The sequence below is a fragment of the Prosopis cineraria genome, unplaced genomic scaffold, assembly GCF_029017545.1.
Source record: "Prosopis cineraria cultivar Desert tree isolate PC_DT_omini unplaced genomic scaffold, ASM2901754v1 PC1, whole genome shotgun sequence".
Taxonomy (NCBI): Eukaryota; Viridiplantae; Streptophyta; class Magnoliopsida; order Fabales; family Fabaceae; genus Prosopis; species Prosopis cineraria.
Window position 1 is genome coordinate 39,946,662 of NW_026555332.1, and position 144,179 is coordinate 40,090,840.

General features: G+C 31.2%; 3 protein-coding genes, 1 long non-coding RNA gene, 1 other non-coding gene and 1 pseudogene across 7 annotated transcripts; 1 reads left to right on the forward strand and 5 right to left on the reverse strand.

Annotated features, from left to right (window-relative positions):
- Positions 1-2,875: 2,875 nt before the first annotated feature.
- Positions 2,876-18,543, reverse strand: LOC129318026 (cytochrome P450 CYP736A12-like). Its single transcript, XM_054962524.1, has 4 exons — positions 17,798-18,543; positions 15,866-16,675; positions 5,338-5,922; positions 2,876-3,887 (listed from the first exon to the last, which is right to left on the reverse strand). The coding sequence occupies exons 1-4, from the start codon at positions 18,491-18,493 to the stop codon at positions 3,066-3,068; spliced, it is 2,913 nt and encodes a 970-aa protein (XP_054818499.1). The 5' UTR covers positions 18,494-18,543; the 3' UTR covers positions 2,876-3,065.
- Positions 18,544-35,246: 16,703 nt separating this feature from the next.
- LOC129296643 (U6 spliceosomal RNA) lies at positions 35,247-35,344 on the reverse strand. Its single transcript, XR_008589851.1, has one exon. It is a non-coding gene; the product is annotated as a U6 spliceosomal RNA (small nuclear RNA).
- A 6,187-nt stretch (positions 35,345-41,531) lies between these two features.
- On the reverse strand, positions 41,532-44,679 carry LOC129306098 (cytochrome P450 CYP736A12-like). 3 transcript variants are annotated; one of them, XM_054946464.1, is made up of 3 exons: positions 43,968-44,679; positions 42,779-42,800; positions 41,532-42,508 (listed from the first exon to the last, which is right to left on the reverse strand). In XM_054946464.1, the coding sequence occupies exons 1-3, from the start codon at positions 44,621-44,623 to the stop codon at positions 41,687-41,689; spliced, it is 1,500 nt and encodes a 499-aa protein (XP_054802439.1). In that variant the 5' UTR covers positions 44,624-44,679; the 3' UTR covers positions 41,532-41,686. The 3 variants fall into 3 exon arrangements, with proteins under 3 accessions (XP_054802439.1, XP_054802448.1, XP_054802432.1); XM_054946473.1 differs by lacking the exon at positions 42,779-42,800 and having other exon boundaries at positions 41,532-42,497; XM_054946457.1 differs by lacking the exon at positions 42,779-42,800 and having other exon boundaries at positions 43,934-44,678.
- A 27,071-nt stretch (positions 44,680-71,750) lies between these two features.
- On the reverse strand, positions 71,751-73,341 carry LOC129301006 (cytochrome P450 CYP736A12-like; annotated as a pseudogene).
- A 1,720-nt stretch (positions 73,342-75,061) lies between these two features.
- Positions 75,062-77,788, forward strand: LOC129294440 (uncharacterized). Its single transcript, XR_008589431.1, has 4 exons — positions 75,062-75,160; positions 75,255-75,352; positions 76,319-76,407; positions 77,302-77,788. It is a non-coding gene; the product is annotated as an uncharacterized LOC129294440 (long non-coding RNA).
- Positions 77,789-96,849: 19,061 nt separating this feature from the next.
- Positions 96,850-121,718, reverse strand: LOC129301104 (uncharacterized). Its single transcript, XM_054939704.1, is given in 9 exon segments — positions 96,850-97,359; positions 97,948-98,431; positions 103,935-104,158; positions 107,968-108,111; positions 108,113-108,802; positions 109,683-110,281; positions 119,322-119,540; positions 119,601-120,153; positions 121,026-121,718. Coding segments are annotated over 9 exon segments (4,116 nt in total).
- Positions 121,719-144,179: the final 22,461 nt, after the last annotated feature.

The window sequence follows — 144,179 nt, forward strand, 5'->3', positions numbered from 1 at the left end:
CCATGATTTTATTTTATGCAAGTATACCTCTAAATTCATAAGGAAACCGCGTACATGGTGTTGTCATCACTAAATTAAAATTTGAAGTGAAAAGGAGTCGAGTTCAGACTTTGATTGTAGGACGGTCAACTCCTTAAGGTAACATGAGGACGAGACATGATAAGAGATAAGGTAATATAATACTCCTATCATATAATATTTAATTTCAATGCTTAACTTTGAAGTCGGCGCAAACGTACGGCATCATAATTATATTCCATTGATTGAGACATGAAAAAAATGTGAATTTGTTTATTATCTTGGCTCCTTCAAGCACAGTGCGACTGGAAAATGGTATTTGTTGAAAGCATTAAGAATGGTTTAATCTTCAAATTAACTCATAAATGAACTTTAATTTAGCAGCAAATACTACCTTCGACTTATTTATAAGAAACAAGTCATACATATAGTGAAGAAACAAATCATAATTATAAAGAATTCGAGCAATATGCTATATGCAAATAGGCTTGGAGGGAGTACATTTTTACAATCTAGACAAATTTTTTCATGATAAGGAATTTGAGCAGTAAAATATACTGCTCACTACTTGTAACTAATACATTTCTCTTTGACCCTATTTATAAGACAAAATGAGAAGTTTTTTGTCTTATTTATAAGTTATATCACCAAATTTTCATCATAAATTTCTGCTGATGATATTGTCATTTGCTCATATTATTTTCCTTAATTTTTAACACTTTTTAGGGGTATTTTGTTTATATTAGAAGCATTTAGAATCCTTTGAGCCATTTTTTTAATTTCCAAAACTTTTGGGGCAAAGTGAAAATTCTAAAAATTTAGAGACAAACTGTTAATTTTGAAAATAGTTTTTGAAAAATAAAAAATTTCATCGTTGTCTAATTTTTAGTTCTTAATTAATCCCATGATTTTAAATTGAGTTAATTCAACTTAAATTGTAAGTTATATTATTCACTAAAACATTTTTTAAAGTACATACTTTTTACACTTTAATGTTTAATTGTATTTTTCATAAATTGTAAAAGTATATTAGATTTAATTTTTGTAATCAAGAACTCCTAAGAAATTTACTATAACTAAATTCATATTCTAATCTTTCATTTTGTTACTTCAATTCACTACTACATTACATTTTCACAATTCACACTAAGTTGAATAAATTCACAAGATGCATAGAATTTTTTGTTCATAACTTGTTATTCAATGAGTTCAATATGTGTTTGAGGTTATGGGAGACTCTTGGATGATGATGATAGCTCCTTGCATGAAACTAAAGCCCTTAGATGAGTTAATTTGATAATCAAAAGGTTGCAAATGATGGGTGCTCAAAAAAGCTTAAGGATAATCATGACAATTTCACTTTCCAAATTTAATTTCCTTTTTACTTATTTTTGTTATGTATTTTTGTATCATCCCCATCATATTAATTTCATAATTTCCCATCCATTTTCAGATTTAGTTTTTCCTTTCATTTTCATTATTATCGTTTAAATAATCCCCTCCTAAAATTCATGACCATGCATCATTTACCACGTGAAAGAACCCTTAAGTGCACATATATAAGTGTTACATCACTTTAGGGAACTTGTTCGGCATAATTTCTAGTCATTAGATTGATCTAAATGAGCCCTAAACATCCAAAAAAACCTTCAGAATTCATGCTGTACAGATCATTCATCAACTTGGCCGAAAATTCACTTTCTTCCACCTCCACTCACATTCATCATTTCCTCTCAAGAATATCCATGAACTCTAACCTCCATTTCACCATTTCTACACGTTAAACCCCTCCATTTCAGCATCCAAGTACACCAAATCACTCCCCTAAGAGTCCGCACTAAAGCCTATAAACCAGAATCATCATCCACTTCCACTTCATCTTGGCCAATTATATTCTTCAAGTGTTCTTCCATGGAGTCTTCTTTTGGTGGTCATCAAGGAGGAGTTATGGAGGTCCAAATGAGAAGTGGCTAGGCGTGCTCAACCTTCATATTAATATACTTTTCAATCTCTTATTGCATTGTATTGTGTGCTAGTTGCCTTTTGTAAGCTTGTAAGATACAGTTGTGCATTATGCACACTTGAGCTTGGCTAATTATTTTTTCAATCAATTTGAAGTCTCATTTGGCTAAAAGGGAAGTTCTGGAATTAGTAATTAATTTCATAATTAATTAGTCATTTTTAAGCATAATTAGTTCTAAGGATTCATTTAGGGTCCTAATTAATCTAAAGAACCCAAGATTTCCAATTCCTAGTGGTTACTATGATGTTTTTAAAACCAATTAGAGGTTAAGGGGAAATTAATTAGATAGGGAAAGGATAAGAGATAGAGTTCATGTGCCTAAGAAGGCCCTAACATTGCATTTTCATCACACAGACCACTCATCTCCAAATTTGTCCAATATTGAAAGATACCCAAAAGATTACTTTATATTCAATCTTTGTTGTTTTAATTTCCAATCAACAAATCCAATCATTCATTAATGTTCTCAAGTGAATCAACTAAGGTTTTAATTTCTAATAAACTCTGCAAGTGGTTTGACCTAAGTTACCCCCTATACACATCAGAGTGTTTCTTAGTTTAATTTAGTTGCATATACACTTTTACCCTTTATTGAATATTAAAGAGAAAAAAATATATTATTAAGATATGTATATTTATTAGTAGGGATAAAGTTAAAAATTTATTAAATTTTTGTATAAAGTTAATAAATTTTAAAGTTTTTTTCATTTCTGTAAAACATTTTGGAAGTATAAATAGGACCAAAAGAGTAAGAATTGTTGTAAATTGTTCAGTTGAAAGTCATTTAAGGTCATCACAAAAGGTAACCAATATATAAAACTGATTTTAAAATACGGAAGGAAATAATCTGACATTATAAAATAAATTCATTATTACATAATTTTTAGCTATTTCCGTAAAGAAGATTACATCCACACTGACCAATTAAAAATGAAACTTATTGTACTGTTCCAATAACGTTTGTTTCGTTGACTAGGATAAGAGGGTTGTGTAGTACGACCCATTATTGAGCTGAAAAAATTGGTCAATTAATCAGCAGGCGATAAGATGGAACAGCTAGCAAGTGATCAGCTCTTGGCATTGATAGGCCAAATGTCTCAGACATATCCAGCTCATCAGGAGACATGCCATCCGGTAGTTCCCAATTGAAGCAGTGCACTAATTGTGCTAAAATAAGCTTCACAGTAATAAGACCCAACTGTATACCAGCACATCCTCTGCGACCTGAACCAAAAGGCAAGAATTCGAAGTCATGTCCTCCAAAGTCTATGTTGCTGTTCAAGAACCTTTCTGGACAAAATGACTCCACATTATCAGACCATGTCTTAGGATCTCTTCCTATAGCCCATACATTCACTATGAGTCGTGAATTCTTCTTTATGCGATACCCATTGATTGTGATGTCTTCCCTACACACTCGAGGGAGTAATAATGGTCCAACAGGGTAAAGTCTCATGGTCTCTTTAATCACCATGTCCAAGTAACTCAACCTTGGCAGATCAGCTTCCTCAACCATTCTGGTTTTTCCTACTTGGACTTCTAGTTCGTGTTGGAGTTTTTTCATCACCCTTGGGTTCCTCAAGAGTTCTGGGATAGCCCACAAAACAACAGCAGCAGAAGTGTCGAATGAAGCAGCAATCATGTCCAGAAGTATGGCTTTGATGTTGGTTCGATCAATGACAAAGTTATGCTGATCATCATAAGTATTCATGCAAGAGAGTAGTATGTCCACGAAGTCCTTACGTCTTCCATTCTGCCCTACCGGTGCCACTTCATGCTCTCTCATAATGGTTTCTAATATCTCATCAAGCTCCTTGCTCGTCTTCAGCATGCGTCTTCTAATGCCCTGAATTAAAAGCAATACTTTAGTTTCCAAAATCGTGGCAATTTTTCTTTCGGTTTTTAATCTAATTGGTTGTCGAACGGTTACTAATAATTAAAGTGAAGGGCCTTGTTTACCACAGCATGAAGATGAAGTTGTTGGCATTCCACAAATGAAGATGAGGTTGTTGGCATTCTTCCTCATAGCCTCTCATTCTCTCTCTCATTATGTGGACTAACGAGATCATACAAATGAAGATGAAGTTGTTGGCATTCCACAAACCAACTGGTCAATTAAATACTACTATGCGTGGCATCATGTTTAATACATTTTTTTTTTGTTTTGTATAAATCAAGTCAAGCAAGAATGTTAAAACTTAATGTGCAAATGCTGACAAAATGTAAAGAGTTCTATATCAAGAAACCTCACAAGTGAAGTTGAGTTATGAGTGTGAGGGATCTTCCTATCATGATATTAGTAACCTCTAGCTATTCTTACAATGCCGCTCGAATGTCCCCAATAAGTGCATTCCATAAGACTTCATGTGGAGTTGTGACTTTCTTATGGAAAAAATATAGGTGTATAAGTGTAAAAGAGGGCAATCTTTCCATAATAGGGTATCGTACCAAATCACATGACTTGTTTTAAAGGGACAAGACTTATGTACTCAATCTTATATATTTAATATATTTTTATCTCATCAAATTAAGATATATGAAATTTAATTTGTTAATAATATTAATAACAAGAATTTGTTATGGAATAAATAATAACTAAAAGATACGAATATTTTAATTTAATTAAAAATAAATACTTTAAGTATATAAAGCTAAGCATAAAGTTTTTTTCAAATTTATACTCCTCGTCACTTGCGTAGATGGCTTTCTCAAAGAACTTGATCATCCTTATATACGTACATGCAAGAGTATTAATTAAATTTTTCCAGTATTTCCATTTTCCCCTTTTGCAATTTGCTGGAGCTAATTTGAGGCCTGATACCTTGCTTTTCAATACTTTTTTTAAAATATTTTTTTTATCTCAGTAGTCAAGACAAACTTAGTCCGTTAACTATTTTTTCTATTTAAATTCTGTCAAATAATTAAAAGTGACTTGCATTTTTGTGAAGTTAGGATAGATAGATCTTGATTTTATATTTAAAATCTTACCTTTAAAATATGTATTAAAAAAGATAAAACTTATGTAATTAATCTTATATACTTAATATATTTTTATGGACTGAATAAAAAAATTACTCCTATAAAAGTGAGTTGTGTCCTACTTATGACTTCTCCCTCATGTTAGTCCCCGTAGTTTGACTATTTGAGGTTTGCATTTCACCTCTTACTTAAGAAATAATTTATTGGTATAAATCCTTAAAGTGAAGAATTTATGGTGCCGTAACACTCAATAATCATCGTTTTGGTGAATGTTTACTTCCTTGTCTCTATTCAATTCTTACAAGTCTTAACACTACCTGAATATCAAGTGGACCCAAGAAAGGCACGAAATCCGCAACATTGAAGGCTCCAACCAAGGTGAGTGCCTCACGAATAAGCCCCTTCAGATCAAACCTATCGTACCTGTTGCGTCCAAGTATCACTTTGTACATTATGTCTTCTACAAGCCGCCCCACCTTCTCCGTCACATCCACTGCCTCACGCGCCGCCGCCGATTTCTCAAGCGACTTCACCAACTGTCCCAACTCCTCCCTTCTCAGGGGACTGAACATCTCCACCTTGGACGCACTCAGAAGCTGCACAGTACAGAGCTTCCTCATGCTGCGCCAGTAGGGGCCATATTCAATGAAGGGCAATCCCCTGGAGCCATAAGCGAGGAACTCCGACGCCTGACTAGCCGGGCGGCTTGCAAAAACGACGTCGTGCGTCTTGAGGAAAAGCTCGGCTGCTTCAGGGGAAGAGACGACAACAGCAGGGACTTGTCCCAGCCGCAAGGACATGATGGGTCCATAGTGCTTCGCTAGAGACTGAAGGGACCGATGCGGGAGAGTACCCAACAGGTGAAGGTTGCCGATAACCGGCCAGGAAGGTGGACCTGGCAGCTGTTTCCGGTCATGCTGTGTTCGTTTAAGATACAGGAATAGGAACAAAGCTGATAGAAGGAAGATGGGTGGGAGAAGGAGAAGAGAAGGGAGGGGTAGAGGTGGATGCAACATGTTTGATTGTTTGTCTCGGAGAGAAAATAATGGTGTGAGTAATGAAGCTACTAAGCTAGGTTAATATAACAGCTCGCTTGCGTCGCCCTTCGGTGACTATTCTCTTGCTTTCTATTTCGTCCCAAACTAACTAAATTTCCCGCAGGCCAAATAAATATTGTGAATAATGACTAACTTGGTTAAAAAGTATAAGATATATAAATATATTATAGTAGAGAGTTTTTCTCAGAGAGGGAATCATGGTGTGAGCAATAAAGCTAGATTAATATAACACCTCGCCTGCGTCACCCTTTGGTGACTATTCTCTTCTTTTACTTTCAATTTCCACCAAAACTAACTAAATTCCCCTGTGGGCCAAATAAATATTGTGAATAATGACTAACTCCATTAAAAAGTATTCTCCTCATTTTAAATTATAAGACAATTTTAAAGATATTTTGAAATATAAGACAATTTGAAAAAAAAAACCAATGATAGGAAAAATATTGAAATGATGTTATAGTATAACGATTAAGTATATAAAAATATTTTTAAAAGTTTATAATTTTATTTTTAAAAAATATATTCATAAAATATTATATTATATTATATTATATTTATATATGTAATTTTATCTTAAATTATTTTATAATTTGAGACGAGGTGAGAGTATAAGATTTTTTTATATTAAATATTTAAAAATATAAAATATACACGTCATCTTTTGAAATTGTATTTGATTCTCTTCAAAGTCTTAAATTTTTTTAATACATTTGTTCAAAAGAGATGACTTGGTGATACATTCAACAAATCAGATTTCTCTGCTAGGATCTTTGTAGCAGCAATCTTCCCCTCCTAAGAAATATCATGATTCTAGAGTTTTTGACAAGCCAAGTTGTGACGTCATTAAAAAGTAATCCCATACATTAGTGAAATAATCAATTAATCCAATAGATGACCTGGTGAATGGTGATTCCCTTTGATTAGGTTTCAAAAAATAATTATGATGATGATGATTTAAATTTTTTACACAATCAAAAAGGATAATCTATTGAAAACAAGCCATAAGAATTCAAATATAACCAGATATTGAGCCCATTTGGATTTTAGTTAGGTATAATTGATTATAAAAATAATTAATTAATATGATTGATTTTAATCATAATTGATTATGTTATACGCAATTTGTTTGAAAATTATTTTTCTAAAATTGATTTGGAGGAATGGCAGAAAGGTCCTAAAAGGACCAATTAATTTAAATTTAATCCCAAGTGTTAAACTCCAAAAATTTACAATTCAATCTCTTAATTTTGCAACTGCATTATAATGAATTTGTAACTTATATTTCAAATTTTAACAAGAAAAATAAATTTTTTTTAATCTTCAATCATGTTAAAGTTTGAAAATTAAGTTGCAAATTTATTACAATACAGTTGAAAAATTAAGAGACTGAGTTGTAAATTTTTGGAGTTAGACATTTGAAACCTAATTTAAATTAATTGGTCCTTTTAGGATCTCTTTATCATTCTCCCAATTGATTTTAACAGAATAATTAATGCTTTAGTAATAAAATTGATTCCTATAATCAGCCTGAGGTAGCTTACTTGAAAATGCAATTATGCTTCAACAATCAATTATCTTAATTTTTAGCTGTTTGAATAATTTTGATTGAAATTAATTATTTAGCCCAAATAATCGATTACTTGGGCTATCCAAACAAGCTGAATGTCAGAATATGGTTGGATTATATGGGCTAGCTTGACTTAATCAATTCTTCAATGTTTGTGAAAATGGGGGTTTTTTTTTTTGGGCATTTTCAACAAATCTAGATTTGATTGAGGTGAATTGCTATTGACTTTTTTATTTAATTGTTGTCCTGTGATTGATATTGTTAATGGGTTTGATTTCCCGCAAGTGGAAGTTTTTCCAATGATGCCAATGAATTTATGTAGGAAGAGAGATTTATTTTTGAGAAGGATAGTTTGGTAATTTCACATCATAATTACATTTTTAATTAAATTTATGTACTAACTTTCCTTATGCATATCAAACATGTTTTTAAATTCCAATTCCACACCTTTTTGTTCCCCACTTACTTTCACTTCCACTTAGAACATTTCCAGCATACCAAATAGGAATTAAGTAGAGCCGGTAATTCAAGTCAAGCTCAAACTCGATTAAAAAAAATTAGGATCAAGTTTAGCTATATGAACTTTTTTTAAAAAATAGGATATTTTGAGCTCGATTTGAATAATCACAATTCAAATTGAACTCAACCCAAATGAGTCCGGCTTTCCTGAATTACCGGCTTTATAATTAAGGATGAGATTGAGATTTGAAGAGAAGCACAGGAACATATAAAAATTGAAAGAAAATTGGGACTTTGAAATAAAATTAGATCATGTGTGTGATACATGTCATTTCTGTACAACTTTAGGAATTGTGCACAGTCAAAGAATGAAAAGTAGTGACAGGTACGGAACATTGCACTGAGGGAGCAACATGCCTTCTTGAAATATATTACTTCTTCCTGCCTTGCTCAACGATTTGAGTTGGCATCTTATCCTTATGCTTCAACAACAATTGTTAGAGGAACACAACATAAAATTTATATATACCAACTTATCTCTCATTGGTTGAAGCATAATCCTCCTGCGTGTGTATGGATGCATGTATCTTTGTGCATGCACGTGCACACGCGCGTGTTCCCTGTCATATGTCGCATCATTAGTAACTCTTGTCAAGGCAACGACAGTGTTGGAGCCAAAAAGACCACTCCAATGCATATGAAAAAAATTCTCCACATATATTATAATTACAAATAACTAATTTTTATATACTATTTTTTAAACTTCACAAATGCTTGCCAACGAAATCTCCAGCTGACATGAGCTTCCTAAGATGAACACCAGTTATCACCCCAATCCCACTCAACATGTATAAATCTTCTAAGGCCACATTTCCTGAAGCTCCTTTGCCATATGAACAACATCTGGGTAGCCATGTGATCGTCTATACATACACACGCATATTCGTTTAGGGGGGGAAGGAATTTGTTATTGAACTCCAATCACAATCACTACAAAAAAGAAAGGACTTTTAACCATTGTGAATTTTGAAGTTTACATCACAGGACCCGACTGTATTCTGAATTTTAATTTGAAATCATGTCACTCAGTTTCAATTTAGAATATAAAACGTTGCACTAACAAAACCATCAGTTCATGTTTATACTTGTCCAGCAGATAAAGTAACAAAAGTACCTTAAACTTGACTTCAAACCAAGCCTTGGGATAATTCAAGCAAACTGAGAACCAGAAATCCATATCAATTTGGCATATAATTTCAACTATATATAGACTACATAAGTAAACTGCCAATTCACCATGGAATCATATATGAATAGCTCAACTCTGTCACATAATTCAAAGTAAAACATCCGCGTCTCTTTATTCATTTGTTTGCGTATTGTCTCGATCGATGAATGAGATTGATAAATGCTAAAGACTACTGTATGCTACTTGAAATATTTACTTTTCTCGCAGAAAGTTGAGTTTGCTTCACTTTTTGCACCATGCAGGCCAGGAAAACACAAGCATAAACATGATCAAGTAATACCTCGTAGCAAGAAAGATAAGGAAGAAATTAAACCCGTTGCTTCACAGAATTGATAAATTGTGGAGTCAGGAATAACAGAACTTAATATAGTTTCGAGGAGGGAAATGGGTTGCGCTCACCACCTTCCCCGAAGAAAAGATCAAAGCTGTAGTTTTCGGTTCTCTTATTCTCATAATGGCATCAGAAAACGCGGCATAATGACAACATTTGTATCAACTTAATAAGCAATGACAATACTTAAATTTGATATTGCAGACGTAATTGAAACAAAGTAATAGAAGACATGCCTTGGGATTAAATTCAACATTTCGAGCTTGCTAAGCAATATCATTGAGATCCAACTCACAGTCCAAGACGAATGTCGCCAATAAAAGTCATTTTTAAAATCAAATAAACCATATTGAGATCCAACTAATTATTGCATGCATATGGGTTGATTATTTTTTGGATCTTGCAAATTGGAGGAGAAATCAATGACATGCTGGAGCTTCATCTTGACATTCTAGAAGTAATATTTAGATATTATTGAAAAATAATAATTATGGTATATTCTACAAATAATTTCACTATAAATCATGTTAGCAATCTTAAGGAAATAATTTCATCATGATTTATTGCAAGAAGTCAATGATACATTGAAAAATCAGTGTCATTACGCAAATGATATTGCCATCACACCACCAAAATTTCAACTTAACTATGATGCCAGTTGTGTCCCGTGCAATTTATATTGTAATTTATTTTGAAATGTTTTCAATTTCCAGGACACCATAATCATTAAGCAATTTATTTCCAGAAAACCATTTGTAAAATAGTTGTATGGATATTTTCATAATAATCAGTAAGCTAAGTAACCAAAAACAATTTACTCAGGGTATTTGCAATTTATTCACAAAATAAGATTATTTTCTCAATAGATATTTTCAATTTAATCATTAATTTTAAATTTATTGAAGTTTAAATTTGGATTCAACCTTATTAAGTTTATTTAAAAAATATTGATGTTATTTAAAAACAATGGGGTTAATCTTTATGTGTTGATTATTTAAATTTTAAGAAATTTATTTTCCGGGATATTTGCATTATATTTACAAAATAAAAATAATTAAATTTATTAAAATTTAAATGTGAGCCCACCCTTATTAATATTTATTTAAAAAATTATTGATGCAATTTAAAATCCATTAATGAATACATTATGGGTTGATTATTTTTATGACCTTGCAAATTGGGGAAGAAATTAATGGAAGGAGAAATCAATGGTGTGCATGGAGCTTGACAATATGGAAGCCATCATTAGATATTATTGAGAAATTATTCAGCCTGCGTATACGTGTGAGCACATGAAAAAAATATGAAGCTAACATAGCTTCGTAATACGTTGATACATATGTTTGAGAGTCCTGATTTTATATATATATATATATATATATATGCATATAAAGATTAAACTCGCCAATTAGTAATCCGCCCATTATTATTATTACTTTAAAAATAATAATATAAGATTAATATCAAACTTGCAGCTTTTAAACTCCAAAAATGCACAATAAAGACCTTTATTCGTAATCACGCACTGAAGATACTTTAAAAAAAAACAAAGTACACTGAAGATAATGTAATTTTGATTAAATAATTAATTATTTCTCAAATTTTCTAACCACATGTCCGCGTACATAGCCGAGATAATTGAGTCAGAAATTTAGCATTCATGTTTGACTGTTACACACAAATACATAGCTCGGAGGTCTTAAATGAGTTCAGATTTTAGGGTTAATTTTGCATTGTTGATGTCAATATTTTTAAACAGACCGAACGTTGCTAGCGATTTACATAAAAATAATTTTTTCTAAGAAGTGAGGGAGTTTTGTAGGGTTAAAATTGAAACAAAGTATATATATATAAAAAAAAAAAAAACTAAGCCATCCAATTTTCACAAAATCGCTCTAGTTCACAGTTTTTTAACGGTTTGGCTCTACCCACTGATTTAGAACAGCCAAACCTGATTTAAAAGTTAAAACAAATTTTGCAATTTAAATCGAATCAAAACAAGGACCAAATGGCGGTCCAACCGATTGGACTGTCCAGTCCAATTCAATTTTAAAATCACTGGTTGATATTCGTGGTATTCACCATTGTCCACTTAAGCATTTGTTATTGCACTCGCAGGCACCCAATACTCAATTTTGTTTATAAAAATAATCAAAACTGCCTGCCTCAACATACGGCTCCACTTGGTCCAGATTCACCAGGTTTAATACAGCCAATTACATCCGCAAGATCTGATATTTGAAAACTCCTCATGAGCACCTCCAGAAAAAAAAAAAAAAAACACGTCCAGTACTATCCTCTGGATATTAATTTCTCGCTAAAGATTTCTCATCCAGATTTAGAGCCAAAAAAATGAGTTGAGCCCGTCGGGCTAACCTGTTTAAACCTATATAATAATAAGGCTGAGTTTGCAAGTATGACTCCAAAATGATAAATCAGATTTAAACGAACTAGCCTGTTTAACCTCATTTAATTTAGAACTTAAACAGGTTGGCCTTGCAACGATTGCTATAGGGCCAGCCCATTTAAGCCGCCATGTGTATATTTTTTTAATTAATTCTCATGACTTTCACTTTTTTTAGATTTGAAAAAAAAATTAAACTAAATCTTACTCCACATTATTTATCAACCCGTATCTATTAAGGATAGAAGGCCAAAAAAAAAGAAAAAATAGCAATAAAGAATCACTAATCAAAAATTATATCAGTTAAGGATAACTTGTTGTCAAAATCTAAGTGAATATCTGTAGATCTAAGTTAGCCTTTATCAATAAGTATTCATTTAGGTTTTAATAACAACTCATTTTAAATTAACAACAGTTCATTATAGCTTGTTTTTCATTCAAGTTTTGACAACAATTGGTTCTTAGTTGATATAAATTTCATACAGAAATCCTTGGTTGTTATTTTAAAAAAAATACAACCTTAAATCTCCTAATTCATCTAAATTCATGATAATGATTCATTCAGTTTAACATTACTCTTCTTTCTTCACTATGCTTCTCTCTTTTTTGCCGCTACAACTTGTCCTTGCTCTTCAGCAAGTCACCTCATCGCTGTCCCTGTCCCTGTCACTGTAACTCACAAGTCATTCTTGCTCCTATTTTTGCTCACTCTTCTATCATCCTTGTTGCTCATTCCGATAGTGCTCCCTTCCAAGAACCAAATCTCAACAATGCTTGACTAGTTGACGCTTGTTGTCATCAATCTCCTAAGTTCTCCTATCACTTATCATGCTCGTGCATTCATAACTCATGAGCTAAACTCTATCTGATGCATATCTTGTGCCCATGCTCTTTATTTTCCTTGATATGCTAGTCCTATATCTTAGTCCTTCAAGGCTCAATCTCATCTAATTTCGATTGAATGTTTGTTGGCTTAGCCGATCCATTGCTTATTGCTTTACTATCATTTCATTTGTGTTTTTAGTTCATTTAGATGTTGTTTAGTTAGTTTTGTCTACCAATCTTGATTGGGTATTATATTAGTATGAAGTAATTTTTTATTTGATTAAAAAATTTGAAAAAAATAAAAATAGTTAAAAGGGTTTGAAGCTCACAAGGCCTGCCCTGAGCCAGCTATATCAAGGGCTAAGCTTCATATATCAAGGTTTTAAAAGAAACTCGGACTTAAAAAAATTGGCCTTTTTAAGTCTAATCCCTTCAAGGGCTGGCCCGTTTTTTCAATTCTATCTAGATTGATAGATCTTCACGAAAGTAGGGATGGACCTGCAGGCATCGGACTAGGCCCATGGAATAAGGATTCCCACTAACTAAAATTAATATACTCATAGATCATATTTGTGAGAAATATACTATACACAAGCCCCAAAAAAAATTCCTCTTGTTCTCCTAAACAATTTCATTTTGCCTCCAAACCAAAAACTTATGTTTGACATCATAAACATATATATATATATATATATATATCCAAAGAAAAAGACTTGTATGCTGTTAATATTTTTGATATTGTAAGCACTTTGAAATCTACATTGTGATATAACTGAGCAAAAGTATATTAAGTATGTAAGTTTTCTTCATTTCTAATATTGTTTTCTATTATATTGATTATAAAATATCCTATTTGTTTAGTAATCTATTTCAATAAATATTATTTTACAGTAATTTAATAAATATTTAAAATTATACTTCTATAAAATTTTAGTATTGATATTTGGCGCCAAGTTTATATTAGAATGTGTAGAAAAGTCCATCATCCATTAACTAAAGAAGGGGTTGAAGTTTTGTAAGTCCTATCAAATTAGAATAAACTATTTTGATAGGAAGACAAACCTAACATGTACTACTTCGGTCTTTAACATAAGACAAAATTAACTAGTGTTTGCATTTATTAAAAAATGAAAATATAACCATTCTTTGCAAATAATAGCCATAATAAATTGTTGTTTAGGTTTAGAAATTAAAATGGCAATAAATAAATAAGGAGTAAAAATAAAAAAATTAATTACTCTAACTTTATCTTATATTAAAGATAAAAACAACTCTCAAACTTCGTTTTAATATTAAGAGCCAGAGGTAACAGCTAAATGAAGAAAAGTTGCATTCTATATTAGAGTGCAGAGTTCTTAGACCTAGGATGGGGAAAAAAGGAACAAGAATAGGGGAGGAAGAGAGAAAGGATAAATAAAAAATAAAAAAAATGAATATTGTGGACCCTAAAGAAGTGTTATTAATCATCACTTTAGCATTTCGACAACAGTTGAAAATGGACTTCTACCCCGTCATTAAAGTCTAGGAAGCAGCGCATGGGTAAAATTTTTAATTTATATTTATAATATTTTAATAATTTTTAACAATTACATATCACATGCGAATTACAAACTTTTAGAAAACTATAATTGACCAAGGTTTTTAAATGAATTTTTAAAATTTCCATGCATCCTTGAATCAGGTTTAATATTTCAAGACAAGCTAAAGACTTTATTCATGCGAGTGCTAGCGTGTATAAAATCTTCTCCTAATAACTTGGAGGAGAAGAAATCATGGCTACATCCATACTTTAGGAGACAGCAAATTTCAGTTACTTCATACTGTTAGGATTAAAAAAAAAAAAGGGATTTAGGTGCTCTCTTCTTCCATGCAATAGCCTCCTCCTTCAAAGGATTGAAATCACCCATGATCTTCTCCATCTGCGTACTTCATAGCTTTCGACGGTGAGATGGAATGAGATCTCGTTTTCACGCTATGAAGCCCAGTCGTTGAACCTGCCAACATGAAGATGTTGATGTCCACCACTGAAGCCCAATCGTTCATGTCTATCTCCTTCTTTGGTGTGGGACGCCTTCTGTCAAGTTTGAATCAAAGCTTTCCCTTCCTGCTGTGAAAAATATTCCATATTGTTACATCTTGCTACGTACTTTCTGCCATCTCCGAATCAAAGCTCTCCTTCATCCTTCTCGACCATCTCCTTCTTTGTGAAAATTGAAAGATTTTTAATGAGTTGAAAAGAAATCATGTATCTAAAAACCTACCTGTTTTCTGGTAAAAAAATATACCTCCCCTGTTTCAAAAAATAATGCAAAATATCTTGGGCACATGATAATTAACGAAAATGTAGATTAACATAATGTGCGTTTGTGTGCGCGCAACAAGCACACCTATATAACACAACTGGTCCACTCAAGCGTCTGAAAGATGTATACACAGTAATTGGGTACATGCATACATACATATATTGCCGAATAGGTCTCTGGTGAAAAGCTTCTCAGCATCCCTTGGGTGGGGGGGTGTGTGTGTGTACTCCCCATGATGGCTTACCACTAAATAGATGCTACCAATGAATCACAATCATTCACTCATTAATCTGACAATATGTTTGGTATAAATCTCCATACATACAACCCAAAAAAAAAAAAAATTCGATGCATCAGATGTCCTCCAAGAGACAAAATGTTCAATTTATATATAAAGCTGAGACTTGAGAATATGGAAGGAAATATGAAATTATAACAAAAATCACACAACCTTTAGGCCACCTAAATAAGGAACACATTGACACAGCACATGGTCAACTCACACAGATTATACTTCTACGACATGATACAGATACTATTGTCTTATATTGATAAAATAAGATTGCAATCATTGTTCAGTTCAGCAACTTATTATCCAAAAATCAAAATCGTATCATTATTGACACCATGTTCATCAACTAACAATTACTCGATGAGATGGAAGAGCCAGCAAGTGATTAGCTCTTGGCATTGTAAGGCCAAATTTTTCAGTCATGTCCACGTCACTGGGAGACATGCCAGGTGGAAGCTCCCAATTAAAGCAATGCACTAATTGTGCCACAAGAAACTTAACTCCAGTCAAACCAGATTGCATACCAGGGCACACTCTTCTGCCTGAACCAAATGGTAAGAGTTGAAAGTCATGACCTTTAAGGTCCATATTACTATTCATGAATCTTTCAGGATAAAACACTTCAGCGTTTTCAGACCATATTTCTGGATCTCGTCCTATAGCCCATATATTCACCATTATTTGTGTATTCTTTCTTATGTAGTAACCATTGATTGTGATATCCTCTACGCTCACTCGAGGAATCAGTAAGGGTAAAACTGGGTATAATCGTGAAGTTTCCTTTATCACCATGTCCAGATAACTCAGCTTGGGTAAATCAGAAATGTCTACAGGTTTATTCATTCCTATTACGTTTTCTAGTTCGTTCTGGAGTTTTTTCATCACTCTTGGATTCCTCAAGAGTTCTGAGAAAGCCCACAAGGTGACACTAATAGAAGTGTCAGTTGCCCCAATAATCATATCTAGAAGGATGGCTTTGATGTTGGTTCGATCAATAGCGTGGCTTTGTTGATTGTCATGCAGATCTGTGGAAGAAGTCAGCAAGACGTCTACAAAGTCCTTTTGTTGCTTTTTCTGCTCATTAGGTTCCTCTTCATGCTCTTTAATGATAGTTTCCAACATCTCATCAAGTTCCTTCCCGTTCCTCTTCAACTGCTTGGCCAAGCCCTGAATCAAAGGGTAACACCGTAACATACTGTAACACTTGCTCTATTATATTCCCTACAGTAATAATCAATATATATGTCTAGTATCAGTCAAATCTCACATCTGTATGGTTTACTTCGATTTTCGTATTCCATGTTGAATTTTGACTACTTCCAAGAGCGCAGGTCCCAATTTTCATGTTTTTCTTTCAAGAAATTTTATCATTACTTCTACACTGGTGGCTTTGACATAGTTAATTTAACATATCGTCATATGCCATCTTAATTTTTTAAAATGATATTTAATTTTAATTCTAATAAGCTAATCCTAAAAATAAAACAATTAATATAAAAAGTCAGAAGAAAATTAATACTCAAAAAAGAGAGAAACTACAATCAAAGTTTATAATAGCAACATCAAATACTGTGACCGAACAATTAGTTCACTAGATAATATAAAGTCAAGCCTTCAATATTTACAATCAAAGTATATAATATAACATCTAATATTTCTTTATATGGCAGCATTTATTTGTATCTTTATTCTCTACTGTAGAGCCAACTTTTAATGCCTAATAATTTAATCAGACAAAGACAAAGACAACCAGTTCATTGTTGCATTTATAAAGTCAAGCTTCCAATAGCAATGTCCAAAAAGAAATTGCAGATCTATCTGTCTGTGTCTAAAACTCTATCGGCCAGTGAAAACGAAACCTTAATGGATTTGTTGAGTGATCTAAATTCACTCACTTGTCCCAATTACAGCCACTAAATTTTACTAACAATTGGAAATTATCAACATATAGTTTCCTTTAAAAATTTAAAATCCTAGATTAGAAGACTTTTCGTGTAGGTATCTCTTCCAAAAATTATAAATTTATTGTTTTCTAATATCATGACAAAATTTCTAATAACGGCCCCATATTATTATCATTGCGGGGTGGATTTGCACTCACTGGATCCAGATCCATCTTTTAACTTAGCCAACCGGTTGACTCATCAAATTTATGTGTGAGATCAGAGAATTGTGCTTGGATTTGAATAGTAGACAGACCTGCTCTTTCCATTCAATATAAACGCCAAAGTAAAATTCAAAAAACAGAGAAAGATGGCTCAGGGACGTGATAATGGTGTCCGTACGTACCAGAATATCAAACGGCCCAAGCGAAGGAACGTAATCTGCGGGATTGAAGGCTCCGGCCAACCTCAACGTCTCACGAACCAGTCTCTTGGCGTCCAATCCATCGTCCCTCTTCCGCCCCAATATTATTCTGTACATAACGTCCTGTACTACCTTCTCCACCTTCTCGGTCAGATCCACCACCTCACGCGCCGCCGCCGATTTCGCGATTGACTTCATCAGTTCTCCCACCTCCTCCTTTCTGATGGGACCGAACATTTCAACTTTTGACGCGCTCAGAAGCTGGAGATTACAGAATTTCCTCACACTTCGCCAGTAGGGGCCACAGTCGGAGAAAGCCAAGCCCTTGGAATCGTAAAACAGGTATTGAGACGCCTGAGTTTTTGGGCGGCCTGCGAAAATGGTGTCGTATGTTCTGAGGACAAGCTCGGCTGCTTCAGGCGAAGAGATTACAATTGTAGGGACCTGACCTAGTCGCAAGGACATGAAGGGTCCGTAGTGTTTGGCCAGAGACTGAAGGGATCGGTGGGGGAGGGTACCCAGCAGGTGGAGGTTGCCGATAACCGGCCAGGCTGGTGGACCCGGCGGTTGTTTCCGGGCATCTTGGGCTCGTTTGAGGTGAGACAGTAGCAGAGCTGATATAATGAATAGAAGTGCGAGAAGGATAAGAGGGTAGAAGGGTAAAATTGGAGGCAACATGGCAGAATTTGTGTCAGAAAGAAAATGGCCAAGGTGAGACACTAGCAGAACCGAAGGTCAGCCCTTGCTAGTCTTTTGCTTGAAATTTATTTAATTTATTAATTATTAATCTTGACTGAGAGAGGGACTTGATGATCTGTAGTCTACAATGTTTAATAAAAGTTATATCATTACTAAAAAAAAAAAAAGGAAATTTGGGATTGATGGGTTCGATGAATTTGTGTCTTTGTGATTGTGACCGACTTAGTACAAAGTGGCCGGTGACAAATTTCTTGGTTAAACTTTCTGCGACGGAATTAACCGTTTTCCTTTGAAAAAAAATATTTATGACTTGTGGGTTACAAATATGTGTAAATTTGTTGTGTTTAAGTATAGTATTTGTTAAATGGAGTAAATTTTGAAAAGAAAGTGTTTCTTTGTTTTTTTTTTTTTGGCTGGGGTGGGGTGGGGCGGAAGATGAGGAGGATGAAAAAGGTTCACGAAAAAATAAGTTTTTTGTGAGCCTTACTTAGGTATGCTTTTTGGATCACAAAAGTATCAGACGTGAGATAAAACCATGAGATGTGATGAGAGTAGAAATGGTGCACTTGAATTAGTCTCACAGAGGCAAATATAAAAGGAGGACAGAAGAAGACAAAAGCTTGGATAAAACTAAGGTTTTAGGCTTTGCATTCATGGGGAGGTAGGCCCATGACCATGAACATTTTCCCTGTGTGGGGTCGTTTTTACCAACGTGTTTTGAATAGATAATACTGTTGATATTTATAAATTCATGCCGCTTTAACATATTTTTAATTAGTTTTGATTAATTGTGCAATTTTTATTAAATTATTTATTTTTGCTAAAACATATGATTGACATGAGTTAAATTTTTATTTCAATTCTATCAATTTTGTGGGATTAATGATAATATATTTTATTGTCGGATCTTGGTGAAATGTGAAATTGGGGTGAAGAATTCGTGATAGCCTGTCAAAGACAAGCGGGACGGTGATGTAAAATTGAGTCCGAGTTTGAGTTACTTAGGCATTTGGGTCATAGTGGATGCGCATCAAACGACTCTTATACCAATTGACTGTTTGCATGATCCAATCAATAATAATTAAACCAATAATATAATAATTAAATTAATATATATATATATATATATATAAATTTAAATATAATAAATAAATATAAAATTAGTGTTTAATTTAAAAATAAAATTAAATATTTTAATTTTATCATGATTTAACAAGTAACATAATATAATATAACATTAAATAATTAAAAAAATAATTAACTTTTTAAAAAAGAAAAAGGTATTATTTTAAATAGTACAGTTTTTAAAAATCAGATTTCGTTTTTGGCTTGATCTTGATTCCCAATCCAACTGCCAGTCCAAAGTAGCCCAACTTTTCAAATGATTTTTTAATTTGATCAAGATGTTAGCCTAACCAGTCGACGGTTCGGTTGTCTAGTTCGGTTTGATTTTTTAATCATTGTCTTATACACAACAGTAACTAATTTATTTATTACAATTTTCATAAGAAATAATTTATTAAAATTGTTCTGTACTTCTATTGCTTTCTTTTTTCAAAAGAAAACTTCAGTAATCGCTAATCAGTATCTCGCAAGAGTGTATTATTCATAGATATTCCTGCATAATTAGTTGTACTTTGTCTAAATTTCAACAAGATGCCATTTTAAGATATTTAATATTCTTTGAATATTTTATCTGATTATTTTATATTATTTTGGTTGAATACGTAGCACAATTTTCTATTAGATGGCCTTTAACTCATTATCATGTTGAATAAAAAAAAATTGTTTTGTTGCTCAGTATTAAAAATCATGAATCACGCTTATTTCTTATTTCTATTATGAATTTTTATTTCATAAGAGAATAAAAATTAGTGTCAAGGATCATTTTTATCCCTAAATTGTACACAAAAAATTACAAATGCTCTTAAACTTAATTATGGGTCAATTCTATCTCTCAACTTTCAAGATTTTATTTGTCATCATCGTGACGTTAAAAACACTTGACGTTGTTAGTCATCAGTAGATTTCACTATTTTTTTTAATATTTTTATTAGATTAAGGGTCGTTTTTGTCTTTCAACTCAAATATTTTATAATAAAGTGAGATAGAACACTTTTAATCAGGTGATTCTATCATTGAAAGTGAGCTCAAAGCCAATTAGAGTATATATTGGTTTAAGATGAGCCTATAATTTCAAGTGAGAGTATATATTGGTCTAAGGCGAGCCTATGGTTTCAAGTTTGGGTAATTTGAAGGTTCAGTTGGTAGTGATCATGCTATATGTTAATAGTGGTGAAATGTTGTGAAATGACTTTAGAAAGTGGTGATTTGATGTGACACATTATATTAATACAGTGAATGGAGATGAGATCCACGTATATGCTATGTTTGATGTATATTATGTTATACTTATTTATAGTTGCATTTGATAGTTGACAGTAAAGAGTTATTCTGTTACTAAGATTATTATCTGACCCCATGGTTACATTTTTACAGGTCAAGTTATTGAGCAAGGCAAAGGAAAAGAATCAGGACCGACATAATTGTGTCACTGCTGTGAAATCCCTGAGTTGGTGTAATGAACTCTTTTTTTGTATATTGTATATATATGTTGTCATAGGATATACATGCATGTTTAAAGTTGTGATTTGTTGAGAATTATAGTGATTTTGTAAATCTTAGCCCTTATGTGTGTATATGTGGTGAAATGAGTAATTTGGGCTAAGATTTGGTTGCAAATGTGTTGTAAATATGCTCGTGGTAATTATGAAGTGAATTTGTGGTGATATTGCAATGAAAATGGCTAGATGAATGTTTTTGTACCAAGTTGTGAAGAGTTTATATTTGTAAAAATGGGCTGTAGAATGACCAAATCTTTATTTGTGTGTAGGTATGTCATAAATTATGGTTAATCAGGTGTATTAGGTTTTATTGGACTTGATTCAAGGTCTAGAATGGTCTAATGAAATTATGGGATCTATTTGAGCGCTTAAGTGTGTGAAATTTTTTTAAAAGTAGCTTTTTTCACCCTAGTATTCATATTTTAATTAGACCATTGGATCGTATCCAAACTTATCTCATTGGTTAGTTCATGAAATAAACTTCGTGTAGGCTCTTGAATCACTCCAATCAAACATTATATGTGAAAACGGTACATGTTGGAAGTTTACCCCCGCGAATTGTCACATGATAGTTATAAAAGCTGGTATGTGCGTTATGGCGTATTGCGTATCACTCCACGGTGCATGACACAAAGAGGGTCAACTTGTGGCTTTGTGCCATATGACACACCGTGGTGCATGCTCCAAAATCTGACATCATTTTTGCTTTTGAAAGCATACATGGACTCTAATGAGTATATGTATTTGGTTTCCGTTGTGTATTGCTATGATATGTCAAGGAAATAGTGATTTTGAAAATTGAGACCCGGGCCTAAACTTTTCAAATAAAGTAACTGAATACAATTTGGTCTTGTATTGTGGTAATTATATTAATCTTCTCCTATATTTAGTAGATATACCAAATACAAGGGAGGGTTACACATTGTATGATCATAAGAGGTGATAGTTTGCTTAGGAAGAAGAATAGAGAATTAAAATCCACGTGGTAAGACTTCCATTAGTGCTCGATGGTTAGCCTAGATTTATTATTTATCTCGTCCTACTTGTTCAACGAGGGACTATTCTACTGGTTTTACGAAGGACTTAAACCTAGCTAGTTATCCACTTGTTCAATAAGAAAACTAATCTAGGGAGAATATCACCCTATAGTGTGAGCATTAAGGAAAACTGTGATTCGTAAGTGAGTTAAGAAACCTTAATCATGTAACCTCTCACACGTGTTTTAGCTAGGGTAGTCACAGTATATAGGCGAGCCTAATGTGTTATAGCCCACAATTTCGTATCAGAGGAATAAAGAGGATATAAGAGAGGTTTAATCATGCATATATTGATAAAGAGCACATGTTTGATCGTACTGTGACCATGGTGATGAAAATGTGTTAATTAATCATGTATTTGGATCTTGCTTACATGTAAAAAATATCATTGCTAAATCATGAACTCATGAGTATATGTCTCTATGAACGAGAATAACGAATCGTGTGCTTGAACATGTTTAATGTTAAGAAAGTATTTTCTTACCACTTGCATTTAAATTAATTGACATGTATTAGTATGAGTTAGATGGACCTTGATTACTGAGTAGCTGTACTCATCATGTTATCTTCAATATTACAGGAACTAGCTCAAGGGGATCAGATAAGGAAAAATAGCCGGAGGCATAGGATTATTATCCTGTTAATAAGCCTCCTTTACTTTTTGAGTATTTATGTGTATATTTTGCATGATCTTTCCAACTAAGGATAATTCAGTTGTGACTTACTTGCACCATGTGTTTAGTTAAATTATATAATGTATTTTAGACCTTATGGTATTTGTATACAAAGTAGGAGATCTATAGCAAGGTCAAAATACTAATACAAGCAAAATATGTGTATGTCGTGTTATTTATGTAGATTAATTGATGAATTATGTGTTTAGAGCTCCCCCTTCTATTTTTGAGATTAAAGGGTTAAGTAATAAAAATATGTTTTATGAGTATTGTGAGTAATGTGGTGTGTTGCATGTAACCCTTCCCTTATACCAACATAATATAAGGAAAGGATTAATATAATCACTACATACATTACAAACCATAATACAAATGCTTTCTTTGAAAGGCTTGGGTCCAAAACTTATTTTAAAAATTATCAAAATTCTTAATTGACTTAATACTAAAAAGAGCATAGCATAGTGGAAGAAAACAAATGCATTCATTAGAGTCTTTACATGCTTTCAAAACAAAGAAATAAAGTCAAAATTTGAGCCATGTGATGCGACATACACCACGTGTGTTGCGACATGTGGTATAGAGCCACGAGGTAACCCTCTATGTGTTATGCATCATGATGTAAGCACGTTGTGCGCCACAGTGCACATTACAGTTTCTACAATTATCATATGATGGTTTGCAGGGTGAACTTTTGGCATGCGCCATTTTCATATACAACATTCGATTGGAATGCTTCAAGTGCCCACACGAAATTTATTTCATAAGCTAAATAATGAAACAGTTTGAACAAGATCCAATAATCTAATCAAAATTTAGACATTTGGGTGTAAAAAGCTACTTTTTTAAAAAAATTTGATGCACTCAAGGGCTTAAATCACTCACATTATCTCGTTGGACCATTCTAAGTCTTGAACCAAATCCAAAAGGACCTAATACATCTGGTTGACAATAATTTACAACATACATGCACATAGATCAAGATTTGGCTGTTCAACAACCCATTTTTACTTATTTAAATTTTTCAAAATCATTTTCACAACATGGTATTTAGGTTAAAACCTAATCCATTCATCAAAATTTCACCACTGACACATTCTCATCAAGTTCACAACTAAATCTTAGCCTCTGTTCCACATTTCACCATATATACACACATAAAGGCTAAGATTTAACTTTAAACATGCATGCATAACCTATGGCAGCTTTATGTGCAAATGTGCACAAATAAGGTGTTCATTACACAAAACTCAGAGATTTCACAATAAAAGCACACTATGTCGATCTTGACTCTTTTCCCTTGCCTTGATCTCCACTATGACCTGTAAAAATATAATTATGGGGATGAGATAAAAATCTTAGTAATAGAATAACTCTTTACTATTGACTATCACATGTAACCATAAGCAAGTATTATATAATATACTTTTAAACATATCATATAACAAGGGTTTCATTTCAAATCAATATATCATTACTACATTCTACCACTTATCACCACTTTCAGAAATCTTTTTCATAATTCACTACTTTTAAAGCACATAGCATAATCATTGCCATCCGAACCTCCAAATTACTCGGACTTGAAACCATAAGCTCACCTCAAACCAACATATATACTCATTGGTCCTAAGCTCACCTTTAGTTATAGAATCACTTAGCCAGAGGCATTCTATCACACTTTTAGACTATAGTTTTCCCCATTACACATAATGAAGTGTCGTTGACTCCAATTCCATATCTTATCAATACTAAGGAATTTGAATCTCTAACACTGCACCTTAATAGGTACTAAGGAGACAATCTCCAATACCACACCTTAAAGGTACTAAGGAGATACAATTCTCCAATGCCATACCCTGTTGGGCACTAAGGAGAATAATGCCATATAGTCTTTCTCTACTTCTCCTTACAGGTGAACTCCTACTCCTATGATCATGCTTTCATAGAATCACCATATTTTCACAGATATAAAATCATATATATATATATATATATAATATTCGTAAAGCATGCAATTCAAAAACTTATTGGTTTAAAGAAAACTCAATCTCATGTACTAAACCTTTACTTAGTAGACATGTTGATTTTAAAACCTTTTTCATGCATTATTAAACATACTTTTAAATAGTTACAGTAGACAATTGAATAGAAGAAGTTATTTGATTGCCTCAACCCTTCTGTCACAAGAAAAGTTATCTATGGTATTTTCTTATTCACTAACTCATCTCTGCTAAGTTCTCTTCTTACTCTATGCATGGAATATGTCAATCTACACACAATTGGCATGATTAGTCAATTAACCCAATTGACCAAAAATGCTTTATTATTAGTCAAGGTTATAACTAGCCATTTATTTCTTTCTACTTACTCAATCTAGGATCATTACCACTCAACCATCGATTTCTATCACTTTCAATGATCCCATTTCACTTTCACACAATTTCTACCTCATTTCTCCTCTAACTTAGGGCTAAATGAAGCCTAAAGCTTCAAAGCCCTATCGTTCAACTCAAAATCAGTGACAAAGCTTTAATTTAACTCTCGATAATATTTTTATTATTATAAGGTAAGAAACTAACCCTTTAAATTTCCTCAATTCAATTTTCTATAACTCATACTCAGAGAAATTATAGTAAAATTGGAGGTAAGGGCTATATAAAGCTTACCAAATAAGTCTCTTGTTGAAAATGCCTTCTAGGCTCTAACAAAAGCTGACCAAATCCCTTCATCTTCTCTTTTCGTTCTTTTCTCTTCTCCCTTTGCTTTGACTAGCTAATTCATAACTTATTAATCAAATTTTTATGCCATGCACCAACGCGTAGATAACTTGTGTAGCGGCGCCTAGCACAATGAGGTAAATCCTCACCGTGTGCACACACTTCACTTTAAGACGCAGTTCTTCCATTTGTATCTGCTCATTCAACACCCCAAAGACTTAAATTATGAAATAATCATCCAAATTTTTAGTCATCTACTAATTACTAATCCAGTCCTAATTGGTATCTAATTACCAGATTAGAAAATTAAGATGCTACATTGAACAGATCCATTTTAGTTTATTGAATATGGTCTAGGCAGTGTTTGTGGCTTTTGGCTTTTGCTATAAGTTTTGGGCACTCGATTTATGTGAAAATGAAAGAAAAGAGGAAAATTTGAAATGAGTGTCTAACTTTTTATTAAGAGATAATTTGATTGTAAAACTAAAGCCAATAGTTAGCACTAGGAAAAAGCTCTCTATAGGCACCTAGATCATGTCAGTTGAACATCAGATGGAGAAATGGAGTGTATCAAAAGTTGCCCCGAGTGTTGTTAAATGACAGTAAAATTCTATTGTCATGAAGCATGCAATGAGCTGTGGTGCATTGTGCCTAAGCCGCGATGCATGGTATAGAGGCTTATAACTTATGGTGCATGTGCAATAAGTTACAGCACACACCTCTGTTTCTGCACAGATTTACTGTTTTTTACTTCTATGCAAATACATTGACTCTCTTTGTGAATCTATGCTTCCACAAATGTTTTAAACTCTGGTTTGAGAATTGAAAGAGTATAGGATCATCTTTAATTATGAAAGCTTGGTAATCATTTAGGTCTAGATCCTTACTTACCTTAGCTTTTTAAGTTAATGGTGATTATAAAGTAAGGAGATAATTAATCCTGTGGCTAGAAGTCTTATAGAACAACTCCATAACCTTTTTAACAATCTCTATTTATGCTATAAAGGCCTCCGTAAAGAGCACAAGGTCATCGGTAAAAAAGAGATATGACAGAGGAGGACCATTTTTAAAGAGGAAGAGAGGTTTCCAACATCCTTGATCCCATAATTAAGTGATAAGTTAGCCTAGCCTTTCCATACCAAGGACAAATAAATAGGGACTTAAAGAGTAGCCTTATCTTAAAACCCTTAAAGGTCGAAAGGGTTAAGTATCTTCATAATTCTAAGAGATTCTCATTTCTACATACTAATACTAGTCAGGATAAGTTCCACAAACTACTAGTTTAACCCCAAAGATCTCAATGTCTCTTTAACAAAGGTCTACTCTAAACGGTCATAAGCCTTCTTCATATTAGCCTTAATGGCCACAAAGCTTTTACCATTCTTCTTCGAGTGTATAGAGTATATGGCTTCTTGAGCAAGGATAATATTATCATAGCCTTGACTACCAACTATGAAACAATACTTGTTAAGCTTGATGAGATGATAATGAAAGGGTCTCAATCTATTGGCAATAATCTTCATGATTATCTTCATACTAGCATTACAAATGGAGATGAGTTGAAGATCCTTTAACCTCTCTAGATGGTCTACTTTAGTTATAAGGACACTATTAGTTTTATTGATTTGTGTGATGCAACTCGAATTAGGAAAGATGTTCTATACTAAATCATGCACTTTATTCCTTACCATATTGCATTGTGTTTGGAAAAAGTAAGCTTGAAGACTATAAAGGCTCGAGGCCTTCAATGCATTCATAAAGAAGACAACATTCTTAATTTCAGTCTTAAACAACTCTCCTTGAAAAGAATATAACTCCATATAAGTAAGTCTACAGAATTTAGCAAGTAGGTAACAATCCTTTTCTAGCCCTTGCTTACTAGTGTATAAGTTCTTAAAGAAGTTTGTTGCCATTCTTTTTAAATAGTTTTATTTAAAATCCCATTCATCATTATCATTAAGCAGCCTATTAATATTCTTCTTCTTCTTCTTCTTCTTAACCTTAAGGAAAAAGCTATAATTCTTATCCCCTATTGTAGCCATTTACACCTCAATTTCTAGAACTAAATGAGCTCTTCTTGAGTAGACAACTTGAAATATTCTTGCTATAGCTATTTCTCCCCCTTCCTCAAACAATTTCTATCATTAATTTCCCTAGCTTTATCAATTCCCTCTTGTCTTTGCAGTAATCTTTTTCCTTAAAAAGGATGTTGCCAACAATAAATTCATTCCAGGAAGAGGCCAATGTAGTAAAGTTGTTGACCCCCTTTAACTAAAAGGCATTACTCCAGGCATAACACCAAAGTCTAGAAGCAAAAACACAATTAGTAAACTCCTTTATAAAATAATAATTAAGTGTGACCCTTCCCTTCTTATCGTCTAGATGCAGGTAGGAGTTAAAATCTCTTAAAAGAAGGTAGGCGTTAGTTCTATTGCAAAAGAGATTGCTAATGGTGTTCCATAAATTACATCTACCTAGAATTGAGGTTTCCCCCATAAATGAACGAAGTAAAAAAAGATTCACTTGTGAACAAATCAGGTATCCTATAATGAAGTTATTGTGTAATGGAAAAAATTACTCCAACTTGGTAATTTATATGTTCTAGAAAACCTATATGCCTCTAGCCTACCTTAAGGTTTCTGTAAAGTCTCCCTTACTAATCACCGATTAACTCCAAAACTCAAGTAATCAAGAGATTATCTAAATTTTCAATTTAGAATCCCAAGTTTTTAAAATTTAAGACTCTCCAAAATATATTTACAAGTTAAAAATTAGAGTTTAACTATTATACTAAAGCATGGGATCTCAAAAAAATCAAGCATTTGCATCAAAGTTAAGGATAGTAATTCAGTGTAGAATAGAGGCGTGTATCGTGGCTTGTTAAACAGGCACTGTAGCTTGTCTACCTTTGTGCCATGCGCCGTGATGCATCGCACAATATTTGACAATGTCTATTGCTGTCATATGATAACAATTGAGGTAAGCTTATGATACATCCCATTTCTTCATCCAACATCCAATTGAGGTGATTTAGGTGTTTACTAAGAGTTTTCTCCTAACTCTAGCTATTAGCTTTAGTTTCATAATCAAAATACTTCTCAATTGAGATTTGGACACCTATTTTAAAATTCATTCCTTTTCACAATTTACATATATCTTAGGTGGCCAAAACTCTTACTAAGAGCCAAAAGCCTCAAACACGCTCTAAGTCACACTCAATAGACCATAATGGATTTATGCAATACACCATAACTCTAATAACACTTACACAACATATTTTCAGTGTTCAACCCCTTAATCATAAAAACAAGAGGGAGCCTTAAATTCATAAATCATCATATAATTTCATAAAAATCACAATCTCACTAACTTCTTACTTGCACTAATATTTTGGTGCTGTAATGGATTACACAATTAGTACATATACACTCTAGGGCCCAAAGTACACAATATAGTTTAAAAACTTCCTAGTACAAGTAAGCCTAAAACATTGACAACCCTAGTTGGCAATATCATTGGAATTTTACACATAATAGTTATCAAAATAAATGAGACCTATTAATTTTAAGATTAAAGACCTAAGCCTCAGTTTGTTTCTCTCGATTGTGTCCTAATGAGCTAGTTCCTATAATATTGAAGAGAAAGAGATGAGTACAACTACTCAATAACTAAGGTCTGTCTAACTTATATTAATGCATATTAATTAATTTAAATGCAAGTGGTAAGGTAGCATTCTCAAGTCATTTAACATGACTAAAATCACCATTCACATTTCTCATTCATAATGGCATATACTCATGGAATAATGACTTCGTAACAAGATTTCACACAAATATGGGATTACTTGAATGATTTTCATCACTAAAGTCACAATACAACAAACCATATTCCCTTTTTATCACTATATCACACCTCTCTTATATTCTCATTATGCCTTTGACAAAAAATCTTAGGCTATAACATACTGGAATTGTCTATAAGCTGATACTACCCTAGCCATTCACTCATGAGAGGCTACTCAGCTAAGGTTTCCTATCTCAATTATGGTTCATAATTTCCCCCTATCTCACACATTGTGGGGTGTTATTTTTTCTAGACTAGCTTCCTCATTGGACAAGTAAAAAACTAGCTAGGTTCGAATCTCTCATTGAACAAGTAGGACAATCCCTTATAGAACAAGTGGGACAATATGAATAATAAATTCAAGAAAACCATTAAGCTCTGATGGAAGTCTTACCATGTGAATTTTTATTATCTACTCCTCTTTCTAGGCAAACTCCTATCTCTCATAATCATGTAGTGCATTAAAATGCAATTTCTCACAGCATGCAATTATTCCACACATTAACATGTCAATTCACTTCATTGTGCTCTACATATTTTCAATTCATAATTCATCATAGTACTCCACATTATACATAATCATTGAACTTCTCAGAACACACAATCATTTAACTCCATTTACATGTGGTCATTGAACTTCACATATCACATAATCATTGAACTCCTCATAATACATATATTCATTGAACTCTGCAGACAACACATCATAAGACTTCATAACACTCTTTTAATGCATTTATCACACATCAAGTCATTAAACTCTACTTAACACAAAATCATTGAACTTTAAAGGAAAACATGTCATTGAACCTTACAAGATCATTATAGTGAATTTTCAAGTAAGTAATGTCACACTTGCATTTTATTCAATTTCACACATTTCAATTATCAAGTATAACTCAATAAATCAATTGACACACAAAATCACAAGAAAGAATTCTCCTGATTATCTCAAACCTTTAAGGACTCAAAAGTTTACCCCTTAATTGACTACTTCCAGAGCTCTCACAAAGCTTTAATAGTGCTAAATATGCTCAATCTATAATTAATCACAATATAATTCGTTAATATCTCTTTTTGGATGATTTTTACTATTTAGATTAACACTTCTTTACTCTTAAGATTTAATCCCTTTATATACAAGGATGCCTATAATGTTTGTTAGCTTTCTCTAACTTTTACTAACTTTACTAAACTCTCAATTAGCCATTAATAGAGCCATATTATCCCAACAACCACATTTATGGTGGGATTTTTGAGTATTTATGGTTCCCAACTATCAAAAGCACATAGAGCTACTAGTACTAGGTTTAATTAGCTTAAACAACTCTTTAACTCTGCTTAAGTCAATAAGTTTGGACCTATAATTTCTATAGACCAAAAATCATCTACCTCAACTAAACCCTAACTTCCAACTTAAAGAAAATGGAAGAGAAAGAGAGATTCAAGCTTTAGCAACTTACCTCTAATGTTTTAAAGCTCTAAAACATTCTCAATGCTTCAGTTCTTCAAGCCCTAATAGAACTCTTTCATTTCTCCTTCACTTCTCCTTTGTTTCTCTTATGTTTTCAATCAGTTTTTACTTCTTTTTATTTTTCTCACTTTTTCATGCCTAAGTGACCCGACCTCACTTCAGACTCAATCCTAAGGCTAAAACCACAATCTAAAACACCCATTAGCTCTCTATAATTTCACACCACATTAATTCACATGATTAATCTCATTTATTAAACTAATTAGGGGTTAGATTTCCTGGATGTTATAGCTTCTACACGAATCCAATTAGCAAAACCTAATTTTTTAACCATAGTATCAGCATGAGCACAACTAATATGGGGTTTTAATAAATAAAGAACATTAATATTATACCTATTAACAATTTTCTTGATGAGGGTAGGAAGGTGAAACCACCCAACCCTCTACAATTCTAGTTGGAAACTATCATAGAGAAACTAAAAATATGATTAGGGTGAAACATTGACCTAAGATTAACTCCTCATGCCTTGCTCCTGGGAAAGTCTCTTCTCATCCTGGGTAACTGACATATTACATTATTTGCATACATTTTAGGATTATATTCTTACATTATTTCATTCTTGGAAGCTTAATTCTTGCATACTTATGCATTTCTAGACTTTTAGAATCAATTAAGGTTTATTCTTCACCTAAGGGTATTTTAGTCATTTTAACAATTTTTGGGCATTTTTGGGACATTAGCTTACTTTGTGTCTTTTATCTTCTTAAGATCAATGGAATAAATTTGAGATTCAAATTCATTCTATGTTGCAAAAAGTGTCAAAAGACATAAGTCATAGGATGTTTTAAGAAAAAGACATTAATACTAGGTTGTCATATTTTATAACCTAGGAACTTGAAAATGACATTATATCTTGTAATTAGCTTTGAGTTTTAATTTAAAATTTTGCACACATTCTTTAATCACTATTATGTGTATAATTATAGGTGCAAACAAGGATTTTGATAAAATATTAAATAGCCAAAAGACTAGATTACAAGACACATTGCAAAACTAAAAGACCTTAATATGACACAAGTATATATGTTGGTATAAGAAGCTTCTTAAGGCTCCAAGCAAGGAATAATTTGACTAAGAAGCCATTAAATCACCCTCTTATCATCATTTTAAAAGTGTTAGTGAGTTATGATCAAGTGTGGAAACCTTCAAGAAGAGCTACAAGATTACTCAAATTAATCTAGCTTGATTATTAGTCACATTCATGATTTAACTTCCTAACCAAGTTAGTTAAGTAATTTCATATTTCTCCTTAGCCTTGATCACCTAGAACCTACTCTATTTTACTTATTTTACATCCTTACATGCTGATTAAAAGGCTAGATGTGAATCACAAGGCTTCATTTCATTTGCTCATTCTCTTACTTCCAATTTCCATATCTACCTTCATTTCATTTTCTCTCTATTTTCTCTCATTCTCTTAACTTGCAACCACTATTCTCCTCTTCTCAATTAAGATTTAAAGCTATGGAATCTATTCAATAAGGAATCTCTATATGGATTATGAAGAGAACCATTATAAGTAGCTAGATCTTCTCAAAGCTTTTCAATGAGGTGAAGCCTATGCTTGAGTTTTTCTAACTTTTCTTTTTATTTCATTTTTCTTGTGATTCTTCTCATCTTCTTCTTTGATTCTTTCATTTGTTTTCTTAGTAATTCAATCTAGGTCTTAGTTGTCTCATCTAGGCTAAATTTTTGGCTTAAAGGAGAAGAAGATATGTACTTGATTCTTTAATTGGTTGTGCACTTAAGATGCTTATGTTTACGCTTTAAGATTTTGATGTATGAATGCACTTCATTTCAATCTCCTATTGTACATATCCATGACAATTAGTTTTTGTTTAGCTCTTAAACTCAAGTTAATTACATGATCTTGATTAGTTTAAGGTACTTAAACAAGATCAAGGCAAGAGTAGGGCTAATTCAAGAGTTAAATAATAGATTGACATAAGTCCTCAAGTTTTTTATGAATTGGTCTAATCACTTGTGCTTAGTCTTAAAGGTCATCTAGGAATCTTCAAATGTCAATTGAAGATTAAGAAATGAATTGAATCAAGTTAGGAAGATTAAGATAGTGTAGGTAGATTCATTCCTTAGAGAGCTGCTTTAAATGCTTAGTTGAACTTGAACCTTTATCATTTTCTTTTTGTCACTGTGTCAAAAATTAAAAATTATAAACACTCTAAACTCTTAATCTCACTTGAATTCTCCTCTACCATTAACTTATTATGGTCTCTGTGTTAGCGTTGATAGCCATTACTTGCTTTTATGGAATTAAAATGACTAGGGTGTACTCTCTTCTACATTCTATTTTTTCTTTGAAAAGCTTGACACGACTTAAGACTTTTCAATAACTTATACTGCAAAGCTATTATTATGAATTAGGTCCGATTTTAGTAGGCTCCACCATGTTGGGTAAGATGGTTTTAATGCCATACCATCCTGAAAAGGTACAATTACCATTAAAGCTTCACCATTAGGGTTAAAGCCAATCGTTCCAACATTAGATGTATCGTTATGCTGGCTCAAGAGTGAAACCAAAGAGTTTTGGGCCAGATTATGTTTCCTTTGGGCCAAATCAAGAGTATTGCCCTAAACCACAACATGGAATCTCTATTTTTGGTATGGATCTTGCTTAGCCCATTTTCCTTTCCTCAAAATTTCTGAGGCCCTTTCCTATTCTTTAATTGCAGCTTAGGGGGAGACCAGCCCAACGGGTTCTTGTTTTCTTTTCCTTTTGTCTTACATTTACCTCTTCTTTTAATAGGTGTCTTGTCACATAAACTATGACTATCAGTGACTTTCTCACCCGATGATGTGGGATAACCCCTATTCTCAGTAAACATCTATCTTGTCTCCCCTCTTGCTTATGCCTTATCCTCCTTTTTCATAGGAATAGAAATTTTCTCATTTGAATCCCTATAGTTGTCCATCTTAGTTGCACACTAAACCTAGATTTGAATATTTGACGTCTGCTTTAACCACCTTAAGTAGTGAGTGTAAAGGCTTGCCTCATTATCCAATAATGTGATCTATTTGCGAACATTAAAGGGCTAAAACCAACTTTGTCCTTTGGTATTGTCATCACCAATGAAGAGAGGCTAGAAGTTGTTACAGGCTTATTGCAATAGTTCAAAGAGTGTGATGTCCTAGCTTGGTGTTCTCGTGTTATTTCCTCCAAGACCAACCATGAGCATACTTCTCAATACTGGCCAAAGTGGCCACAATTAAAACAAATGAGCCTTAGACCTTCATATTCAACATGAAACACCAAGCAAGCTGCAATCACTCTCAAAACAAGTTTCTTTTGCAAATCCAATTCAACACAAATACACGCATTCCTCCCCCTCACAATGGAGACAATCTCCTTATTAATGTCCAACTAGGTGCACATATCCACCTAGATAGGTTTGCTAATACATTCATCCAAACACTATATAAAGCGGGTTATTGAAAGGATCAAAATAAGGTGACCACCTTTGGATAAGGACACAGTACTGCATTACAACCCACGGTCCTTTAAACAATACTCTTCTTCTTCTTCTTCTTCTGTTTTTGAATTAAAAAGGGTAGGCACTAATGAATTGAGGTTGCAAGTGAGATTAAACTTCCACTTACAAGGGAGTTTCCATACCACTAAGCTATAAGGTCATTAGTTGTACAACACTCTTCTATACAGTGCTTTCATCTACTCTAAGTTAGTAAAACAAACTACATAGTAGTTGTTACATAAGTCTGTCAACTCGAACTTTGGAATGCCCCAAATCTTACTTAACCATTTCTTCAAGTCGCTCATATGTAAATGCTTTCCGAACACTATTAGCACAAGGGCTTAATTCCACGATTTACTCCACTCTTGCAACTCTTCTGTTATCAGAACGACTCAGTAGAGTTTCATTAATTCTTTCATCTCCTCTGTAGGTTCTACAAGCTTCCATGGGATGTCATCTCCTTGCATCAGGTCATCAACCTCCATCACCACATCGCCATTGGTAACTTCATTAAAGCCCATCAACGAAGCTTTATATGATAAAGGTCGCACCTTTTGTTCGCCAACTGTCCGTTCATCAGTTTCCATATCCTGATTCTTCGTTGACTCAGTAAAATCATTTGACGTATGAGGCTTCCCCTTCTTGGACTCATCTGCAACTGTTGGGATTTCATTGCTTTCCAAGAGCATTGGATCAAAGAATAAGCCTTCACCTTCTTCAACTTGCTTGCATCCCCTCCGAAGTAAGGTTCCACGAATGAGTTCTGATTGGCCCAGAAATTGAGAAAGAGAAAATCCTATCTAACCACTCCCGGTAATCTATTCTATTTACTCGATTTGTGTGTCTTACACAAGGATTATGCTAATCTTCTCCGTGTCATGTCAATTGTATTGGCTGTCCACGAACGGACATTAATTAATCTATTGTATTTTGCGTCAAAAATGGAACTTTATATCTACAGTGCCATCTTGACTTTTTTCCAATTTTTTTTAAAAGTCAATATAATTAGGAGAGTTAAAAGTTGCAAGGCCCACAATAAAGAAAAATGGTTGAAATGTCTCAATGAATAAAGGAAAAATAATAATTAAAAATTTTAGAAGAATATTAATTATAATTATTGATGTTGAATTATTAAAACATCAATAATAAATTATGATCCTTGCATGTAATAAAGTATTTTTTTATTGTTTAGTTTGAAATTTATAATTAATTTTTATAAATTTTCAACTAATGCGACAAAGATTTTCAATTTTTTTTGTTGATTTTCGAGCAATTTATCTATATACTAATAAAAAAACAAGTCATTAACTTGTGATTCACAATCAACTCTCATAAATTTTCAATTGAGATTAAAATTAATCATAAGTATATTTTATAGATTTTTTAAATAATTTATCTATATATTGATAGTAAAAATCATAAATAAGTGACTTGTAATTCATAACTGACTCTCATAAATCTATAACTAACTTAGAGTTTTAAATAATTTCAAGTGTATTTTATTAATTTTTCAAATGGTTTAACTATATATTAACGGTAAAAAATCCCAAGTGTATTTTATTGAGTTTTCAATTGACTATTCGCATTTTTTAATTGCAAATAAGAATCATAGCATATATTAGAATTTTCATAATTTTGGATCTGTAACTATAATTAATGTTCTTAAAAGGCCCCTAATTGTCATTTTTCCATGAAAAATAACATATAAAAAATTTAATATGTGTATATATGATAATAAATTTTAAGATAAATTAATTATATTTTTTATTCCTTTACTTGATATTCTGAGAAATTTGAGATATTACTATCTCCCACCTAGACTAACTTGAATTCTACATATTAACAGTAAAAAAATTAGAAGTGATGAGCTTACAATTTACAATTAACACTCGTAAATTTTTAACTAACATTACAATAATTTTAAGTATATTTTATTAATTTTTCAGATGGTTTATCTATGTATTAACAACAAAAAATCAAAATTCACAATAGACTTGTAAAATCTTAACTGACATTAAAAATAATCTCAAATGTATTTTATTAATTTTTCAATTGACTATTTTCATTTTTTTATTTCAAATAAGGGCAATGGTCTATTGTTGTGATTTCACTAATTTAGGGTCTACAATTGTAATTAATAATATTTTGGGCCCCTAATTGTCATTTTCCCATGAAAAGTAACATATAAAAAAATTTAATATATATATATATATATGATAATAAATTATAAAATAAATAAACATTATTTTTTTCCATCACATGATATTCTAAGAAATTGAGGATAATATTATTATTTCTCGCTCAGACTAATTCAAATTCTCATTGTATAGGACTATTATTATCAATGATAACCTCACAAACACCTCAAGATATCTTTGATATATTTATTTAACTTGACTATTATTGCTCACTGTAAGTGTACGAGTCGTAGTAAGTAATATAATGAAAGTAAATTATTGTTTTCTCAAGAATTGAATTTGTTTAAAGACAATGATCAAAGAAAAGATTAAGTGAATTTAACCAAGTTGAACCAAAACATAATTAGATGAAGATTATGTTGCAAAATAATTTAACACTAAAAAAAATAAAGAAAAGCAATTGATTCATAAATTTTACGAAAAAATTGAGATATAAGATTATTTATTCCCCTTGCATTTCATAACACTAAAATTACCTCTTTTCCTAAATGCTCTTAATGAAAATAAGTATTAACTTAAGGTTCTAAAAATACTTGCACAAGCTCTCTCAAGTCAAGAATAAGTGTTTAGTTAAATTAATTGCCAAATCTCTTGTTACAGTTAATAAAACTCAATTTTAAGTACCAACCCTAAGGTGACTATACAAAGTTAGCAAGTATATATCTATTTTACTCGCAAAACTATCGTTTCAACATGAAAATATCAATTTCTTACATTATTTTATCCAAGTTTTACATTTAACCTAACCTCTCAAGTATAAATTAAATAAACCTAACATCTAAATAGTAGCCAATCATTTAAAAATATTAAGAAAAGAGTAAATAAACACAAACACACACATATCATTACTCAAAAGAAGAGAGGAGAAACTTAATGTTAACCCATGCAAGGGTTTAAAATAATCCTAGAGCAAAGAGTTTGGTTACTCATAAACATCAAAAAGCTACAAATACATAAGATATTCACAGCCATGACAAAATTACAAGAAGAAAAATGAAGAAGAAACAAAGAAACTAAAGAAATAGAGTTTCAAATGTCTTTAAAGTTTTAAATCTTGGATCCAACTCATCCAAAACTCAAACCCTATTACAACAAAGCTCTCAAAGTGTCTTTAAATTTGTAGAATGTATTTTGGGTTGAGCTCACAGCATATATGCATCCTACCCAAACATTTTCAAATAAATAAAACAAAACGTTTTGCTAACGATGGTAAAAGTTATGAACAAAAGTCGCGACTCTCTAACGACTTTGACAGTTCTAAACTATTTGTACAATTAACAAAACTTATATTTTTTGTACCTGATTTCTTCATCCAAAAGCCTTTCAAAAGTATCAACAAAAGGTCCAAAAATACATCTAATCAAACTTTAAACTAAAATAACACAAACTTAGCCCAAAAATGTTGAATTAAAAATAAATGTATAAACCCAAAGCAATATACACATTTTTTTAATTAGGCAATCAAAATATAGACAATTGAGCCAAAATATATTAAAATTTAAAAAAAAATGTGCTCAAATGACATGAAATTTTAAATGTTAACAACTGCATGCCTCAAGACTCAAACTTGAAACCCCAAGTAAATAAATTGTTGCTTATATATATATATATATATTTTGTTGAAAAATTTTAAATATTCTTGTTTTTGTAAAATTATAACTAAAATGCCAACACACGTGTTATTATAAAATATTATTTATTTTTATAAGATTACAAAACCCATATTTATTTTAATAAATTTAAAATTAATATTTGCACAATATTTAAATTTTATTAATTTTTATGGTTTTTTAATTTCAAGAGGAATGAATTGGAGATTTTAATGAGTTCAATTTAACCAAGAAGTAAGTATGATTTTTTTAATCAATTTTTCTTGCTCCTTCCTTTTACTCTCAAATCTCAATCGTCCATAATAATAGTCATTGAGAAGTATTGATTGGTCCAAATATAGCACACATTTGATAGTTTTATAATTTTTTCCAACTACTCACTTTGATCCTTATAAATTCTTTATAAATCATTTTCTGACATGTTTTCTTTAAATCAAGAAAAAATTAATTTTAAAATTCATTAAAATTTATTTAAAAATTTAATTTCAATTTTGTTCTTATTAAATATATATATATATATATTAATAATATAATTTCTTTTACCATCATTTAATGGATAGTAGAATGAAAAACTTGGGATAAAAAGTTAATTATGTGACTTACAAATAACAATAAAAAATTTCTCTCTCTTGCCTTGCAAAAAGGACCCAGAATGAGTGTATCTTACTTCATTTATTATTTCAAAATAATTCTTTCAAATTTTAGTTGTTATTATTAAGACAGAGACTTAATGAGAGTATAATTTGAAAAATATATAATTTTTAAAAAGATCAAAGTTTTAACTATTTTTTAGTACAATAAAGTCGTTACCATAGTCGAGGAGCATGTTTGGTTGTTAGAAAAAAAAAAGAATTGATTAAAAAATAAAGATAAAAAAAATTAAATGATCAAATTGTGGATAAGAGAAAGGTCAACATATTCATGAGGAGAAATAATAATTCAGTTTGTGAAGTTGGGAGTTATAAACTTATAATTAATGATATTTGTGAAAAGTATGGTTATTCTCACATTTTTAATATGTACAGCATTGGTTTTATTATGTTTACCATGAAGAGAAAGGTGTTTTAGTTAATTTTTTTAAATTTTATAACCTTACTTATCCATTTTTCTTTTAATCTAAACCTTTCATTTCTTCCTCCCCTTCCAGTTCCTTTGAATGAACTAAAGAGAAAATATTCATCCCCCACCTTTACTTCAAGAGATGGTGGATGATGAGAGTATTTTTTGAGGATAACTTATCTTGATATAATCTCTTTTGATGTTGAATAAATTTCTTTTAATAAAAAAAATAAATAAACAAAGAGAGACGATGTTGGCCAGTGTATTGTACCGGAAATGCATTTAGCACCGCACGCTCACAACCCTATGAGGCGATCTGAGCCCTTTATTTCCTTTCAAATGATCCCTGCTATTTAAATATGGATTTTTTATGTTATTAAAAAATAAATATTACAGTACTCATCACTCCTGATAAAATCTAGAGATAATACAAATTTAAGTTTTTTACTTTTATTTTATATTTATTAAAATAAAAAATATGTAAAAAATATAGAAGTCTTTAATGATCAAGACAAATTTAATTTAAATGATTCAATTTAATATTATTTTTTAATAATTTTGACAAATTGATTATCTAAATGTATTTTGAACAATACAAATATAATTTGAAATGTTCAATTTAATATTAAAACTTTTATGATTTTAATTAATTGACTATCTATATCTACTCTGAACATTTCATATTTAATATTATAATATTTTATAAATTTTACTTTGGTAAATTTAATATAAAAAAATTTTAAAAATAATTTTGAATTAACGGTAGATATCATTGGAAAAAAACAAAAGAATAACTCATATCACCTCATGGGGGTTGCTGACCATCGAAGATGGTCCTGCGTTGTACCTGGCCGATGGATAACAATCTAGCTAGTACAAATGTTTTTGTGTTTGTTTTTTCTCGCAAAAACACAGTACTGACTTTTGAAATAGACGCCGTCGCCTTTGTATCAAAAGATCCAAATCTCTAAGAGACGTGAGAAAGCTTCCAATTAAATTGCCTTAAACATGCCTTAGATTATCTTGAACTATTCAAAGTTTTTGAATTAAGTTATTTCTTTTTTTTTATAAATTAAACTATTTCTTTCAAGGGTGGTTGCTAGAAAGCTCAAGTATGATTGTGTCCAATTAAATTCTCTCCATCCACCAAAAGAATTATTAAATTCTATACTCCCCAGCCTTAGTTAGGCTGCCTACGTTTTTTTTTTTAAAAAAAACAAGAATTATTAAATTCTCTCATGCATAATACTGAAATCTAACTCAATTGTTGGTTAAATCAATGTTTTTTGACTAGTTCAATGAAATATTTTATTTATGATCGATTTAATCACAATTCAACTACTTCTTTTGATCATTAATCATCAAATCAGCATCTTAATTAGTTCAGTTTCAGTACCTCATGCTTGAGTGCAATGGTACCATGAATTAAAAATGGGAAAATTATATATAAAACCCATAGAGCAAAGTTATTGATAAAGAAGTCTCATTAAATTCAAAAACCACAATTAGATTTCTTGAGATTTGAGAGTAATCTGAAATCGGGTTAAAAAGATAATGATGCCCCTGTTAAACATACACACATTACATCAGTCAAATAATTTACAACTATTTTATCAGTAATTTATAACTGTAACTTCAATTTTTTATAATTATAACTTCATATATCCAATAATTAAATTAATCAGTTTCACTATTGAATATATGAAGTTACAGTTATAAAAAGTTAAAATAATTGTAAACAATTAATGTTAAACTTTGTTAATAATGCATGATTGTTTAATTATTGAATATGTGAAGTTATGGTTGTAAAAATTTAAAATTATAATTATAAATTGTCGATGAAGTAACTGTAAATTAATTACTTGATTGACATAATGTATATTTAATAAGGGTATTATTGTGTTTGTAACCTAATTTCAAATTACACTCAGGTCCTAAGGGACTTAATTGTAACTTTTAAATTTTATGAGACTTATTTGTGAATAAGTTTACTCTATAGAACCTACATGTAATTTTGCCATTAAAAATTGACTCTTCTAATTAATGTTTAAGTTGCCATTATTAAGAATTTCTCCAAAGCATGAATACACAACTCTTTATTGAGTTTGATATATGACCATATCATTATTATTAAGAAACCATTTAACATTGTTTTAAATCTAATGCACAGTAGACACACCTACAAAATAACTGACATACATACATACATAACATTAATAATACTAAAAAATGACTAGAAGTAGAGTTTCATAATATATAACACGATACATCACGCCTTACATTGATTACAATAACAAGGCTGCAAATCATTATTCATCTAGGAACTAACTTAGGACGAAAAGTAAACAATATAATTATATTATTGTCGGAAATAAGGTTCATCAATTAATTAATAACAACACGTTGAGATGGAAGAGCTAGCAAAGGGCTGTCTCTTGGCATTGTGAGACCGAACTTTTCAGTCATATCCATGTCACTGGGTGACATGCCAGGTGGAAGCTCCCAATTGAAGCAATGCACCAATTGTGCCAAAATAAACTTAACCGCTGTCAGACCCAATTGCATGCCTGGGCACACTCTTCGACCAGAACCAAAAGGTATGAGTTGGAAGTCATGTCCTTTAAGGTCTACATCACTATTGTTGAATCTTTCAGGATAAAACACTTGAGCATTTTCTGACCATATTTCCGGATCTCGTCCTATAGCCCATACATTCACCATCACTCGTGTATTCTTCCTTATGTAATATCCATCAAGTGTGATGTCCTCCATGCTCACACGAGGGACCAGTAAAGGCAGAACAGGATATAGTCTCATAGTCTCCTTAATCACCATGTCCAAGTAACTCAACCTCGGTAAATCAGAATGTTCTACTAGTTTGCTTGTTCCTACTATGTTTTCTAGTTCATGCTGGAGCTTTTTCATCACCCTTGGATTTCTCAGGAGTTCTGAAAAAGCCCATAAAGTGACAGCAACAGAAGTTTCGAATGCGCCAATAATCATGTCCAAGAGGATGGCTTTGACGTTGGTTTGATCAATGACGTGATGACTTTGTTCGTCAGGCAAATCCTTGGAAGATAGCAATAAGTCCACGAAGTCTCTTTCTTCATTTTTCTGCTCATCAGTTTTCTCCTCGTGCTCCTTAATGATCGTTTCCAACATCTCATCAAGTTCCTTGCTATTCTTCTTTAATTGCCTGGTCAAACCCTGGATCAATGGGTTGTATAATGCAATTAAAATAAATTAATAACATATATAATTCAGCTATAATTTTTTTTAAAAAAAGAAAAGTGACTAATTAATCAGGCTATGATACTGCAGGTCAAGTTTGCACTATTTACACAGCCTTTTGAGCAAATATTAAGTGAACCATTTGCTACCAAAAAAAATGGAAAAATTAAAGTTACAACATGAAAAAATTTGGATGCATACTCTACATGCATGCACGCACACTACCCTAAAGGAAAGTAGTTCAACCTTGAAGCGGCAAATGCCCAAGCTGAAAAAACAAAGAAAATACAATATAAGCCAAATTGAATGCAGTAAAAGAGGCTAATCCCTCCCAGTGTAATAAACCAAGATTCAAATCTCCATTGAAAAATATGCTTAAATTTAGTATTGAAGTGTACTTAAAATTTGATTATATTACCTCCCATAAAAAATTATTAAGAAGTCCAGCACAAAAATTTCAATTACCTTAAAATCTCATAAAATGTACAAATTGCTATTAAGTCCCAAATCCTATGTAATTATAATTTGATAAAATAAAATGACAACTTGATATTAAACTCATACTCAAATTGTCATTTTCTTTTGCCAAGCTGTTATTTTCTTTTGTCAAATTGTAATTGTATAGAATTTGATATTTAAAAGTATTTTGTATATTTTATAGGATCTATGAGTAATTAAAATCCGTACAATGGATTTCAGAGTAATTTTTTCTAAGAGATCTATCACGAGTCTTACATTGAGGAGCCTCACAAGTGTTACGAGATTTATAAGTTCAAGGGATTATTTCTCCTAATAGGCTAGTCTTTTAAAATAGGCTCTTCCTTTGAACTTATGCACGTTATATTGGTACTTTTATTGAAAGGCCGGTGTCACAAAAAGAGTTACCCAAGGAGGGTTCTAATCGGTAGGCGGCCGAGTGAAGTGCCGTGGAGTAGAGCTATCGCGGACGCTAGCTCTTAAGTAGTGGGCTATGTCATGAGTCTCACATCGGGAGGCTACATTGGTAGAATGTGGTTTATAAGTCAGCCAGACACCCTTTCCTTACGAGGTGCTTTTTAAAGGTGAGTTCTACCCAAATGGCTTATGGTTGTGACATTGGTGCTCTCGATGAGAGTCGCCATTTGCGGAAAGGGCTATCCATGGAGGGGCTGACTTGCCAAAGGTCGAGTGAAGCGTCGTGAAGTGTGAGTTATCGCGGACACCGGCTCTTAAGCAGTGGGCTATGTCATAAGTCCCACATCGGGAAGCTACATTGATGGAATGTAGTTTATAAATCAATTGGGCACTCTCCTCTTACGAGACATTTTTTGAAGATGAGTTCTATCCAAATGATTTGTGGTTGTGACAAGATTATACCCGCAAGTCATGCAAAATTAGAAATAGATTACTTGATAATGATACCTGAACATCAAAGGACGACAACAAGGGTACATACTCTGCAGGATTAAAGACTCCAGCTAGGCGCACGGCTTCGTGAACAAGCTTTTTCGCATCAAATCTGTAGGTCCCCTTCTTCCCCAGTATCATCCTATACATTGTGTTCTCCACCACCTCCTCCACCTTCTCCCTCAGATCCACCGCCTCACTCGCCGCTGCCAATTTATCTATTGACTTCACCATCTCTCCCACCTCCTCCCTTCTTATTGCACCAGACTTCTCCACATTCGACGCCGTAAGCAGCTGCCAAACACACAGTTTTCTCATGCTGCGCCAGTAGGGACCATACTCTGATAAAATTAAGCCCTTGGACCCGTAATACTGGCACTCGGAAGCTTGAGTTTTTGGCCTGCTTGCGAAAACGGCGTCGTTAGTCTTGAGCACCAGCTCCGCAGCTTCGGGGGAAGATACGATAACAGCAGGGACTTGTCCTAGTCGGAAGGACATGATGGGACCATAGCGTTTGGCCAGAGAGTGAAGGGATCGGTGAGGGAGGTTACCCAGCAGGTGGAGGTTGCCGATCACCGGCCAGGCCGGTGGACCTGGCGGTTGTTTCCGGTTACGTCTAGTTGGGTTGAGGTGAGATAGTAGCAGAAGTGATACAGTGAGAAAGAGAAATGCGGCTAGAAGGAGAAGGAGGAGGAAAGGCAACATTGGAGGAAACGATGTTTTGATGAGTGTTTGTTTTAAGTCCACAGGAATTGGTGGATAAGCTTATGAGGTGAGGTTGCATATATTGGATTTGGATTGGTTACTGTACTTAGTATAATTTGTTAAAAATATAAAATCCAAATTGCCGAATTGTAACTTAGGATGACTTAAATTGATAAAAAAAAAGGGTAGTACCATTTTGATACTATTTCCTTTGTTATAAATTATAAAATCATTTTAAAAAAATTATTTTAAAATATAAGATAATTTTTAAAAAATAAAATTTTATCAATAATTTTTTTTAATATTATACTTCAGGTAAATAAAAAATTAAAATAATATTTAGCATAATAATTAAGTGTGTTGGGGTATTTTTAAAAATTTATAATTTATTATAAAAATAAATTTATAAAATATTATTATTGTATTTTATTGATACATGTAATTTTATTTTAAATTATTTTATAATTTATGGTTGAGAGCACTTGATATTTGCTAAAACATGTGCAGTGCTTGTGGAACTCGTCAAGTCCCTCTCTCATGCCCACATGACATGACCACATGTGACGTGCCCTCACTCTTATCCAGAATAAGCCTGCTTTTTTGTTTTCTTGGGTTCAAATACGCCAATCAAAAGTATTGATTAGCTATTTTACTAGGATGAATGTTCCACTGCTTAATTTTCGCAGGATTTTGTCTGAATACGGCAATTTTATGTATTCATAAATTAATAGAGATTCATTTTTAGTTGTATATTGTTGTAATCTTTAAATTATCTTGCACGTTCACTGAATATTAGTCAGTTAAATTGTTCAATAATCTTAGATTATGCTTGCCAGATAAATGTTTAAATTAAATTTCAATGCCTTAAACAATGAAACCACGAAAACGTGGTAAAATATCGTGCATGCATATCTTGATGTTCATGACGGAGACGTTTCCTATGCCGTGTCAAAATCTAAACCACAAATCCAAATTCACCAACAACAAAACAAAAGCAAAGTAACACCTGGAGTTCAGCAACAAAGTGGAAATAAGACATATAGAAACATCTTTTTACTATAATTTCTTTATTATTTTATATGGTTACAAAAGTTTCGGTGAATTGTGCTCCAGAGTAATGTTTCTAGACCTGAATGGAATATAAAATCAAAAAAATTAGTGGTTTATGATTTGTATGATTCAACTCAATTAAATTAATAGTTAAAATCGGTGATATAATAATTAAATAATTAAAAAATTAGTTATTTTTAAAAAAATTGATAAAAATAAAAAAGTTTTTTTAATAGTCTGATTTTTAAAAATTGGATCTGGTTTTTGATTCGACTACCAGTTCGAAATGACTTAACCCAACTCAACTCCTAAAATAATTTTCTCATATGAATCAAATTAAAATTCAGATCGATCGATGGTCCGACTGATTTTAAAAATACTGCTCCATAGACTCACCAAAAACCCAAACAAGCTTCTAGATTTAAAGAATATTTATAAAAATATTTATAAATTATTTATTAATAAAATTTAAACTTATGACTTTAGAAACTATGAACTAAATTTTTATCAACTGAAACTATCCTTCGTTGGTTTTTTTTTTTTTTTCCCAACTGTGTTCTCACTTTATGACGCTTTTATTCCTTCTTGGTCCGTTGGCTTCGCGGGATCACATCTCATCGTGCTAGGAACCAAATATTGCAAATAAAGCGTCATAGGGGGCTGAACTGTAGCGGACCTATGTTTACATGAGAGCGGGCAAACTGTCCCTACTTACTCGAAAAAAATTGCATGGTAGACTGGCATTGTAGGAAAATTTTATACTTTACCCCCACAAAATTTAGAATTTCGAACCAACTGCAATATCACTCTTCCTCATTCAAAAAATAATAATATTCCAATGTAATACTAAAATTTAAATATATTTCTACATTTTGAATAGAGCAGGGCAAACATAATTAATTAATAAATATTTAAGGTTAAATATATTATATTTAAATAATAAATTTCCAAAAAACTTTGTTTTTTTTAAATGTTCTATTAACCAAAGGTGAGGATCCGCCACTGGGCTGGACCATGCATTACAGATTTACAGTCCCATTATCATTGGGCTGTGTGCACACGCAACTGGCATGCAATAATGATGTCTTCTTTTCCTCATTATCAAGGGTGTCTATGCGCGCGTTTGGATAAGAGTAATAATTAATTTTTTAACTCAAAAAAAAAATTAATTTTTTAAGTCAAGTTATCCGAACAGTTAAAAAAATCAAAAACTAATTATTGACTTAAACACACATTTTTCCATATGCTCTCTTCATCAGCTTTCTGCAAAAAATTAATCAAAAGTGTTAAAAAATTATAAAAAAAACACAATATTAAATAAAAATAAAACAAAACTCTCTTCTCTTCTCTTTTCTTTTTTTCTTAATATAATTTAAATTTTAAATTTTTAAAAAAATTGCTAACATAAATTTTTCTTGACTATCATCCTCCATTTAGCACTTATTATAAAATTAATTTAAAGTAAAATAAAATATTAATTGTTAGAGAAAAATTAATTTAATTTAATTTAAAATTTAAGATTATTATTATTAGAAAGAGATTTTGCATCATTTATTACATTGCTATATTTTTTATGTTGTTAAAATTTTAAGGTAATGCTTAACACCTTCATTAGATATAATTCATATTCATGATATCATTAAAGATCAATTTATATATTATCATTTTCATTAATTATTGTAAAATTAATGTTTGATATTTAAGAATTAAATATTTTTCTTTTATTAAATTTATTTCAACTAAGATAGATTGAGATACTTATTTATGTAAATTTAAATGTTAATATTAATATAATTTAAATTTTTAATTAATTAGATATGTAATTTAAATAATATATTTTACTTCTTAAATAAAATATAACAACTTTAATAATATTAGATATAAATTTATCAATAATTTAATTTTAAAAGGCAATGTCTTTTATAGTAATTTATAAAGATAAAATTAATTTTGAATAAATTATCCTAACATCTTTTGTTTTGTTAAAATTAATTTTAAAAAAATTATATCTAAACAGATTATATTATAACACAATCAATTATGACTAAAATCTGTCATTTAATTAATTATTTTTATAATTTATTATATCCGACTAAAATTTAAACCGGCACTATGTTTTGGCCTACTACTTTAGGCCCTACTATATATATATATGTGTGCGCGCGCGCGTGTGTATGTATTTGCTGTTTTCAATTTTCACCTATCTAAAAACTTTTTTTTTAATATTTTTGGTATTTATAATTTAAATAAGATCGTGTAATGTTTGTTTCTCAATTCCTAACTATGTTAAATTATGAGGATTACGATAAGGAGATATTTTATGCATACCTATAAGAAAAAAATAAAAAAAAAGAGACAAAATAACATTAAAAAAAAAGCTTTAAAAAGCCTGTACCAATGATTTTGCGTGGTCCCAATTCATCCACCTGTGGATGAAAATACACACGCGCGTTTCATTTAAATAATTGCTCATCTGCCAGTGAATGAAAAAACACACGTTTAAAATCTTATCTTATCTTATTGTATAGGAAAGTGCATTATTTTACTGTTCATTTATAGTTGGATGGTTAGTGAAATATGTTTTATTTAATTTTTTAAAATATTTACATAGAAAAAATGACATGTGAGGCCCATTATAAAAAATGGATATAAATATCCATAATAAAAAAACGATGACAAATATGAGATCCATAAAAATATATGTACAGTATGATCCCATCATTCGTTGTTTTAAAATAATAATAATGATAATGAAGATGAGACTTATATTTTGTTACTTGTATTTTGTATGTGTGTCTATGTGTATATGAGATAATAAATTATATAAAATTAATAATAAACTATGAAATAGTATCTGACTTCTTATAGTATAGGTCTCACTTTTCCTAGGTGATGCATGGGCAAAAACATTTTAAAAGAGAATAAGATAATTTGCAGAAAGAAAAACATTTAAAAATGATAATATTTTTTATTTTTTAATATACATAAAGTGACACATTGCAAAAAAATAAGTTGATAATTAAATTTTGATTTATATAGGAAAAATCGATGGATTCCGGAATATTTATTGTCGGCAAGTTTTTTAATTAATTATGAAGGATAGAACTTAATAAAAAAATTATTTTTATATAGTAAAGTTTATCAGTACACCTCACACACGCACACGCAAATCTTATCATCATCATTCTATGTTGTTAAACACTAATTCACTGTAGATCTGAAGTGGGTTAAACAGTAAATTACTTTTTTTTTTTAAATTTTTTTATACTTTTAGAGATTATTTTGCGGGCCTCACAATGTGGTTGGGAGCGAAAAAATAACAGCAAATGTTACACTTATAATAAAAATAATAGGTGTGAGATACTATCATTTGATATTTATATATTTTATATGTACAAGATAATAATATAAAAAGTGTTCGTCTCACCATAAATCTATAGTAAGATTAACAGTAATTTTTTTAAATTTTTTTTAAACTTTAAAATATCATGCAGCAGTTGCAATAAAAATAGGTGTAAGACTAGTAATGTAAAATTGACATGAATATAAGAGTTATAGTAGAAATGATAGGTGTTGGACCCATAATTTGTAGCTTATATTTTTTATATGAATAAAATAATAAATTGTAGAATAAAATACATAGTTAAACAAAAATGATAAGTTTGTTTTAATTTTAATTTTAATTTATATGAGAATGCATGAAATAAAAATTTTTAAATAAAATATTTTGTTGCTTTTTTTTCATATGTGTAAGATAATAAATTATAAAATATAATGTTTTATGTTTAAATTTAAATTTATTTCAAATGATAATGCTTTATTGTTTCATTGCCTTCAAGGATACTGGCTCCTATAGAACTGTCATGAAACCCCATATTCTCCCTCAAATAGAATGTGTCCCTCACAATGAATATTTTAAAGTCCCAACTCAATCTGAACTTTATCATTTTTAATCACACAATCAATAATACAATCACAAGTCAACATTGGAGTAATATCTCTTTATTTGTTTTCAAATCGCGGATCTTGACTGCTTAAAACATATATTCAAATAAGAGGGCTAGCAGAAGCGTAAACGCAGTCATACGACTCAATATAACACAACATCTCTACCCTGAAAAAGGGGCCATGTATCGTAACATGTGGTATAGAGCAACGTGCTTTATTTTTATCCATGCCATGGGCCATAGCATGTCATACTGTGTGCCATGGCGCATATGATAGCAAATTGGCAATTCAGATAGTGAATTTTCGCCACATGCCATTTCCACATCCAACATCTGATCAGAATGATTCAAGCGCCACACGAAGCTTATAATATATACTAGTTAATAGAATAAGTTTGGATTAGATCTGATGGTCCAATCTAAAATTGAACACCTGGGTGCAAAAAGTCACTTTTCTCTCAAAAACTCACATTCTAAGTGCTTAATTCTCATTTCTTATCCTATTATATCATTTCTGGCCTTGAACTAAATCTAAAAGAACCACATACACCTGATTGACACTATTAACCACATATATCATATCAAATGCTTATTTTGACCTCACAATGCCACATTACACACTTGTGGATTTATATGAGGCACAATACATAAACACATATATATAAGTAGACTTGTTTCACTTTTAACACTTCGACTCTTACATATGGGGCTCAGCCTCACCTTATGGTTGGGAATGACAAATGTACTCGACTCTTTCAAATGGGGCTTCGCCTCACCATTTTTGTCAAGTTCTCATACATATACACAATTCACAATCAATTCACATTATACATATATTCACACAAGTGAAACAAATTGCATAACAACATACACTTGCTTTGTAAGTATCTAGGCCTACTCACATACTTTCTTACTGGGGCACCCTTGGTGAGATGCAACATCTATATATATAAGTAAGTTTTCATAACACAATTCATATACACATTCACTTATGTATCCTAGTTGGCAACTCAAACTTTATATACAATTTTATACATTCATTTATACATATAATAGTTATACCACTACCAAATGAGGTTACTCTTTCCTCGCTTATTTTCCCGACCTTCTTGTGCTCTCCTCATTTGTGTTTAAAAGTAATGAAGTAAGACATATGTTACAATAACTCAGAGACAACCCCAATTACTGGTTAGTAAGTAAAATTATAAATAAGAGATAAAGTAGCATGTATTTCAGTAAAAGCAATATCATATACATATACAGGAATTCATTCTCATCAATCTCATCACGCTTATACTAATGCATTCCTAGTTCCACTTAATGAAGTAATCTCTACACTTAAATCAGGACTTCCAGTCACATGGAATAAGGCCTACCATACCACTGCTTAGACTAGGTAATCCTCTTTGCATATAGATGGTCTCTTAGGTTTGTTATGGCGAAGTTAAACTCTATGCTCTGGATTATCAAGACTTTTTAACCTTCTACAGAATAGGACCACGACCCCCTAACCTAGTCTAAGGTAACCTTATGGATCATTCCATATCCTAAGTCTATCATGGCGAAGTCAAGCTCTATGCTCTGGATTATCAAAACTTCTTGGACCTCCTTACAGTAGGGCCGCATCTCCCTACCATAATTCAGGTTATACTCGTGGATGCGATCTATGTCATTACACATGGCACCTCAAATTCATTTTAATTAATACTCACATACCGGCATGCATATTCTTTCACAATGCTACTACTCTATCAGTTCACAATACAATACACATAGTTATATAAAAATACTTGTAAATAATTTCATAAAAAAATAAGTAAAATGGTTACTCTAATTACCTTTAACCCTTACTACTAAGAGTTACTAATCACACTAAGCTCCTAGGGGCGTAGATTCTTATGAGCAACTTCATAAGTGCTCAATCTACATAATATAGTATCCTTCAGTCAATTCTCAACATTTCACATACGTATTGATTTGGCTAAACTAAATTCCTTAACACATAGAATAGCTAAATTGAACCCTTTTAAATTCATTTATCCACTATCTACAGTCATTGGCCCTATAGGCCACTCAATTGACCATAACAACCTCCTAACTCACTTATTTACTCAATTCTCAATTTCAACATAACTTTTAGGCTATTTTGAGCTTAAACTCTCAAAGTTTAACCATTCAATTCCATACTAATGACAAAACCTTAGTTTTGTATTTGATAGCCTGTTTTAAACCTTTCTTTTAGATTCCAACACCTTAAAACCTCATGATTCAATTTCTTAATTGATGAAATTCAATAAAAATGGGGTAGAAATAAAGTGTAGGTTGCATGATACTTACCCGACAAGTTACTAACCAAATTGAATTCCTGAGCTCCAGATATTGCTTACCCTAATAGAGTTGACTTTTCTTCCTTTCCAGATACATTTTCTACACTTCCTCTTTTGATTTCATGAGCTGCTTATGTCAGCTTTAAGTGATTCTTGCACAATGTGCCACGATGCACATAGCTTCTGTCGTGACTGGCAGAATGAGAAAACTCTCACTTACGCTCGCGTGTTATGCCCTAGATTACTGTTCTACTATTCAATCTTATTAACACAATATCCAAACAACATAAAACATCAACTCGACATCCAAACCATAATCAATCCACTAATTATTAATTTATCCTTGATTAGCAACTAGCTTTCTAGGATTAAAATTCATCATGTTACAAATACTTTGTTATAATTGATGATAAACTCTTCAAGATAAATCTTATTGCTAAAAGAAAGATTGGTATAAGATTTTTCCTTGGATGTATTTATTGGACGAAAGTTCTTGAAGTCATCTCTGTAATGGCCTCAATGACATTACTATATAATCTTTTATGTTTTCTACTAATCAATTCAAAACTATTTATTTTGAAAACTTGAGATCCCAAATAAAATATTTTTAAAACCATTTCATAAAATATTTGAATTGTAAAACACTACATAGTGGGAGTATTAAGCATAAGCACATTAAAGAGAAACTCAATCTATCAAAATTCACATAAAAAGTAGGTTATGCACCACGGCTCATGCTACATGCATCGTGGCTTGTGGCACAGAGACATAAGCACCACGCCCTATACCGTACACCATAACATGTTGTCCCTCATTGACACATACGCTGTGACATGCATACCAAATTCTGTTGTTAAATTACAAAATTTGATGCAAATTTCAAACGTACTTGTTTTCACATCTAATGTCTGATTGAGGTGATTTAAGTATTCACATGAAGTTTATTTCATAATCTAACTAATGACATTGGTTTCATTTATATTCGATACTCCATTCAAAAATTGAATACCTAAGTGCATTTTGACCGTTTTATGTCAAAATTTGCCACTTGAGCTTCTCCAAACAAAACAATATGTTATTAGTCACTTTTAGAGCCTTGATCAAATCTAAATGGACAAACAACACCTGATTGACCAATTAAATAAATAATATAACACACACACACACATACACACTCACTTTTGGCCTATAAACTACCCATCACATGCTTTTAGGAATAATTTCATTTTTATTCATTTTTATTATCATACTAGGCCAAAGTCTACAATCACTACAAAAAAAAGGATCTTTTGTAGTGAGTTTTAGCGGCGACTAAAAAAGTTTCTGCTAAAACCATACTTTTAGCAGCGAGAATTGAGTGTCGCCGCCAAAACTAAGGTTTTTAGCGGCGACAATATGTCACCACCAAAACCTATCGCCAGAGCTAAGTTTTTAGCGGCAACTTTCATTTTTTGCCGCTAAAAGTGACTTTTTAATGGCGCCTGATGATAGTTACCGCCAAAAACACTTTTAGCGGCGACAAAATTATTGCCGTTAAAAGGTCTTTAAAGAAATTTATTTTAAAATATTGTAAATATAATTTAATATCTTTTAGTGGCAACGGTGGTTGCCACTAAAAGTATTTTTTTAATTAGATATAATTTTAAAAGTATATAATAAATTAAATATTTTTAGTGGTGAAAACTTGTCATCGCTAAAAACTTTTAGTGGTGACATCTCCTTTCTTAATTTTTTTTTACCTTTGATAAATGGAAAAATGTCTCCTAAGTTCAATTTAGGGATAATTTTAATTATCAAGAGGTGCCATGAAATGTAAAAAATTCTTCCAAATCCCTAATCTATTATTTAAACATATTTTATTTTAAATTACTATAATAAAAAAAATAAATGTTAGTTTTCTTTAAAGAAAAGCTTTCCACTATTGGTTGTCGGAGTTCTAGCGACGAAATAATTTTGGAAAGGGTGATCTTGGAGGGATTAGAACCCAAGACAACAGGGTTCTTAAAAGAGATGTAAATGACTTGGGTTATATTAAGGCCTTCTATTATATATATATATATATATATGTTGAAGGACGTGTGTGTGTGTGTGTGTGTGTGTGTGTGTGTGTGTGTGTGTGTGTGTGTGTGTGTGTTAAACTTGGGGAGATGGGGCTTGTGAAATAGAATTGTCATTCACACTTAGTGACTTATCAAAATATGCACATTTAGTAGTTAGTGATATATAAAATAGTTATTATTTATACTTAGTGTTTTGTCAATGAAAAGTATGCACATTTAGTGGTCAATGATGAATAAGATAGTTGTTATTCACACTGAGTGATTTGTCAATGAAAAATATGTACAGTTAGTAGTCAATGATATATAAGGTAATAATTATTCATGATGGATGACTTATCAATGGAGAATATACACAATTAGTAGTCAATGATATATAAGGTATTTGTTACTCACATTACATCACTTGTCCATGGAGAATATTCATTGAAATGTTAGACAAGTTGCAGGACAAGTACTAAATTTCTATGCTAGAGACAAAACTAAATCCAACCCCCTACTCTAATCATATTCATTGAAATGTTAAACAAGTTCTGGGACTAATCCTTATTAACATGGAAGACACTTTTTATTGATGTATTTAAAATGTTAAATTTCATAATTCTAAAAATTGACACTTCTATTTCAATAATTATACTTCCTCCAAAATTCATGTATTTCTCCCCTTTAGCCCTGTAGATATTAGAATATGGTTCAACTTAAATTAGATAGATTGACTCACATTAGTTAGGGGCAAAATTAGTTGGATTGAGTCAAAAGGTGAGAAATGGGTGGGTCAGACCCATATGAGCTGAAGCCCATAAGTTCGATTATCTCAAAGTTGCTCATTTTTTGAAGAATGACCTTTTATTTAAAGGGTTTTTTTATTATTTTTATTTTTTAATTTATAAAAATTAAAATTTTTAAATGAAATTTTTTAAAATATGAGTTATAATCTTTAAAAAATTGAAATAAATAATAAAAATTCTAATGTTAAATTATAAACATATATTGTAAAAATCAAAAATAAAAAATATTATATTTTTAGGGATAAAAATAAAATAGACTAAAAGAGCAGCCCAAGGTCGACTCTTTATTAAAATGGGTTTAAGTGGGTGGCCCTCTAGGCCTAACTCCTATAAAAATGGCCAACTCATTGTTATATGAGTTGAGAAAAGTATGAAACAAAATATAAATTATTGATATTTTTTGGATATATTACTAACATAATTTTAATTTATAATATAAACATTACTTTTTATTTCTTAAAGATAATTTAATTGTATAAATAAACTTTAAATTAATAATTATTAAAAAATTATTTGTAATATTTTTATATTTTGTAAATATTAATAATCAGTTTTTTTACGGTGAAACTATTATCTATATATATGCATTTATTTATTTATCTGTTTGTTTTAAAAAAATAGTTGATTTATTTATAAATTATAAATTTTTGTGAAATGTTTTTGGTAAAATTGCAGTGTTCGACTGTTCAGTGGAAATAAATTCTTCACAGCAAAAATTTTTCCCTCCACTCGAAAAGTGCATCTCTTTCCAGACCCTTTACTTTCACTAGTCCATTTGAAAACCCTCTCGTCCGTGCTCTGTCTACAGCAAAATCTCCCCATTGAAGCTTCTTGCTCGTATTCTCCTCCCTTACCTGCGATAAGTCCACAAAAACTTCAGTCTCGTCACAGCCTTCGATCTCCTTTGAGAGTAAGTCTTTCATTCCCCATTTATTTTTCAAGTTTTTTGTTTAAGTATAATCTCTGTTCCATTTATTCCTTATTCAAAAATTTCTATTCTAGGTTTTCAATTCCCTACACTTTACTTTCAGATTCATTGTGCTTCCTCTTTGATTCTTGCTTTGCCTTTGAGCTCTCCTCTGAAAGCCATTGAAGCTGCCTCTCGCCGCTCCTTGCCGTATTCTCCCCCCTCGCCTGCAATAAGCTTGACAGAGTTTTCAATCTCATCACAGCCTTTGGTCTCGTCTTAGAGTAAGTCTTTCATTGGCAATCCCCATTTATTTTTGATTTTTTTTATTCAAGCATTATCTCTGTTCCTTTTTTTTACTTACTGTCAAATTTATTGCTGTTGGACTTACGGTATGGGTAACTAAAGATGATGAGAAATTTACTTACGGACTGGATGTGACATACCAGTTATTAACATTGTACTATTAAAAATTAACTCCTCAATAAGTGAGAAATATCAATACAATGTTTATTAGATGATTAATAGGTTAAAACCTCACCAAGTGAAGTATAGGAATAGCAGTCAATGTTCCAAATCTTCCATTAATGCGACTAAAAATTTCATGAACCTAGCTTCTAAGCTTCTGATCTGGGAAAATGCAAGAAATGAATCCAATTTATGATCTAAACGAGTGTTCTCTAACTGCAAAAAAGCTTCTAAGTTCTCTGACATCAACCAAACTATAAAAAAGTTTCTTTGCCTCACTCATTTCCTTTCTCTAACTTTGTTTCCCCTCTATCAAAGAGTACCTTGATGTAATAGAGTATACCAGAAGAACTCTCTCAGAAATAATTTGTTTCTTTCATTATAAAGCTACGAAACGGTTTCAATTCAGTTCTGGAATGCCTTGAGTGATTTTTTTCTTATTACATCAAGAGGGTTTAAACCCTTAATGACTACCTAAACCCCCTCCATATTTTTACCTTGCCACTATGTTAATTATATTATATAAACCAGCAAAACTCCAATTTGACAAAAGATAGAATCACAATCATTTCAGTATTCAAGTATGGACTTTCAACTCAGTGCTAGTTTCTCAATCTTGCTAGAGAAGACTTTTTACATAAGTTTCATGTCATAGCACATCTCTGACATATTATAATAGACAACTTAGACAATTTTGCTATGGAAGGCATAATAGAAAAGGTAACATAAGGAGCATACACTCAGGAACATCTATTCTGGTTGGCACATCAATTTGAAGCAAAACTACTTTATCATGCCAATAAGCATTCTCTCCCAAAAACTTTTCAAATGCTAGAATTTTCTAAGGAATCCATTTAATGAAGTTAGTTAGGGATTAGCATAAATAAAGGAAGATGAGGTGGTGAGGAGTGTCTAATGAGTGAATAATATATTTCTATGTTTTCAATGCATGTATAACTATAAAAACACTTTCCTCATTGTCTATCTAACAGTGATAACATGGAATATACTTGCCATAAAGTGAGAACCTTTTGTAATTAGACAGATTTATAGAACATCTAATTGAGAGAGCATAGGTAACAGATTGCCAGCTATCCTATAGATGAATATATGCATAAGTTTGTTCATTTTCTATTCTTTGGGCAACAATTTACTGTAATAACGTACAATAAATGCTTGTCTTTGAGTTGTTGAAAATTCATTTATTTATTTATTTTATTTTAGGTTTATTTCTCCTCCTTGCTGTCTTAAATGGTTAATTCATAGTAAGGATAGATGCAATAATGTACTTTTGGTTTATCCATTTTATCTTATATACATGTAGGGATTGAAATGGATAAAAGTTGGATGGATATTAAAGATAGAGGAGATATCAAGTATATAAGAGGAATAGATAATTTATTGTAATGGGCATTTAGCCAAAGTAGAGCAGAAGAGTTAATACGTTGTCCTTGCAAGAGGTGTAGGAACTCTTTACTTAAACTACCAAGTGAGATAAGATTTGATCTTTTAAAGACATGTTTTCTGGATAGTTAGAAGGTGTGGGATATGCATGGGGAAAGAAGAGTTCAAAGGGAATGTGGGACTTCTAACATTATGGTGGAAAATGACACAAGCGAGGAGGAGAACCTTGTAGAGATGATATGTGATGCATATGGAGTTCCTAGTATGAATGATATAGGCATTAGAACAAATGAGAGTAAAGAGCCTAATCACCATGCTAGAAGATTTTATAACTTGTTGAAAGATGCACAGACTGAACTTTATCCAAATTGTGACAAGATCTCAAAATTATCTTTTATAGTGAAGTTGCTTCAGTTAAAGTTCCTTAATCATTGGAGTAACAAATCTATGGATAATTTATTAGATTTATTGAGATATTCTCTTCTAAAAGGAGCTTTAATACCTAACTCCTTCTATGAAGCTAAGAAGGTAATTCGTGATTTGGGGTTGGATTATGAAAAAATTGATGCCTGTGGTAATGATTGCATATTGTATTGGCGTGAACATGCAAATGCAAAATTATGCCCAAAGTGCAATATGCCTAGATGGAAGTTGGACAAACATGGGAGAAAGAAAGTTTCACAAAAAGTGTTACGTTATTTTCTAATAATACCTAGGTTACAGAGACTTTATATGACAAAAGACACAGCTTCTGAAATGAGATGGCACAAAGAAAAGCACATAGAGGATGATGTGTTGAGACATCCTGTAGACTTTCTTGCTTAGAAGTCTTTAGAACAATAATATTTGAACTTCGCTGCTGATCTAAGGAATGTTCAGTTAGGTTTGGCAAGTGATGGGTTTCAACCCTTTGGAAATATGAGTTCCAATCATAGCATATGGCCTATTGTTCTTGTACCTTATAATTTACTGCCTTGGCTTTACATGAAAAATCCATATTTTATGATGACACTCCTCATTCCCGGTCCAAAGTGTCCTGGTGATGAAATAGATATTTACATGCAACCAATGATTGAGGAGTTGAAGCATTTGTGGGAAGTTAGTGTCCAAACATATGATGCATACTCTCAATCAAACTTCACTATGCACACAGCTATCTTGTGGACGATAAATGATTTTCTTGCATATGAAAATCTTTCAGGGTGATCCACTAAGGGCAAGCTTGCATGTCCATGCTACCATAAAGACACACATTTAATTTCCTTAAGGAACAAATTGTGTTACATGGGCCATAGGCGATTTCTTCCACCTAATCACTCATGGCACCAAAATAAGAGAGCATTTGATGGTAAAAAAGAACATAGGCTTGTACCTGTTCTTTTAACTGGAGATGAGGCACTTAAGCAGCTACAAAGTTTGGGCAATGTGAGACTTGGGAAAGGTAACAAACGAAAGCGAGGCTTCCTTACCAATGCTTATAATTGGAGAAAAAGAAGTATTTTTTTCCATTTACCTTATTGGAAAAATTTATTGATACAGCATAATCTTGATGTTATGCACATAGAGAGAAATATTTCTGATAATATTGTATCCACGGTGATGGGTATAGTTGGGAAGACAAAAGATATATTAAAAAGTAGATATGATTTAGTAGACTTAGGCATTTAGAGTCACTTGCATCAAGTTGAAGATGGTGATGGTGTTTCAATACCTAAAGCTCCTTATGCATTGTCCTTTCAAAATAAATAAAAGCTTTATAACTTGTTGGCTAACTTAAAGGTTCCTGATGCTTTTGCATCAAATATATCAAGGTGTGTGAACATTCATGAACGAAAATTATTTAGTTTAAAATGCCATGATCACCATGTGTTATTGCAAGAAATATTTCCAATTGCAATACGAGGTTTATTAAAAGAAGAAGTGTGTGAACCAATTATAGAGTTGAGACAATTTTTCAAGAATCTTTGTTCAAAGTGTTTGACTCTTACTGAACTTGACAAGCTTCAAAATCAAATGGCATTAACGTTATGTAAATTAGAGACAGTGTTCCCACCTGCATTCTTTGATGTTATGGTTTACTTGCCAGTACACTTGGCAGGAAAGGCAAAACTTGGTAGACCTGTTCAATATCAATGGATGTATCTAATTGAAAGGTAATGTTTCAATATTGTTACAATTAGTTACATTTGAATTTACCAATAGAAATACCTAAAGGGTTGCGTTTGCTTGTAGGTATTTGCAAACACTTAAATCATATGTTTGCAACAAGGCTCGACCTGAAAGTTCTATTGTAAAAGGTTATTTAGCAGATGAAATCCTCACATTTTGCTCACGATATTTGAAAGATTTTCCAACTAAATTCAACATGCCACATAGGAATGATGATATGTCTAAGAATAATTCTGACTTTTTAATATTTATAAGTGGCCAACCAAGAGGACAATCAGAATCAATTACTCTTTCCTATGAAGAGTTTAAACAAGCAACAATGTACGTGTTACAAAATTATGAAGAAGTTTGGCCATATCTTGAGTAAGTTAACATTATATGATCATAATTTTTTGTCAAGACTTGTGTGACAAGGTTTTTTTATTACTAACTACTAGTAAAACTTGTAAGGAGTATGAAGAGCTTCAAGCACAAGGTTTGATGATTGAGCATGGAAAACATAAATAGTTTAGTGATTGGTTTCGTGAGCGCATGACACAAATGTGTGTGCAAGGTCATGCTACTGAAGAATTTAAAAGTTTAGCACTTGGTCCGATAAGAGTGGTGAATCGATACTCCATGTTCATGGTCAACGGATTTTAATTTCACACACAAGATGGTGCAATGGGGAAAAAAACTCAAAACAGTGGAGTGATAGCTTTGGGTGATGATATTGACTTTGAAAAGGAATATTATGGTGTCTTAGAGCATGTTTATGAGTTGTCTTACATTGGGAATAGAAAAGTGTACTTGTTTAAGTGTCATTGGTGGGATGTAAGTCATATTGGCAAGGGATATAAGGTTGACAAGTATGGATTCACAAGCGTCAACACTCGATATTCATTACAGACAAATGAACCGTTCATTTTGGCATCTCAAGCAAAGCAAGTTTTCTATGTGGAAGACATTATCGATCCTAGTTGGCTTGTGGTTATCAAAACCAATCCACGTGACTTATTCAATATGCCATTTGATAATGATATTGGTACAATTAATAACAATGTCATGATTAATGAAGAGGCTTATCAACAGTTGGTGGTTGACTTGAATACATTTGCTAAAAGTTCAAAACAACCTGAGCTGTTCATTGACTTGGTTAGAGATGATATGCTACTAGAAACTTTTATTGAAGTGGGTGAATCATCACAAACAAACAATTATAACATCGGGGATTTAGGATTCATTGATGACACTAGTACACAATCACCATTAAACATGGATAATGAGGAAGAGGAGTTACTTGATGAAAATTATACAGATATTGAAAGTGAGAGTGAAGAAAATGAGTTACAGGAGATTGAATGACAAGAAACCGATATAAGTGAAAGTGACATAGAAGACCAAAATAGATGTATTTTAATATTATTTATTACTCCTCATTTAATCAAAATGTTTTAATGTTATTAATTTTGTTTTATTAACTTTACCAATTGTATTCTTACAGGATATGTCTTTAATGCGTAAAAGTAGAGGTCGAGGAAGAGGTCAGGGTGGTAGAGGTTTTACTCTTGAAAGAGAAAGAGGAAGGCCTACTTGTAGTGCTCCACAACCTTTACCCCTTCAATAAGATACTAACACATCTCAAACCTCTCAACTAGATTTGTAAGAACTATTACTTGAAGAAGATGCAGTCTCCCCCGCTACAGAGATGAGTAGCGCAGGTAAGTTTTTTTCAACTTTAAATAATACAAATTAAGCATTTTTCATAATATATTGCCTCTAATTATTTCCTCCCTTTTATTTGAAATATAGCTTCTAATAGTTTCTAGAGAAAGGGTAGAGATATTTATAAGGCAACTAAACTTGACCTCCAGACAAAGTATGGTGTTAAGCTTAATTTGAGACTTGCAGACCATGCAGATAGAGCATTAGGAGAACATGCGAGAGGGTTTGCGTTACACTGTGGTTTTGTTGTTAGGACCACAATATCTTACCAGCAATCCTCAAGCAACCCCGATGTTGTTATTAAAAAGTGTTGGGATGAGTTATTATTGAAAGTTATGGTATTATTTTCACTAAATATATATAAATTGATTGTATCTTTTGTTATTAAATTTCTAACATGCATATATGTTTATGTTTGCTTTAGGAAAAATATCAACTAGAGGATGAATCAAAGAAAGAGAAATTTGAGTCTACTATATTTGAAACAATGAAAAAACATGCTAGGGATTGGAAAAGTAAGTTATATAGAGATTATTATTAAAAATATTCTACTGACAAAGAGAGGTTAGGTAAATTACCTCCGTCCATTAGTCCAGGTGATTGGGCTTGGCTTGTACAACATTTTAGGTCTGATGAATTTAAGGTATGATTCTATATTGTTTTAAAGTTATAATTTTCATAAATAAAGTGTAATATTAATCAATTTAAAATTTTATTATAGGCAATAAGTGCAAGAAACAAAACAAATAGAGGAAAGCAAATAACAAAACATACTTGTAGGCCTCGATCATTTGTAGAAGTTGAAGATAGATTGGTAAGTTCTTAATTTTAATATCTTTATATCTCTATTATATTTGTTCATTGATGTTTTTTTTCTTGTAGAGAGATCTTGTTACTGGAGATTTGCCACCACCTTATCGGATGTGGGAGATAGAGCATACATGGAAGACTATAGATGGACATTTTGAGTGGGCGAATCCGCATTCAGAGCAGATTCATGTATGCATTTTCTTGAATAATTAAACTTTAACTTTTTTTATAAATTAATTTATTAATTAATTCTAATTTATTTACAGACTCAACTCAAGGATCTTGTACAGCAACAAGACTCAAATAGTAATTGCCAGTTGACCTTAGATGAGATTTTAAGCTAAGTTCTTGGTGAAAGGTCAGGGTATGTGAGAGGTAAAGGTTACGGAGTGCATCCACCAAAAAAACAGGCCCAATCTCAATCCTTTGAGATGGAAAAATGTGACAACAAATGGAAGCAGATTTTGAGAGGAAACTTCAAGAAGAGCGTGAAAGACATCAACAAGAGCGTGAGTAGATGGAATAAAATATTTCACAAAGGATTCGGGATGAAGTGGCTGCCATTATGGCTTCATTTCAGCAAGTAATTATTAATTTTACATTACTTATATATATGTATATTATTTAGAATTTGATTAATTATTCATAAGATAAATTATAATTCAATTTGTTTTTTTTTCAGGGACAGCCTCAAGCACTAGCTCCAGCTCCAACTTCAAGTTCAACTCCAAACAATGATGCATGAAGTGGTGGTGACAATTATAGTAATTTAGCTATAAAATTAGTCTAGTTGTATTGTTTTTCCTCGCATACATTGTTGGATCGTTTTTATATTCTAGTGTTGAATTGGATTGTTGTTACTTGTAATGTAATTCTAGTTCTATGTTGGTATTATGATATTATATAATTGGTTGTTGAATTTTAATATTTTTTCTATGTGCCATATATTAGGTTTGATAGAAGGAATTAAATATAAAATTATAAATTAAAAGAATATTTTTTTTTGCAAATAACTTTTAGCGGCGACAATAAGTTGCCACTAAAGGGGTGTATATTACTTTTAGCGGCGATACCTTTAGCGGCGATAGTCTTTGTCACCAAACGTAAATGCCATTTTTTCACCTTGACTTTCGTCGGCGACAATATGTCGCCACCAAAAGTTTTTCAATAGCAGCGACATATTCGAAAGTATTGGTGGCAAATTTTTGACCTAAAGGTCAACTTTTAGCGGCAACTCTTTCTGTTGCCATTAAAAATTTTTAGCGATGGCTATTATGACGGCGAACTTTAGTTGCCGCTAATGACCTTTAGCAGCGACATTTGTACTTTTGGCGATAACTTTTGGTCACTGGCAAAAGTTTTATTTTTTGTAGTGAATACACATATAAAAAAAACAAATTCACTTGCCCACATTGCCATTTTATCACTTATACACTTATACATAAGTTCATTGGTCTAGAACTCAAAAAGCACAAATATATATACATTCATAAGTTTATGGACAAGTATGGGTTCCTATGGCAGTTCATATACATAACCATTACTATTTATACTTAAATTCATTATACTAGCTTACAATGAGCTTATCAAAAGAATCTTTATTCAAGCCATTTCTTTTCCTTTTGCACCACTAGTACCAGAACCTAAAAAATATAAATAACCATGGGTGAGATCAAAATCTCAATAACTAATCACTCATTTAATGTCTATTACTATAGATAATTATGTTAAAGTAACAAAACCAAAGTAATAGCTTATATTTATATATTGAAAGCATGTAGAATTTCTTCTTTTCAAAGCATTTCCACACAATGATTAAATAATAGCATGATCCTCTATTCACCAAACCTTCAAAGCTCCCCAATATGAAACCACAATGTCACGAGACTAGTTTTTTGACCCGTGTGACACATAGACAATCTTCACTAGAAGTTGCTAAGTAAGCCTGATTTGTATGAAAGGAGGATGCTTGGTTAAGTTGAGGAAAAGAAAAGCTTGAGAGCAAAGAATACTTGAAAGAGAGCTTAGAGAATGTGAGAGTAGTATTTCTTTGAGAATTCAGGGGTTAGTTACAAATAAGGTAGGGTGAGGCATTTATAGACCTCTCCTTTGAATCTAGAAAGTTCCCACCTCCTTAATGGACAGTGGAGATTAAATTGATCCTACGGTTACAATTGATTCTCTAGAATTCTTTCCTAGATATTTACAACAAATATCTAGATATTTACATGGAAATATCTAGTAGCAAATATTAAAATATTGAGGCTAGAGTTGTGTAGATTTCTCTAGAACATTCTTGCACTCTCTAACACTCACAAGATTATCTGGGAACCTTTTGGAGGATTCTGGAACGTTCCAAAGCTCCTTAACCTTATGAAAAGTAATGAATCGTGACAATAAGCTCTAATAGATAAATCACATATTAACTCGAGCACACTTTTAGTAGTAAAAATACCAGACCAAAGGTAATCTATCCCACCTATGGACTATGATTTTCCTCATTTCACACATTTGTGATAGAGACATTGTTGACTCCTAACCATACCCTAACGGGCACTAGGGAGTTGGTAGACTACTTGAATGTCCCATAGTAATAGTCTTAATATAATGTTGCATCGAATTACCCATAGTATCAACCCTTATAATGCTGTACCGGATGTTCCATAGTGCCAGCCCGACCATATGGATTTGTTCACTCATATTTTCATACATATACAGCCCTTAGGTGAACTCCTACCCTTTATGATCATGCTTTCCACACACATTTCTTTACTTTTTCATACTTTATACCATACATATATTTACACACACACACACACAAAATACTAATATATGTTAAATAAAGTTTGAAATCATTAAACTTTTATTTTACAATTCAATTTCATGCTAAACTCATTTAGATTGCAAATTCATGCATAAAAACTTACAAAAGCCACAAATACAAAATCTTACATTTACTTTTAAATAGTTATAATCGCTAATAAATATAATAAATTATATAGTTACTTCAACCCTTCTATTTGATAGAAAGGGTTACTTGTGTTCCAAAACTTCAACCAAACTCCTTTTCACATTTTCAACATGTCACACATAAGAATCTACACAATTAAAGCATCCAGAGTCAATTAATTTACTGACTAAAAGTTCCCATTACATTAATTAAGCACCTAATTGCTATCATTTTCTTTACTCATGTCCATTTCCACGTTCTACACCCAATCTTAATTCTATTTAGGCACTAACACCCTTAATATCAAATTTCTCCTATTACTCTCTCTCTAAATTAGGTTAACTTGAGCCTATAGCTTCAAAACTTTATCGTTTTAGCTCAAACTAGTTGTAAAGTACTATTTTAGACCCAAAAACCTTTCTATTACTTTAGAATAAGAAGTTGTCTCCTTAAAACTTTTAAATTCAATTTTTCAATAGCTTAAACTAAGAGAAAATAGGGTAGAATTAGAGGTTAAGGTAGTATAAGATTCACTCGATAAGTAACAAGTCAAAAATGTCATCCTTACTCCCAATATTGAATGCCCTAATAGAGCTCCCCCTTTTCTTTACTCTCCCACACTCTTTTCTCTATTTCTTTTTTATTTCTCATGAGCAAGACTCATTCTTATTCACCCAATTTTTGCACTATGTGCCGCAGTGCATGACATAATGAGGGGATTCCTCACTGCACTTACCCTCTCTAGTTTGCAACGCCACATTCCACTCATACTTGCTGATATAATATCCTAATAAGTCAAAATAAAATTCTATCATCCACAATCCTAATTTCACATTAAATTACTAGTTCATTTCTTAATTAGCATTAATGCAAGAATAAAAAATTTAGGATGTTATAATCTCCCTACTAAAGACATCCTTGTTGGATTTGATGTGTACTGAGAAACTAAAAATTTATAGATACTCCTTAGGGGTATCCATTTCAAATAGTTTTTCAAGGAATACACCGATATCCCAAGCATTATGAAAATTCAACAAGCTCCTCCAGGATATGAACATATTAGGGATCAACTTCTTAAATTTCATTATGAAAGTCATGATCAATTTCAGCAGTTATCTCCTCTATGGAAAGACAAGGAGTTTTTCATTAAATTTTCCTTCAAGAAAAATGAAGATGTCAATCTAATAAAAGCATCCCATCTTGGGATGAATCTAAAAGATCATGTCTTGGCTAGAGAAGAATGTGTAGCCTTACTTAAACAAAGTCTTATTGAGCTCATAAAGTCAGATTGGGCTTGTCGAGCCTTTATGTAGAAAAGAGATCTAAAATCAAAGAGGAAAAAAGTGGTTGGTGATTGATTATAAATCTATTAATGCCTTCCTCTAAGATGACAAATTTCTTTTGCCCAAGATTAACACTCAAATAGTACATCTGAAGGGAGCTAAGATATTCTCAAAATTTGATCTCAAGGCAAAATTTTAGCAGTTTAGAATAGATCCTGTAGATAGATATAAGATGGCCTTCTGCATTTCAAATGCCTAATAGTAATGGACAGTTATGTCCTTTGGTCTCAATGCTACCCTATCACTATTCTAAAAGTCCATGTTTAAAATCTTTGAGCCCATTATTCATAGTACTCTTGTTTATATTGATGATATCTTGTTATTCTCATAAACTAAATAGATGCATAAGGACTTATTAGCTCAATTTTACAAGATTATTCAATAACACGGGATTATGCTTTCAGCCCAAAAAGGATATATTGGCATAGCACAGATAGAATTTTTAGGTATGCTTATTCAAGATGGAAAGTATCAGCCCAGTTCACACATCGTTGAGGAATTATTGAATTTCCCTTATCAAAACTTATCTAAAACTCAAGTACAATAGTTTTTAGGTGTAGTTAATTATATCAGAGACTTTATTCCTTATGTGTCTCATCACACCAACCAATTGTCTAAACTTTTGAGGAAAAAATCACCATTTTGAGGTCCTAGTCAGACAAAAGCTGTCCAACACCTAAACCAGATTTGTCAATATCCTCCTCCACTTAGAATCCCTAAGAAAGGATAGTGTATCTTGTAGACTAATGCTAGTGATGACTTTTGGGGAGTTTTACTTCTTAAGGAAGTAAATGAAAAAAGAAATTATTGTGGTCATGCCAATGGAAAATTCAAAGACTCTGAAAAGCATTATCACATAGCATATAAAGAAATCTTAATTGTGAAACATGGCATTGAAAAATTCAACTTTTATCTTAGCCCCTACCACTTTATGGTAGAAATGGACAACATGTTATTTCTAAATATCCTAGCTCAAAATAGGAAAATCCTCCTTGAAGCCTAACTCCTGTAATGGAAAAACTAGTTTGCTCGTTATAAATTCATAGTCTGACACATCAAAGGAGACTACAATACCATAACAAACTACCTCACCAGATCTCAAAAGAAAATCAATCTCATCACCCTTTTAGAAATGCCACCCCTCTTCATTCTAAACATTATGCCTAATAACCTAATTTCTCCACCAAACAACTAGGACCAATATTATATAGAGACTTATACTTACTAGCTATTCCCCAAACTAAAGGACACACCAGTACTAGGACCCACTCAGAATATGGATCAAGATGACTTTAAAGAAGAATAGCTAAAACAACTTAGTGTGATAGCCTTATAGCTAGAAGGCATTGAAAGGAAGAGAAAAGTTGGCTCAACCTGTCATATGATCAAGAATGCATCCATAAAAGCTTGCATTAATTATGGAGGGAATATGCTTTTAGGCATGTCATCTTTTAAGTGTTTGTCTTATAGTTATTTTGTCAAAAGTCACTTTTGAATTTTAGAAAAAGTAGTTTGCCTTTCGTCATGTTGTCCTGCTTTTACTTCTACTTCTACTTTTACTTTGTCTAAAGTAACCAGGGATGTGATAAATGTTTGTCTTCTTGTAATCATGCACCATTTGTCCTAATCCTCTATCTTATACCTATATAAGAGGGCTTCAATTTCTCTTGTAATATAGAACTCGTTTTGGAATAAAATCATGAATATTCTTCAATCATGTCTCTTTAAATTCTCTCTCTCTCTCTCTCCCCCTTTTGAAAACTTGATTTTCTAATATCTTGTATCTGTCATAAGATTTAAGTGTGCTCCACAATTGCCTCTTTAAGGAACTTGTGTACCAAAAAGAATCAGATTGATAATTCATGTGTGTGAGCCCATATCACTACACTCAGAGATTTGTGGGTTGAAGTGTCAAAGGGTTAAGGATCTTAAAGTGGTCAGAGTTTGCTTAAGAAAAGTGTTGAAGGGCCTTACCTGGATCAATATACCCTATAGCATTAAGACTTAAAGATCTCTGGGACTAGGTACATATGAGTCTCACCCTTGTGGTATTAGAGCCTTTTTCTTTATTGACAGATACTAGATATTATTGATGAAAGTGAGGAAGGAGAACTTCAAAAAATATGAGTGGATTCTTAAAAAGCTTTTCTTCAAAAACCCCTACCACAATACTTGAACATGTAAATCTTTCTATAGCCTTTTCTTTTGATCATCTTCCTTCATCAATAGAAAGAACCCTTGCCAAGAAAATAAAAATCTTCATATAATATACCATTGTTCTAGAAGATGCCTGTATCTCAACTACCCAACTCCCTTTTTGTAATCCTTATAAACTTTACCATCGAGGAAACCTTTTTACTTGAGGTATCAAAACTTTGATTCACTCAAACTAACCTTAGCCTAGAGAAATAATCCATACTTTCAATATGGAATGGTGTGGTATTTCTGCTACCACCGCTGAACAATACATCACCCTTGAGATTGCTCATCCCTTAATTGATGGCTAGATCAACCAAGGATATACTCACCTTCATGCTGAAGCTATTCGCCTTATCCTTGCCTTTCATAGAAGAAAGTTTAGACTAACAATTCCAACAATCTTGCCTGCACTGATATAAGCTTTGCCTTGTATTGCTATGATAAGACCTTATGAGGAAGAATTTCCTCCTTTTAAATGAAAAATAGATGCTAGGACAAATGTGACTAGTAAACCTTTTGTCCTACAAACAAAAGACACTCCTAAAAGTACTCTCAAGCCTGGTACACTAGCAGAAAAAGTTCTTAACTGGCAGTCACAAAATGCAGTCAATCATTAATTTTTTTTTGTTTTCTACTGACATGACATGTGTGTGAGGCCCACACACAGTGACATGCAAGACTTTGACCATGTCTTTTGGTGCTAATTTATCCCTGAACTTTTTTTTCTAAGAGTGTTAAGTACTTTTCGTTCAAAAAAAAAGGAGTACTAAGCACCTAACGTCTTGTTAAAATAAACTTTAATGAATATTATTAAAATATTAAGTATTTTAATATTTAATAATTTAAATATTATTATTTAAAATATTACACCACCCAATTTAATATTTTAATATTTTTGATATTTTGTAATTTTTTATTAAAATCGAAGAGAATGAACTTCCAAATTAATGAAGTGATTTTTTCTTCTCATCTCCATTTTTTTCTTATTAAGTAACTTTTTTTGTAGCACATTAATGAAATAAGCGATATCTTTTAAATAAACAGTTTTGTTGGCATGTTGTTTTTTTTGATTTGTCATGTTTTTTATTTTACTTGTAACACTACAATGTATAGAGATTATTAAATTTAGATAGTATAATATTTTGGAGAAAAATTATTAGTTGACTAAAAAAATTACAGGAAATGGCTTAAAAATTTAAGAAACTTAATCAATATTAAAAATATAAGTAAGTTCCAACACACAAAAATGCGTAACAATTTGGGTATTATCTTAGAGACAAAATCAAAGATTGATATATAAAAATAAGAAATCATCTATAAATTTATAAAATGCTAGTTTGAGTGATTAATATTTAAAAAAATAATTTGTAAATTTTGAATGAATATTTATAAATTATAACATTTAAATTATTAAATATGAAAATATTTAATATTTTGGCAATATTTATTAAATTTTATTTTGATAAGACTTGAAGATACCTAGTACTCTAAAAAAGACTTTAGGATGCTTAGTGCTCTTAAAAAAAAGTTTAGAAGCAAATTAGCACTAAAGAATATGGTTAGAGTCTTACTTGTCATCGTGCATGAGCCTTACTCACATGCCATGTTAGCATAAAATGGAAAAGTTAATGGCTTCTTAACAAAACAGCATTTTTGAACCTCAAAAAAATACTTCAAGGTAAAAATTGCCTTACTTAAAAGCATAAAGTGCCCAGCGCTCCTAAAAAATAACTACAAGGGCAAAATTAAACTTTAATCCTAAATATTTTGAAATTGTGATGGGTGAATTTATGTGAAGTTTTTTTTAATATTTTCACTCATTTTATCATTTTTTATAAAATATAAAATCTTCTCTCTGTTTTTTAGAAAGGAAAACTTTATAAAAATTCACCAACTACAACTTCAGAGAACTTAAATTCATAAATTTTAGACTAAAATACATAAAATTCTCTTAATTGTGATGTAGTTATATATGACTCCCTCACCTTTAAGCATTTAAAATTAACCTTCATAACCTTTAATTTTGCTTTTCAGAATCCCTATCATGAATTAATTATTATTTTATTAATATAGTTATTGTCATGTTAGATTAACGCAATACACATATGGCATATGATTGGAAAACAAGATTTTCATTATTTTTTAACACAATTTAAGAAGAGGTAAAATTATAATTTTTATTTTTAACACACATGATGATACTTTCATTTTTTTAGTTCAGCGACATTGTTTTCGCTATTCACAAGTAACACAACTTAAGAGAAAAATTATAATTTTATTAATTAAAATAACCTTCTATATTAAACAAATAAAAAGAAAAATATCTAAAAATTATCATTGATAAGAATCATATAAATAACAATTTATCCTTTAATACAAGAAAACCATGATATTTTATAAGTTGTTTTTTTAACAAAATAAATATAAAACACCAATAGCAAATAAATATATCTTTTTTCTATATCTGCACACATTTTATTCGTAATATACCAGCAACATTTTTTTTTTTGAGTAAGTACTAAAACTTTATTCAAATGAAGAAAATAACCGCTTTGGTCAAAAATCAAAATAGAAATATGGGGAAGATCGTAAACATACTATTTGAGAACAGAAAAACTTGCACTGCATAAAGTTAAATACAATACAGTATGTAACAATCTATACATACAAATATATATATATATATATATATATTCTTCATATGATGACTTACTTAGAACAACAAACTTCGCGCATCAAACTACGTACCCACCACGAATAGTTTTCTGTTTTGTTCAAATAACATTACAGATGAACTAGATATGCACGTACGTGAAACATATAGAATTCAAATAGTTAACCAATAATTATAATCGAAGTAAAAGCATGAAGAAGCTTTCTGATCATATCACTCCTTAAAGGTTGAGCCTTGTAATATCTTGCACTTTCAGAAAAGATGGTCCTGGATGCACGATGAACCAAAAACAGCTGACACTATTGACCATAGTCTAATTAATAACAATAGCTAGGTTAACTTATAGGTTGGAAGAGCTAGAAAATGTTTGATTGTTGGGGCTCTGAGACCAAACTTTTCTTCCATGTCTAAGTCACTAGGACACATGCCATAAGGAAGCTCCCAACTAAAGCAATGCACCAATTGAGATCCAAGAAATTTAACTGTAGTCAAACCCATTTGAATTCCACGACATCCCCTACGACCTGAACCAAATGGTAACAATTCATAAGCATGTCCTCGAATGTCTATATTGCTATCAATGAACCTCTCTGGATAGAACATATAAGCATTGTCCGACCATACTTTAGGATCCCGTCCTATAGCCCGAACATTTACTATGATCCATGTCTTTTTTTCTATGTAATATCCGTTAACTATCACATCCTTCATACTTTCACGAGGGATTAGTAATGGTCCTGGTGGATGTAGTCTTAGCGTCTCCTTAATTACCATATCTAAGTAGCGTAGCTTTTCTAAATTAGCCTCTTCAAGCATTCTGTTCATTCCAACAACATTTTGCAGTTCATTCTGGAGATTTTTCATCACTCTCGGATTCCTCAAGAGTTCTGATAAAACCCAGTCAATTACAACAATAGAAGTGCCGGTTGCCCCGAAAATCATATCTAATAATATAGCTCTGAGGTGAGGTCTATCAATGACATGATGATTTTGGTCGTCGCGTAGATCATCCACGGGGTCATGCATCAGTGAAAGCAATATGCGGACGAAGTCTTTTTGGTGCTGCACATTGTCTGCTCTCGCACTACTTGTTCATGCTCTATGACTATATTTTCCAAAATACCATCAACTGCCTCATGGTTTATCCTCATTTTTTTCTGTCAAACCCTGAAATACATTAGTCAGATGCATCAATAGCTTTGAAGTATGACATCAAATACAATTTTTTGCCAGTTCATATTCATAAAATTCAGGTATGACTAAAACGAGTTATTATAATAGCTAGTTAGAGAGAAAGACAGTGGCACATATATTTAACATATATACCTGGAGATCAGATACTCCAAGCCAAGGGACAAAATCAACCAGATTAAATTGCCCAACCAAGTCCAGTGCCTCCTTAATGAGCCCTTTTAAGTTAAACTTATCGTCTTTGGCACGTCCCAGGATCATCCTAAACATTATATTTTCTATAGTGTCGCCCACCACCTCACTAAGATTGACGACCTCACGCGCTGCCGCAGCTCTCTTCAAGTGACTTCACCATCACTTCCACTTCTTCCTTCCCCAGAGGAGCTAACATCTGTACTCTTGACGTGCTTAGAAGATGAAGGGTACTCACTTTCCTCACATATCTCCAGTACGGACCATACTCTGTAAATCCAAGTCCCTTTGTTCCTCTAGAGAATGGAACGCTTGTATGTCGGGTCGGGTGTGAAAACGGTGTCGTGAGTCTTGAGGAATAGCTCTGCAGCTTCAGGGGACGAAACGATAATTGCAGGAACTTGTCCCCACTTTAATGACATGGTGGGACCATGTTTTTGGGCCAGCGATTGAAGGCTGCGGTGGGGCAGTTCTCCCAACATGTGGAGGCTTCCGACGTTCGGGAGGGACGGCGGACCTGGCTGCCGTTTCCGATCATCTTGTTGTTTTGGAAAGATTATGGAATGGGATCAGAGGAACATGAATGTGAGAAAGACAACAAGAAGAAACGCTAATATTGAAGGAAACATGTTTGATATTTTGCTCTGGAGACGTTGGAGACCTGGCTAGTATACAAGAAAATGGGTTCGTCCTGTTTGGATTTTATAACAAGAAAAATTTATTGATTAATTATTATGGTTAATAAATTATCCAACTAACTTGATCCTCGCCTCCTCCTTTTTTGTACCCTTCCCTTCTTTTTTCTTTTTATCATTAGATTACATCAAGATTTAGAGAGTTGAAATTTAATTCCCTATAAAATTATTATTAAAATTTCAAATTATAAATAAATATAAATAATAAAATTTAAACTGAATGAACAATTAAAAATATAATAAAAATAAAATAACAAAATATTTTACAAGAGATCAAATTTAAACAGTCAAAATATTGATATAATAATTAAAAATAAGAAAAGGATGATAATGTTCTATTTTTTATATTAAGTATGCTTAAAAATAATATACTTAACTAAAATAATTTAAGTCATTTGGTTAGATGCTTTTTAAATTTATATATTTATAATCTTTCTTTTCTGTTCTTGGTATAATAATTAAAAATAAGAAGAGGAGGATAATGTTATATTTCTTATATTAAGTATCTTAAGAATAGTATATTCCATCAAAATAATTTAAGTTATTTGATTTTTTTAAAATTTATATATATTTATAATTTATTTTTTAATGGATAGTTGTGAAATTTCTTTCATGTTCTAATGGAAAAGGGGAGGAGAGAGGAAAGTGGAGAGGTACATCGAAAGAGGTTAACAGAGTATGAAATATTTTAGAGGTTGGAACTTGGGACATTCTCTATATCGGATATTTCTATCTCTCGCCTTTCATTCTATCAAACATTCTCTGCTCCTGCATGTGCAAGTTAGTTAAAGAATTCGAAGGAAGCGTTCAAGTGTTCATAGAAGCATTGTGATTTGGTTTTGGAGAAATATTGTCAGACCCGCCGTGCCGCTCTTTTCTGATTTCGTTTCACACAAAGCTTGAAGCAATTTCTTCCTTCCACGAAATTCATGCCGTCTCTCCCCTTTCTCACTCCACTCCACGTTTGACAGACCTTTCACACACTACTTGAAAAAGTCAGGTTAGTGAGAAAATTTGGCGAGGATTTATGTATTTCTCTTGTATTAGTGAAGAATTTTATAAAAAAATTTAATTTCCTCTTTAAAAAATTATTTAGCGAGGAACTTTAATGAGAGAGAGCATATTCCTATCTAGTTTGCCTAATTAGCCCTCTCTAAATGTTTAAATAGTGAGAAAATATAATTCTTTTTAATTAGCGAGGAATTGGTGATGAATGGTTATTCCTCTTTAAAAATTTAATATCAAAATAATAATAATAATGATAATTATAAGGGTTCTAGCTCTATATTTACTTTTTTAAAAAATGTGCATATTTTACTAAACTATTATTTTATACTATCTTAATATATATAAAATATATTTTTTAAGAATTTATAATGCCTTCTATATAATTGTTTTTAAAAAAATTATAATCTTTTATATATGAAAAATAGTTTTTACTTTATAAGATCTCTTTTATGAAAAATATTTTCTAAAAATATATATTGCATCTACAATTTCATAAACCTCCAATTTGCTTTTCAGACCCAATATTATTCCCTCCTTTTTTTTTTTTTTTCCATGCAGGCCTTATCCTCTCATTTCATCGTGCGCTCGTCGACTTACTCATACCGCGCTTGCTCAAACCACAAACGCAAGATATGCTGGCACTCAGGTGAGGACGTGCAGGTGAGAACGCACAAGCGAATCACTCCATTGTAGCTGATTTTATCTTTAATCTAACCTCATTATTAAGTTCATCTCCCAAATCTTTGAGGTGCAGTAGTGTTGGCTATTTTAGAGTTGCTGTTGCTATCGTCGTTCCAATTGTCATCAATGTTCCAATTGCCAAAGGGAGAACTTCTTGTTCACCAGGTTTTTATATGATTCAAACTATTGTGTGGCTCGTTTTGGTCTTCCCAAGTGCTGATGAATTGTTCCGTTATTCCAATTGTGGCAAATAGATTTAATGCTTTGGTGTTATTTTGGCCGTTGGCAATGTCATTCCTGTTTGCAAATCTTAGGTGCTTGGTTTTGATGTTTTGAGTCTCTTTAAGCCTCTTTCTTTTCTTTATACTGATGAAAAGTTAAATTAAATGAAACTCCTCTTTTCTTCTTTAATCTCTGTGTTGCCCCAAATGTATTTGTAAAATTGTCTCATTGAGGAGTCCCAGGTTTCTTTAGATTTTCACCCTGTTGCCCCATGCATATTATTAATTAGAAATATCAGTTACAAGTAAGTAAGCATTAGATAACTATCAATGGGATAAGGGACTTGTAGGAGGAATAACACCGCAACTCTGTCCTTCCCAGAAAGGAACATTTCCATCATGATCAATCACGATATGGTAAGTTTCCCCAGGAGCTTTTGGGCCGACCAACCTCTCAAGAGAAACAATTGTTCTTGTATAGACTTGGGTCTTGGCTCAGCTTCTTTCTATGTTATTGACTTTGATAACCAATAATATAACGTTAATATGGCAGGCTAGCAACATAATCTTCATTTACTTATTTATGTTTGAAGAAGAATCATGTTTTTTGGGTATGGAGATTCTACTAGAGGTAGAGAAGTAGAAGTGCAAATTAGTGGCAGTACAAATCAGAAACTTTCTAAATTGCATTTATTACAATTATTGTCTTCTCAAGAATTATGAAATCACTTTTCCTAGAAGCTATAAGCACGAGTGTAAAGCCTTTGCAACAAGACAAAATAAGCACTTAGTAATAGCTTGTGAAAGTAAGAGAAGTCTGTTGTTATGATAAAATTAATTCTTAATTCTTGGCCATGGAAAAGCTTCATGATTGTTTATAGGCTAATTATGCTTTATTTTTCTATTTCAGGGCTTCTTAGGATGCTTGTGCTGACAGATTTTTTTTATTATTAAAACATCGAAGCTGTTAAAATTACGACAAGTATGCAAAGCACAGTGGTAAGATCAAGGCGTCTATGTCTAAGAAGATAACTTTGTTTCTCACATTTTTCTGCATGCTGAATCTTCATTTATTAGTTCATATAATTTTTTTTTTCTTATTTTGTTTTTAATACGACGATGGCATGTGGAATCTAAAATTTTTTGAATAAAATATTTGTTAAAACTACCTTTTCTTTATCATGAATGTTGCAAAAGGTCCAAGACTAAGATATCCGCGAGTGTGAAAAACAATAAGAAAAATTAGGACAATTTCGAAGGTTGCAAAGCTTGTTCAGAAAGTAAGTTCTTCATCTTCTTCCTCTGTTTAATTGCAGTAATGTTTACCTGATAAATTGCAGTAATGGGATAAGTCATTATGTGTAATTACATGTTCAGAGAGTAATGTTTAATTGCAGTAATTGGATAAGTCATTATGTGCAAAAGAGTTACAGGTCTCTTAACATGTAATAATAATGTTTATTTGATGTTTTGCATTTTCTGGAGAGTTGATAAGGGTCTTCTGTAGATTAAGGAATTGTTGAATGTTAAAGAGAAAGTTTAGGGAGCTCTCGATTCCTTTGTTGCTTGGGAATTAGAGTTTCCTCTTATTACTATAAAGAAGGCACTTAAAACTCTTGAAGAACAAGAATAATGGAAGCATGTAATACATGTATTTTTAACAAACTGGGAAATTTCCTTTTTCATTTTCTTTGATGTTATTTTGGACTCATAATATTAGTGTTATGTTAATTTGAACTTGCTCCATTTATTCAACTTGCGTCCTAAAAATGCAATTGCTTCCTTTGGTCTGATTGCCCTTTTTTCTTCATGTTCTCATCAACCTCCTATGTTCAATCTGTGGGCACCATCTGGGTTGATTGTTTTTCATCAAAATTACATATGGCTTTGTAGGTGACAAAATGGATGCCAAGCAAAGGTCAAGGAAGGACAACAGGAAGCTATTTCACATTAATTAATGCCTTAGCAGAAGGTTATAGATTGGATGAAGCTGAAGAACTTTGGATAAAATTGTTAATGCAGAACATGGAAAGCTTGTCTCGTAGGTTCTTTGATAAAATGATATCCATCTACTATAAGAGGGGCATGCAGAAGATGTTTGAGGTAGTCGCACATTAGGTGAGACAATCCTAACTCCAGAGTAACATGCTAATAGTGCAAATTCTTTCAAGCAACTAGATCTAAATGGTGGTGAAAAATAACTATGTTATTTCCTTAGTTTTTTTTTTTTTTTATATGTATGAGATACTTTTAGAACTCTTGTTAAGTTTATTACTCTACTCTCTTATAATACCACATGACTTTTAATATGTGGTTAACATATTGAACCATTATGTTATAACTTTTTATATATGGTTAATAAATTGAATCACTTATCTTACATTGTGTACTTTAAATTTCATTTTCTAGTCAATTGCTTAATTGAACAGGATTTATTTATAATTAAAATTTTGATTCTTACAGAATCAATGTGCAATTTAGTGAGAAAATTATTCCTCTTTAATTAAAACAATTTGTGAGAAATTAATTTCTCTAATTGTTTGCTAGCCTCGATATTTTTATCACCAATTACAATCTATTAGTGAGGAAATGGCAATGGCATATTCCTTGTTAATATTAGCAAGGACAGCATTCCTCGCCAAATGTCCTAGCTAAAAAAAAAAAGAATTAGTAAGGAATAATTCCTTGCTAAAATTAGAGATAAAATAATGTCCTCGATAATTTCTTACTAATTAATGAGAGAAAAAATTACATTTCGCTAAATATTAGTGACCTATCATTTAGCTATGATGTTAGTGAAGAAATTATTTCCTCACTGAATTGTTGTTAGCAAGGATATATATGATTTTAACGAGGAATATGATCCTCGCTAAATCTTGATTTTCTTGTAGTGACACATACCATTTATAGTCTCAAACCTTAATATTTTAAAAATTTACATCTTTTCAATTATATCTTAATTAAATAGCTTAATAATGATAATTAAAATTTTAATTCATATCTTTTTTTATCAAAAAGAGTGATATATAAAATAGAGATCTAATTGAAAAAATAATTATATATAAGAACTGCTCAATGCTTTATACTGTGATCCGGAATTGTATAAACAACTTGATATAAACGATGGAAAGTATAATGAATGCGCGTGATGGTTGAATTGGTGAAATATTAAAGGAAGGAAAAGACCCATAGAAGTGTGCAAGTTGATGAATGTGCGTCTTTATCAGTATAAAATCTGTGCCTTAACTCAAAAGGCTTAAACATCCACTCTTGTTATTTCTATTTCTATTATAAGTTTTTAATTACTTCATTGAAATTAAAAAGGGACAATTAACTTATTAAATATATTTTAAAATTTAAAATTATTCCAACATTACTCATCAAAAAACATAAATTTTTAAAAATAAAAAGAACTTTTCAAATATTCTCTCCTATGGAAAAAAATTTTGGAGAAAAAAAGAGAGAGAAGTATAATATAGGAGAAGTCATATAAAAATATTACATTAACATTATTTTTTTTAGTATTTGGAATGGTAGTAAAATTAAAAAATATTAATTGACAACCACATATGTGACTTATATTAAGGATCACATCATCTTTTAGAGCGCTGCGTCCTTTATATAAAAAGGAGTGAAAGGAGAACATATTTAATATAAAATTTTTAATTAGAAAACTATGGCATCAACAATGCAATATAATTATTATAAACTTTGTGTTGTACAGCCCACAAGGTAGTTGTTTTTTATGATAAAAAATTTCAGTGCATTTTTAGAATGAATTATATTTTGAGAAAATTTCAATTGATTACACAAATTTATATAAAAAAAAGATAAATTACTGGGGGAAGTATATATAAGGGAATTGAAGACAATCTCATGGTGCAGTGCAGTGCCAAGTGACTCGATCGACATGCTATCCTATGGCCAAATATCACCAAAAAAATGTATTTCCCATCACTTTTACAAAACAATAAACATGATAGATTAACGATATGTTTGGTTTCTGTTTAAAAAAACAGTTTTTTATTTTTAAAAACAAAAAAAAATTGTTTGAATGATTGTTTTGAATTTAGTTGTTTATAAAACTGTTCTTATTTTTTGTTTCTAAAAATAAAAAATAGAAATATCTTAAAACTGTTTTTTATTTTATTTTTCTTGTTTTTAAAATATATTACATTTGATTATTAAAAACCACAATTATTTGGACCAATAATTATAATAAACTGTTACTACTAATCACTGATGACCATCACTTTTAACCAATTTATTAATTTTAAAACTGTTTTTAAGTCAACACAACTAATTTTTTGTTTTGTTTTGAAAAATAATTTTAAAAATAGTATTGCAAAACAGTTTTCAGAAACCCAAAAAAAAAAGATAATAGAAATTAAATAGACCCTAAACTTACTTCAACTCATAGTTGGTACCTAATTATGTAACCGATAATTGTTGGAACAGAAATACTTGGAATTGTGAGGCCAAACTAAGTCCAGGTCACTAAGACACATTTTAGATTTGTCTTTGTGAACTAATCAAGCGACAACAAATTTAATCGTGTGTTTAACAATGATATTTGAAATTGTGACATGCTTTTATAATTATTGATCATTTCAACTACCATATTTTTCATTTGGCCTGTGCCTTAATTTCTTGACGTCTTTAATTTTGGTGGTTACTTGGTAAACATTATTACAAGGCGTCGAAATGCAGACGTGTAGCATAAAGAAATTGAATCACTATTTTTGATAATGGGACGTATGTGAGAAGGCTTCCACACAATTCTAATGTACTATTTAAGACACTAATAAGTTATAAAGTTAAAGGATAAAAATACAATTTGTGCCTGAACTTTTCCCCGTGACTAAGTCACTAATAAGACACCGCAATGCAATACGACAACAAATATAATTGTGTTAAACAATGATCATTAATTTGAAACAATGACATCCTTCTATAATAATAATTGATTAAATATTTCAACTACTACATTTTAGATTTTTCTTTTGCCTTAATTCATCTGGATGTCATATTTTGTTTTTGGAAATTAATCTGCAGATCTTTAAAAGTTTTTTCAATTTTTAATTTGTTCTCTGGGCTCATTTTGTTTTACTCAAGGGGAAAATGAAAAGTAAGGACCCCATAAATCCATTACTTATTATTAGAGACCGTAAATTATTGAAATTTTAAATAATAGACCATGGTCATTACTTGAAATAAAAAATGTATAAGTTTACAAAATTGCCTTCGCGCAAACATAAAAAACAGTTGATCTAATCTCACTTTAAAAATCAAGAAAATACACTACTAAAATTACTTTTATAGATTAGGATTATTGTTAATCTTGGTTGGAGAAATCAAGATTCGTACTTGGGAATGTGATTAACAATTATCCCAATCTATAAAAGTAATTTCAATAGTTCTAACCTATACTTGGGATCTTGATTTTTTTAACTAAGATTAACAATAATCCCAACTTGTAATAGTAATTTTAGTAATATTTTTCTTAATTTTTCAAGTAATCTACTTATAACAAATCACAAGTGATTGGCTTCATATTTAAAAGTGACTTTCATAAGTTTTCAAGTGATGAATACCATATATTCACAAGTGAATTTTAGTTTTATACTAGGAAATAACTTATTCTAAAGTGGGGATATTGGTTTTTCCAACTAAAATTAACAATAATCATAACTCATAATAGTAATTTTAGTGGTCTTTTCTTGATTTTTTAAGTTGAGACTCAAGGATAATTTTGTAAACTCATATATTTTTAATTTCAAGTAAGGACTATGGTTCATTATTAAGATTTCAACAATCCAAAGTCCTACTTGTAATTATTGGTCTTATGAGGTCCTTAATTAATTGTCATTTTTCCTTAATCAAATCTTTATAGTTTGATCAATTAAATATATTAGTCCTTGAATATTAATGAATGATTAAATTTTCAAAATAAAAACATTTTTAAATTTATAGAAAATTTAATTTAATATTTTTAGCAAAAAAATTTGATTTAATACAATATTTACATTTTTATTAATTTTTTATGAAGATTCTATATATATATATATATATATTTATATATAAAAGTTAGTTAGAAAACATAATCTCATTTAACTAAAATTTGAATATACAAATTGTGAAATTAATTCTAAAATTATATGATCTTTTAATGAACATATAAAAGCCTTTAATTTCATTTTTTATTAAAAAATGAAAGGATTTTAATGATCAAAGGCTAACATATTTAATCGATCAAACAATAAAAATTTAATTAAAATAAAATAATCTACATGGATTTAGTTATTTAAAATTATGTAAAATTATAAAGATTTGTAGATTAATTTTTTTATAAAGTCTTGATATCATATTTAATTATTGGTGTTGTTTGGTGGTCCCCGGGTAACGATTACAAGGAGTCGATTAAGTTATAAGGATTAAGTAGAGATCGTACAGCAAAAAGAAATCATTGTTCTGATATTGGGGATGATACGGAAATATTATTACTTGTTGCCCACACACATGCTGATTTGAGGGGTACAAACTGTTCCTGAAATTCTCAAATCACTTGTGTTGGTGAATGGTCAAATCAAACATTGTGCAAGAATGGCCTAGCATGCCTGGCCCTGTATTCCCAATTTGGGCCGGGCAAAAAGCTAGGGCTTAGGGCTCAAACATATTTATTTTATTTATTTTTAAAATTTTTTTGGTGAAAATAATTGTTTTGTGATTGTCATTGATATTTTTTAATAATTTAGTTTTTTTAATCATGTTAAAAATTTAAAGTAACTTTTTAACTTAGTAATATATAAAAATAATGGATAATTTTTAACCTATATATAATTTTAAAAATTATTACTTTTCATCCTAATGTTAGTTCTATATAAAGTGTATCTTAAATGAGAATAATTATAATTTTTTTTGTAAATAAAAGTTTTTCATTTCTTCTAAAATATTTTTTAAAAATATTTTTTTTGAGCCAAAATTTGACCCAAACAATTGAGCATCAATCTAGCCTGAATCGCTTCTCAGGTTGGGTCATAAGTTAAGGTGATATTTGACCCAACCTTACTTTCATGCAGCTCAAGTCAAATCTTTCTAATAACGCATTTTCATGCCAAATAAGATGTAAGAGGAGGAAGATGCCTTCTAGCTAAAAGCTGACCTGAAATTTATGGGATTTAAATATCAAACCTTGTTCAGAGATCACAGTTGACAGAGTTGATGGACAAAGAGCCAAATCAGATGGCTTTGGTAAAATGACGATCACAGAAGATGTGATGTAATGATTCTTGCAGCTCACAGCCAGAAGGACATAAAACACAGTAAGGTAGATGACGGACTAAGAGAATATCACACATGCAGGAATGGCTTTGTGTATTAGTTTCCGTAGGAAGAGAAGGATCTTGTAAGGAAGCTTGGTTCAATTTCCAAAGAAACAACCAAATGCCTTCACTGGAAAGATTATTAACAAATTGAGGCCTTGTAAGTTAGTTAAAACCTTCTCTGATCGATTGTGCTGAACCTATCGTCCATGTTGAGTTTATCAGACAATCGACTGTATGAGATGGGAGTTTGAATCTTTGACTGTGTTAGATCAGTCATACATATTCATAATTAAAGGAATATTCTAACCTGCTTTCGTTCATGAGTCAGGCTTCGATCAAACACACCTCACATCAAACAATAACATGCGGAAGTCACCAATAGTTAAATGACATCGCAAACTTACTAGATTTACATGTACATGAACCGCAGAATTCAACAAGTAGTTAAACTAAAATTTTATAAGTTGGCACAGCTAGCAAGTTTTTGATTCTTGGGACTGCAGTAAGGCCAAACTTTTCGCCCATGTCCAAGTATCGCCAGGACACATGTTAAAAGGAAGCTCCCAACTAAAGCAAAGCACCAATTGAGCTACAACAAATTTAACTGTAGTCATACCCATCCGAACTCCTTGTCCCCTGGACATCTTCCGCGACCTGAACCAAATGGCAATAGCTGATAATCATGTCCACAAATGTCTACATTGCTATCAACGAACCTGATAGAGCATACCAGCATCATCGGACCATACCTTAGGACCTCGTCCTACAGCAATACATTTACTATGATCCTTGAGCTTTTTCTTATGTAATATCCATTAATTGTGGCATCTTCCAGACTTTCTCAAGGGATTAAAGGTGCAGATGGGTGTAGTCTGAGAGTCTCCTTAATTACCAAATCTAAGTAACTTTGCCAAATCAGCCTTTTCCACCATTCTACTCATTCTGACCACATTTTGCAGCTCGTTTTGGAGATCTTTCACTCTTGGGTGCCTCAAGAGCTCAGATAAAATCCAATCGATTACAATAATAGAAGTGTCAGCTGCTGTAAAATTCATATATATTAAAATAGACTTGAGGTGAGCTCTATCAATGAAATGGTTTTGATGGTCGTGCAAGTCCACAGGCTAATGCATCAAGGAAAGCATTGTGCATGAAATCCTTATGGTGCTGCTCATTTTCTTCCCTAGCAGCTTCTAGTTCGCTCTCTGTCACTGTCTTTTCCAGCACACCGTCAATTGCCTTGTGGTTTCTCCTTAATTTTCGTGTCAAACCCTGCCATACAGTAGTCAGACAGATAATTAAATCTGAAGTATATATGGCTTTAATTTATTTTTTATTGTAAAACAATTTATAGCCGAGGTGAAAGCAAGGAAATCAAATTATCTTATACCCCATTTGGTATGAGGGAATTTTTAAGGAGAGGTGGAAATAAACCTGGAAGTAAAATTTAACAATATGTTTGATTTGCAAATGGAAATAGGACAAAAATTTTATTTAATAAATACATTTTTATTTTGCAGAGCCCAAAATACCTGTAGAATTAAAGGTCGGTTTGGAAACCAAACTTTTAACTTTTAAGAAGTGTTTTTGACACTTTTTGAAAGTACAAAATTGTTTGGATATAAAAATGTAATGAAAGTATTTTTATGAATGTGTTTTGAGAAAGTTATTGAATGTGAATTTGTCCAACTTAATTTTCCTTAACTTTTGAGAACTTTTGAGATGTGCTTTTCAAATGTGATTTATTAATTTCTGATATGACCATGCCACCTCTAATTTTTATATAACAAATTTTTTTTTTGACAAATTGCATGTATAAATAACCAAACATGCATGTGTTTGGGTAATCAAGATTTGACATTTGAAATTCACTTTTCAACTTTTGGAATGTTAAATGTTGTTTGGATAATTTTTAAGTGAGCAAATGACTTTTTAAATGTGGATTAAGATAGGGTTAAAATGTGGATTTGCCAACTCTTTTTTTTTTTTTGTGGATTTGAAATTGTAAATGGGAGTTGAGTTGTACCTACTTTTATAAATAACTATGATACCCCTATTATGTTTTAATTTTTTTCAATATTAAACTATATATTTTTTATTCTTATTTTTTAACATATTAAATTTTATGTTATTTATTTTTTATATTTTTTAAACATTTTTCATATATTATATTTATACAGCAAAAATTATCAATTATCATAAATCAATATCTTTTTTGGTCATTACATATTTAAAAGTATATTTTAAAAACACCAATTACCATTAATCCAGATAACTTTTATTTTAATAAATTAATTTTTTAAAAAAATATATTTAAATATAAATTTTGTAATGACTTTTATTTAACTAATTTTTATCAAATAAATTTTTAGCAAACTGAAAACAAAAACACTGAAAAAAATCTCCTTTTGTCTTCACGGCGAACCGGCCACCACTGCACATATCTATGGAATTCAAATCGTTTTCAAGACGTCTACCGAGACTGGCCGAAGATTTCTTTTAGGCCTAAAATCCAAGATGAACTTGTCAAAAGAACAAAATCGAAAGTTTCCTAAAAATAAAATCAAACACTGGAAGAAAATTCCAAAATTAAACATTGGTAAAAAAAGTTGCGACACAAGCTTTCAATTCTTTTGTGCCGCTCAATTGGTTCGTCGCTAGGTCGCGAGATCTCCGAAACATGGCAATCGAATTGGGTATGAGCCAGAGAATATGTTGCCAGTCAAGTCAAGATACCGGATGTAAAAAGTGCCCTAAATTAAGGCTTAAATTATCACACCAATTATAATTAATTAAGGACTAATTTAAAAAAAATTATCTTATAAGAAATTAATCTAAATAAATTCTTAACATGTATTTTCACAAACGATTCAAAACAAAAGAATTTCAAATTTTTAAAATATTTTAAGAATTCATATAATTTAATTAAACATATGTAAAAGCATGATTAAGGAAACACACTTTAACATGAGAGAAAAATTTCTCCCTTTATTTTATCTTTATGCCTTACTCCACATCATATATATATATATATATATATATCAACATAACACTCGACCACTCAAACTCTTCCATAACTGGGCCAATGACTCAATTACATTCATCACAATAACTATTACCTAGTCATTATATTTTATATATCATCTATTTATCAATAGCCCATCATATGCATAAATTTTTCATTCATATATAATTAATATCAATTACTCACCTTTGGACATAAAAAACATAAGAGGAGACCATAATAACAATCAAGTTCTCAAATTAAGCAGATAATAACTATTTTCACTTGCACAAATATTTTGACCTACTAATATAAACATAAGTGCCAAATCACATACCCAAGGGATCAAAATATATTTCCACCCAACACAAAGCCCATAACCCATAACGTAAGTGGATCAAGAATATATTGTCTTAGTTGGTAATATCATAAACTAAATACACATATTAAAATAAAAAAGAAAGGCCTATAGAAGTAATTATTATCACTTGGCCTAATACTCATTTCCTCTGTTCTTTTCAAATGATTATTTAAACATCAACAAATCAATTTATATTTTCAGATTTAACCAAAAATTCACCCATAGAGATTTAGGGATAAACTCAAATGTTTCAAATTTCAATTCTATCAACAAAATAATACTCTAAAATATTTATTACACTATCAACAACCTCAATAATCAGATTTACTTATAAAAAATTGATCCATCTTTCAAAACTTAGGTTTTTTAAAATCTCAAAATCTGCAACTCAAGGAAAAAAAATAATTAAAAAAATATTTAAAACACTTATCTAGTTTTAAAATACTTAAAATCTCATTTGAAGTATTCTATTATGAAATTCTTCTTCTACTTCAGCTCTGGTTGTCGGTGTTGTGCTTGCTGTCTCTGTTCGCATCGAGGAAGAGGAAATAAAATGAAATCACAGGGAAAAGGAAAGGAAACGGACGGATGATATATTTAATTGGTTGAGTCTCACAATTCCCTCCCTCTTTCTTTTTTTTTTTTTAATATCAAACACACACGTGCGGATGTTAATCCGTTCCTTTTTTATGCTTCTTATGTTCTTTTTCCTTTTTCTTTTTTTCTTCTTTTTTTATAATATTTTTTTTATTTTTATTTTTTTAAAAAAATCATAATTTAAGATTTGAATTTATGTTAAATTAAATCTAACAATAATCTTTTAATAAAAATTATTTATTTTTAAATATTTTTTTAAAATTATTCACTTGCCTAATTAATTTAATTAATTTTAAATTAAATTTTTGGAATGTTACACAGAAGGTTAGGGAGATCCGATAAGGGGGGTCGGGAGATCTGAGATGTTGTTGCCGTCACTGCCATCAAAGCCCCTTGCCGATTCAGTGGAAAAAGTCGCAGCTTCGATGGGCGGAGAGGTCAATCGTCATCAATGTAGTTGCAGGGGTGAGGTTCTGTCATCGTCGTCGCAATCACAACGGTCGCTGCAGTTGCTGCCACCGTCGTCATCGCCATCGCCGATTTGGTCCTCCACTGCGTCACTGTCAATAAATATTGTGGGTGATGAAGCCTGGGTTAAGCATGGAACGAGAGGAGTTGAGGGTAAAAATGAGTAAACAAGGAAGGAAATGGAGAAGGGTTTGAGTTCGTTGGCTCTATGGATGAAAACACTTTCACCATTTCTGATGGAACCTGGTTTCATGGGAAAGTGGATCCTTTCTACTAAACATTTTGTCTAATTTCACTCTCACTTCCACTTTTCCAACTCCAATTTCACCCTACCAAACCTGCCATTGAGTCGCACGAAAGCGTTCTTTAAGAAGTCATTAATGAAAGCTAACAATCTAAATTTTTTGAGGTCCTTCACAAATATTATTCCGCGCCTACTAGCCTTGAAAAGAAGATCGGGTGCCATTTATATTTTTGATGTTAATTTTTATGAAGGCAAATCTTTAAGCTTAAACCGGCATTTATGTTTGGCTGCAGACAAAAGCGGAGGTAAAAGGGTAAAATACAACTCCTAATTCATACTCCTCTCGTTTTTATTAGAAAACACCTCTAACTGTTTTACATATTTTAAAAAAAATTTATTTTTTTAATATTATAAAAAATGAAATGTACTCCTATTTTTTTATTTTAAATAATAAGACAATTGCATTAAATATATTCACTCTAATCAATAAAGAATAAAATTAAAAAATAATTTAATTATTACAATGTATCTTATATTTTAAATTTAAAAGTTCTTCTAGAAAGTGTCTTCAATGTTTTTAAACTTAGATTGGACATTGAACTAAAAAAGTTAATGGATCATGATTTTTATGGTTCAACCAATGATCAAACTATTAATATAATAATTAAACAAAAAATATTACCTATAAACAAACTATCACAATTTTAAGAAAATAAATTTAAATAATCTAAATTTATAATGAGTTAACAAACTCACTTGAATAATACATTTAACAAATGTTGAAAATAACATCAATAAATTTTACATTATATTTATTATTTTTATGATTTTTTATATTAAATATTATAAGTTTTTCATTGTAATTTTTAATGCACAATACACACGTATACAAAGAAGAAGGGAAGAAATCTATATTAGGATATACGTGCTCCATAATCATCATTTTAAAATTTATTTTTGACCAAAAAATTTAATTTAACTTAAATAAATAAATAAAAAGTTACAACTTGTGCAAAAAAGTAAAAGAAATAAGGAGTCATCTCATGTCTTATCTCTGTTACATCTCTCTGTTTCAGTATTAAGTATTAACCATCGGTACATTGCATTCCACATGCAAAAAAAAAAAAAAAAATCGAGTGACTGAACCATGGCAGCACCGTTCTCTTCTTCCATTTGCATTTTCAACTTTCATTTTTCCAGTCCAGCGATAATGAGCACACAGGATCAAAAATATACTTAGCGACATAAAATCAGAAAGGAAGAAATGCTATTATTTTATCTAATATTTTTTATTTAATTTAATTATTATTCCTTCGTCTTCTATTCTTCATCTTCTTCACATATCCTGCTCTTGTTTTCTCCTTCATCTTTCACTTTCATAACCACATACTGAGCCCAAGCATGAAGATTACTAACCTTCCTCTTCCATTTTGGTCATGGGTTTTGGTTTGAAGTTTTTTTTTCCACAATATTGTTTTGGTTTTCCTCCCATCTCATACCCGGCCGGCTTTCCTTTGGCTATTCCCCAGTTTCTGTCTTAAAATCTGGTCCGCACTGGTCCAATCCGGTCTAATCACTCAAACAGTTCAAAGTAAGAAGCTGATCCGCGCTTCCTATCAGTCGACAGGCAGACTAGTTCGATCATTCGATCTGATCCAGCCTTGAAATTTGAGTGTCTTGCAAATAGAACCAAAGGGAGTATATTTTTTTTCCTGTTACTCTAAGTCCCTCTAATTTATCTTGTTTGTCGCATTAGTATCTCTATTTTTGAATATGCCCAAAAGGACGATGAGATAGTACTAGCAATGTTAAATATATTTACTTGTCATCAATGTGGTTAATATGTGTTGAGCTGAATTATAATTTAACGTATTGACAGCATTGTCCATTATGTTTTAGGTTTCATTTTGTTGAAGCATAATTCCATCTCAATAAGATGTTAGTTACAGGTAAGTATATTTAACATCATTAGTATCACTTCATTCTTTTGGACAAATTTAATTACTCCCTCTAGTGCTATTTATAGGATAGAGATAAGATTTTTTTCGTCCTATTTATAAGTTATTCCCTTCATTTCTATTTGTAAGAGAAACTATCATTTTTTACTTATTTTTTAATATAAGCAAAATCACTTATATCAATAAGCATTTATTACACATTTTTTAAATCATCCCTCATAATTTATATTAACGAGAAACAATTAATGTATATTTATGTTGTTTAAAATAGGACATTTTAGTTTAATTTTTTTATTTTTAGATATAATTATTATGATTAACTAACTTTCTTAAACTGTGTAATATAGTTTTTTTCTCTTACATATAGAAATGGAGGGAGTACACCATTAAACTTTTATTATAAAATTTTTTCACCCTTCATTAAATGTTGGAAAAAGAAAATATATTGTTAATATATATATAATTGGGACAAAGTTAAGAATTTGTCAATTTTTTAGATAGAATTAATGAATTTAAAACTTTTTTTTTATTCTTATGATACATGTTGGAAGTAACTTATAAATGAGATTGAAGAAATAAAAAATAAAGAGACTAATGTTGCACATGGCATAAACTAGAGGGATATTCACCTAAAAAAATATTGAAACAAAACCTACACCAAAATGGAAAAATACATCAAAATTATAGAGATTAATAGTTGTGTTTTTTTTTTAAAAAAATAAATTAGAGGAAAAATACATGCATTTAAATCAATTTCAATAGTGAGAAAATATAAGAAGGATAGAAAAGTGGAGGAAAAAACAAGAGGTGGCTTTATTTATCCCTTGCAGAGGAGAGTAGAGGAAGGATGACTGCAAATTTAAACTATTAAATTGAATGCGGTAATTTAGATTTAACAACTTTTAATAGTACAACTTTAATTTAAACGGTTTAGATCTTTAATGGACAAAAAGTGGAGAGAAAAAGTAGCGAAGAGAAACTATCCTAAGAAAACATCTCTCCCAAAGTTCCCACGCACAATGAGGAGAAGAAAAAGAGGCATGTATGACACATGTTTTTTCCCGTATACTCAGTTATCTTTTCTTCATATTTTTTTTTATTTATCCAAACATAAAAAAGAAAACAAACTTTATCTCTTCATTGTTCTCTCCTTCCCTTTTCTTTCCTCTAATTTTATCTCATTACCCAAACAAAGTATTAAAAAAATAGAATTTGAGCTGATCTTGTTTTTTTTTTTTTGGATGGACGAATTGGGACTGGATATAATGCATTTGATATGCCACGTGACATACAAAATATTTGAAGTTTCATAATAAAATAGTTAGGTTTTATTTGGATTAGAAACCTCATATTTGAAATCTATAGATTTGAAATTCTTTGTTTAGATAATATAAAAAAATTTAAATTATAATATCAAAATTCTTTATTTTAATCTTAGGAAAAATTTCAAATTTTAAATTCAATATTTGAATTTAAAAGCAATTTAGACAACGTTGGTGATATGGACGACTGACTTCTACTAGGATTGGACCACCAATGCCAATTGGGATCGAACAATGAACTTCTACTAAGATCGTACAGCTAAAGATGACTATGATCGGATGGCTGACTTCTATCAAGATTGGACTGTCGACACTAATTAGGATAGGATTGTTAGCACCCGCTAGGATCGAATCGTCGGTGCTAGTAGGAATTAGACAACTGGTTGTGATAAAGATTTGACTGCCGGCTCCCATTGTGACCAAGACTGAGACTAAGACCTGGTGACTTTGACTAGGATTGAATTGGCAACCTCAACTTAGACCAGATTGCTAATGATTCAATCCCTTTCAAGGTCACCAGTTCGATCTCGGTCAAAGTTGTCAATCCTAGTCTCGATGGGATTTGCTCGATCAATCTTGGTCATAGGAAGTTGTTCAATATTGATTGGTGCCAACGATCTAATCCTAGTAAAGATTGACTATCTTGTCCTATTCATCACTAGTGGTATGATCCCAGTGGAAATTTGCCATTCAATCACAATCCCGATCTGGTCCAAGTGAAACTCTGGTGTTCGATGGTCGGCACTGGCAGTTTGGTCCTAGTTTTGTCTTGGTCAGCACTAGTAGTCCAATCCTCGTGGAAATTGATCATCCAATCTCAATCGTCGTCTATATGCTGGTCCCAATTAGCAATTACTACTCGATCCCGATTAGTAGTGGTAGCGATCTAGTCTTGGTCATCACTGGCTATTTGGTCCAATTCGATGCTGACAACAGGCTAGTCAAATTATAAATGGATTAAGGTAGACTTTAAAATAATAGAGGTTTAGAAAGGATTTTAAATTGTAAAGAAATTAAAGTAGAATTTGGGTTTGAGTTAAATCCAAATCCTTACATTTTCAATTAATCAAACAATGGATTTAGCTCAAATACAAATCTATATGCATCCTAACATAGCATTATTAAATTAAGAAATTTTGAGATAGATATATATATATATATAACAATACTTAAAAATGAGATGTTATACTAGTTGGAGGAAAGACATTGGCTCATAGCATACGTGGAGATCAAAAACACCAATGATTGACATAATCAACCAGATTAAATTGCCCTACTATCAAGCTTGGTTGATCCTTAATCAGCCCTTTTAAGTTACACCTGTCATCCTTACCACATTCCAATATCAGTTTAAAGATTATGTTCTATAAGGTCCTCCACTGCCTCACTAAGATCCACGACCTCGCCCACCGCCGCAGCTCTGTCCAGTGACCTCACCATAACTCCCACTTCTTTCATCCTCAAAGGAACTATCTTCTCCACTCTCGACGTGCTTAGAAGATGAAGGGTACACATTCTCCTCTCTGAAAATGCTTGACCCGTCGTTCCTTTAGAAAATGGATCCAACGCTTGTATGTCTGGTCGAGATGCAAAAACGGTGTCGTGAGTCTTGACAGCTTCATGAGATGAAACGACAATCGTATGAACTTGTCCCAGCTTTAACGACATGAGGGGACCATATTTTTGGGCCGGCGATTAAAGACTGCGGTGGGTTAGATGTCCCAACATGTGGAGGTTGCCTATAATCGGGACGGATGGCGGTCCTGGCGATCGTTTCCGATCATCTTGTTGTCGTTTTGTGAAGAGCATGGAAGTGGACAAAAGGAATATGAATATGAGAATTAAAAGGACAGCCGAAATCGCTAATGTTTAAGGAAACGTGTGTTAAATTCTTCGCTTTGGATGGAACAGCCTTAGTACAAGAAAATGGGTTCGGTTTGTTTGGATTTTATAACTAAGAGTCAAGTAAAAATTTAGCCACAATGACACTTTAGGACCAATACATGAATTTAATTTCATTTTGGGGTAAAAAATTTCAAAATTTCTGTTTAGGACCTTTTCTCCTAAAATGTTCCATGTTAAATTCTGAAAAATCAATTGTCATTTGTCAAGAAGCAAAGGTCCCAACCTGTAATTTTCAAATTTTTTTTATCCCAAACTGAAATTAAATTGATGCATTTTTCCCGAAATGTCATTCTCCAAAATAATTATTGATTAATTATTACTGTTAGTAGATAAGCCCACTAACTTATATATATATATATATATATGTATGTATGTATGTATATGTATATGTATATAAAAAAGGCAAGTTACACTTGAAAAAAAGGAACAGCTCAGAGGTGCGAGCTGACTAAAAACTAGTAAACTAAAAACTAAAGATAACAATGAAAGTTAAACAGGCCTATCCAATGTCATCTAGAAGATGGGCCCAGCAGTAATCCTTGAAAGCAGCCCCGTGGTGATCATATAGATCCTTGCTCAGTAAGCAGAAGAGTTGGACCAATGAAGCGTTTTCCCAAAAAAGGGGAATCTCACTTTCGGATGGTGATAGTTGAAATACTTTTTTCTTGCATACATGTAGATATTGTTTTATGGCGTATAATTATGTTCAAGGCATACTAAATATGAGTAGCTTTTTTAATAAAAATTCAAACATTAATTTAATTTTCTACATTATGAAAAACTAACTATTTCAATTAAATCGAGCCTTGTCGGTGGTGATAATTGTAAGCATGAAACTGTTGCGTGAAAATATTCTTTCTCAAACTCATGTAATGTACATATGACAATTTAGTTCTTCTTGACAATAGAAATGTTCTTCTTAGTAATTGATATATAATAAATGAGAAAGATCTATAAACTTGAATTTTGAGATACAGGTTTTTATTAGGTGCCAGGCAAAACATGTCTCTAATTGTAACTCAAAATATTAAACTTAAATTTATAAATTATTTTTCTTTATTATATATTAATTATTAAACTCATTTTTAATGTAAGACTTTTTATATCATTTTAAGTTCACTTATTCTTAGATATCTTAATAAGCTAAATTATAAGATGTCATATTTTCCTTGCATGCTTCACGTGACATCTTTATTAAAATTTAGCATATCTTTAATTCAAACTTTATTTTCGGGTTTAAAAAAGTAAAAATAAATCAAAATATGAATTTAAAAGTAGGGAAAATACAATTATAGGTCCTCATAATTTCATTACATTTTGCTTTTAGTCTTTATAGTTTTTTTTAAGTATTTTAAGTCTTTATAGTTTCAACAAAATTGAGTGACATTTATTAATTAGATTCCTATAGTTTTAGAGTTTTCAGTAGTTTCAATCCTTATGAGGATTAAAAGTAAAATTTGATAAAACTATAGAGATTAATAATTATGTTTTCACTTAAAAGTATCAAATTTGATACTTGAACACATTTCGTTCACAATTGTAAGATCTTTTATGTGTTACTATATACGTACTATGTATTTGTAAGATCGTTTACTCATGTGTGACAATATATACATATTGATAGATATATTAATATATATCAACTTTCCTGCTACTGAATTAGTCAAGATAGAAACAAGGGGTTAATAAATTTAGAATAGAAAGACTTACATTAAGCTATATACTTAAAATATTATTGAAATAAATTACAATTTATTACAATTACAACATATATAATTCTTCATATGGCATGCGTACAAAAAAACAACGCACTTTCGCACCGCGCATCAAACCACGAACCACAGATAGTTTCTTGCCGTTTTTTAATTTTTTAAATAACATTACAAACGAGCAAGATACACAAAATTAAACCTGAAACATAGCACTCAACAAGTTAAACAATCGAAGGTAAAACAGGAAAAATACTGAAATGGATTATCTATATACCTAAATAGAAGATAGATATTACGTACTGGATTCACGTTGACATAAAGCCACTACTCAAATCCTTGACCATGATTAATTTGGATGATCTGTACCCAATTTATAAGTTGGAACGGCTAGCAAGGGCTTCATTCTTGGGGCTGTGAGCCCAAACTTTTCGGTCATGTCTATGTCACTAGGACACATGCCACAAGGAAGCGCCCAACTAAACCAGTACACCAATTGAGCTAAAACCACTACAAAAAAAAAAAAAAACTTTCAATAACAATCTACAGTGATAATAAAAGTTGCTACTCAGTTTAACTTTTAACAACGACAAGTGCATGTTACCGTCAAACATCTAAGTTTCAGCAGCGAAATATCAGTCGTGACTTTTTAGAGTTGACATATAAGTTGACATATAAGTGGCGACAATCAACGGCAATTTTTTAGAGTCACCATAAAAAGTGAGACTTTCAGTGACAACTTTGAATGTTGCTGTTAAAAGTTTGATTTTTATATTATCATCATAATTTTTTATTTATTGTTTAATATAATATTTAACATTTTAAGACATTAATTTTGTTGTATTATTGTAATTTTGTAATGAATATATAAAATAACATAGTAAATTTTCATTTAATATATTTTATGGTTAAATCGTAACTTTAAAATAATAAAATTATTTTAAGATAAGGTTAATGTATTATTTAATGCTAATGAACTAGAATAAAGAATTAAGCCAAACCATATTATTTTACATCAATTTTTGTCATCAAGTAATATTTGGTTTCATTCAATCCAACTATATAGGCCAATTTGGTTAATTAGTTTTGGTCAATTAATACTAAATCTAATTGAATTGACTAATGCATTCCCCCATGTAAAGTGATAAATTTATTCAAAAACCTAATGTTTGATATATTAATTTGGAATATATATAATGTGGTGATGAATCTCTATTTTAAAATGTTTTATGATTCAATTGATATTTTAAACAATAAACTACTTGTTTATAATAATTAGACATGTGATAGTTAAATTTATTCATTCATAGAATGATATTTCATCTAATCTAATTTTTCAATTCAAATTCTACATTTAATACCATTAACTTTAAAGCTTCATGCCTATTTAGATGTTTCCAATTTGATGACTAATGATAGGAAATAGAAAGATGAAAAGAAGAAAAATGAGATATTCTAAAATTCTACTTTTAACTTTTATAATATATGAAATATATCTATGTATGTGATGCTATATGATTTTTTTTTGTTTGATGCTATCTTGCGACATAAATATAAAAAATTAGACAGTATAGTGTATAATTTTCTTATAAAATTATAATTTAAATATGAGAACTAATTAAAAAAGTAAAATGTAATGTAAAAATAAGCCAATTACATTACTTAAGAGTTATTGTTAAATGAAAAGTAAAAATAAAATTTTAAATAAAACTAGCTAGAAAAAATAATAATTATCAACTAATGTATAATCATCTATATTTTTACTATTTATTCTTAGACATTTTTTATATCATAGTCATAAATATGAATATTAAAATAAATAATATAATAACTTCAAGAAGTAAAAAAATTAAAATAAATAGTACAATTGATATTGTATCAATTATACTTATAGTTTACTTTAGACAAAATAAATAATATATTTCATAATTTTAATAAATTAAAAGAATTGAATTGAAGTATTTAATGATAGTATTAGTATTTTATAATATTTAATATTTAAGATATATGTGTATTTGTATAGTTTAATAAAATATATATATATATATATATTAATTATATAATAATAAATTGTAGGTTCATTCCAACTCAATGACAAAAGGAGGAGTTCATGAGTTCAAACTTTGAAGGAGGCACTTGTGAAATAAAAATATAAATTAATAACATGATAATACGTGGCTTGAGGTGAGGGCACCACGTGGAGGGGTGACGTGATGTCGCATGAGCAGGTAAACTAGCATTATTTTTCAGTGACAACAAAAAAATCGCCACTGATTGATAGTTTTTGCATCAATTTTTAATGGTGACTATTTTTTTTGTGGTGACAATTTTTTTTTACTGCGACAAAGATTTTTAACTTTTAGTAGCAACTTTATTATCACTGCAAATAAAATCAGTGATAAGAGCTCTCGCGACAATATTGTGGCAACTTTTTATCGTCATTGAAAACTTTTAATAACAACTTTTTAGTTTTTAGAGGCGACAAAAATCGCTGCTGAAAGTTAATTTTTGTTTTGTAGCAAACAAGTTTAACTGTAGTCATCCCCAACTAAATTCCTGGACATATTCTACGACCTAAACCCAATGGTAACAGTTGATTATCATGTCCTCGAACGTCTACATTGCTATCAACGAACCTCTCTGAATAGAAAATACAAGCATCATCTGACCATACTTTAGGATCTCGTCCTACAGCCCAAACATTTATGATGATCCTTGACCTTTTTCTTTTGTAATATCCACTAACTGTGACATCTTCCAAACTTTCTCGATTGATTAGAGGTGCGAGTGCATGTAGTCTGTGAGTCTCCTTAATTACCAAATCTAAGTAACTTAAACTTGCTAGATCAGCCTCCTCCACCATTCTGTTCATTCTGACCACGTTTTGGAGCTCGTTTTGGAGATTCTTCACTACTCTCGGGTGCATCAAAATCTCGGATAAAGACCAATCAATTACAACACTAGAAGTGTCACCTGCCGCTAAAATAATCTCTAACAAAATAACCTTGAGGTGAGCTCTTTCAATGGCATGCTTTTGCTTGTCCTTCAAATCCGTTTGCTGATGCATCAAGGAAAGCATTATGTGCATGAAATCCTTATGGTGCTGCTCATCATTCTCTTTTCCAGCGCATATCTTTAATTGCCTTACGATTTCCTCTTAATTTTCGTGGCAAGCCCTGGCATACAGAAGTGACTGATTTTTTTTTTTTTTTTTTAGCGGCTTTGGCAGGGAACCGCAAAAGATAAGTGCAAATTAAAAATATAAAATAATTTAAATTTGTACAGAAGTAACAGAAAATTTAATGCGGGAAGACTACGGATATGAGGAACAAGAAATTTACGGACATTGATCAAGAAATAATTTCACAATAAATATTAAAAATATTAACTTATCTAATAAATAATGTATTCTAAAATCTCAATTATAAATATGATAGATTTTAAGCCAAGCCAACGAATAAAAATAGTCACTATAAATTATAACAATTTGAGTTATAATCTCAACAATGTTGGATATATAATGTATGATGAAAGAGCTTGTAACTCATCCTCTCACACACACCCATAATTTTTCTTTACTCAATTTAGCATACCTGGAGATCAAACACACAATCCAAGGGACATAATCAACCAGATTGAATTGTACCGTACAACTCAATGCCTCCTCAACAAGCCCTTTTAAGTTGGACTTATCATCCTTTGCACATCCCAGGATCATCTGATAAATTATATTCTCTACGAGGTCCCCCACCACCTCCCTCAGATTCACGACCTCACGCGCCGCCGCAGCTCTCTCCAGTGACTTTGCCATCCCTCCCATTTCGTCCCTCCTCAAAGGAGCAAACTTCTCCACCCTCGACGCGCTTAGAAGATGAAGAGTACACACTTTCCTCACATATCTCCAGTACGGACCGTACTCTACACTTGCTAGGCCCTTGATACCGTCAGAAAGTGGATCCGCTGCTTGTAAGTCAGGTCGAGATGCAAAAACGGCGTCGTGTGTTTTGAAGAATAGCTCCGCAGCTTCATGGGATGAAACGACAATCGTAGGAACTTGTCCCAGCTTCAACGACACGATGGGACCATATTTTTGGGCCAGCGATTGAAAGTTGCTAGGCTCTACACCCCTCCTGGTCAGGAAAAATGAAAAACATGCCAGAAGGGTATTTCAACGTCATCAAATTTAATGGTAGGTTGATGTTGCATTGTTTTAAAAAGTTTCAGGATGACATTACTTGAAAAGGAATTTAAGATATTATAGGTCCCTCAAGGAAAAAAAAAAGTTCAAAAGGTTTTATATTTTTTTCCACGTTATTAAATACTGCAAATCAACTCATCGAAAGTTTTATTAATTCAAGAAATAAATCATAATCAATGCTAATGTACGTATGATTAGTGGGTAAATGGTTTGCATCACTTGCAAAAGGCGTCTTTGATGAAGGATTAATATTTTTTAAAAAAAGAGAAATAATTTTATGGATTGGCCTTAAAAATATGTGGGATATAATATGTTAAGATATTTTCTTTTTGTATGTTGTTGCTCTTGAATAAAGCAGCAGATGTATAATATAAAATCAAACCCTCAACAAATGGGCAAAAGTGTTCTTTACTTTTGTATATATTTTCGTTCTCCCTTGCAGGGTGGAGCTAGAAAATTTTGTGAAGGGGACCAAAATGACGTATCATATATGATAATCGAAAAAAAATTAAATTTATATATATCATTAACATAACATAAATATTTCAACTTATATATTTATATTTGATTTTACACACACACACACAACAAAAATAAATAAATAAATATATATATATATATATATCTTCATTTTTTTAAGTTTTACTCATTAATTTTTCATGGCATAACAATTATTATGATTTATGATAAAATTTTAAAAAATTCCTTATCAATATAAACTATCATTAAATTAGAGAATATTTCATCTTTTCTGTAAACATTGAATAATTTAAATACATCCTTGAGATCTAAAGTTCTGTTCAATATAAAAAAAACTCTATTACTTACTTATTAAATTTACTATTTAATTCTTTCAATTGACCTGTTCTTCATTCAATATATCTTGAAATTTTTGATGCAATGCTTTATAAAGTTTGTTAGTAATAATTCTCATAATTTCTTTTATCAAATATAAAATAACAGTAGAATTAAATGATATCAATGCTTTAAGAGATATTGTAATGTTATCTTGTTGAAAATAAATAGATTTTATGACAACTATATCTTTAAATTACTACAACAGTTAAACTATACATGTGTAAAAGACTGCTATTAAATTGAAATAAAAATTTTATGTAGCATCTCAAAGCTTCTATAATTTGCTAACTTAAATGGTCAAAAATACATAATCCCTATATTTTACTAAAAAATTAAGAAAATTAGGGGGGTTGTGGCCCTGCTGATCCCTCTTAGCCTTCACCCTTGCTCCCTTGATTTGGCTAGGATACGTTGTTGCATTGTCTATCTTTTTTCATACCCTATTTTCATACTTTAGGTAGAAAATTAATAAAATATTTGTCTTTGTCTGGATAACTAAAATCAGAACTGCCATTAAGCATGTTGATATGCTGGTTGAAGTTTCAATGATTGGATAACAGTTGCGCCTGGTCAGGTTAATTAGGCGTAAATAAACTATATTTTAATTTTGTATATTAAATTAAAGTGTATATGCATAAAAATAAAAGGGTAAAGGCGTAAATTTACTCTGAAACTTTCCCTCTAAAAGCGCCTGATATCCTGAACTTTTTTTGGAGCAATATTGCCCTGGAACTTTCCAAACGATGCATTATTACCCTACCGTCAGAGTTGACTATTTTGTCTGATTGAATTTGCCACGTGCCATTTAAAAAAAATAAAAAAAAGGTAAATGTGCAAATTTACTTTGAAAATTTTTCTCCAGAGGCACTTGATATCCTTAATTTTTTTTGGGAGCAATGTTGCCTTGCTGTTAGAATTGACCATTTTATTTGACTTCACTTACCACGTGATAGCCACATGGTATTTTTTAAAAAATAAAAAAAATAAAAAGAGCTATGCTTCGTTTTCATTAGCTTCTTCTTTTTCTTCATCCACAACACTAGAAATACAAAATAACTCATAATATTAAGATGAAAAATTAAACTCATATTTTCAACATAAAAAAAAACAATCAAACCTAAATTTTCAACATCGAAAAACAATCAAAGATAAGGGGTAGAGAGGAAGAAAATAAAGAATGCAATTAAGAACCCAAGAATTCAAGAACAACACAAAATATCCAAAAAAACAAGAACAAAAAATAAAAAAACTTAGAGTGACCAACATCAAGTAGGGAGAAGTAACAACTCAGTGGGGGACGGCTATGGAGCTTCTCATTTAGCTCTTGTCTTGCAAATGCCGAGGTGGAGGAGGGAGGAATGAAGACAAGAAGAATGACCTATTGTAAAGGAAGGAGAGCAATGTGCAACTGAGACACAAGGAGGGAGGGGACAACATTTTTTTTTAATTTTTTAAAAATGCCATGTGGCTATCACGTGGCAAGTGAAGTCATACATAGTCAACTTTGACAACAAAGCAACATTGCTCCTAAAAAATATTGAGAATACCAAGCGCCCCTGGAGGAAATGTCCCAAGGTAAATTTGCACGTTTACCATTTTTTATTTTTTTAAAAAAATACCACATGGCAAGTCCAATTAGACAAAACGGTCAACTAATGGTTAACTCTAATGGTAGGATAATATTGTACCGTTTTGGAAAGTTTTAGGACAATATTGCTCAAAAAAAAGTTCAAGATATTAGGTGCTCCTGGAGGAAAAGTTTCAGGGTAAATTTACACCTTTATCCAAAATAAAAATTTGATAATGATATATAAACAAAAATATACTCCTTTCATTAAAAAATGTAAGGCATTTTTAACCAAATTTTACCTCTTAATAAAGTAGTCACTTATTTTCAAATTAACCATATCTTTTTTTATTTACACCTATAAATACCGTAAAATAAATATAAAATAATTTATTTAATAGGGACACTTTTAGAAAAAAAAAGGCAATTATTATACCTTAAAAGACTAAAAATGCCTTACATTTTTTAACATTCAACCCCTCAAAAAATGCTTTATATTTTTAAACGGAGGGAGTAATAAGATATATACAACGTAATGTTTAAGATTAAAGAATATTAAAAAATTCCACACAAAAAGAATATCATTCGAAGATAGATTTTTACAATAATATTATAAGCCACGTCAGAGCTTAATTAATAAGTTTCTACATTAAGTTATGTGGATATATTAAGACAGCCTTTGGTGCATTGGAACCGCAATTGAAGTCAATTAATTAGTTGATGAGGAGAGATCACCCACAATCACACTAATATAGAAGTTTTCTACGAAAGCAACATTCAAGAAACCTTTCAATTAGTTCAATAATTGAAGAAATGTTGCCCAAATACAATTAAATCAATTGAAGATACGTTGCCCAAACAATTAAATAATAATAAACTATGTTCACAAAGAAAAAATAATACTAAGCTATACGATTTAAAAGGAGTAATAGTATATAAAAAAGGATGCATTTGATTAATTAGCTTCCAACGATTTCCATCTTTTTGCCCTTTTCTTTTCCTTTTCGCTTTCGAGTTTAAATTCTCTACTAAAAGGATGAATTAAGCGAGAGTCATAAAGTCATGCATGTTTGATAAGAGAGAGTATTTTTACGACAAAGGGAAGAGGGAAAGAGACTTTTTAAGAGGTTTTTATTTGAAAAAATATCATTCAAGGGCTGCTAAGGCAATTTAATATCAAACAAAGATTAGAAGATTCTAAAATATCATTACATGATTGGGGACTGATTTAAAAATAATGTCATATGAGAAAAGACTATAATACCCCTATTTTTCTTTTTTAAACTTGTCAATTAGTGAATTGTTTCTTATTAAATGTAAATGGGTACTTGCTAATTAACGAATGGCTACTCTTTGAAATATGATCTACACTTGTCCCATTAACCAAGTTCTTTTAGATTTTTAAACTTGTCAATTAGTGAATGACTTCTTATGAAATGTAAAGGGATATTTGTAAATTAATAAATAACTACTTATTAAAACATTATCTACACTTATCCTTTCTCACAATTAAACTCTTTCATATTATTAAACTTGTCAATTAACAAATAGTATCTTGTTAAATATGAATAGTTATTTGTTAATTAATGAATGACTATTTATTGAATCATTATGATCTACACTTGTCCTTTCCACAACTAAATTCTTTCATATTTTTAAATTTATCAATTACAAATGGTTTTTAAATGTAAATGAGTACTCGCTAAGTAATGAATGCCTACTTATCAATTAAAAAAGAAAAGCAAGATATTATAGCCTTTTGTCATCTAAAATTATTTTTAAATTAATCTCTTGATTCTATAGTGATATTCCAAAATCTTTTATTTCTTATTTAATATTAAATTGACTCAACAATCATTGAATGATATTTTTCCTTTTTATTTTTGTAGGTTCAAAATACGTTTGGTATATGCCTAAAAAAAGGAAAGGGAATTTTATTATTTGGTATATGAAGGTGTTTGGGGGACTTGGATCCTCTCAAAATCATTTTTCTCGAGCCATCTTTCTATACACAATCCACATAGCTTGAGAGGTACGGTACTTCATAACCTGCACCATCAGATGTTCAGACAAAAAGGAGATTAAAATAGCCAAAATAAGCTAATCCTGATGAGACCACTAGGTAAAATTAGGATTAGTAACACCCATGGGAAGATATTTAGGGGTCACAGGATTACTACCATCAACATAACCAAAAAAAATTTGACCATAAAGGTAATAAGGAACAACTTGAGCATGCCATATAAGGTAGTTATCAAGGGTGAGTTTAACAGTAATTAAATTAGAAGGGTTAGGATCCTAGCACCTGGTGAGTAGGGGAAGAAGCTGTGTGGTGACCATAGCACCTATTGAGTGGTTAGAAGAGGAAGAAGGCAAAAAGGCCATTCCGAGACACTAGTCGGGAAGGCTCTGATACCATGAAGAATTTAAAGTAATTTTATATTTCCTTCTTGAACAATCATAGGTACAATAAAGTGTACAAATTGTACAGATTCTAACAGAATGTGAGCAGTGACCTAGACATGTGTATGATCTGTATTTATAACATAATGTTCTAGAACATTACCAATGACAACTATACACTTAATGCTATAATTTAACCAAATGTTTAGAATTCTTGAGCTTAGATGAACTAGACATGGGCTTGGATGATGACTTTGGGCTGAGTGCATGGATTGAAAAATTAACATAAAAATGAACTATAGTACTCTTTTTTTCACAATAAATATGATAAAACTCATTAATATATCCTATAAATGTAAAAATCATAACACTCAAAAAATTTCATGAATGTGATTCTTAACATTATGAACTAAATTACCCCTCTTCCTTATGAATTTGCTCACATGTCCTCTTTGATTATCTTATTTTTACTTTTATTTTTTCAATCTGTTTTATTCTATTCATTTCTATTAACCAAACAGGAGTTAAGTGTCTCTTTGATTACCATATATGAGTAACTCAAGTTTTGTAAATCAGATTCCTCAACCATCCTGTATATTCCAACCACCTTTTGCAATTCATTTTGGACATTTTCATAACTCTCGGATTCCTCAAGAGTTCAGACAAAGCCCACTGTATTACAACTGTGGAAGTATCAGTGGCCGCGAGGATCATATCTAATGAAAGAGCCGTGAGGTTAGCCCTATCAATGACGTGGTTGTGATCATCGTGCAGCAAATCCATGGGTTGATGCAGCAACGAAAGCAATATGTGTATGAAGTCGTTATGGTACTGCACGTTTTGTTCTCTAGGATATTAGGAATGGTTAATGGTAAAGAAAACATGATCTAGCTTGCTTTAGAGACAACAGAGAAAATTATGATCTTTCACTGGAAAGTAGAGATCTAGCTTGTCGAGAAGTTGAGACTTGAGAGATATCAATTATTTAAATGTGACTAAAAAAGAAATGGTTCAATAATTCATTTTAGGTATTATTTTTTTTATTTCTCATATTAAAATATTTATTTTCACCATTTTCTTTCAATTTTTAATTATGCATGCATGTAATGTTTATGGAGTTTGGATTCAGTAAATGATCTAAATATGCTCACTTAATGAGTGTTCTTGTCTTATTTGTAAGACATTTTTTTATGAATTGAACTTGGTCCCAAATGCACAATACTTGGTACTTTTCAAAATGATTTTTTTTTTCAAATTTATTACTGTATTAATTAAATGTGTGGAAACAGCAAGCCAACACTTGATATTTGGAATTGTGAAGCCAAACTTATCGTTATGACCAGGTCACTTAGGCACATGGTACAAAGAAGCACCAGATCATAGCAATGCAGTGATTGAGCGACAACAAAATTTAATCGTGTTAAATCAATGATGATCTTTGAAATAGTGCGACATGCTTTTATAATTATTGATTTTTTCAACTACCACATTTTGGGTTAGGCCTGTGCCTTAATTTCTTGACGTTATATTTAATTAATGCGGTTGCGTGGTGGTTACTCGGTAAAGATTAATAAAAGGTGTGAAAAGATGAGGTATTTAATATTATTAATAAATTAAAATTTACTCGTATTAATTTGATAGGATAAATTTAAAGAATGTATTAAGCATATAATGTTAAGTTTTTAATTTTTTATTTTATCATTCATTCCATCCATTATGTTCATTCTACTTTTTCCTTACCTTATTGAAATAAAAATGTGAGAGTCTGTCATCTTTAAAACTATGTTTTACTTTAGGGTTAAAAAATATTAAAATTTATGTTTTGTTCTTGCTACTAGACCCAACTCTTTTGGTAGAGCTAAGAAATAGGTCGACGAACTCTTATGAGTTTGGGTTCAAAAGTTCTTTTAACCCAAAACTAGAATTTATCCATGTGATGCTTTTAAGAAGATATGTTTATGGTAATGAATAGAATTGAGACAAGTGGATGGATTTAATAATGAAATGCCTTACAATTATGGTTCCATTGCTTACTAGAAATGAAATGAAAGAAATATATTGAAAAAATAAAGATAAAAATAAGATGATTAAAGAGTGTAAGTAAATACATTCACAAGAGGGAGGGGTAATTTAGTTCATGAGGATGTGAATAATGATTCATTAGAATTTTGGAAGGTGTAATAATGCCTATATTTATAGTATATATTAATAAGTTTTACTATGCTTACCATAAGGGGAATGGTGATTTAGTTCATTTTTATTTTGATTGTTTCAATCCATTTTATTATGTTCCTTTTTAATAACCAAACAGGACCTATGGGATTTAATCTTTGCTTATCTAGTAGAACTGTGGTTTTTATGACACCGGGAATGGTGGTTTTTGCCTATGTGTTTTAATTTATATTATTAGATCGATCGATTGATTATTTTTAAAATTTGATCTTTATTGATTGGGTTTAGTATTGAGTCTAGGAGTGTCTTTTTAATTTTTTTAAAAGTTGTTTAATAAAAATATAATATTGCATATTTATTTTTAAATAAAAAATTAAGCTATTGTAAAATTCAAAATAAATAATATAAATCTTTATTTTAAATTAAAACACATATTTTAAAGGTTAAATTTAATTAAAGATTTAAAATACTCAATTTTATGATATTAAAATAAACACCAAACTCATTTTTTAAGACTTAAACGCGTCAGGTTCAGTTTATATTAAAATATAATACATTAATATTCAAAGTTAAAAAATAAATAAATGTGAGAGGTTGATGCGGACTTACAGCATAAAGAAATCACTATATATCTTGATAATGGGACTTGTGGTGTGGTGAAAAACATTCCATAGTTTTAATGCACTAAAATTGTGCTAGAATCGTGAATACATCATGATTGACGAAGTTAGACAACTCATCATAAGAAATTGTACTGCAACTCATTATGGCTTAGGAGTTAAGGAAGAAAAAAAGAACACTCTCACTTTGATAAAAAAAAATTATATTATTCTTTTATGATTTCATATACAGTGAAATGAGTGCTATTTATAATAACCTCAAGTGAGAAATTAGTATTAATAAAGAGATTATTGAAGAACTTAATTCTAAATGGAATGTTACGGGAATTAAAAGTACTTATTAAAAAATATTTATTGGGAGCTTATAAAGGTTACAAACACTTATTATAACTTATGTATACAAAAATTTTGGAGATAGTAAGGGTTATGGAAATTAAGCATCCAATTTCGTCTCACATAATTAGTACATGTTTGGAGAAGATAACAATTACGCTAACGGCTAGCCAATAATAACCCGTAAGACTCATCATATGGATACAATTTATGAATTTAGATACGACATCTTTAGGTATTGTAGTCCACTTACTCACACCAACATGCATGGATCCGAGCAACATGCTCCTAGTGCAATCACCCTCTCATATGTTTTTTTTTTTCCCGTAACCTCTGTATGGAAAAAAGTGCTGAAAAATAAAGTAATATAATTCTACAAAATAAAAACAGCGATATCTTTATAAAAAAGTGCTGTATTTTTTTTTTAATCGTCAAATACTATGAGAATATACCACCTAATTTGGGGGGTGCCCAAATGATCTGGAATATGCTATTCATTTATACTGCCACATGTCCAATTGGTCCTAATTCGTTGTGATTCATTAACAATTATAAATTGATTAACATTGTATCTCTATGTGTTGTAAGGATTAGACAAAAATTTGATGCAATAAATGACGAAGAAAATGGTTTTATTCCGGGGTAACTTAAAATCAAATTTTGGGCTTTAGGGCATCAACAATTCAATTTTCTGCACCCACGTAAATACTTGAAATTGATCTTCAATTGTTATTCTGCACTATTTGTAAGATCCACATTAATACTTGTTATTAAGGAAACAGTTTGTGTGTGTGTGTGTATTTATTAATCCCGTTTACGTCTCTTTTATTTTTGTTAACTTCTAAGATTTTATATCATTTCATAATATTTTTCTTAGGATTTCAATATATTTTGGCATAATTGTATATATTTTGGATACTCAAGTTAGAAAAATATGCATATTGTTTTGAAAATTCAAATTTGATATTTTTCAAGCTAAGTAACTTCCCTAAACATGAAGTTTATAGAAAATTCCAATTTTTACACAGAAAAAAAATGATATCTTGAAATGGATGTTGGTACTCCCTTCCCTTATAAGCAGAGATACTCAGTGCAGTCACTAAAAACTTCAACATATTGTTAAAGCCATGATACCCAAACTGAAATATTCAATTATGGTTTTTTTTGGGGGGGGGGGTTATGATGAGACAACATTTATGAGAAGTAAAAAATTGTAGCTTTAATTTCACAAAAGCACATCTAAAACAGAAAAGGGCATTTAGTGAAGATGATGATTCTCACAAATGCGCACACGCCACAACTTCCCTTGGGGAGAATAGAAATGGGAAGAAACATATATATCATCTAAGCATTAAGAAACTTACAAACCCATTTAATTTTAGCAAAAGAAACATTTTATCTGATATATTGATGTAAAATTGCAAAGTCGTCACTGTATATATTCTTGATTTGTCTTGCACAGATCAGTCATGACATTGCACATTAATTTAACATACTTTCACAAATAGTCCTTACCTGATTATGCAACCGATAAGTTGGAATAGCTAGCAAGTGCTTCATTCTTGGGATTGTGAGACCAAAATTTTCGTTCATGTCCAAGTCACTGGGACACATGCCACAAGGAAGCTCCCAATTAAAGCAATGCACCAATTGAGCTAAAAACAAATTTAACTGTAGCTAGACCCAATTGTGTCCCGGCACATCCTCTACGACCCGAACCAAATGGTAACAGTTGGAAATCATGCCCTTGAACGTCTATGTCGGAATTAACAAATCTTTCTGGGTAAAACATATGAGCATTGTCAGTCCAAACATTAGGATCTCGTCCTATAGCCCATACATTTACTATAATCCTCGTCTTTTTTCTTATGTAATATCCATTAACCGTGACATCCTCCATAGTTTCTCGAGGGACAAGAAAAGGTCCAGCAGGATGCAGCCTAAGTGTCTCTTTGATTACCATGTCTAAGTAAGTCAAGTTTGCTACATCAGATTCCTCAACCATCCTGTTCATTCCAACCACCTTTTGCAATTCATTTTGGAGATTTTTCATCACTCTCGGATTCCTCAAGAGTTCAGACAAAGCCCACTCTATTACAACCGAGGAAGAGTCGGTTGCTGCAATGATCATATCTAATAAAAGAGCTGTGAGGTTAGCCCTATCAATGACGTGGTTTTGATCATCGTGCACCAAATCCATGGGTTGATGAAGCAACGAAAGCAATATGTGTATGAAGTCGTTGTGGTGTTGCACATTTTGTTCTTTAGGTGCTAGCTCATGCTCAACGATTATCTTCTCCAATGCATCGTCAAGTGCCTTTCTGTTTCTCCTTAACTTTCGTGTCAAACCCTGGCAAACATTGGTTGAATTGCTCCTTAAATGATTTAAGTATAACACTAAATACATATTATTCTCGTTTATGCTATTTTGTGTAACAACGTAACTAAAAGCTTAGAAACGGGGAAAAAAACAAACATGCAATATTAATCAACAAAAACGATGACACATCTCAACTAAAAATTTCAAGGCTTAATTGAGTTTGAGTTCTTCTACTTTATTATATATTTTTATGGTCCTCATTATAAGTTATTTTCAACATATTTTACAAGAATTAAAAAAATTGTAAAACTCATTAACTCCTATCTAAAAATTTAAATAAGTTTTCAAATGATTTATTCATACTAAATATACATACTTATTTAATAATGTATTTTAACTCACCAGCACTTAATGGGAGTAAATGAAAAAAATTGTTATAAAAATTAATGTCTTTACTTCTAAATATGGTCCAAATAATTTTTCTCTCTTCTTATAAATAGGATCGAAGGAAATATTCTCATTAATTTTATTTATAAGTCACTTCCAACATATTTTATTGAAATTAAGAAAAATTTTAAATTTTATTAACTCTATTTTAAAATTTAATAAATTCTCACCTCTATCCACTAATAAAGACAAAGAAATATTTTAATATTTTTTTAACATTTAATAAGGATAAGAAGGTTAAGATAAATATATAAAATAGTGAAGTTCCCTACAAACAAGATCAAAATTAATCTTCTCTATCTATAAATAGGACTAGAGGAGTATTAGTCATTAAATATAACTTAATCAAATGCAAAACTTTCAACATTGTTTCAAGCTCCCTCAAAAATCCCAACAGCATATAATATTATATTTGATTGATGTCTTGATTACCAGTAGAGAGAATGTTAGGCCCTAGACATACCTGGAGATCAAGCACGCCAAGCCAAGGGATGAAATCAGCAATATTAAACTGTCCCACCAAGTTCAGAACCTCGTTCGTGAGCTCACGTAACTGGAACCTATCATCCTTACGACGTCCCAGTACCATCCTGTACATTATGTTCTCCAAAAGCTGCCCCACCTTCTCACTGACGTCCACGACCTCTCCGGCAGCTGCCCCTCTCTCTAGCGCCGTCACCGTCGCTACCACCTCCTCCCTCCTCAAAGGAGCAGACATCTGCACTCTTGACGCGCTTAGAAGTTGAAGTGTACACACTTTCCTCACATATCTCCAGTATGGACCGTACTCTGCAAACACCACTCCCCTCACTCCTTTTTTGAAAGGATCTGTTGATTGCACTTTGGGTCGAGATGCAAAAACGGTGTCGTGCGTCTTCAGGATTTGCTCCGCAGCTTCAGGGGACGAAACGACAACCGTAGGAACTTGTCCAAGCTTCAACGACATGATCGGACCGTATATTTTGGCCAGTGATTGAAGGCTGTCGTGTGGCCGTTTGCCCAACATGTGGAGGTTGCCGATGATCGGAAGGGACGGTGGGCCTGGTGGTGGTTTCTGATTATCTTTTTGTCGTTTTAAGAAGAGTATGGTTGTGGGTAGAATGATAAATGTGAGAAAGAGGATAGCAGGAATAGTTAATGGTAAACAAAACATGTCTGTTTGCTTGCTTTAGAGACAAAAGAGAGAATTATGATCTTTCACCGGAAAGTGGAGATCTAGCTAGTCGATAGACAAGACTTGAGAGATCAATTGTTTATATATGATTAAAAAAGGTCCAATAATTCATTTTAGGTATTATTTTTTTATTTTTATATCTTCTCTTAAAAATATTTTTCTTCACAATATTCTTTCAATTTTCAATTATGCATGCACGTAATGTTCTTGAATTTGGATTCAATGAGTGGCATAAATTTACTTACTTAATAAGTGTTTCAAATATAGTTATTAAATTTCATCAAACACTTGAAAATTATCAAGATTCATTTCTTTTAAAAAAAATTAAAATAATTCTCATGATCAAAACACCCCCTTGTGTAAGCTATCTCTTTCAAAAATTTGAAATTTAGTACTTTATGAGTATTGTATAACAAAATTTCTAACACTCGTTCCATTACATTAATGGTTGTTCTTGTGCCATGTGGGAATGGAATAAGTAGATTTGTACCCTGCAATACAAATCCAATGTTCTTGAAGATAAAATGGCCTCTTACATTGATTGTAAAGGCAAAAAAAAAAAAACAAATTAAAGAATGGAATCAGCCAAATTAAGATTTATTTATGATGCTTTCGAGAGAGGTGCTTCAAGAGTCAATTTTCGATGGAAGAGAGAAACAACATAATTAATTAATTAATTAATTAATTATAATGCAGATCACCAAAATAGCTTTAGAGTACCATCATCAAACGCATATGAAATTTCGAAAAATATATATTAGAAATAAGATGTGCCTCCTGGTATTCACCCAAGTGACTCTTTTGTCTTGGCTAGTTTAGTCATTCCAAACGACACTTTCCTGGTCATACATTTTAGTTAAGTTAAGGGTTAATGAGCAAAATAGATCTTGAAATATGCACAAAAGGCACCCTTGATCCTGAACTCTTAAAATATACAAAATTGGCTTTAAACTTTTAAATTCATAATAAATTAAACCCTACCGTTAAATTTTTGATAATACTACTACTATTCATCATGGGCCCTAGTCAAATATTGACATGGCAATCCTTGCAAATGTGTCATTTGTTAATTAGCACTACAAATCCTAAATTATTACGCGAGTAGCATCATAAACCCTGAGCTTTGAAATTTCAAGTATATTACCTCCATCGTTTATATGTAAAATATTAATTATTATATAGATCAAATTAATCTCAACATAGTCCATCACAATGAACACATTGTTGGCCATGGCGAATGACCCATAATTTTTTGAAATGACAAATGTTTTTTAAACGATTGGTATCACATATTTTTATAGACTATATAACTCTTATTTAGTCTTATCTTGAATCATGTTTATTTATTTAATGGCGAAAACTTGAGATCTCATTTAAAAAGAAGTTTAAATATCAAAGGATTTTACAAACAATGGATGTAAAAGCTGACGATTTCAACAACGAAGTTAAAACCCAAACTAACCAGTTAATTAAAATTCTCTGATATTTAAACTTCTTTTCTAATGAAATCTTAAGTTTTTACTATTAAATAAATAAACAGTATTCAAAATAAAACTAAATCGATTTATAGAGTATATCATGAGATACCAATGGTTTGGAACACATTGCAAAAAAAGGGGGAAATGTCATTTCACAAAGTTCACCACGACGGACCATGTTGAGGGTAATTTGGTTTATATAATAGTCAAAGTTCTATGTATAAATGGTGCGCGTAATTTGCTTGAAATTTTAAAGTCCAGGATTTAAGATGCTACTCGCATAATAATTTAGAGTTTATAGTGCTAGTTAACAAATGACACATCAACAAGAAATTGCCATGTCAACATTTGACTGGGCCCCATAGTGAATAGTAATAGCCTTAACAAAAAGTTAATAATAGGGTTTAATTTGCTATGAATTTAAAAGTTTAGATTGATTTTGCACATTTAAGAGTTTACTAGGATTCAGAGCACTTTTCGCGCAATATTTGAAAGTCTATTTTGCTCATGAACTCTTAAATTAATTTTTATCTACTGGCTGTGGAGTAGCTTTGGGTTGATTGAAAAGATATATCTGTAGGTTTTATATGAGAGAAATTAACAAAAAATATTAACAAGTATTAATTGAAAATTTATTGAAAAAACTTTCAAAATTCATCAAGTTGAGAGGTAGACACAAAGTCATCTAGCTTTTATATCTATGTACATTCATATTTCAATGCCTTCAACATCCTCATGAGATGTAGTAGTTACAGAATATATAATGAAAACGCCAGATCAAAAAAAGTCAATGAACTGCAAGTATAAAGGTTTGAATACTTAGTTGTACCCTTTGGAGCCGAAAATGTGTGGGAACATTCTCATCTTGATCAGTCAAATATGTGTCCAGTGGTGGAGATAGGGGGATATGGGCCCATGACCTCTTTAACTTTTTTTTCTCTTTTTTTTCTAAATAAACTGTAAGGGTTATATGTTTTCGACCGTCATAAAATATTATGTGCACTGTTTACTTCATCAATTTTATATAGCTATGTTGTTGTTGTAGGTAAAGAAGTAGTTAATGCACATTTATTTTTTTCAAAACTTGAATATGATTGTTAATGAAGTGTTCTTCTAAGCACAATGATGAATCATAATATATTTTTGCATTTCAAATTGCTGATAATTTGGTTGGAATTGATGAGATTCAGACAGGAAGGGATTAAGTTAGCGCATATTATATGATCAAGTTAGAGCACATTATAGTGGCCTGAAGATATTAGATTATGTTCTCATTTTAATTATATATGTAGTCTTTTATCTATGTATAGTGCAACTGCTTTAGTTCTTAAAGATGTGGTTTTCACATAATCTATTTATTTCTACTGAGGTGATGCTACTAATATTTGTAAGTATTAATATCATTTGATTTTGCTTTCATTTTATATTTGATAAAAGAAATTATGGGAATTACTAACAAACTTTGTGAAGTAATGTAACAAAAATTTCAAGATATTTTGAATGCTATATATTTGATATTTACTATGAAATTACTTATTCAAAAATTAAAATATTACGATTGAGAAGGTTTTCTAAAAAAAATTACTTATTTTTGTAATAGCCAATTTATTAAAATTAATTATATGAATGTTTTTATTTTGTAATCCTGACTCCCTAATTAAAATTTTGGCTCCGCACCCATTTGTGTCGGTGATCACTTAATTTCAAATTGCAGGTATATGTAATTAATTTAACACATAGCGAACAATCTCGCCTATTTATAATCCGACAAATTTATGGAAATGAACTGAAATATTCATTACATTCAAATCACCATTATCAATTAATAAGAGTGAATTTATTGAATTAAAAACACAAATGTTACCTATAAAAGGGGTCTAAATTTCATTATTGAAATAAGTTACGTACGTACAATATAACATAATAACAGTCTTTTAATTTCCTCCTACGCACGCACGCACACCACGCTTCGTGTGTCGTAACATAGGACACTAAATTTTGCATTCGAAATTCGAATCCTTGTGTGCATAAAAAATAACTTCAAATAAGACTTCTCGCCTAATCATGTAAACCATAAGTTGGAGCAGTTAGCAAATGCTGGAACTGAGCCACCAAACTTCTCATTCACGTCCGATTCATTGGGAGACGTGTGCCATAATTAAGGAAGTTCCCAACAAAAGCAATGCACTGGTTGAAAATCATGTCCTCCAATGCCAACTTCTTGCTATCATTTGACGTTGTTGTGCGTTTTGAGCTTGATATCTACTGCAGCAGGATTTTCTTCCGCTATGGCGGAACTGCTTTTTTTTCCCCCTCTGTTAATATGTAACCTACACCATGAACTATAAGTCCTAAGACAATTTAAATTCTAAACTTATATTTGATATATTATAAATTTTAAATAATTAAATTTGAGGTAATTTTGTTCACCGTTAAATTAATACAAATGTCGTTGCTTTTTCAAAAAAAGGGGGCTTGATGTGCAATTTCTCCCAAATTTCATTCCCCTTCTCTTTCCAACATTCCTTTAAGAAAAATTGCACACCATGCCTCATTTTTTTTTTAAATAATGAAAGTTTGTTTTAATTTAATGATGGGGTTGAAATTACTTTAATTTTAATTGTTTAGTGTTTATAACATACCAAATAGGAAAAACTTATAATTAAATGTTGAAATTATATATTAACCTTTTATTTTTTTTAACAAAGAGGCCTAGGCCGAAAGAGAGGATGCCAAAGCTAAACAAAGAGGGGAAAAAAACTGAAACAAATGCCAAACCCTGGCGCTATCGAAGCTAAAATCACACTTATCAGCAAGACATGTCAGTCGATCACCTCAAGCATCTCCTTCCAAACATAAATACCTCCTACTAAAATGACACTAAGATTGGCCAAGTAATGAACACAGTAATTACTTTCCCATGTCATATAGAGAAATTGATCAACTCTCCAATTCCTCCTCAACCAACTATAAACCTCCTAGGCTATGGTGGGTATAGCATGCACCAGCCTACCTCCTTTCAACTCCACCAAATGGAGTAAACGGGAAGTTGGTCTGGCAGGTTAGGGTGGGTATAGCTGGTAATATGGGGGCTCAACTCACAAAAAAATGCACGTTGGGTTGAAAAAAAAAGTGGGTTTAATTCTATGCAGAGCAATTTTGGCTTGTCCTGCATAACTTGAACCCATAGTAGGCTAGCCTACGGGTTGGTAGGTTGAGCCGCTTATTTTTTAAAAACAAAATAGAAATCGTAGGATCATTCTCTCAATTCTCAAACCCTCATCATTATTCAAATTATTAGGATAATTTAAATTACATGCTTATTACCTACTATCATTATTATCTATTACATTTAATTAGTTGAGATAGCTATAAATTCATGATCAGTAGAGTGCATTAATGTAGCATGCACCCAACCAAAAACTTTTTTACAATTTAATTTGAGTAAAATATTTTCAAGTAGGCAAAAGCAATATAGCCATCTATTTTTTTTTTAAGGTTACATGGGATTCAAACTCTTTATCGTTATGTTGCTATTTGAAGTAGTGCCGTCTTGAGTGGTATATGAATCATTTTTAGAGTCATTTAAAATGATTTATATATCAACATTCAAATCGTTTTCAACAGCTTTTGAATTATGAGTTACTAGGCTGTCAAGCTGTGAAAAAATTTCAACTTTATTTTCCTTGTATTGTCTTTGTTAGTACATTTTGCTTCAATGAACTCAAAATTTCTCAGCTAGACCCAAAAAAAAAGAAGATTAGCCCAATAACCTTTACTCAAATTAATGTCAAATTTTATTTTATTTTCTAGACTTTTACATGTTAATTATATTTTCATGTTTAATTATGTGATACTAATAATTAATGATAGATAAAAATTCTAACAATATGATGAATTTGTAATTTTTAAAATTAAAAAATGTACATAAAAATATTTCTTGGCTAACCGACCAAACTGTTGTGGATTGGCAAGTTGGTAGAAATACAATCTACACAAGATGCGGGCAGGGCCATGGAAGCTACAAGGCAAGTAAGGCAATTGCCTTAGGCCTCCAAAAAAAATTGTTAATACCCCTATTATATATATGTGTGTGTAATTGATATTTGTATTATCGTATATTTAATTGTAGATAAAAAAAGAATGAAAAGTATTTATTATTCTTCATGTTGAAAAGTTCCAACCATTCCTTGTATAATATTAATTATTGAGTTGAGTTCATTATCTACATAACAAAAATATATTGAGATCCACAATACACTAATTTGTACTATATTAGCTTGCTTTAAAGTTCTCTCATAGTCTCACTTTTTGTTTTCTCCTTTTCTTATTTTAAAGCTTAAAACATTGACAGATATTAGTATTTAGACCTTGTATAGTTTTAGGCCATCAACACGGCACCTTTAAGCCTTACTAAAATTTTGTTCATAATTTATATAATTATTATTAGTTTTTCACACTAATCATTGATATTATTAGTTTTAATTATATCTTTTTTTGTTAAAAATGTATTCCCATCCCATATTAGTGCTATTCTATCTCAATATATAAGATGGGGTACGAGCACTTTGTCAATACTAATTTTTATTTCACTATTGAATTAATTTAATAATTTATTAGAATCGCTATATTACAAAATTTTAATATATAATTTTGTAAAAAATGATGAGTGGTTTTTTTTTTGAAGGGACAATTAAACATGCTAGGCTTTACAAATAATTTCACCTTAGACCTCAATATATACTCACACAGCCTTGAATGTAGGCTATATCAACCCGCCCCACTAAGCCTGCAGCGCCAGCTCATGGGTTATAAGTTGACTCATATTATCAACTCTACACTTTGCTAGAATAAAAACAAGGGGAGAGACAATAGAAGTGGAGAACAATCATAAAGCCACATATTTTAAATTAACGACTTTTTTACATGAAGCATATATAAAACGGTAAAATTGGCACATTAAAATAATTTCAGTAGAACAGCAAGCAAACGGTTGATTCTTGGCAAATTGTGAGGCCAAACTTTTCGACGTGTCCAAGTCACTAAGATATATGCTAACAGGGAAGCTCCAGAGACTAAAGCAATGCACTAATTTAGGGATGGCAAATTTAGTTGTACTAAATAAATTATCTTTGAAAATGGTGGTGTCATTATAATTAATGATTAAATATTTCAACTACCACATTTTGGCTTTGATTTTGGCCTTAATTATCACGAAATCAAATTTAATTAACGGTTTTGTTGTATGATTTCTTGTCCAAAACCCTGCATTGAACAAGGAGAGGTTTAAATGTTTTGAGACACATTCCAACTCACTTGTCAAATTGTCACTGGTAAAAAAATTGGTTTTCTTCAACCATTTATTCATTTATTATGTTCTAATAGTTGGATTAACTCGCTATGACCCAATCAAGTTTTAAAAACCGGCAAAACTCAAAACCCAACATGGTTTGACCGTTTTGAATTTTTTTAACTTTTTACTCTTATTTTAGTAATAAAAATTTTTAATCAATTTAAAAATATTAACGTTAACTTAATTTTGGTTATATAGTAAAATATTCAATACATGATTTGTTTATTGGCATTATATGAATGAAAGTGTGGAGAAACTTAAAACCTTATTTTCTTTAAAAGCACAAATAAGGTAAATGAAAAAATACACATATGAAAAAAATCAAAAATTAAAATTTAATATATTATAACTGAACAATTCTAAATCATTCTCAATATTTTTAATGATATATATATATATATATATGCGCATGTAAATATTATTTTTAATTTAATTACTTTGTTATCAATTTAACCATTGGTTTAATTGGTTAAATCATAAGAGCCATGATCTGATGACCTATTCAATTCATCATCCAATCCAGTTTTTAAAATATATTTTATAGCTTTATGAAGACGTACAACATTAAGAATTTATACTATTCTGATAATGGATATGATAAAGAATTGTTGCTTGCCCGACAAAAGAAAATCAAACTATTTTTGGGCAACTTAGCTATGTTTTTTATTTTGGTACAGGATAACTCAGCTATTGTTTTGTTTAGTTTTATTTGAGGCAAAATGCAAAAAAATAATATTTAGGGTATCTTTAATTCTGGAATGTGGCCCATTTGCAATCAATTGGCATTGGGGTGCAGTTTTTCCTTTTTATTCCCAAAACAAATAAAAAAAGCTTGTCTAATATAATGGTAAAATTTCCATAACTTTTGAATACTTTACCGTCAGTTTAGTGGGTATAATATATTTTAGAATTGAAAATGAGAACAAGATTTCAAATTTGAGAAAAATGGACCTTTTTGTTATTTTAATTTAACTTAAATATTTATTGGGGCACATTGCAAAATATTTAAAATGTTGGGTTGTTATCTTTATTTGATTCTATTAAATGGGCTACATGTGCAAAAGTTCCTTCAAACTTTGTTTTGTTTCTTAAATTCAAGTAAATTTAAATTTCTCCTCCCACCGGAATACCCGAAATTGTGCCTCTAATTAAAGTATCAAATTTGACCCTTGATCACATTTTGGTAACAAATTCCTAAAAAGGAAATATATTTATTTGTAATATACTATTTAGGAGATTTTTTTTTTGGCCCGAAATTTGCGAGATCCATATACTTATACGTGTAACAATTAACACACACACACACACACACATATGCTACCAATTAGTTAAAACAGATACCAGAGAAGAGAAATATATTCGAGATACCTTTGTTTATCCAAAAAGAAATATATTCGAGAATAGAAAGAAAAACACACGCATCAAACTATATATTTTAAATTACTGAAATAAATTACAGTTTATATATATTTTTAGGTGATTAACATAAACTAAAATAAGATGAATTTGGATTGTTTCCATGTCCGCTCTCAATATACTTTTATACACATCTCATGTAATTAGTCATTTGGTTCATTTAACGGTTTAAGCTTGCTAATTACAGCACTAAACTAAATATCTTATTCAATTCTTTCACCCAAAAAAATATCATATTCAATTCATTTAATGGTTAAATAAAGTTATGTTTTTAAAAGGAATATTGTGATGATAAAATAAATATATGGCCATCAAATCAATCAAATAATTAAATGGAGGGATAAGACTGATTATGATCGAAAGATGTATTGGGAGAAAGTATGAGAGAGATCCAAATCCAAAACAACACATGCTTGACGCATCAAACCAAGAATCACGTAAACGAAAAGTTCCTTTGTCTTTCAATAACATTACAAGCCAATGAGATCAAGAACATATACAATATAACGCATCAAGTTAAACTATAATTTTAATCGAAGGAACAACATGAAGAATCTTGGTAATATTATATATCACTCCTCCAGAAATCTGAGCCTTATTTTCAGAAAAGGTACGCTGGACGCACGTTAAACAAAAAGCACCTGAAAACCCTTTACCATGATCAGTATGAATAGTCCGTGCCTAATTTATAGGTTGGAACAGCAAGTAAATGCTTGTTTCTTGGGACTGTGAGGCCAAACTTTTCAGTCATGTCCAAGTCACTGGGACACATGCCATAAGGAAGCTCCCAACTAAAGCAATGCATCAATTGAGCCACAACATATTTAACTGTAGTCATACCCATTTGAATTCCTGGACATCTTCTACGACCTGAACCAAATGGTAAATATTGATAATTAAGTCCTTGAATGTCCACATTGTTATCAATGAACCTCTCTGGACAGAACATATCAGCATCATCAGACCATACTTTAGGATCTCGACTTATAGCCCATGCATTTACTATTATCCTTGTCTTTTTTCTTATGTAACATCCGTTAATTGTCACATCATCCATACTTTCTCGAGGAATTAGTAAAGGTGCAGGTGGATGTAGCCTAAGAGTCTCCTTAATTACCAAATCTAAGTAACCTAACTTTGCTAAATCAGCCTCTTCCACCATTCTGTTCATTCCAACCACATCTTGCAGCTCGTTTTGGAGATTTTTCATCACTCTCGGATGCCTCAAGAGCTCAGATAAAGCCCAGTCAATGACAATGACAGATGTGTCAGTTGCGGCAAAAATCATATCTGCTAAAATAGCCTTGAGGTGATCTCTATCAACGATGGCATGGTTTTGGTCGTCGTGCAAATCCATTGGTTGACGTATCACAGAAAGCATTATGTGTATGAAGTCGATGTGGTTCCGGACATTTTCCTCTTTAGAAGCTTGTTCTTGTTCGTGCTCTTTGACTATCTTTTCCAGCACATCATCGAGCGCCTTAATGCTTCTCCTTAGTTTTTGTGTCAAACCCTGTCATGCGTATTAGTCAAATACTAGTAGATCATTAGATCTGAAGTTTGACATGAATAATTCAATGTTTTCATATGCATATACACACTAGTTTACACACTAATTAACGTTAGAGGAGTTTGGGAAAAAAACTAATTATAGTCAGGGATAAATGGAAGGAAATCCAATTATTATCATACTCTTATTGATTGCCTAGCACAAAATATTAAAGCACTCTTTAATAACTCATCAATTAAAGTTAACAATATATTAGTAAGCACACACCCCAAACAAAGTCACAAGTGATAAAAAGAATTGGCCGATTGGATTTTTCCTTTGGCAAGAAGGATGCCTCTGGAATAAACACATATTTTTGGGCAAATAATAACTACTTCCCGGGTTCCCACTTTAATTGACCATGTTTGTTTTTAGTCTCAGTATTTTCAAGAATATGAACGATCATCAAATGACTCAAATGATGTTAATTTTGCTAAAATAGATTCAATACTATTAAACCCATTAAATGACTAAAAAATAAAATGCTAGCGTGGTAAAAATTATAAAAATCATTTAATTAAAAAATAGGAAAAATGAATCATTTCCTTAAAAAGACATGCCAGTGAAAGGGAGAAGGGCATTAGAGAAACACAAGGACATTGGACCTAATCAAAAACAACATTATTTAGACCGACGTAACAAATGGTCTTTCTGAGTATTTTTCAATAAAAGAGAGGAAAAATCATGAAAATAAATTATAAGGACTACAAACAAAACCTCATTAAAGTACAAGGATTTGGAGTGATATTTTCCCTAATCATGAAAATGATAGCGAGTTAACGAAATTAAAACAATATGTTATACCAGTTGGAGAAAAACATTGGCGCACAGCATACCTGGAAATCAAAAACACCAAGCCAAGGGACATAATCAACCAGATTGAACTGTCCCGCGCAGCTCAGTGCCTCCTCAACAAGCCCTTTTAAGTTAGACTTATCATCCTTAGCACATCCCAGGATCATCCTATAAATTATATTCTCTACGAGGTCCCCTACCACCTCACTCAGATTCACCACCTCACGCGCCGCCGCAAAGATCTCCAATGACTTCGCCATCAGCCCCACTTCCTCCCTCCTCAGAGGACCTAACATCTTCACTCTTGACGTGCTTAGAAGATGGAGGGTACACACTTTCCTCACATATCTCCAGTACGGACCATACTCTGCAAACGCTAATCCCTTGGTTCCTCTAGAAAGTGGATCTACCGCTTGTATTTGGGGTCGCGATGCGAAAACGGCGTCGTGAGTTTTGAGGAATAGCTCTGCGGCTTCAGCGGATGAAACGACAATCGCTGGCACTTGTCCCAGCTTCAACGACATGATGGGACCGTAGTTTTGGGCCAACGTTCGAAGGCTGATGTGGGGAAGTTTGCCTAACATGTGGAGATTGCCGATGATCGGGAAGGACGGTGGGCCTGGCGGTCGTTTCTTATCATCTTGTTGTCGTTTTGGAAAGAGTATGGAAGTGGATAAAACGAATAAGAATGTGAGGAAGAGGACAGCAGGAAACGCTAATGTTGAAGGAAACATGTTTGATTGCCTGCGCTTTGGATACAGAAGAGATATTGTACAAGAAATTGGGTTTGTGGTGCTTGGATTTTTATAACGAGAAGATTTATTGATAAATTAAGATGGTTAATAAATTAGCCCACCAACTTGAAATGAAAGCAACGAGGCGATGTAGATCCTTGTTTCCTTTTAGATAATGAGGGGAAAAAAGTCCTTGCTCCAAAAACAATTACCACTCTAATCCTTAGTTAATTAGCATGGAATATTTCTAACTACCTTACACAGGTAAGAAAAAGACTTTAAAAGTAGGCAATAAATTTTATCAAAAAAAAATTTCAATATTTCTAATCACAACTATCCTTATGAGTTTGAACATACTTGCACCAAACTCCATTACCATTTGTTGCTGTCATAAGAAACATCCATATGGAAGTGCCGTGAGGTATAAGATCTTGCTTATTTTTTTAAAGAATTACACTTAAGTCTCATAAAAAAAATTAATTATTACAACATTTACTAACAATTGAACTAAGGTCACTGCAGCTTTAATTCACTTGTTAGTGACCATTGTAATAATTAATTCTTTTCAACGGAGTTTCAACATAATTCTCCTTACCTTTCATTTTTTAAAACATCTCATATCTATGCGAAATTTGAGGCCCAAAATTTTCGTTACGCCTCAAGCCCATGTCTATTTCTTTTGTTTTTTTGTTTTTTTTTTTTTTTGAAAGTGTGTGCTCATAAGACCTCACATTCTTGTATTGTATCTTCACTTTTTAGCATTTGAGGCTTGATCCTCAAGTCTAGATTTGATGCTCGTTTTCGATTTGAAAAAGAAAAAAGAAAAGTTCCATCAACGGTAAACTAACATACATACATATAGCCGTCAAGCGCGACAAAATGAGCCTCCCAATTGACTCTGTAAAGAAATGCAGGCCTTAAACAAAATAAAAAAGGAAAATTTCAGTTAAGGATTAGAAAAGAATCTTAATTTCATATGAATCTAAAAATATTATAAATTTTAGTTAGATTTAGGAAGAAAAAATTAAAATAATTTTAATGATAAAAGGATCAAAATATCTTTAATATGTTATGTAAAATCACTAATTGTTAATTTTCTTATTGCACTTATTAATTTACCAATATTACTTATAAATTACATCCGTTTGACAGACAATTAATAATATTAATTGTTAATTTATTAACTTTACTTGTTAATTTACTAATATCAGTTATAAATTATAAAAATTATAAGTAATTTATAATTGATATTAGTAAATTATAAGATCTGTCAATAATTTATAACTAATTTTAATAAATTAAAAAATAAAGTTAGTAATTTAATAATCAATATTGTCGCTTATAATTATTGACATGCATATCAATACTCATATAATTTATAACTCATATTTGTAAATTAATAAGTGGAATAAAAAAATTAACAACTAATAATTTTATATAACAGGTGAGAGGCATTTTAGTCTTTTCATCGTCAAAATTCTTTTAATTTTTTTCTCTAAATTAAACTGAAATTTTAAAAAAAATTGAACTTACCTAAAATTAAGTTTTTATAATGATTCTTAACTGAAATTCTTCCAAATAAAAAGCTCAACCCATATATATTACTATAGAAAAAAATAATTTTTAATCTTCATAATCTATAGGTTAAGTGTGTGCGCCCGCGCACATATACATATCATCTATACATTGAAAATGAATTTGAAGCTGCGCACGTGCTTGCATCTTACCTCTATGCTTTCGAGGTGACAGGGATTTAGATCACTTTCATACTCTTTATCAATACCTCTTTTTTAATTTAATTACTCCTTTCATTTAAAAATATAAAATATTTTTTAAAAAATTAAATATTAAAAAAATATAAAATATTTTTAATTTTTTAAGATGTAATCATTATTTTTTTTTAAAGTACATTATTGATAATAATTTTATATTTATTATAAAATATTTAATAGGTGTAAATATAAACAAATAGAGTTAACTGAAAAATAGATAACTACTTTATTGAAAGTCAAATTCAATTAAAAATATTTTATATTTTTTTAATAGAAGGAATATATCTTTTTATTTAATTATTCATTTTGATTGTATAAAGTTGAAGATAACTTTACTAAAATAAATGAATTATTTATTATCATCACTTAAATATTTTTTAAAATATGATTATATTGCAACTTTATATGCTCTCTATCTCAATTTATACAACACTTGGAAAAGGTTAAATTCAAAATAAATAATATAAATCATAATAATTTTAAATCACAAACACATATTTTAAAGGCTAAAATTAAAAATTCATTTTTTACGACTTAATTAAACGCGTCACGTTTAGAGTTCTCTTGTACTAAAATTTAATACATTAATTTTCAAAGCTGGAAAAAAAAAAAAAAAAAACTGATTCAAACGAATAAGCCGATTGGCCGAGACCATATTCCTCGCTCTGCCCGTCATAAGTGTGCTGGTTGAAATAGTAAACGGAGGAAAAGACCCATAACAGTGTGCTAGTTGATAACTGTGGTCTGGGCAGGCGTGCCCTTGTCTTATCAATAATGATTGTATGCCTCTGTCGCATACAACAGGAAACTACTATAGCATGGACAACTTAATTTATCATAAACCTCGATCAATACAAAGACCCGTATATTTTATTTTTAAAAAATAATTTTATAACTTATAAAATATTATTAAATAAAAAAATTGTTTGATATTATATAATCCCTCAGTTTAAAAATGTAAGAAATTTTAATTGAATCTTACCTCAAATAAAATAATTACCTACTTTTTAACTAATACTATCTTTTCATGTTTATTCTTATTAAATATTTTATAATAAATATAAAATTATTATCAATAGAGGCACTTTTAAAAAAAGTAATGATTACATTTTGAAAGACTAAAAATGTTTTATATTTTTTACCATCCAATTCCTCAAAAATGCTTTACATTTTTTAATAGAATGAGTAAATATTATTATTTTTATATCATTTTATATTATATATTTTACTTATAATAAGGGAAAAATTGGGTGTAATTATTTAATTTGATAATTTTGAAAATTTTTTTATGTGAACCTCTCTATGTACATTATAAATTATTTATTTTTATAAAATACTTGACCTCATTTTACTAATACTCTATATTGAAATTGAATCTGAGGCTACGCACCCGCATGCATCTTATTTCTATATTTTTCATGATGACGCAGATTGGTATCCTTTTTCATGCTCTCTGTTAATACCTCCTTTTTTATTCACTTATCTATTCATTTAATCATTCATTTGATTTAATAGTATAAACTTGATAATTATGACATTAAAATAAATAAATTATCTATTATCATCACCTAAATGTCTTGGAAAATATGATTATAATGCTACATTAGTATGCTCTCTTTATCCCAATTTATATGACACTTGAAAAAGATTAGACATTTTAAAATATAAGATATTATAATAAAAATAAAATTTTATTAATGATACTTTCTATTATTACCCTTCTCATTACTCTCTCTCTCTCTCTCTCTCTCTATAAAATGGAATGTTAATCGAAGAACATTTTGAAAGTATATATTTTTATTTTGAAAATAATAAGATTGTAAACTGTATTTAATGAACTTTACTAGCATACATGATTATATCTATAAATATCTTATAAATCGAAATAAAAGTAGTAGTTTATAGTAGTCATTAAATTGACAGAATGTTTATTTTGATGTCATAATAAAACTAAATATAATGTTTGATTGTTGAATTTGAGTTTGAGTTTTAGATTAAAATCTTAGTTTAAGTTATAAAAAAAATCATAGATTTTAAAATCTCACATTTAAAATTCATATATTTAAAATCTTTTATTGTGATAATGTAAAATATGTTAGAGGTAAAAGAGACATAAGCTGATTTGAAGTGGAAATAGATGATTAAAAGTGACAAGCTTATCTATACCCTTCAAGTAGTGAGAAACAAAAGCGAAAGATGAGAGGAGTGATGAGAATAATACACATACTGATAGTAAAAAATTGAGGTTGGAATGACTAAAATTTTAAATAAATAATTTTATAAAGAATTTAAGATTAAAAAAACTATGATAAAGCTTAGATTTGGATCACGATCAGGATCAAATCCAAAGATTTTTATGTATCAAAATGAAGGATTTGGCTCAGATTCAAATCTAAGTCCAAATGCTTATACATCCAAACCACACAAATTAATAGTTAAATGGACACTTGAGAGAAGGTATGGATAAGATTCAAGTCCATGATGACATAGTAAGGTCCCATTTGACTGTTAAAAAGGAATGGAATAGAATGAATTAAAAAAATAAATGTAAGAATAAAATTATCAAAATGTGAAGGGAAATAGGTGCATCATATTCATAAGAGAAAATGGTATTTTAGTTCATGGGACTAGAGTTTTGATTCATGAGATTTTTGGAGGGTATGATGATTCTACATTTGTGGCATATATTATTGATTTTTATCATACTTATCATAAAAGATAATGGTGATTTACGCCCTCCGAATCACAATATAAGGCATATTCTACAAATCTTACCTGGTCTAAAATATAGAATATTGGATAATTTTAATATTTGTTTTTCCTACTATACTCCTACTTCATTTATTATTCTTATATAGGGTATTTAATAATGATATAAATGAAAAGATGTAGACAATTTTAAGAATTTAAAGTTTTAACTAACACTATTCATAAATCATGAATTAGTCAACCTTGGCTAAAAATATATTCAACAATCAAATTCCAAAATTCTTTAATCAATGGGATCCCAAATAATTTAATGATGAAACTAATAAGTTTTAATGATGAAACTAATAAGTTAAGTCCCTTAAAAATATTTAAAATCAAAGTACACAAGGTTACAGAAGTTTGGAAAAGTGATTGAGCATCAAAATAGATTAAATAGGCATAAAAGGCTCATTTATGTCGAAATGGACCAATTTGCGATGGCCTAAGTGTGTCTGCAATGGCTTATGATATAAAGGCCACTCACCACAACTAAGGGCACATTCCACCACGGCCAACACAATCAATTATGTTCGTCATGGTCAACCAAGCATTCTAGCATAATGAACCTCCCTTATTAGCACAGACGTGACAGATATAAAATATAACTTTTGAGTTATCTAATTTTTAGTTCAGACCTCCGATTAAGTTGTCCAGCTAGCTCTTTAGAGAAGAATACATCTACTGGGTTGGATTGCTTCGTTGTCATTTTGGCAATCATGAGAAAGAAGAAGCATGTTGCTATGATGGGCCTTTTGGCTTTTGGTGAGGATCTTTGTTTCATGTCATATGTAGAAGGAAGTGAGATTTTTTTAATGGAATCAAAAGATTAATTGAAAAGAGGACTATAGGTTATGAACATAGTACAATATTCCCTTTTGGCTTTTGGTGATAAGGATCCGAGTCGTTCATGATCCCTCTCTTTCTGGATCATCCTCTTCTTTGGCTCATCCTCAACAAACTATCATTACAAGGAATCTCAATGGAATGGCAAGCAATTTTTTTCTTTCTAATCTACAGTTATGGTTTGTATAAGTATTTCTTCATTGTGATTTAGATTGACTCTGGGTTAGATCGTGACTATCTGAAATCATGAGTTACACTTCAAATTCCCCACACCAGCTTCCTTCGCCGCCACTGGCACCAATTCTTCCACCCCTACCCTTCCTTTATCTCTTTCCTATCGAACGGTCCGCGCCCTACACCCCTCCCAATCAGCAAAAATAAAAAAATAAAATGCGAGGTGGCTTTGTCAACGTCCTTCAAATTTAACGATAGGTTGATATTGCACTATTTTAAAAAGTTTTAGGATGACATTATTCTAAAAAAGTTTAAGATATCATTTGCCCCCCCTGAAAAAGTTTCAAAAGTTCAAAAGGGATAGTTCATATTTTTTCCACGATATTAAATACTGCAAATCAAGTCGCCGAAAGTTTTATTAATTCAAGAAATAAATCATAATTAAAGCTAATACACGAATGATTATAGCGGGTAAATGGTTTGCATCACTTGCAAAAGGTGTCTTTGATGAAGGGTTAATATTTTTCGAAAAAGAGAAATAATTTCACGGATTGGCCTTAAAAATAAGTGGGATATAATATGGTAAGTCCATAGTTATATTGCATGAATATATAAGATATTTTCTTTTTGTATGTTGTTGCTCTTGAATAAAATAACAGATGTATAATATAAAATCAAGCGCTCAACAAATGGGCAAAAGTGTTCTTTATTTTTGTATATATTTTCATTCTCCCTTGATTTGGTTAGGATACGATGTTGCATTGTCAATCTTTTTTCATACCCTTTTTTCGTACTTTAGGTTAAAAAAATTAATAAAATATTTGTCTTTGTCATGATAATTAAAATCAGAACTACAATTAAGCATGTTGATATGCTGGTTGAAGTTTCAATGATTGGATTCAGTTGAGCCTGGTCAAGTTAATTAGGCGTAAATAAACTATATTCCAATTTTGTATTTAAATTAAAGTATATATGTATACAAATAAAAATTTGATAACGACATATAAACAAAAATATAATAAGATATATACAATGTAATATTCAAGATTAAAGAATATTAAAAAATTCCACACAAAAAAGAATATTATTCACAGATAGATTTTTAACTTACAATATTGTAAGCCACATCATAGCTAAATTAATAAGGTCCTGTTTTGTTACAAGAATGAAATGGATTGGAAAAAAGTAAGATAAAAATGAACTAAATCACCTTTCTCCCCATGATAAGTATGATAAAACTTATTAATATATATTATAAATGTGAGAATCACCCCACCCTCAAAAAATTTCATGAATCATAATTCTCAACTTCATGGTCTAAATTACCTCTCTCTCTTATAACTTTATTTTATCAATCTATTCAAACCTATTCTTTTTAATCAACTCATTTTTACCTTTATTTTTTCAATTCATTCGACTACATTTCTTTCTAATAAGCAAACAAGACCTAAGTTTATATATTAAGTTATGTGGATCTATTAAGATAGCCTTTGGTGCATTGGAACCGGAATTGAAGTCAATTAATTAGTTGATGAGGAGAGATCACCCACAATGACACTAATATAGAAGTTTTCTGCGAAAGCAACATTCAAGAAACCTTTCAATTAGTTCAATAATTGAAGATACGTTGCCCAGACAATTAAATGACATTGAAGTATGTTCACAAAGAAAAAATAATATTAAGCTATACGATTTAAAAGGAGTAATAGTATATCAAAAAAAAAATGCATTTGATTAATTACCTTCCGACGATTTCCATCTTTTTTCCCTTTTGTCTTCCTTTTCGCTTTCAAGTTTAAACTCTCTACCAAAAGGATGCATTAAACGAGATTCGCAAAGTCATGCATGTTTGATAAGAAATAGTATTTTTAAGAAAAAGGGAAGACGGAAGGAGAGTTTTTAAGAGGTTTTTACTTGGGAACATATCATTCAAGGACCGCTAAAATAATTTAATATCAAATAAGTATCAACCGAATCTAAAATATCACTACAGGATCAGAAATTGATTTAAAAATAATGTCAGATGAGAAATACTATAATATCCCTACTTCTCTTTTTTAAACTTGTCAATTAGTGAATTATTTCTTGTTAAATGTGAATGGATACTTGTTAATTAACAAATAACTACTCATTAAAATATGATCTACCCTCATCCCTTTAACCAAGTTTTTTCAAATTTTTGAACTTATCAATTAGCGAATGACAACTTGTGAAATGCGAAAGGGTTGTTATTAATTAACGAATAATTACTTGTTAAGACATAATTTACACTTATCCTTTTTGACAATCAGGCTCTTTCATATTCTTGAAATTATCATTTAGCAAATGATTTTTTGTTAAGTGTGAATTGTTACTTATCAATTAATAAATGACTACTTGTTGAAGTATTATGATCTACACTTGTCCTTTCCACAACTAAACTCTTTCATATTTTTAAATTTATTAATTAGCAAATGGTTTTTGAATGTAAATGAGTACTCATTAATTAATGAATGACTACTTGTCAATTAAAAATGAAAAGAAAGATATTATAGTCTTTTTCCATCTAAAATTATTTTCAAATTAGTCTCCTAATTCTATAGTGATATTTCAAAATCTTTTGGTCCTTGTTTGATATTAAATTGACTCAGTAGTCCTTAAATGATATTTTCTCTTTTTGTTTTCATCAGTTCAAGATACATTTGGTATATGCCTAAAAATTAAGTGAAGGAAAGGGAATTTTATTATTTGGTATATGAAGGTGTTTGGGGGGATTGGGATTCTTTCAAAAACATTTTTCTTGAGCCATCTTTCTATACACAATCCACATAGCTTGAGAGGTACAATGCTTCATAAACTATGTAACATCCTAGGTTTTCAAACTATGAATTATCAGTGTTTTTAAGGGTATTTTAGTCAATTTAGATAAATTATTAATTAATGATGTTTATGAGAGACCAATATAGTTTTTGAAATCTTGGACAACCTTAAAAGAAGACTAGGTCAATATTTAAGCGGGTCATAACATAAAGGAAACTTTAAATTGTGGTAGGACTATCTATGCTATATGCCATAATGGGCGTGTTAATGTGCCATGACACACATGCAAAAATTAGCATTTATCAGTTCGCAAAAATAGACTAGAACCAGAGGGAAGAAAAAATAAAAAAATGAGAGAGCGACAAAAAGAGATTGTGTTCTGCTAGGGCATGATCCTTAAACTACGTTAAAAGCATTTAGAGCTTGAATCATCATTAGATAAGCCTCCCTGTCCTTCCCCTCTCTATTTTATGGGAAATTTTTGACTTAAGAGGTATTGTAGGGCTTGTTTTTGATTCCTTTGGGTTTAGATTGAACCTATTGAGTTATTTAAAGTCTCGGAGAGTTAAATTAAGCCTCTAACTCTAGGTTTATGAGTTTTATGTGATTTTAAATTTTTATTGAAGGTTTGGACAAACCTTAGGCATAATTTGGAGGTTTTGAGACAATGTGGGGAAATAGATGATGAATTTGGAATGTTTAATAGGATGGTTAGAGTGTTTTGAAATGGTTGATGTTATTACAAAAGAAATTTAAGTGTTATGGGTACTTAAAACTTTGTGAATTTGGGGTTTGACAATTGTCACTTAATTGTATAGATTGAGTGTTGCTTGAGCTAAATTGTGCATATAGAGCGTGAGGAACTAATATTGAGCCACGGTAACCCATTTGTATGTTAAAGGATTTAGGTAACAGAATAATTTATACTATTTGATTATATTGCTTAACTATTTGTAAGTAGATATGTTAACTTTTTTATTTGAAATTTGATAACCTTACATATTGCAAAATGTGATTTTTGCATGAAAAACGATTTGTAAACAATGAGAATGATAAAAATTTATATGGATTGGTTGAAAAAATTTGAAATGTATGTGTTATATATATGATAAGTGTAAGCATGATCATGTTAGGGGGTGAAAGTTCACCCGTAGAAAGGAGTACTAGAAATCTATATGGCATGTATCTCTTTACTGTCTAGTGAGGTATGATGTTAGAGATAGATTTTCTCCTTAGCATCCATGCGGGATATGGCGTTGGAGAGTGACATTCCTTAGTATCAGTGATGCGATGTTAGAGTAACAACACCTTGATTCATGTGTTATAGGGGAAGACCATAGTTTAAAAGTGAGATAGGATACCTTTAGCTGGGTAATCCTACCATTGAAGGTCAGCTCAGACTATTGTGAATATATGCTTGGATCATAAGCCTATGGTTTTAATTAGGGTGATATAGAGGATCGGATGGTAAAATGATCATGCTAATGATAAATGACATATTCTTAGACAAGAGTATATTGTAATATGTAAAAGTATGTTTTGATACTTAATAGCTTTACTCCTTTATAGTTGTACATGTTAATTAATAGTAGTGAATTATTCTATTACTGAAATGTTTATCTCACCTTGTGATTATATTTTACAGGTAAGGGCTCTAGTAGAGGTAAGGGGAAAGAAAGAGCATATGAAGAGTGAAGAGTATTGTTGTATAGCTCTTTCCTTTTCTCTTTTTAGGTTTGTAACGAATATTGCTATAATATAATGACAACTTAGGAACATGACATTGTTTTGTTATCACTTGTATAAAAATATGTGAAGTGTGCAGATCTTGGCCCAAGATTGATGTTATTGTGATTATATGAGTATGCTTAACTAAAATACAATTACAAGTGATAAATTTGAAAGTGTTAAAATGATCAAGATGATATTTGTGTTAAGTTTTATCTACCCCTCTGTATTGTTGTGAATTGAGGGTTTGGTAGTCATTTTGAGTATAAATGCTTATTTGTATGATATGATTGATTTGTCATGTGGTGTGTGGTGGCGGATGTGGCTTGCACTGCAGCGAGCAAACCAAATTTTTTGAAAAATGTCTTGTATCAAATTGTTTTAAGTGCCAATTTGATTATCATACTTCTGTTATCATATTTAATTGATTTTGAATTATAATTTGAACTCAAACAACATATTTTTAAAAAAGGATTTTCTTAAAATTTCATTGTTTTAACTAATTATCTTTTAAACCCTTGGGTTGTGATAATTTTTATAGGAGTTTTATCTAATCATGGTTATCACAATGACATGTAAGAGTATTGTCCTAATAATGTTAAGGTGGATATTACAGCCTACACAATCAAGTTTTCAGACAAAGAGGAGATTAAAATAGCCAAAATAAGCTGATACTGATGAAACCACTTGGTAAAATTAGGATCAACATAACCAAAGAAATTTTGACCATAAAGGTAATAAGGAAGAACTTAAGCATGCCACATAGGGTAGTTATTAGGGGTGAGTTTAACAGTAATAAAATTAAAAGGGTTAGGATCCTAGCACCTGATGAGTAGGGGAAGGAGAGGTGTGGTGTCTATAGCATCTGATGAGTTAGAAGAGGAAGAAGGAGAAGAGGCCATTCCGAGACACTAGTGGGAAAGGCTCTGATATCATAAAGAATTTTGAGTAATTCTATATTTCCTTCCTGAATAATCATAGGTACAATAAGGTGTATAAATAGCAAAGATTCTAACAAAATGTGAGCAGTGATCTTGACATGTGCATGACCAGTATTTACAAATAATATTCTAGAATATTACCAATGATAGCCATATCAAGTTTGGAAGAAAATAAAGATGGAAGATATGAGAAGTACTCAAATCTTGTTAACTGAATACGTTTGCATTACAATGAAACCTTTATATAACCGAATTAATCATAACTAATGTTTAACTAATTTGATCATTATCTAACAAATTTAGTTACTGAACTTGGGCTTATAGTTAGGCCCATTATATGAATAGACATTCCCCCTGCTCAAGGAAAAAAAATACAAGCAATTTATCTATTTGTCTGAGAAATAGTAATATCCAGTGGTCCTACAACATGTAATCTGTCACGAAGATAACCAAATGCTGCAGCAGGCAATGGCTTTGTCAGAATATCAGCTACTTGCTCTGTGGAAGGCACATGACGCACATCAAGTATTTTACTTTCAACTTTCTCTCGTATGAAGTGCAGATCAAGTTTGACATGTTTAGTTTTTGCATGTAAGACTGGATTTGCCGCTAATGCAACTGCACCAGTGTTATCAACCCATATAACAGGAATGCTAATAAAGATATCATCATTTCATTAAGCAGCGCTTTAACCTAGATAACATCAACAATAGCATCAGCCAAACTTCGATACTCAGCTTCAGTAGACGACCGTGTAACAACAGTCTGTTTCCTTGAAGTCCAAGAGATTGGATTATTACCCAGATAAATGCAAAATTCACTAGTAGAATGTCGGTCAGGTTTGTCACCCTTCCAGTCAGAGTCGGGTCCCCAGTCTGAATCTGAAAAAGCCTGAAGAGTAAACTGAGTAAGGGGTTTAATAAGCAAACCATGACTAACAGTTCCTGCAAGATACCTAAGCAACCTTTGAACACACTCCCAATGAGCCAATAATGGTTGATGCATATACTGACTTAAACGGTTCACAGTATAAGCTATTTCTGGCCTAGTGTAGCAAACATATTAAAGAGTGCCCAGAGTACTACGATATAATATAGGATCATGAAAATCTTTTTTGTTTTCTTTATTCAACTGTACTTGCGTTGCCATTGAAGTTGAAATAGGTGTAACTCTAAGCATTTGAGTCTTTTTAAGAAGATCAAGAATATATTTTTTTTTGAGTTAAAAGAATCCCATTAGGAACCTTTTTGAACTCAATGCCAAGAAATAAAGTCAAATCATCGAGATCCTTTAAGGAAAATAGTGCACTCATCTGCTGAATTAATTTCTACACTTCATCTTCACAACTCCCGATCACAATCAAATCATCAACATACACTACCACATAAGTCACACCAAGATTTCTCTTCTTTATAAATAGATAGGAATTTGCTCGAGCTGCAGTAAAACCCAAAGAATTAAGAGACTCCTTGAGTTTATGAAACCATGCTTGCGGGGCTTGCTTTAGTCCATAAATGGACTTTTTCAATTGACAGACCAATCTGTCAGAGGAGTTGGGAGCAGAAATTTCAAAACCCAGTAGTTGTTCCATATAAATTTCCTCATCAAGATCACCATTTAAGAAAGCATTGTTGAAATCAATTTGGTGTAAGCACCATTCTTTTATAACTGCCAAAGTGAGTAACACACGAACAGATGCAAACATATCTATATAATCAATTCCAGCTTCTTGTGAATAGCCTTGAGCAACTAGTCTAGCTTTAAACTTCACTATATCACCATCAGCATTCTTTTTTTCTTTAAAAATCCATTTACAGCCTATTGGCCTTCTATTTGTATGTAAAGGCACAAGAGACTAAGTATTGAACTTTATTAAGGCATCATACTCAGCATGAGCAGTAGATTTCCACTGAGGATCTTGAAAAGCTTGATAAATGTTCTTGGGACAAGAGTCAACAGCAGTAGCAAGAATCACACGTGGTCTAAAAATTCCAGCTTTAGCTCTCGTAATCATGGGATGGAAAGTAAGGTGAGGCCTAATAATAGGAGAGGAAGATTGAGAAGCAAATGAGGATGAGGAAAATGGAGTAATAACAGAGGAAGTATTTGAAATTGATAGATCAGGTGATGAAGTAGAAGAGGAAGTAGTTGGATTTGAAACTAATAAATCAGGTATTGAAGTAGAAGGGGAAGTGGTTGGATTGGGTAAGGACGTAAAAGAAGGCAAAATAGCAGAAATAGGCGAAGTAGGTAGCAAAACAAAAGAAGTAATTTGAGGTGAGGATGATGATGACTGTTGAAAGAAAGTAAGAGCAGGAAAAATAGACTCATGAAATTTAACATGTCTAGATATGTAAACTCGTCTAGTAATAGGCTCAAGACATTTGTAACCTTTATGTTGTTGACTGTAACCAAGAAACATACAAGGAGTAGAACGGTATTGCAATTTGTTTTGATTATAAGCACGTAACCAAGGAAAACATTAACAGCCAAAAACCTTGAGAATCGAATATACTGGAGGTTGCTTGAATAATTTTTGATAAGGTGAAATACCCTGTATAGCCTTGCTAGGCAAGTGATTTATAAGAAAAACAGCTGCTGCAAATGCATCACTCCAGTAATAAAGAGGTAATGAAGCCTGAGCCAATAAGGTAAGTCCCATTTCTACAATCTGACGATGCCTTCTCTCAACTAAACCATTTTGTTCATATGTATATGGACATGTAAGCCTGTGAAAAATACCTGACTCGACTAGAAAATTCTTGAAAACCAGAAACTCACCCCCTGAATCAGTCTATAACATTTAAATTTTGGACTCAAATCTGTTCTCTACTTGAGACTTAAATTTTTTAAAAGCATTTAATGCATCAGATTTCTCAATCCAAACAAATCGACTAAAAGCATCAATGAATGAAATATAGTAACCAAAACCATTTGACATTTGAGGTGCAGGACCCCACAAATCAGCAACAACAAGTTGGAGAGGTTTATCATAGACAGTAATGGAATCTTGGAATGGCAACTTATGACTTTTGCCTAAATAACATGCTTGACACGTATCATAAGAACTCATCTTTGAAGAGACAGAAATATTATTCATAGAGAGAACTTGCTTCACTACATCAAATGAGGGATGTCCCAAACGATTATGCCATAAGGGTATAACATCATCTGATACAAAAAAAACAATCAGCATAAGTTTTCTTATAAGAAGAAGTAGGCATAACACCATTAGACTGTAACTTGTATATTCTCGAGTGCTTAAACCCATGCATTAAGAGCTTCATGGTCTGCATATCCCTAATAAAACAGGCATGAGGCCAAAACTCAACAAAAACCCCATTATCTTTAGCAATTTTATGAACAAAAATCAAATTCTTCTGTATATCAGGCACATGCAAGATTCTGTTCAACTGAAGAGTAGTATTTGTGGTAGTAATAGTAGATTTACTAACTGCCTTTATATTCAAAAGATGACCATTACCTACTTGTACTTGGCCACCACGCTGAGAAGAGTCAACTTGTTGAATATTCTGAGTATTATGAGCAATGTGTTGAGTTGCTCCAGAATCAAGGTACCAAGACTCATCTTGTATAATCTAAGGAGTAGCAATACACGCCTGAGCTGAAGATGCAGTATAAGCTTGTGTATTTGATGATGATGCACTAGTAGCTGAGGTAGACGAAGATGCTGCCAATCCAGAATAATCTGACGGAGAATAATAGGAAGACATATATTCCACTCCAACAGCATCAGGGGCCATGAAATCAGCAGTGTAAGGATCAACAGAGTAATCTGAGTTGACATAGTTGACTTGAGTAGGAGGAGGAGAGTCATATAAGTAATCGTACCTGAAATAGCATTTTGAAGCGGTGTGACCGATTTTAGAACAAATCTGACACATAGGTGCACGAGATCCAATAAATCTACCACGACCTCGACCAAATCCTCGACCAAAAAATGGAGGTCAAAAACCACGTCCAGTACTGCTAGTCTGAACTTGCATAGCATTTTCCATAAGTACAGCAGGTGACCATGGCAAATGGTTAGCAACATTGACGATAGTAGATTGTTGTTGAAGATAGGCATGATGACGTGCCTCCGAATCAAGCAACATTGTTAAAACTGTATTCAGATCAAATTGAGCCTTGTTTGTATTGATAACAGCAATACTCGGTTCATACTCAGCGGTCAAGCCATTCAAGATGTGCGATATTTGAGAAGTATCAGAGACCTTGTGACCCAACACAACCAGATTGTCACATATCGATTTGATGCACACTAAGTAATCCTTCATCGAAAGATCACCTTTCTTTTGAGTCATCAATTGATTTTGATAGTGAAGAATACGAGATTCTGATTTGGCCAAGTAAAGACCACAAAGGTGCTTCCAAATTTGAGAGGCAGTATTAAATCCAACTAGATCAGGAAGGATAGTTTGACTAACCATGGACAATAACTATGACGTAAGAGCAGTGTCACTTTGCTCATATGATTTAAAAACAAGATTAACAACCATACGACCTTGATCATCTTGAATAGTTGCCAGAGGAACAATTTCAGTGCCTTCTAAAATTGATTGCAACCGGTGTTGTTTTACCATCAAAAACACTTGTTGCTTCCACAAAAGAAAGTTGTTATCGTCGAGACACACATTAATCTTTTTGTTGGAAAAAGATCGTTGAGATTCAATAACGATCAATGGAGTTGAAGTAGCCATAGATGGATAAACAATGATAGAACGAAGTAGAGGAAAGAATGGATCGAAAAAAAAAATCAAATTTACCAAAATGGTAGCTCTAATACCATATCAAGTTTGGAAGAAAATGAAGATGAAAGATATGAGAAGTACTCAAATCTTATTAACTGAATACGTTTGCATTACAATGAAACCTTTATATAACCGGATTAATCATAACTAATGTTTAACTAATTTGATCATTATATAACAGATTTAGTTATTGAACTTGGGCTTATGGTTGGGCCCATTACATGGATAGATGATAGAACACATTTGTTACCCACTTTTATTTGTCAATTAGGACCATTTTATTAATGATTTATCACCTTCAAGTGCACACATTGCATTAGATTTGGAACTTTGCCTAAGTTTCTAGGTTCAGTGCACTAAGGGCATTTTGGTCCAAAAAAATGAACTTTTGAGAAAATGTACAAGAAAAATTGACAAAGTGCATTTTATGTCCAGTTGATGAATGGTGAAATTATATTTTTAAAATTCATTTTAGTTTGGGAGTAATTAAATAAAAAAGTCAACACTTTCTTAAGTGTCTTAGTTTGTCCTAGTTTTTAGTTTGCCTTTGTGTGGAAATTTTTATATAATTTTGTACAGCCTGAAACTTGGTTAATTTAATAAATTCTCCCTTCTAATTATGAATTTAATTCTGGACATGAATTATATTTTATTATATCATATGCTATTTAATTGAATTATGTGATTTATGTGACATAGGTGGCATGTGACTTGTGCATCAATTGGGCAATTGAGGTCAACACTCCTTGAGGTCAATGGCTGATGGTTTGCACGTGAATTATAATTATTTTGAGGGGTTAAATTAGCTAAAATGATGTGGATGACACATGAAAAATTAGGCACACATTGGAATCATCTACAAACCAATAGGAAGTTGCCACCTTGCAAGTGTGACAAGGCTCCCATTTACATTTTAATTTCTTTTTACTTATTTTAATTAAGCTTCAGATGATGGGAGACACCAAGCAGCACGCCATTTTAAGCCCTAAATGGGATCCAACACATATCTCATTCATCTTCCACATTCTCTCTCTCTTGTTCATAGTGTTCTTCATTTTCTCTCTTTTGTTCTTCATTTTCCAGCATCCTAACCTCCATTTTCAGCCACCAAACCTCCACAAAACTCATACCATTCTTCTCCTCTCTTCATTTTCGTTCCATCCCTTCCATTTTCACAAGGATTGAAGCTCATTTCCATCATTCAAGAGCTATGGAGTTTGGTCTTCACAAGCAATCACTAGGGTTCTTGAAGATGAAAATTGGCTAAGTTTCTTTGTGGAATCCTAGAGAGATGAAGATGGAGGATGAGTCTTGAGCTTCAAATTGGCTAAGTTCTTTTGTTTCCTATCCTCTTCTCTTTTTACTAGATTGTTAGATTCCTTAATCTAGGGTCTAATCATCTTAGCTTATAAATTCTAATTTGAATTTGATGTTGATGTAAAGAGAGAGGATTGTTTCATTTAATTTCTTCCTTAGACAGCCATGACTGAATTTTGCCACTCTTTGTTTGGCACATAATTTTGTGTTTTTCAATTAGTGAATTTCTTGTGTTAATATTGCATAATCTTGTGGTGTTAATACTTGTATTGTTGAGTAGCTTAACATAATCTTGTGGTGTTAATGCTTGTGTTGTTGAGTAGCTTGACATAATCTTGTGGTTGCTCAATTTATGTGTTTGACCATGGCTGTTGAGAGAGGATTTTGAGTGAATCACTTGGCTAATGTCTTCACCAATTGGTTAATTGAACTAGGGACTTTAATCTAAGACCTAGGGAGGTTAGCTAATTAGGTTAATTGGCTTAGGATAATTTTCTTAAGTCATGACAGCTTTAGTCAAGAGGAAAGGGAAGCTAAACTTAGCCTAATCATGAGAAGATAATGAGTCCAAAATCAACTAATCTCTAGGGTTTCATTATTGTAAAAAGGGAAGTTCATTTCACTCACTTTCACTAGCATTTTAATTACTTGCACATTAGGTAATTAGTTTAGATAATTAGCTAGATAACTAAATTCCTACAAACTTTGGTTGATTTATTTCACTAGATAACTTTCAATTAGACTTAAAACCATTCCTTGGGAGATGACCTAGGGTTGGCTCTATATTGCATTAGGGTTAGCTTTAGTATAATTTTGAGGATAAGCGACTAATTTCCTATCAATAGACAAGCCATACACACTTAATGCTATAATTTAACCATATTTTTAGAATTCTTGAGCTTAGATGAATTGGATGTGGGCTTTGATGATGACTTTGGGCTGAGTGCTTCAATATTAAAGTGTCTCTATGATTACAACATATAAGTAACTCAAGTTTGCTAAATCAGATTCCTCAACCATCCTGTATATTCCAACCACCTTTTGCAATTCATTTTGGACATTTTCATAACTCTCGGATTCCTCAAGAGTTCAGACAAAGCCCACTCTATTACAACTGTGGTTGTGATCATCGTGCAGGAAATCCATGGGTTGATACAGCAACGAAAGCAATATGTGTATGAAGTCGTTATGGTGCTGCACGTTTTGTTCTCTAGGATATTACGAACGGTTAATGGTAAAGAAAACATGATCTAGCTTGCTTTAGAGACGACAGAGAAAATTATGATCTTTCACTGGAAAGTAGAGATCTAGCTTGTCGAGAAGTTGAGACTTGAGAGAGATCAATTATTTATATGCGACTAAAACAGAAATGGTTCAATAATTCATTTTAGGTATTATTTTTTATTTTCATTTCTCATATTAAAATATTTATTTTCACCATATTCTTTCAATTTTTAATTATGCATGCATGTAATGTTTATGGAGTTCGGATTCGGTAAATGATCTAAATATGCCCACTTAATGAGTGTTCTTGTCTAATTTGTAAGACTTTTTTTTTATGAGTTGAGCTTGGTCCCAAATGCACAATACTTGGTACTTTTCAAAATGATTTTTTTTTTCAAATTTATTATTGTATTAATTAAATGTGTGGAAACAGCAAGCCACTTGATATTTGGAATTGTGAGGCCAAACTTATCGTTATGACCAGGCCACTTAGACACATGGCACAAAGAAGCACAAGATCATAGCAATGCACTGATTGAGCGACAACAAATTTAATCGTGTTAAATCAATGATGATCTTTGAAATAGTGTGACATGCTTTTATAATTATTGATTTTTTCAATTACAATACATTGGGTTAGGCCTATGCCTTAATTTCTTGACTTTGTATTTAATTAGGGGTTGCGTGGTGGTTACTCGGTAAAGATTATTACAAGGTGTGAAAAGATGAGGTATTTAATGTTATTAATAAATTAAAATTTATTTGTATTAATTTGATAGGGTAAATTAAAGTATGTATGAAGTATATAACGTTAAGTTTTTTAGTTTTATTTTATCATTCATTCCAACTATTATGCTTATTCTACTTTTTCCTTACCTTATTGAAATAAAAATGCGAAAGTCTGTCATCTTTAAAACTATGTTTTACTTTAGGATTAAAAAATTTTAAAATTTAGGTTTTGTTCTTGCCACTAAACCCAACTCTATTGGTAGAGTCGAGAAATAGGTCGGCAAACTTTTTTAATTTTGGGTTCAAAAGTTCTTTTAACCCAAAACTATAATTCATCCCCTTGCGGATGTGATGCTTTTAAGAAGATATGTTTATGGTAATGAATTAGAGTTGAGAAAAGTGGATGGATTTAATAATAAAATGTCTTACAACTATGATCCCATTTGCTTACATTTACTTATTAGAAATGAATGAAATTGAATGAATTAAAAAAATAAAAACATATGATCAAAGAAGATAAGTAGGCACATTTACGAGAGGAAGGAATAATTTAATTTATGAAGTTATAAATTATGATTTATAAGATTTTTAAAAGGTATGATAATTCTCACATTTATAATATATATTAATGAGTTTTACTATGCTTGTTATGGGAGGAATGGTAATTTATTAATTTTTGTTTTAATTTTTTGATACATTTCATTACATCCTTTTTTTAATAATCAAACAGGACCTATGAGATTTAATCTTTGCTTATCTAGTAGAAGCGTGGTTTTTATGACACCGGCAAGGAGATTGAGACGAGGTGACTCATTGTCACCTTATATATTCATTCTTGTTGCAGAATTATTAATTTATATGATCAATAAAGCTGCCGAAATGGGATTATTGAAGGGAAACAATTCATTTTTCTATTTTACATAAATTATTTTAAATTTTGTTACCACATACATGTTAAAAATATCAACAATAATTTAGTATTCCATAATATAATCTTCATATAAATCAAAATTTAAACAACAGTAACAGTGCGTTTTATTTTATAATTTTTTATTCTATTTTTATTAAAATTGTAAATAATTACTTATTTTATTAACAATATATTCTATTTTATAAATTTTATCAGGTACAAAATAAATATTAGTATAAAATTTCTAAAATATCAAAAAAATCATTTATTTTTTATTTTAAATAAATGCCTATAAGAATTAAGACCCTGTTTGGCATGAGGGGAGGGGAAGAGAGCATCCCCCCAAATTGGAGGGGGGTTTTGGAGGGGTTAAAAAATTCTTCCTCCCCTCCAACCAAACAAGGCCTAAGTCTTACATTAACTTTTTTACTATTTATATAATTATTAAAATATTATTTACCTGTATACTATACTGTTATACTTCTTCCCTGTATTTTTGTCCACCAATTCCTTTTTTTATTTCTTCTTTTATTATCTTTCTATTTGAAAGTAAATGGAAAAAAAATAAATATGGCTTCATTATCACTGTTGAAAACTGTAGACGCTATTATAATTTACTATATTATTTGATAGATAAAATGATTATTTTTAAAATTTGATATTTATTGATTGTGTTTAGAATTGAGTCTTGGAGTTTTTTTAAAAAAATTAAAATTTTGTAATAAAAAAATAATATTACATATTTATTTTTAAATACGAATTAAAATATTCTAAAATTCAAAATAAATTATATAAATCTTATTTTAAATTGAAAACACATATTTTAAATGTTAAATTTAACTAAAGATATAAAATACTCAATTTTATGAGATTAAAATAAACACCAAACTCATTTTTTAAGGCTTAAAGGCGTCAGGTTCAGTTTATACTAAAATATAATACGTTAATTTTCAAGGTAAAAAAAAAATTAAATGCGAGAGGTTGATGCGGACTTACAGCATAAAGGAATCACTATATATCTTGATAATGGGACATTTTTTTTTTTTTTTGGGCGATTGGTAATGGGACTTGTGGTGTGGTGAAAAACACTCCAAAGTTTTAATGCACTAAAATTGTGCTAGAATCGTGAATACATCATAATTGATGAGGTTAGATAACTCATCATAAGAAATTGGACTGTAACTTATCATGGCTCAGGAGCTGAGGAAGAAAAAGGTAACACTCTCACCTTGATAAAAAAAAAATTATATTATTCTTTTGGGATTTCAAATACAATAAAATGAGTGTTATATATTTATACTAACCTCAAGTGAGAAATTAGTGCTAATAAAGAGGTTCTAGATGAACTTAATTCTAAATGGAATGTTACAAGAATTAAAAGTACTTACTAAAAAATACTTATTGGGAGCTTATAAAGTTTACAAACACTTATTATAACTTATGGGTGGAGATATAGTAAGGACTGGGGAAATAAATTAAGCATCCAATTTCATCTCACATAATTAGTACATGATCGGAGAAGATAACAATTATGCTAATGGTTAGCGAATAATATAGCCGCAAGACTCATCATATGGATGCGATTTATGACTTTAGATACGATACCTTTAGCTTCAGGCATTCTAGTCTACTTGCTCACACGTACATGCATGGATCCGAGCAACATGCTCCTAGTGCAATCACCCTCTTATATGTTTCGTTTTTGTTTTTGTTTTTTTTTTTTCGTTTGCCATAACCTTTGTATGGAAAAAAGTGCTGAAAAATAAAGTAATATAATTCTACAAAATAAAAACAGCGATATCTTTATAAAAAAGTGCTGTATTTTTTTTTTTTAATCATCAAAAACTATGAGAATATACCACCTAATTTGGGCGGTGCCCAAGTGACACGGAATATGCTTTTTTTTTTTTTATTTTGTTGAGTAAAAGATGAATATCATTAACTCAGGTAATCAAAAGTTTCGAAATTGTACGGGGAGAAACAAGAAAAAAGGCACAGCAAAGAAGACGACAACTACATCAAAGTGGGAAAAATAGAATAAGCTTTAGCGGTATGATCAACTATCACACGGGTTTGACGAAGCACATCCTCAATGGTGCAATGTTCATCAGCGAATATTCTCAAGTTTCCAGCATAGAACACTCACTCCAATCTTCCAGGAAGTGTCTATCCTATTGTTTCTAGATAATTTGTGAAGCCAAGTAGTCAAATTCATCCTATAGAAGTCAGTAAACATGTCTGCTGGCAAAACTTTTTTCCGGACTGCAGCAGCAAGTAGGCTACTCTTAAAAGCATGTTCAATGGATTCCTCCTGCGTTGAGCATAAGGAGCAGGATTTGTCAGATGACATATGGCATCTAAAACGCTCAGCATTAGGAAGAAGTTTGCCTTTGTAAAGAAGGCATAAAAAAGTTCTAACTCGTTGAGCAATTGGCAGTTTCTAGATTCCTTCCCAATCCATATTAGCCTTATTCCATCTTAAACATTGAGAGTCCCTGTAAAAA

Coding starts and splice junctions, on each gene's coding strand:
- LOC129318026 (XM_054962524.1), bottom strand. CDS start 18,493: ATGTTGCCTCCAATTTTACCCTTCTACCCTCTTATCCTTCTCGCACTT. Junction 16,676..17,797: donor TTGGGCCGTTTGATATTCTG/GTACGTACGGAC, acceptor CCTTTGATTCAG/GGCTTGGCCAAGCAGTTGAA. Junction 3,888..5,337: donor TGGGTCCACTTGATATTCAG/GTAGTGTTAAGA, acceptor CTTTTAATTCAG/GGCATTAGAAGACGCATGCT.
- LOC129306098 (XM_054946457.1), bottom strand. CDS start 44,623: ATGTTGCCTTTCCTCCTCCTTCTCCTTCTAGCCGCATTTCTCTTTCTC. Junction 42,509..43,933: donor TGTCGTCCTTTGATGTTCAG/GTATCATTATCA, acceptor CCATTGATCCAG/GGTTTGACCAGGCAATTAAA.